Source organism: Aedes aegypti, chromosome 2 (assembly GCF_002204515.2).
Source record: "Aedes aegypti strain LVP_AGWG chromosome 2, AaegL5.0 Primary Assembly, whole genome shotgun sequence".
NCBI lineage: Eukaryota > Metazoa > Arthropoda > Insecta > Diptera > Culicidae > Aedes > Aedes aegypti.
Window position 1 is genome coordinate 36418307 of NC_035108.1, and position 144179 is coordinate 36562485.

At 37.5% G+C, this 144179-nt stretch overlaps 7 protein-coding genes across 15 annotated transcripts; 4 read left to right on the forward strand and 3 right to left on the reverse strand.

Moving 5' to 3' along the window:
- Window positions 1-750: 750 nt before the first annotated feature.
- On the forward strand, window positions 751-11102 carry LOC5569891 (trafficking protein particle complex subunit 3). Of its 2 annotated transcripts, none has more exons than XM_021840548.1 (2): window positions 751-921; window positions 1147-2131. In XM_021840548.1, exon 2 carries the CDS (start codon window positions 1209-1211, stop codon window positions 2064-2066), a length of 858 nt encoding a protein of 285 aa, XP_021696240.1. In that variant the 5' UTR covers window positions 751-921; window positions 1147-1208; the 3' UTR covers window positions 2067-2131. The 2 variants fall into 2 exon arrangements, with proteins under 2 accessions (XP_021696240.1, XP_001658790.2); XM_001658740.2 differs by lacking the exon at window positions 1147-2131 and adding an exon at window positions 10462-11102 and having other exon boundaries at window positions 757-921.
- A 5961-nt stretch (window positions 11103-17063) lies between these two features.
- On the reverse strand, window positions 17064-36740 carry LOC5569896 (transcription factor hamlet). 3 transcript variants are annotated; one of them, XM_021840551.1, is made up of 7 exons: window positions 36286-36740; window positions 26237-26300; window positions 25752-25872; window positions 25389-25588; window positions 25231-25307; window positions 18514-18682; window positions 17064-18450 (listed from the first exon to the last, which is right to left on the reverse strand). In XM_021840551.1, exons 1-7 carry the CDS (start codon window positions 36585-36587, stop codon window positions 17224-17226), a joined length of 2160 nt encoding a protein of 719 aa, XP_021696243.1. In that variant the 5' UTR covers window positions 36588-36740; the 3' UTR covers window positions 17064-17223. The 3 variants fall into 3 exon arrangements, with proteins under 3 accessions (XP_021696243.1, XP_021696242.1, XP_021696244.1); XM_021840550.1 differs by having other exon boundaries at window positions 17064-18453; window positions 36286-36739; XM_021840552.1 differs by having other exon boundaries at window positions 17064-18453; window positions 25752-25857; window positions 36286-36738.
- A 155-nt stretch (window positions 36741-36895) lies between these two features.
- LOC5569894 (N-acetyltransferase 9-like protein) lies at window positions 36896-70175 on the forward strand. The gene is made up of 3 exons (XM_001658743.2): window positions 36896-37147; window positions 69396-69591; window positions 69660-70175. Exons 2-3 carry the CDS (start codon window positions 69405-69407, stop codon window positions 70082-70084), a joined length of 612 nt encoding a protein of 203 aa, XP_001658793.2. The 5' UTR covers window positions 36896-37147; window positions 69396-69404; the 3' UTR covers window positions 70085-70175.
- On the forward strand, window positions 53737-60744 carry LOC5569895 (lambda-crystallin homolog). The gene is made up of 3 exons (XM_001658742.2): window positions 53737-54042; window positions 59709-60087; window positions 60151-60744. The coding sequence occupies exons 1-3, from the start codon at window positions 53999-54001 to the stop codon at window positions 60673-60675; spliced, it is 948 nt and encodes a 315-aa protein (XP_001658792.2). The 5' UTR covers window positions 53737-53998; the 3' UTR covers window positions 60676-60744.
- Window positions 70176-70970: 795 nt separating the features above from the next.
- Window positions 70971-113669, reverse strand: LOC5569893 (arf-GAP with dual PH domain-containing protein 1). Of its 6 annotated transcripts, none has more exons than XM_021840556.1 (5): window positions 113566-113669; window positions 103715-104318; window positions 79874-80099; window positions 79039-79817; window positions 70971-73494 (listed from the first exon to the last, which is right to left on the reverse strand). In XM_021840556.1, the coding sequence occupies exons 2-5, from the start codon at window positions 103797-103799 to the stop codon at window positions 73430-73432; spliced, it is 1155 nt and encodes a 384-aa protein (XP_021696248.1). In that variant the 5' UTR covers window positions 103800-104318; window positions 113566-113669; the 3' UTR covers window positions 70971-73429. The 6 variants fall into 6 exon arrangements, with proteins under 6 accessions (XP_021696248.1, XP_021696246.1, XP_021696249.1 ...); XM_021840554.1 differs by having other exon boundaries at window positions 103715-104372; window positions 113566-113664; XM_021840557.1 differs by having other exon boundaries at window positions 103715-104340; window positions 113566-113662.
- Window positions 113670-120045: 6376 nt separating this feature from the next.
- On the forward strand, window positions 120046-123222 carry LOC5569897 (Golgi reassembly-stacking protein 2). The gene is made up of 4 exons (XM_001658745.2): window positions 120046-120255; window positions 120375-121329; window positions 121889-122211; window positions 122472-123222. Exons 1-4 carry the CDS (start codon window positions 120193-120195, stop codon window positions 122775-122777), a joined length of 1647 nt encoding a protein of 548 aa, XP_001658795.2. The 5' UTR covers window positions 120046-120192; the 3' UTR covers window positions 122778-123222.
- A 12160-nt stretch (window positions 123223-135382) lies between these two features.
- On the reverse strand, window positions 135383-136191 carry LOC5569898 (NADH dehydrogenase [ubiquinone] 1 beta subcomplex subunit 11, mitochondrial). Its single transcript, XM_001658746.2, has one exon. The coding sequence runs from the start codon at window positions 136102-136104 to the stop codon at window positions 135631-135633; it is 474 nt and encodes a 157-aa protein (XP_001658796.1). The 5' UTR covers window positions 136105-136191; the 3' UTR covers window positions 135383-135630.
- Between the last annotated feature and the right edge of the window lie 7988 nt (window positions 136192-144179).

Here is a 144179-nt window from a genome sequence, read left to right on the forward strand (position 1 = left end):
TAGAGATAACTTTCCGTTCTACGGTTGAACAGAAAACTATCGCAGGTTTGTACAAAGCAGTATCGATCGGCTGCGATGGTACCTTGGAAACCACGCCAATGATTGTTGTTTTCTACTGTTTCTCATAGCTTTGTACTCTACTATAGCATAGTTTGATTATTACTATGGTTCAGATGAGGTTTTAAAATGTATGCTCATAGTGGGACCATATCGAATAATAAATATAATAATATATATAATAATATAATATAAATATAATATTCTGCCATCAAATATCAAATAAACCATACATGATATGTATAATAAATAGTTGACAGTACGAGGATCGGTTGCATTACGGTTTGAACTCACATGCGGTAAATTTGAATTTGAAAGTTTTTGTTTTAGTCATTATAGCGCATAAGAGCGGTTAAAAGTACAAGATTGCGAATAAAAGTGCGGGATTACGTCGAATCTATCTGCTGTCTTAATCGAGGGGTGATTCAAAAGTGGTTTCCATACTAACTTCAAAAGTAAAAATAGTTCCAGTTCCAGCTCACGGAAAATTGTGAAACTTTGAATTCTTGTTCAATGTTTGACATAGATTCAGAATATTTAAGAAATTGGATACCCCTAATTTTTTGGATAAGCTAATTTTGAATCTCTCATAGACGGGTTTCTCAAGATTAGATCATATTCGTTTACGTTGAATCTGCCAAACCTATTTTCTAACCAATTTCTGAACAAGCCGTTTTCTAAACAAGCCAAGCGCAACTGTCATTCTCTCTCTCGCCAGTCGCGTCAACAAAAAAAAGCAACAAAAAGTGCGAGTGATGATCAATAATCGTGCAGATAAATTTTTGATTTAGGAAAAACTCCTCCGAATTGTACAAAAATCTCGGAATGTCCCGTCAAAATACGCGCTTGGATACCAAAAAAGTGGTGAGTACAACAAACTGCTTGCATGTTCTACTGGATCAACTCAAATTCAGGAACAAAACTGTCAAAGCCGTTCCCCATCAACACACAGTCAATAGTTTACTATGAACAGTAATCATAATCCGGATCGTTCCTTCCCCCAAACCAAAAACCAGAACAGATTCTCGGGCCGTCCCATTGTTAAAGTGCACTTTCTCCTTCATCTGTCTCTTGTTTGTGTATTTTTAGTGCTTCTGCTAGAGACCGGAAGTTTTTTCGTTCAGTGAAGAGAAAAAATAGTTAAGTGAAAAATGCAACCGGAAGGGGCGTCGAATCGCAAAAATGCGTCCATAGTCATCAAGATGGAAGGAGACCAAAGCGGAAGTGCTGGTGCTGGAGGTGGCATTCTCGGTGGTGGAGCTCCCATACAAGTGCTGCAGCTGAATCAGGCTTTGCAGGACCATGGCAATCAACAGATGCTTTTACAATCCCTTCAGCAATCGATTGGCGGAAGTGCCGTTTCCGGTGGACAGTCCGTTCAGGTCCTTCCCTTATCTTCACTACCCACTCAAGGATTGATGGTACAGGCGCAACCCGTCCAGCAAACGGCCCAACCACAAATGCTCCAGTTCACCCTGGACGGGTCGCAAACGTTTCTCTATCAACCGGTTCAACTTCCGACGGAATCCATCCAGAACGTTAACATCAACGGGAACATCGTCCAGATTCCAAATCAAGCGATGACAGCGGCAGCTGGTTCCGCCGGAACAGCGCCAGTAGTAATGTTAGCGGCAGCTCCGGACCAGAGCGGAATTGCCACCGTGCAGAATCCGGCCATATTCACCCCGGCCAATGCCACAGTTCAGCAAAGCAGTGGAACAGCCTCAGCAGTACCATCCGGAAACTTGCCATCCAGCATCATCAAGGTTGAGCCCGGGACTTCTGAAACACTTCAAACCATAGCCAGCGTGGAATCGGAGGAGGAACCACTCTACGTGAACGCCAAGCAGTACAAGCGGATTCTGAAGCGACGGCAAGCCCGGGCCAAGTTGGAAGCGCAGGGCAAGATTCCCAAAGAAAGGCCCAAATATTTGCACGAATCACGCCACAAGCATGCGATGAATCGGGTTCGCGGCGAGGGCGGGCGGTTCCATACGAAAAATGATTGAAATTTTTAACTCTATGTGCTACTTTAAGGCTAGAAAGTAATCAATAAATCGTGACTTTGACTGGACTTGTGATGAGTTGCTATTGGTTTTCACTTTTAATAAGATGCATTATGTTATCAGGCTTTTCAAGAGATCTCAAGTTGAATGCAAAGTTTCTATTTTTATTAGACTCTTAAGTTTCATTTTTTAGCTAATTGTTCTGATGTGGACTCTTAAGGCAGCAGAGATTCTTTTGAGACTATTCAGGTGTATTTCATAGTTTCGTCAGGAATTCCTGATTCCACGAGGAAAAACTTCAAGAATAGAAGACTGGTAGCAGGTCTATTCTTAGAAACTTGGTAACAATTTCAATGCAAGTCTCTATTTTTAATGGTAAGGCTTTAGAGTCTCTATTTCAACCAAAACCGTCTGTGAAGTCATGTTTTACTTCATTCTGCTTGTAGTGAATCTAGGTGCAAAACTCTAGAGGTTCCAGACAAACCTTTAGAAACAGTAACTCGACTATTCCACTGGAGCAATTCTCGCTGAAACCAGGCCGCCAACGGCACCCATCATTAGAATTCCAATTTTATGTCACTGATCGCTAGTTTTCAATAAAACTTAAGGGTGGTCCTTTCGGTTTTCTCTAATTGGTGGACCCCTCGTACGCCAGCTAGCTAATCAGTTTGCGAAAAAGCCAATTTTTTGATAAATCTTGGATATTTCTTCACGTGATATGTCTCATATTTCGCTTGGAACACATAGCAAACTAAGTGGCATCGTATAGAGAAAGGATATAGCTTTCATTTGAAGTTAAAAAAAAATTGGCGGCCATTTAGAATTTTGTTAGAAAAATCGTTTTTTCACCATTAGCGCACCACTAGTTTTTAATTCTGAGATCACCATCAGAAAACCGAGGAAAAATTGCGTAAGATAGGCTACAAAAACTAGGTGAGCAATGGTATTTAAGGTACCGTGGGGCAAGTGGGTAATGGATTTCGCATAGTTCGGATTCTTCAAATTCGAGAGACCTTAAATTAAAACAAATGAGCTCGTGTATATTTTTTAGCTTGACTCCCACCAAATATAAGCAGTATACTGAAATTGATTTTTATGTAAAATTGAAGAAAAAAGTACATAAAAAGTTTTTGAAAAACGTCTCTTTACTTTATCGGTTTGAACAATGAATTCAAAAACTAACAGTTACATTCACGATTTCTATTACCTTTAACAATTGTTAAGGCGTCTCAATGAACAATAACATAAGTAACATGTAAACAAAGAAAATTTTATTTTTATTACTTGAATTTTCTTCTGTTCAGTTATGTTTGTTGAAATGATTCGACAACATTATAACTGCAACATTTCTAATGTTAGTTCTTACACCATGGGACAGTAAATGCATTTCTGCTCTGTAGAATTTCCACCGCTCATTATTTGTTTTTAAGAAAATCGGATATGACGTCGGATAACCATGGGCGTAAACAGCCATCAGACTTGAGGGGGGCCACGGCCCCTTCTCATGAGAGATAAAAGTCGTAAAGGATTTAGATAACTTAACAATGCTTGTTTCGATAATATTTGTGAACCGATTATAGTCGCGTACTTTCATACAGGGGTAGAACAAAACCTAAAAATCGTCCAAAACCGACTGATCAACTTTCTTAGATACCAAATGTCACTTTTATGGAAAAATAGTAAAAATTTATTTAAAAATCTATGTTTTCGTATTATATTGCCAAGATGACGTATTCTACCCAATCCTATATTTTGATCTAGAATAGAATACAAGGATTTAAAAGCAGATTATAATCAGGATTTATCTTTCCAATTCGATTTGAACTAGATGTTTGCAAAGTTATAAAACAAGATAAAAATTAAAATGTATCACCCATGCCTTTGAAAAAAAAAAAAAATGCTTGCTAGTTTTAAAATATGGATTATTGTTGCTCAACATTTCTGTAGCTAACGATTCATTTCTCTAAACCTCTCGAATACAAAATTTGAACATAGGATTGAATAATACCTTTTTTTGTTAGAGTTAAAAACTTTAAATAAGCTTGGCTACCATCATATTGAAGGATTGAATTTTTTTTGTATTCAAATAAAGCTGTTGTCAGAAAATTCGTACGATAACAGTTATTTGAAGAAAAAGGATGGAAGGTATTTTGCTCATGGATTTATTAATATCCAATCATAGTAAGGCAGAGCAAAACTTCGACCCTAGTGGTATAATCATTTTTTTTATAAAAACAATAGCAGTTGAAAATAAATAGCATACAGTGAACCTTCAACATATTTGATACAATTTCGTTGATTGTCTTAATCAAACTTTTGCCCCATCGGTGTGACTCGACACTTTTACGATAGACATACTTTATAAAAACTTATGTTTACAGATAAATACACTCTAATTTTTCATCAAAAAATTGCCCAAAGCCCAAAAAAAAAACGTTTTTTGCAAAACTAGGTGAAAATGTGAAATGTTGGTGGCTTTTTTCGCACGATCAGGCAAATTTCGCTAAACTTGAAGGTAATATGTGAATTTGGGGAAATTAGTAAATTTCTCTGCTAGATTATATGGGTCGAACGTTTAGCCCGCTGATTCGAACTTTTGCCACACTATGGGCCAAAAATTGATTCCAAGCAATTGTGTAGTTACTAATACAAATCATCCTTATGATGCATAAAAACGCCCTTACATAAAAATTCGAAGAAGATTTTATCCATATTTATTTTCATGCAATGAAAGTTTGATAAAAAAATTATAATGTTTACGTCAAAAAACAACAAATAGCCATTATTTTTCCAAATCATAATCGACTCTTATTATATTTGCAGGGATTGAATCCTAAGAAAATTGCGACAATCTCTCACGTATCGCTCTCTGTAACTATCATAACATGCTGCACATAATGAGAGACTGTTTATCGTATACTGCTACAACTTTGATCAGATTGTGGGATAGTAGTGCATGATAAAACCCATCTAAACATGTTCCAAGCGTGTGGAACACTATTGCTAGTGGAAGTTCGTGGATTGTTTATCGTGCCAGTAAAGAAAAACACCTATCCCCAAAGGTAAACAAACGAGAAAAATGGATTTTATCATCGCTCTCTCTTTGGGGCTCTTGCTCGCTGCTTCCATTTATCAGACTTGTTACACCTTGCGATACAATGACGATCGTGGACCCCAACAGATGGGATGTTTTTCTTTGCTCGCTTTGATCGTGCTTCATACTCAAATGAGAGCGAATTCTGCAATGCCTGGATATTTGTAGTGAAAGTCTCTTACTTGAACACTATAGCATTTATGAGCTTTGATTTGATTTGAGCTAGATCCTAAATCGAATCCTAAACATTCGATTTCTTATCATTAATCTAGAAACAAGTTTTATCTATATTTCATACAAATAACGCAATAACCAATCAAAAAACTTCATAAAATTGGTGTCAACATAGCATTGAAAATTGTTGCGACATTTACGATTTTACATGGTTCGATGTGGTTTTTTGTACACTCAAAAAAATCCAAACGTCATTGCTACGTGAAAAATCACGTAGATCATTCCAAATTCATTTTGCCTCTACTTCACCTGACTAACATAAAGATCACTAAGCCGTTCATAACCATCAAATAATGAATCGGTAATTGTTACTGAGGTTACCTATCGCACTTACGTGAAGTTCACGTAGGTGCCTAAGTTCATTTTGACATCAGCATACATTCGGTGTTGAGCGCAAATCCTAAGATGGCGCCCGCTTGATTTTTGCAGAACTTCAGAAGCTGCTGAACTTTAAATCCTGTGTTAGATTGATTTTAAGGTAAATATGTTTTGAATATCGAAGAACCCCTGCGTTACTTCATATTTTACACCTGATTTATAACCTCTATCAATTATAGCACGCGAAGGCTACAACAAAACAGAACAAACTCACTACATTTGGGAAACAAGATTGACAATGCTCAGATTGAATATAAAAATATCACAATCTTTTAGTTTTGTTTACATTTTCCAATTGGGAATTAGTTTTCTTCCAAAGCCTATTAGAGATAAGGTTGGTCTTTATTCTAGTTAATTTAATGCAATACCATCTAGGTCCTATTGAAACGCTTCGTAAAGGCTACCGGAAAATCCACGTAGCTCTTACATGTAGCGCCGGTGGAATGAACGAAGTTCCAAAGTTCATGCGTTCATTCTGGGCTACCTATGATTAACGTAAGAAGTGCATGTAAGTGAAAAGTGCGATGGAAAAAAAACACGTATGTTTTCACGTAACAATGACGTTTGGATTATTTGGAGTGTACGAATCCGCCACTATCTTACTATATGTAAAGAAATTTCAATGTTCACATTTGAATGCAACTGCTTCACTGTCGTCTACGTACGAACTGCTACGCTTACTGCACAATTGTTTATTTTCGATATTTTTTTTGTGGAACTTTACCATAACTCTCATACACAAACATTTTCCAGTAACAACGATTCGTTCTAGATAATTAATCACAAAATATAGCAGCTTGTTTTAAAATATGAAAAGACTTTGGTTTACTAATAAAAAAATACCACTACAAATGAATCAAGCCAGTTCTTATAGTTCTAAAACAAACAAGACAAAAAGGAAACCGTATGGCAGTATGTGACGTTTTAAAATTACATATTGCTATTGCCTGTCAAACAATGATCATCCATAAATTCATATTCAAAATGCATTTAATGCGTCTAGTATCATAAGTGTTTGATACTAAAAACTAGTTTTAACTGTATTGTCATTTCTTCACCATTTTTTTTCGGGGGTTCGGTTCGGGGGGACCAGGCCCCCCCTGGCCCCTCCCTATTTACGCCAATGCGGATAAATCTTCAAAAAAAAATAAAAGGAATTCTTCAATAAAGTATTTAGAAACTTTTTTATGTGGATACACCTATACCCCATTTTTTTTATATTTTGAACTAGCTTTACATAGACATTCCACGAGATTTCCGTGCGTTGCCTTATATTGGACTTTTCAATCAACGTCTTTCTTTTAATCGGCTGTCCGAGGTAAACATATTAATATCGTAAAATTTGGCAACCTTTTTTTTAGAGAAGTTCCATGATTTGGCCATAATAATAGCATTTAACGCTTTGAGGATAGTGTTTCTTGAATTATCAGCACGTTCTGTTGTTCTATGATAATTGCGAACCTTTCATACTTATAGCTACCTAAAGAGAAAACACAAATTCAATCTCTAATGAGAAACTTTTCACTTGCCCCACGTGATTGGAAAATTGACAGTGTATCAATTTAGTTATTTTTAGATCTATGTCAAATTAGTTCTAATTTTTTTTTTATTGCAGTTCAAAACTGTCAGAGGGAACAACTTAGAAGTGGTACAGAAAATTATTTTCTGCAACTTTTTTCTACTGAAAATATCAAAATAAGATTGCACGTCGCCAATTTGTTACGGAGTGATAGTTGACAGGTTAACAATATTTTGCACTATTATGCAATAATGGCTGAAAAATCTTAAGAATCTCTTACCTATCGTAATGTTCTCAATGGCCTCAAAGGTTTACGCATGAGTTTAAAACGTTAATTCACATATTCAGTAAAATATACCAATTATTTTCACTTACCCCATTTACCCACTTGCCCCGCGGTACCTTACCCTATGAAATGAACGATTTTCTAAACCATGTTCTACGATTTTGACGTATATGGCGAGTACAATCAACGCAAACATTATTTTTTGTACAACAAAGAAACAAGTTTTCAATCGTTGGTGTATTACTCGAGTCAGATGAAGAATAGGAGTATTGTTTTGAGTGAAAAAAATCTGGCGGCCATCTTGGATTTTCACGCCATCTTGGTTTTAAGTAGTCGAATGAGTACAATGATAGTACAGTTAACTCTCCCCTACTCGATATTCCATATCTCGATATCGAGTTAGAGAACCATAGTAAACGTTGGTTTTCATGGCTACCTCGATGGTCCTTTGAATCGCATTTGCACTGGTTTTGTGTTCTGTAACTCGATACCTCCCTAACTCGATGGTCCCTTCAATATCAAGTTGGGAAGAGTTGACTGTATTTGAAAGGCTTTTCCATATTCCGCGCAGAAGAATGCCTTATTCCGCGCACTGGCGAAACAAACAAATTAACATTAATTTCAATGTAAGGCACCATCCATTAATTACGTAACGCTGAAATTGAACATTTTCAACCCCCTCCTTCCCTCGTAACGCTTTTTGTATGAAAAAAGTAAAATTTTGTAAGATCCGTGACGCTTTAGTCTACGTTTAGTTTTTTTTTTATCAGTTTTGACTATCACATGAAATAAAGATAAAAATTTGTAATGGTATGGCGACATTGGTACGTATGAATTTCGTATAGGGGAAAGTGGAGAAGCTTGACCACCTTAAGGAAAAGTCGATAAAAGTGCAGAAAATATAATGGAATTAAAAAAAAGATTTCTAACAACTTTTAGATCAATACATTAGATCCACACGATTTCGGTCGTCGTATAAAGTTCACGAATTAAGAATTTTCTTCGGATATTCTTTCTACCGATTTCTTCAACTCTTATTTTGAATATCTTATAAATGTTGGTAGAGGAATTCTTCCTGAAAATTTTGCAATGGTTTATTCTAGTGTTGAAATGATTAGTTTATGAAGTATTTCAAGAAACCCTACCGGAATTCCTCGAGAAGAAAATATAGGCAAGGAGAAGTGATTCACCTAAAATGAAAGAGAGATGTATCGTTGAGAAAAAGTACGAACGAAAAGTTCACCCTTATTCATCCACTTCTCCTAGCCTATTCCTACAAAAACATCCAAGGGTTCCGTTCAAGATTTTAAGAAGTCCTTAGATCCAGGATACCGTGAATCACAAGTCAGTCCCATATACATTTTCGTCGAAATTGAATTGAGTTCAGTTTTCAGCATATCTTCCAATGTTCTTTCAGCTGCACTAATGAGATTTATTCAAAAAAAAATAGGAAAAACAGCAAGTCAAATTGACTTATCATGAAAATCGCATATTAGTCCTACTACAGATTTCCGCACTGTGTTACACAAAAATGAATCGTGCTTTGATCATCTTTATATTTTTCTAGGAAAGATGTTGTAGTGAAAAGCAAATTGAGAAAGTTTCATTAATAATTGAACATGTTCCAATCTTCTGGAACTTTGCAAATATTCGTATGGAAAACGAGTTGGAAAGCTTACAGCCAATTTTCTCAATGCCTACTTTTATTCTTAGGGCTGATTTCTTCACCACCGCTTAGGCCTTAAGCCTAGTTTAACTATATCGATAAACGTGGTTTACGGTTTAAGCGAAGGTAAATAAATCGACCCTTATAAGCGGTTTCTTCACCACCGCTTAGGCCTTAAACCTGGTTTAATCGTATGGGTAAACGTGGTTTACGGCTTAAACAAAGGTGAAGAATTCGGCCCTTAGAAAATTTGTTGAATCTTAAAAAAATTGAACTTTATAAAAATCCTAAGGTAATCTCCAAAGAAATTTGTGGGAAAATTTCTTCAGAAAAATTTATCATTGATTACTTGAAGAAATCTATCACGAAAATCTTAGAGAAAAGTTTTAGACAGGTTTCGGGAGGACTGAGAACTTCTACGAAAAAATTCGGAAATAATCTTCAGAGCAATTCTCAAACGAATCACTGAGTTTAAGCTTGAATGAAAACGAATGAAAATGTTGTAAAAAATCATGGGATCATGGGATAGTCCGGTAAAGAATCATTGAACGAGCTCCTTACAACCTGAATGAGGTATGAATGAGCCCTGCATAAGAGGTAAAATACCTCAAATAATACCTTCTGCATATTCTACGAACACTAAGCTGATAGTTAGATCTGGTATTGTAATACCTAAATAATACATAATGCGTTTTCGTATAAAAGTTCAATAGTAATTCAATATCTCCAGCAGTCCTCAATACCTATCGAATACCAAAATGAAGTATTTTTGAACATTTTTTTTTTCCAACACCATTATAATACCGAAATGAGGTGTTGACAACTAAACAATACCTAATTTTGGTATGATAGTTATTGCGAGTTCTTTTTCCTTCTCGGGATGGGTGCCACAAGATTGAAATTAGGTGGGTCGAAGCGTCCTGTATTTTGCCTAACTTTTCTGCTGAAGAAGGGTTGGCTCAAAGCTTTGGCTTTCCTACCAATTTCATTCATAGCCTAATTCCACGAGGAATCCTCAAATTAATTCTTTGGAGAACTCTCTGAGATATATCTGTCCATATTCTCTTAGGAACTGAGGAGTGTTTGCTAGTCTTTGTTTGGTCTCTTTTTGGATAATTTCTCAAATTTGGTCACTAAAATAACTATTTTCGGCACCACTTTTCGCTGCCAGCGCCAGCCCTAGAAACATCTCTCTAATAAAAATGCTTTCTCGTTCCACAGAACTCGGAGCTCCTGACGCTCACCTATGGAGCCCTGGTCTCGCAGATGCTGCGAGACTTCGAAAACGTGGAGGACGTTAACAAACAGCTGGAACGGATCGGCTACAACATGGGCATGAGACTGATAGAGGACTTTCTCTCGCGAACCAACTCGCCCCGTTGTCTGGATATGCGGGAAACGGCCGACAAGATCCAGCTGGCCTTCCGGATGTACCTCAACGTGCAGCCGACGATTTCGAATTGGGCCGCCTCCGGGGATGAATTTTCTCTGATCTTCGACACGAACCCGCTGACGGAGTTTGTCGAACTGCCGCAGGATTATCAGCAGCTGCGGTACAGTTCAATCATTTGCGGTTGCATTCGGGGCGCACTGGAGATGGTGCAACTGGAACTGCAGTGCTGGTTCACGCAGGACCAGCTCAAGGGCGATACCAGTACGGAGATCAGGGTGAAGTTCGTGAGGCGACTGGAGGATGCCGTACCGGCCGGGGAGGATTAGGAGGGGACTGGCTGACACGATAGACATGCTTTCGGTGAGTAAGATGGGCGCTGCATTCCATGATCGGATAGATTTTGTTCTAGCAATGGGATTGCGTTCGAAAACATACGTTCGAAATTATAAATTACTATTTATCCTTTAGAGCTGGGCCATTTCAATTGGAAAGAAAACTCCTTTCATTGAAGTCTTTTTAAGGTGAAACAATAAGATGGCAATAGGATAACGACTGTTTATTTTGTTCTCAAACGCTAACAGTTGGCGCCAGCGGCAAAAATTATAGACAACAACCTTTCGAACATTCAGTTTCTCTTACCGGCTGCCGAGCGGCGACACTGATGTTTGTATTCCTCTCACTGATCGCGCTACGCTGGATTCTCAAATTTTTCAAACTTTCAACACAAGCGCATGGAAGAATGGTAGTCGGAGAACTGTCAAAACGTATGGAAAATAATGAAAATCGTAAATTACTTGCAGTTAGGAAACTGGATCAAAAAAGTAGTGATTAGAAATCAAGTGTAAAGTGAATACATAACTTTTTGTGTTTAGTTCATCTTCCGTGGTGCTTTCTTTGCTTCAGGATTTCTTTTTTACTACCACTGAAAAAGAGCCATCTGTTGGCTTTTCAGTTTTGAATATCGCCCTATTGTTTACAAAAGGGTAGGCCAAACAAAGGGATCAAACAGGAGCCATTAAAACAAAGAGAAATCAGTGATAAGAGTTTGATTCCCCATAGAATCGAACCAGACTTTTTTTATATATACACTCCCGTGCAAAAGTTTGGGTTCACCCCCTCAAAAACATACAAAAGTGTTCTGTCCATATCTCTGTGATTACACGTCCAATTGAAACTCTTTAAGCCGCATTCAAAAGACAAAGAGTTATTCTTACTTCGTATGTATTTTCCCAAAAACATTTTTTGAATTTTGTATACTAATTTTTTACTTAAAGTTGTGACATTTTTCAAAAAACACACTGAAAAATCATATCTAATTTCCTCAGCATTGGATCGATCAAAATTTTAAATCAAAGTGTCATTAGAATCGTAAACTTATATTTCTTGAAGAGACCCCACGAAATTTTGGCGGAAAAATCTGGAAAGTATTCAAAATCAATGAAACAGTCAGTCAAGTCATCGTGCAAAAGTTTGGGTTCACCCCTCAGTATGATGCAAATCGTGCAAAAGTTTGGGTTCACCTGAGCCGCACGCACATCATTTTTGTCAATATCTCTGCCATTTTTCAACCGATTTTAATAGTTTAAAGCTTTTTTGAGCGCAAATAATGGCGTGTACATGAATGGTTTGAGATTTCACAGATTTAAGTAAGTTTAGGTGAACCCAAACTTTTGCACGATACACCATACTGAGGGGTGAACCCAAACTTTTGCACGATGACTCGACTGACTGTTTCGTTGATTTTGAATACTTTTCAGATTTTTCCGCCAAAATTTCGTGGCGTCTCTTCAAAGAATATAAGTTTACGATTCTAATGACACTTTGATTTAAAATTTTCAATGTATTTTTTGAAAAATGTCACAACTTTGAGTAAAAATTTAGTATACAAAGTTCAAAGAATGTTTTTGGAAAAATACATACGAAGTAAGAATAACTCTTTGCCTTTCGAATGCCACTTAGAGAGTTTCAATTGGACGTGTAATCACAGAGATATGGACAGAACACTTTTGCATGTTTTTTAGGGGGTGAACCCAAACTTATGCACGGGAGTGTATTTTGAGGACTTGTTTTGGGAATCTATTTTGAGGATACGATAAGAATTACTATATGTATTTCTCATAATTTATCAAATTGTATCAAAAAATTATTAAGGTTTTGTCCAAAAAATCAGATATTGCTCCGAAGATTTCAGGATTTCATTAAGTGATTATTACCCAAAGTATTCTTCCAAGAATATCCTTATGGGATTTATCCAAGAATTTTCTTAACGAATTGTTCCAAGAATTTTGTTTTAAGTCTTCCACAAATTTCTTGGAACAATTCAGTATGCATTTTTCCAAAGATAATCACAGAAATTACCTCAGAGATCTATTGATTTTCTTACAACATCCGCAAGAGTTTCAGTTTAGACCATATTCACAAATGCAACCAGTAAATTCTCCAGAGATGCTTCCAGGAAATCCTCATGAATTCCTACAAAATTGGTTTTTTGGATTAGCAGGAATGCTTCCAGTAATTCCGGTAGATATTTCTAATGGACGTCTCCAGGGAAATGTCAAGGAAATTCTTCAGAAATTGTAATAAAAAAAGAATCCGGTAGGTATTTTGAAGGAAATCCTAAAGTAACCTCTGTTGAAACTTGTGTAAGCTCTACAATAACCCTTTACAAACAAGGATGCTAATCATACAACATCAATTCAAAAAGTCATATATCAGCCTCTGAAGGGAAACTCGACCCCTCTAGTGTCAGACCAAAAATAAGGCATGTTGCATTTACACATTATGCAAGACTTGAACTGACTGTTGAACGAATACATAAACGTAGTATTTTCCCTGCGCTGTCTCGATAATAATCTGAACCATAAAACGAGCTCATCAGTCGATATTCCATTCTCAACTACGCAACAAGAAACCGCCCTGAAAAACGCAAAAATGACAAAAAAAAAAGTCTGGCGAAACGGGAACCGAATCCGCTTGTTTGGGCTTCTCGAAGCGCAGTCCCTTGAATGAAATGATGGAGAAATTCCTAGGAAAAAAGGAAAAAACTTTATGACGAAATTAAGGTTGAATTTATTAAGGAATTCCTGGAGGAGCTCTTAATAGATTTCCTAAAATGACAGCTCGAAGAATTTTTAGAGCGATTCCTGGGAGCAACTGCGGATGAATTCTTGAAGAAACCTACATGAAAACTCTGAAATAAAACTTTGTGGATTTTCATTTTCTTGAATCAATTTCTGTAGAAATTTTTTGGAACATTTCCTAAAGCAACAACTGGAGAAATCGGTTTTAGCAATAGTGGAAAAAATCTTAAGGATACCCAAGAATAATCTTTCAAAAAAATGCTAAGTAATCCCTGAGAAAATTACTGGACGTTAGAGTGCTTAAGGGTTTCCAGGATCAGGAAAAGTTCTCCTGTTCAATCTTTGAAAAATCGCTGGAAGAGTTTCTTGGTGAAAAAAGTTTTAGAGGATTCCCTACAACAATTTTTGGAGACATCTTTGTAGGATTCCCTGACAGTATTCCAGGTAAAATCACTTCGATAATTCTTGAACCTTTCCTCGAGGAATCTTAGCTTAGCTTAGACTGACTACACATATCAATGGTTGCTATTCCGTGATTGACCGAAGTCAATGAAAATGCACAAAGAATCAACTAAAAGTTCGGCTGGGATTGGCCATAATCTTCTTCAGTGTGCATAATTCAGTGCCTCTATTTATACATGGCCAATAACGGCGTCCTTGCAGTCAGGTGGGATTGAGGGAAGGAATGTTAGTGTGTAACCTTTGCTATTTGGAGACCGTGTTTTCCTCAGCATCTCCACAACAGTTACTAGGAGGGATGTTTGTTAATGGGGGGGATCGTTGGGTCACAGGATTCACTTTGATAAGTGATTAGACCATGATGAATAATTATTTGTGAGATATAAACATGCTTATATGTAAATACATATAATATTTTCATTTGATATGAACAATTTCTATGCAGAAGAACATTATGCCGACACTTGAGGTAACGAACCATTCAAACTTTGTTGAACAAATACCTAAATGTAACATTCCCAACACTCTTATTCTTATGCCGTCACTTACAGTGGCGAACCATCCAAAGTTTGTTGAATAAAGTGAACCTTTCCCAACTCTACACTTGTAGTGTCGAACAATTCAAAGTTTTTTTTTAATTACAAAAATAAAGTTTTACCTTGGGTGTTTTGAAAAAAAAAAATTGTAAACATAAATAATTCAAGAATCAGAGTTCACGTCGACACTCAAAGTGACGAACCATTCAAGTTTGTTGAAAAATTATATTTACTTCCCACCGTTGTAACGAATGAATGTGCAGTCATACATATTTTATAGATTAGAAATAGTAGCATGAAACGAGCTCACCAATTGATCCGTCATCCTTAACTGAGCCGCAACAATCCACTTTCAGATTCACTCGTTTGCTCGGCTAAGGATCAAACACTACTCTCTTGAACCTTTCCTCAAGGAATCTGAGCAGAAAGTCTCTGAAGGTTTTTCTGCGGCCTGCAGAATTTCGCATCAAGATTCACTGCAAGCAGGATAAGGAAAAAAAAGTGACTTTATAGAAGACCTTACTTGATACTTGAAGGGCTACAATTTGCTGCGATGAATTTGTTTCAAGTGATATCTTTAGAAAAAAAAATCACCACTACCATTTAACTAACAATATTTTTGCAATTTATAGTACAGGAAACCGTAAATATTCATTTCAATTTGTAAAACTTTCGGAAACTAATTCGGAACCTAATTCCGAAAACCAAAAAAAAAACGAATTGAATTTGATGTCGAAATTGATCTTCAAGAATGTTTCGAATAAATCCTCAAAGTACAGTCAAAATTAAGTTTTAAATCTACAAATGTTAGTAGGCGACAAGAATTACAGTGGTTATACTTTCATGGGTCATTTGCTTTTGAATTAAATGTAAAATAGAGTGACTAATAATCGTGACTAGGTGACCCATAATAGTATGGGCAGTGTATATTTTAGCAACTTTTATCCTTCACATCTCATCGTCTTGGAAGGGTAAATGGTTAAAACGTTTTCTATTATTCTATAACTCAATAAAATGGATTGTTATGGAGGATTTTCGAATATACTGGTATAAACGCTAATAACAATACACAAACAATTTATTTGCCCTGAAATCTTCTAGTATAGTAAAAGTAAAGAAAAAAACGAATGATACTCTGTTCACTTTTATACTGTTTGCTAAGAAGAAAAAAAGCATCACACATCGGGAGCGAAAGCTACCATATAAGATAGAAGTTAAGCGTAAACCCGCAATATTGCTTCATTTTTGGTATTTCAACTCGTCCAAATGGTTCTGAACCTATCAAAAATTGTGGACCACTTAGGGGAACACGGGGCAGTATGGACACCCTAAGGAATTTTCCTATTTTGAATGTAAAGACACGAATATTATATAGTTTTTTATGTGCAGTATGCTTTTTAGAGTTCTCAAGCATTTGTCAAACATTGTTGCAAAATTTTGTAAAAAATATTTTGTTTGCAAAAATGGGTTTAAAAAAAGCTTATATTTGGTAGTCACCATCAAGCTAGCGGGGCAAAGTGGACACCCCCATGGGGCAGTATGAACACCTTAACGTTTATAGGAAAATTGTCCCACGATCATTCCCAAACCTCGAAAAATGAAAGACACATTCAGGAAACCATAGTGATAAATCACTGTGCCACTGAAAACATGATTAAAACCAATTTACGACATTTTTCGTAGTGATGCTTTCAATATTGCCTCCAGATTAGTTTTAATACAGAACTGACGATTTTCAACCGATTTGTGGTTCCGTATCATAATCATTGCATTGCACGCTAAATATTTGTGAATAGTTTTGTGTATGAAGTTACATTTCTTTTTCTTTAAAGTGTCAGCTCTACTTTGTCACTCGGTGTCCATATTGCCCCAACAGTATAGGAAATTTTCATATAAGTTTTTCAGTGTCTCAAAGTAGCAGAAAAAAATCTACTATATTTTTGAATTTCACATAAATAATTGAAGATTCTGTCAAGAGCTACATTTTCGGTCAGCTTGCAGTCATTTGCCTCTGAAACCTTATTTGGTGAGGTGTGAATGTTATAATTTTAAAACCCAATAAAATCATGCTCCATTTTTTGGTTTAAAATCAATGTTTAAAACAATTTTTCTGAAATTTTAGTGGACAACTTACTTTTTGACAGGCAACTGAAATATTGTTTGCATCTAAAGTATAAAATTATTCGCATATGCAAAGATACAGGGGGTGTCCATTCTGCCCCGGGTGTCCATACTGCCCCCGGTACCCCTAAATGCAAAAGCAGAGAAACACAAGCTTAGAGCACGCATTATTGTAGGTAACATGGCTATCGATAAAAACATCTGACGAATGAGAAAAAAAAAACTTCGAACCTAATTTGGTCTAATCGAAACGAATGCTTGCGTGCATTCTTTTAATCCTAAAAAATAAGCAAAATCCTTGATCGCGAAAGACCTGATGAAGGCACTTTTACAGCAAATACAATAAGTTACGTTTAAACTATGATTTGGCACTTTGGGGGCACTTGGGTATCTATCAATTAGCAATGGCACTGGCGGCGGCACTATGGCACCGTATCAGGTTGGACTGGCTCGAGAGGACGTTCTTGAGAGTTTCCAACGTTTTCAAACAGATGACCACGCAGCACCCCTTGGAGACTCCCTCGGCCGCGCCGCTACAACTGCAGCCTTGCTGGCCGAGCAAATTGGTCAGGAGGTCCCCGATGGGTTCCGCCGCAGGGTTTGGGGATTTTTTCGAGCAACACGAGGCTCTAACGGGAGGTTCCTTTCGAGGAGTGCAGCAGCCATCAGTTCTTCCTCCGGTGAGCTGTGCTGGAACCGAGGAAGAAGACGACGACGGGACTGCTATTGGTTGGGGTTGGGACTGATTCTGATAGAGATTGAAGGTCTGCATCGGTCGAGGAAGAGAGACTAACTGCTGCTGAGGCTGTTGTTGCTGTTGCTGTTGAGAATTAGAATTGGAGTGAGGTCTACAAGGACGCTCCGGACCACAACCTCCGAGGCAACCTTGCATAGGATCGCACTGACAGTTTACGCAGCGGCATATATCCGCTTCGGCCGTAATATCCTTCAAGGTTTTCGCAGGTCCTGAACAGTTGTTATTGTTAGCATCCTGTGGCTGCTGATCCGTACCCGAAGGGAGAAAGCCTTCCATGAACAACTCGTTCAAAATGTTATCCGTCGTGTCCTGGACGCCTCCCAGTTGTTCCTGCTGCGCTACATTTAGCTCGCTTATCTGTATGGCCTCGTCGATTTCCTTGCGGGCGTTTTCCTCCATCAAGTTTGGATCGTAATAGGCATCCATGAACAAGTCGGCACCGGTGTTTGGTTCCGGATCGGCAAAGTCCGCGACATTGACATTGAACGGCAAATCCACGTAGGAAGGAACGCTGGTAGGAAGAGCCACGCAGGACGATGTTACCGGATCCAATGCGAGGGGTTTCGTTTCCAGTACGGAAATGTCCACCCAGGGTGCGTTGAACTCTTCTTCCGACGCGAGAGCCATCTCCAAAGCTTTGGATTCATGAAAATCAACCAAATTGAAGGCGGTCTCGTCTTGGGGATGTGGCGCTGTTTCTAGGTCAGGTGCACCCAATGGTTCTTCCAGTGGGATAGGATCATTGCTATCAACAACTGGATCCTCCAAGGGGGGTAATATCTCTTCTTTAATTATGCTTTGGTCTGGTTTGATGATAGCCTGAGCTAACTTCTTTTGCTTTCTAGCTGATTTGGATAGTTTCTTCTTCTAAAAAAAGAATAATCGTTGAAGAAATTTAACACAATGTCGATTATTAAGCCAACTCACAGGTTTCTCATGAGTTTTGGTGTGCGATTTTAGACTGTGGGGAGTGCTGAACGCTTTGTGGCATTCAGATACCGAACAGGAGAACGGTCGTTCGCCCGAATGGGTACGGATGTGAGTCTTCAAATGGTGCGAAGCCGTGAATGCTTTGCCGCATTTATCTTCCTTGCATCTGTAATAAAAAAAGGAGTAAATGAAAATTGAGCCTAGTAGTTAGGTTAAAACAATTTGCAGAAGTTGCTCGAGACACTACTGGAGTAATTTTTGAAATTCTCATAATAATTTCAGAGTAATGATGAATTCTGGTTTGCTTCTGCGGGGGCGAGTGTCAGAATCTCGTAATCTCACTTGTTCGGAGTGAAGTGAAATTATCAAGTAATATTGTGAATCCGGTAACGGCAACTTTGAACCCTATATTGTTTTCATGGTAACTGTGGAGATGCAGAGGTATTTTCGGTCCTTAGTAACAATTAGGTAAACAACTAACATTTCTTTCTTTTTCCGATTACCGTGAGGACGTGGCCGGCGCAATTATTTACTTTCGAATTGTGAGCTCTCGTTTTTTTGAACATTGATTAGCTAAGGTCAAGTCCCAGAGATGGTTCTAGTCCGTAGCAACTACGAATAGTACAGTGCAGTCCTAAAGAATAGCAGCGCATATCGATTTTTATACAAAATGCTCAACTTGGCATGTTTTGGCTTTTGTTCCATTTCAAGCAATCAATCAATCTGGATTATTTCCACAGAACTATAAATATGTTCAATTTTGTAATTGCAAAATTTCAAGTTTTTCTGAGTGCCTGGCGAAAAGTGAGATTTTTCGAAACATTAGCAGTTTTCCATTTGAAAATATTTTTTCTACACACATTTTTTTGGGAATAAGTTTGTTAGTTTTTTTTTTAAATTAAATTGACACTTATATTAACTGTTTTTAAAATTAAATGGGATATAAAATAGGTGAGGAGATAGAAGATGCGTACTTGTATTAGTGCAATTTTAAATCAAAATAAAATAAAGCACATTGGTCAAAACCCAAGCAGGCGAAAAAAAACTATGTAATAGCAAATTTTGATATGGATATCTAAATTGATGTTGGTTTGATAGATATAAAAGATAAAAGATCCGAAAATTATGTGCAAAATTTACTGCTGCTATAACATTAGAATATCATATTTAGCTGTACGATCAAGCCAATAGCAATAAGCTATTCGTCAGATCTGATCTGCAAATATCAAATTTTGATAGGCATGGTATACAAATTACGCTAGAAATCGATATTTTTGACCCCTCTATCCGTATGTAACAATAAGTAACGTTTCACTGAACCCACTCCCCTCTAATTACGTAACGCTCATTCAAGACTACCAATAACAAATGAGTTTGTGGGAAGTTATCAAGCTGGTTTCAACAACGGCCGCTCGACAACGGACCAAATCTTCACTGTACGGCAAATCCTCCAGAAATGCCGTGAATACCAAGTCCCAACGCATCACTTGTTCATCGATTTCAAAGCGGCTTATGATAGCATCGACCGCGAAGAGCTATGGAAAATCATGGACGAGTACAGCTTTCCCGGGAAGCTCACAAGACTAATAAGAGCAACGATGGACGGTGTGCAGAATAGCGTGAAGATTTCGGGCGAACATTCCAGTTCGTTCGAATCCCGCCGGGGACTTCGACAGGGTAATGGACTTTCGTGCCTGCTGTTCAACATCGCGCTAGAAGGTGTCATGCGGAGAGCCGGGTTCAATAACCGAGGTACGATTTTCACAAGATCCAGCCAATTTGTTTACTTCGCGGACGATATGGATATTGTCGGCAGAACATTTGGAACGGTGGCAGACCTGTACACCCGCCTGAAATGTGAAGCGACAAAAGTCGGCCTGGTGGTGAATGCGTCAAAAACAATATGCTGATAGGCGGAACCGAGCGCGACAGAGCCCGCCTGGGAAGCAGTGTTACGATAGACGGGGATACTTTTGAGGTGGTTGATGATTTCGTCTGCCTCGGATCCTTGTTAACGGCTGATAACAACGTTAGTCGTGAAATACGGAGACGCATCATTAGTGGAAGTCGCGCCTTCTATGGGCTCCAGAAGAAGCTGCGATCGAGAAAGATTCACCCTCGCACCAAATGTACCATGTACAAACGCTTATAAGACCGGTGGTCCTCTATGGACATGAAGCATGGACCATGCTGGAAGAGGACCTGCAAGCACTTGGAGTGTTCGAACGAAGAGTGCTTAGGACGATCTTTGGCGGAGTGCAGGAGAACGGTGTGTGGCGGCAGAGAATGAACCACGAGCTCGCTAGGCTCTACGGCGAACCCAGTATCCAGAAGGTTGCGAAAGCCGAAAGGGTGCGCTGGGCAGGGCATGTTGCAAGACTACCGGATAACAATCCTGCAAAGATGGTGTTCGCGTCGAATCCGATTGGCACAAGAAGGCGGGGAGCACAGCGAGCGAGGTGGCTTGATCAGGTGCAACAAGATCTGGAGAACGTGGGCCAAAATCGAAGTTGGAGAGACACAGCCATGGACCGAGTAAATTGGCGTAACATCGTTAACGAGGTTTTATCAAATTAATTGATGTAACACCAACTAAATAAATAAATAATCATTCAAGACTACTCACCATATTTTTCAAATTTGTTGGAAAAAGAAGATTCCATTGTGAAAACGATTTTCCTTGTTCTAAATAACAATATCTCCTTTCGTCGTCCGGTAGACGCAATTTCTCTGGTATGGAAGTTTGATTTTTTCAATCATGATTTTTTTTTTCGTGACTGTTACTAGAACCCTCCCCCTATTGTAACAATAAATAACGGAATCTTAACCCTCCTTCCCCTTCATGCGTTGACACCGAGATCTTTTCATAAATCAATCCGACAACGTCGGATATCATTCGCGAAGCAAACAAATTGACAGGATCAGTTGAAATTTCACCGGTTTCAAATGGTTTAAACAAATTAACAACACGCAATATACAGTGACCCCACGCAGTTGAATCACCCACAATTTATGAATCAGCTGACTTTAAAAGACACAATTATTATCAAACTTGTCACAAAACATCACAGAATTATTTTTACACATAGTTTCTTATCAGTAAAAATAATTCTGTGATGTTTTGCGACAAGTTTGATAATAATTGTGTCTTTTGAAGTCAGCTGATTCATAAATTGTGGGTGATTCAACTGCGTGGGGTGACTGTACTTAACAAACGCTAAACTAACATAACTGATAAAATAGTAGGACGAAAACATAACGCACAACTTTTATACAGCAAGGGATTGGGCGATTTTAAAACTCTTCCTTTGATGCCAGGGAATATGGGAATTTTTCAAAAACTACCACGTCACAATATTGATAAAAAAACAGTGTTCATGTGGGCATCATAGTCCGTCTGGTCCTGGTAGAGGGGAAACTTGGCAAAAGCCAGACCGAGGGTTCAGCCTTGACAAGTTAAGCTGTCAGGCAGCTCCAACTCCAAAAAAAGATCTATAAAATCTATTATCGCATTGCACTTGCTGTACCAAATGTAATGATAGAATTTCATGCGGATTTATTGCAATTTGAACGTAAAATTTGGTTTTTATTGGTTGATGATTGAATGATGGATTCTTGAAAAAAAATTACGCACTTGACTTCCTGAGGTTGAGGCCTGTGTTAACAAAACATATCCAAGAGTTCAGCGTTCAGGAATATACGGTACCATAATAGATATGTAATGTATTTAAAAAAACAAAAAAGACTCATTTACTTTTCATTTCTGAGAAAAGTGATGAAATGTTTTTATATTCTGGGGGCCGTATTTGTATCATCGAATTGGATATCCAGGATTTTGAAGTATTAGCAATACTAACATATTTAGACGATAGACATCGTCAGTACCATATGGAGTTATTTAATGCCAAATATCATTGCAAATAGGGGGAGATCTCCCAGTACCGGACACTTAAGCCACTAAATTCATAATTCGAAAAATATTGCTTTGGGGCCGTCCATAAATGACGTAGCATTTTTTCACTGATTTTTTACACCCCCCTCCCCCCTCGTAGCATTGCGTCACAAATGCTGGTACTCCCCCCTGGAAAATACGTAGCATATCGAGCACCTCCCCACCTATATTTTTTTTATTTGTTTTCCTTAGTGACTGGGTTGAAACAAAAAATTGGAATTGAGAAGTTCAATACAAAGTTTGGTATTGATTACTGACTGAAATGAAAGGATAATCTTTTCTAACAGTTTGATATACAGTAGCGCTTTATAGTAATTTGGAAAAGTTTTAAATAAACATTCTCCTTGGTTTTAGTTTCCAGTTTCTTATAGACTAAATTATATTACTATTGCTGTTCTCACCATAAAAAACAAGTTTACTATAAAAAAAATGTGAAAAAAATTGATTGGATTGATGAAGCTCGTTACTGTCGAGTTGGGGTCCAATATTTTTTATAATATATTGAACAAAAATTTCGTTATATTAAAGGATTGTTTTTTTTTTAATTTTAAATAAAATTCGTTGTTAAGAAATAGATTTCAATGAAGATGATCAAGAAAATATATTAATTTGAAATGAATCATCGTTAATATTATTCAATTTCATATCATTTTAGCAAACAGTGGCCAGATTCATAAAAGATTAAATTTGAAATATTTGGAATGTTTAGAAAATTTTAGCGATTATTATACAAATACAATAATCTCTATTAATATTTCAGTTGATTTTCCTTATCGTTTCCATACTGAATTAATCTTACAAATTACCGAGTTATTAACAAAATTTAATGATAGGGCAATTTTATTAACACTCGAATCTATTATCCTCATTAATATTCAGGCTATTCCATCAAGAGCATTGATACACATAATTGATATATCAAAACAAATGATGAGTTGATTGGGTGGAGATCTCCTGCAACATTGAAGGCATAATTCACGGAATGAATATCTTGCTTTAAATGTAATATTTGCCAAGAATTTTCTTGAAGAAATAAAGCCTCAACAGAAAATATAGATAAAACTAAAACGACTGACTTTATGTCATGTAAAATAAATGGCATAAAAAAAAATAAAAGAAATGGCAAAAAAAAATTGTCTCCAAGTAGTTAGAGCATTGATTTTTAATCAATTCATTAAACTTATTTCGTTTATTTATAAATTTATTAATTTGGACACAAATATACTATAATATTCACATAATTATTTAAAGCTTCAAAACATTGCATTTATCAAGAAAATCTGATGTTTCATAGATATTTTTTCAATCTTGTCATATGATTTTTTTGAAACTTAATCATAATTTTATAACCCAAGTTTATAAGTAAATAAAAGAAGTGTCATTAAAAATAATTGTATGCAATTTTTCTCAGCGCCTTTCTTTTTACGGACTTGATTCAAAATGCTACGTCCACTAGCTAGGACCCCTCCCTCCCCCTCGTCACACTTCGTCACAAATTCGTGAAGACCCCCCTCCCCCCTAAAAAGCTACGTCATTTATGGACGACCCCTTTTATGTGCTCGTGTTACCCATTTATGATAAATATTATCATTTTTATAGTGTACAAAAATGAATTCGAAAATATAAATATGAATTTTGACATTGGATTTTGATTATGTATTTTAGCACCAAAATGATCGATCTTGAAAGGTGGCACCCAATACCGGGCACGATCTGGAAATGCCTCGAATTCTGTAAATTTGAGCATCACTGAATGTTTTTCCTATAGGAATATTATATATTGCCAATTCAATGTATTTGCAACATTTACAAGAACAATTTGAGTTTTTCTTAATTTGCAAGATGTCCATCAAAAACTTCTTTCATATATGATGAAAAATTGCACATTTTACGATGTTGTTCTGAGTGTTCATTCTTCTTAATTTTATTGCATGTTTGATGCCATGATCGACGAAAACCATGAAAAATGAATGTATTTAGAAACACTGGTGCAATAATTACAAAAATATCATATAGAAAATCAAGCTGTCCGAAACTGGGGGACAGAAGGTGCTTAACAAAAATTATAATTTGTCCATATTTTGTTCAATTATGGTACAAAATACATTCATACAATCAAATTAGAATTATGTTCGATCATGCTTGCGTGATCCATAGTATTTTTTCATATTCAAAATAATTACTAAATAGGCTCAAAATTAAGGCGATACCTCAATTTTTTTAAGATTTTCAAACTTTTTTACTTTTTAAAAAAGGCATACATATTTCAAGGATATGTTATTCTACGCAAAAAATAGCCTCCATTATTGCTTTCTTTTCTTCTAATACACCATCTTGATTGGACCACGATTTCTCAATTTTTCGACTTTGTTCGGTATTGGGTGCTGTCCGGTACTGGGGGATCTCCCCCTATCTCATATTATGAACGGGTAAAAGCTTGAAATAGACGCTGTTGCTTTGAGTAGTTCAGAGGTTTTGTATTCAAAGGAATTAAAAATTTATAGGAATTGTTTCAAACCATTTTTTTCATAACTTTTAAACATAATTGAAATACTTCGATTATATGGGTGTTTTGAGGATACAAAATGTACAAATGGACATTTTTAGCCTGACTTGACTGTGTGACCCATCGGACTTATTCCGTCCAGCTGATCGACATCGCTTCAATAGGATACAACTAACCTAGAACCATTGTGGAGTTTGTGTGTACCACCAATACTAAACGTAAAACCATAAAATGAATATTACTTGCACGTACTTACTTGTAAGGACGCTCCTGAGTATGCACCCGTGAATGCTTCTTGAGATCGCTCAATGTGGTAAAGAATTTCGAACAGATCTGTAACAAGAATGGTTGATTGATTATGAAGATCTATCTCTGGAACTAAGGTAGGAAAATTCCAACACATTACATGCATACCTCACAGTTGAACGTTTCGCCATTGTGCAACCGCTCGTGGGCCCTCAGCCGATACCGGGTGTTGAAAGCCTTCCGACAGCTCGATTCAGCACAGACATACGGCTTGATCTTCGTGTGCACCCGTATGTGAATCTTTTGACTGTACGAAGTCAGAAACGCTTTGGTGCAGCCATCTTCGGTACATTTGAATTTGTATTCCCCTGGTGGTTTAAAAAGTAACGATTAATTTAGGAACCTATCCAGGAGAAGCATTTTTTTAGATATACCCCGATCCCTAGAGTGCGTTAACGTTATTAGACATGTAAAGTAATAATACCAATGTGTATCATTTTGACTTAATATGTGAAAAATAGGGAAACTAACCTCGATGCGTTTTCATGTGAGTTCGCAGATTGCCAACCGTGCTGTAGCTGCGATTACAGCTCCCATAGTTGCACCGGTATCGGGCCAGCACTTGATTATCAGGTCCCTGGAATGAGAAGTCCTTTTAATTGAAATGGATGCAAAAGTCAGTCAATCCTGTGCAAAAGTCTACCTTTTTTGTTCTTAAACTACATATCTGCACATACTACTTGAAAAGTATGCGAGAAACTACTTTTCAAAAGGGGAGTTTACAGAATGATGTGGATGTTGGGGTGTGGCGAATCTGTTTCCAAAGAATAGTTTCAAAACTAGAATTCTCCTATTGGATCCTAATCTGTATAGCTAAATCGTGTTAGAGTTTTCCTGATCTCGTATGGATGAGTGTGATAACAGAGAGAGAGAGGGTGTAGTCTTGTATTAGTGTTTATCTCTTGTTGGTCACTTCCACTAACTAATACAATCTAGTATTTTGCAATTGTGTGTACCTCGATTGTGATAGTAGCATGCGATGACTCTCCTTCTTCGTTTAGAGTATTGTTTTCATAATTACTACATTTTGAATGGAATAAGAAAAAAATAAAAATCGGAAAACGGAGTTGTTTTTTTGAATCAATTTTGTATGAAACAAAAGGAGCAAAACGTAAAAAGAGCTTGTGCGATTTAGGAGCTTATAGGCGAATTTGAAGAATTATTACGTTTTGAAGGCCGGATATTCAGAGGTTTGCAACGGCTATCATCACTCACTGCAGGAATTGGGCGTTAAAGGGGAATTTGTTAGAACTACTAGGTATTACAAAAAGAGAGGTCAAGGGTGTGTTAATATCCTCAAGCCAGAAAACGATGTTATTGGAAAGGTTTGATAGCTACAACACTCATAATGGTCCACTCGGTGAAAAATTTATGCTTTGCCATTCCTCCACCCTAGAGTCTGCTGCTCGACACGACGGCAGCATTTATACGTGGGTTTATCATTCCCAAAATACAACCCGATGTATATTTATACGCTTTTCTCCACCAATATTTTTCCGTGATGTGGTGACTTTATAGCAGCTCATTATTATATGGCTGGTAGGGGAAAATCGGGCAAAATGCTCAATCAAGTTAACGGAATGGAGTACAAAACTTCAATTCTGTAAAAATATATATTATTTGTTGATAGAAGAATGCATAATTTGCACATTTTATAGAAGTGAATCAATTTGCAATTATTCAAAATATGAGACCTAATGACTAACCTATACTACATGGCCTTTATACAAATGTAAAAGTGGTAATAGTGCAGATCTCTTCACTTTTCAATGCAAGTCTTTAAAATGTTTCTGTTGGTAATGCTAATGTATCTTTAAAAATAATCTTTTTAACCTATTGTCTCTTTTTTGACCAAAATGATCTTTAGAGTCTCCAGAGAAACTAAATTAGACTCTTACGCGACTATTCCTCAGATTCGAACAAATTTCTTCTCAGATTCCTCGAGGAAATGCCTCCGAAATTCTTCGAGTGATTTCTCCAGAGATTTTTTCTGGAATACTTTCAAGGACTCTTCTAGTGATCGATTCAGAAATTCCTCCAACGATTTTTCAAAGGATTCTTAGAAGAATTTCTCCAGAATATGCTCCAAGAAATCTTTGAGCACTCAAACGCTATTTCCTCCAGTAATATCCACAGGGATTTCTCTAAAATTTTCCCAGCGATTATTCCAGGACATCCTTCAGATATTTTTCCACTAATTCTTACACCAATTTCTATAGATGAGCAATTCTCGGTTATAGATGCTTTCGGTTTTCTCAAATTGTTGGACCCCTCGTACGCCAGTTTGCGAAAAAGCGTATTTTTGGATGAACCTCAGGTATTTCTCCGCGTGATCATATTATGTCTTTTTATGTCTCCCTTGGAACACAGCAAACTTAGTGGCATCGTATAGGGGAAGGATATATCTTTCATTTGAAGCTAAACCTATTTTTCACCATCAGCACACCGCTTGTTTTGCATTCTGAGATCACCATTACAAAAGCTGAGAAACGATTTTCTAAATCATATTCATCGATTGTTAAGTATACTGCCTTTAAACACATAATTGTCCCATGTGAATAGGAAATCCAGCAAACGCGGGACTGACATGCGTTCATGGGCAGTATATGGCGAGTGCAATCAGTACAAACATAAATTTTCGTACGACAAAAAAAAAACAAGTTTTCAATCTTCGAAAATCTAAACGACAGTTTTGGAGGAAATTTTAAGAAATTCCTAAAGGCATCCCCGAAGAAATTGCTGATTGATGTTTTTAAGATATCTTCAACAAAAATCGGGACAAAAATTCTAGAGAAATCGTTGGAACAATCATTGGATGAATTCCTAGAAAACTCATGGATTTTGGTAGAAATATATGACAAAATTTTTGGAGGAATTCCTGGTGGAGTCCCTGGAGTTATCTCTAGAAAAAAAATCCTATTTGACTTTTTGAAGTTGTCTTGAACGAAATTCTTACTCCTGATAATATCTGTAGAAAACATATTTAAAGGAAACATTTGAATGAATGAAAACACATGAATTCATTTTTGATGAAATTCTTGGAGAAAATCATGAAAAAAATAACAATAATATTTTCTTGGAGAAAATCATGAAAAAATAACAATAATATTTGTAGTAAATTCTCAAGGAAATTGAGCACATACAATGCAAAACTTAGAAACAGGCCAGAAATAAAATTTCTTCTTTCAACTTCTTCCACATTCCGCCACAGAAGTGCGCTTTACTCCACTTTCCCCTTTATAGGTCAACAATTAAAGCAGATAGCTGTGTGAAGCCAAAAAAAAGCGATACGATGGAAATGATACACGAATGAAGAGAAGCTCTACCTCACTTTACATTGCTACCACTAACTGCGACCACCAACCACCACAGATGTGTGTCTCTGGCTACCAACTTCTTCAGTTCAACCGAAATATTCTATTAATAAAAAAAAATCCGGCAACAAAAGCCGCTGATGGGCAAAAATAAAGACCGAAAAGAGAATCTCCCCATTTTTCTGAATCGCCTGTAGGTATTACGGTTGTTGATCTGGGCATGTAGATTGCAACCGCACGTCAGGTGTCTTCTTCCAACGAGCCGACGACAAAGTTGATAGCGCGTTGTAAAATTATTATAGAAGCGTAACATGCTTGTTTTGGCTCTTTGTTTTGGTTAGTGGGCAGCTCCGCTAAGTGGTTACGGAGCAGTTTATGGTCTTCTGTACAATGTTGAATACAGTCAGGTGTCTCAAGGTGTTATTCTAGTTCACGTTGTGAACCTAGCTATCTTCGAGTAACTTTTGCTTTATTTCAGTTCATTTTTATTAAAGGACCTCTTTCAGAAGTCGAGCCGATTAATGTGACTCGTCTGCATTTGCATAGGATTTTTTGTTATACAGAAGTAGTCGGTCGCAATAATCAAGATTTTCACAAATTCCGTTGTTTGCATAAATTTGCTTTTATTTCTTTGTGATTTTCAGCCTTATTCTTGTTTACGGCGAATCCAACTTTCGATCGAATCCTATTCGTTCGAATCCATTGCGCATTTGATTTTGCTGGCGTAAACGAGAATGCGAAATGGTTTTCGATCGAAAGCGCATTCGTACGTAAACAAGAATAGGGGTGTTTGTCTCATATCGCTGTATATCAGTTATATATGTAAATATAAATTTTCACTACGAAAAATATTCATTCTTCGTCTAATCCAACAAAAATATCGTTTAAGAATTCTTCCTAAGAACTCACCAGGAATATCCCTTATGAGTCAGGTATTCAACCATGTGCTATGAAGAGATTCCTCTCCCGAGTTCCCTCGGGAATTTCTTCATCAACTATTTCCACACTCTCTCAGTGCTTTATTCAAGAACTCCTATACCAGTTTTCATTGAGTTCCTCTTGGAATTCCCACGGAAAATCATTCCCGGCTTTAGTAATTATTATTCAACACATTTTTTTTCCTCAAGTTTCTTTAGGCTTTCTTATCTGAAATTGCTTAAAAATATCTCTTGATGAAATTCGCCAGAAATTATTTCAAACATTTCTTCAGATAGGTTGTCTACGTAGTTATTGCATATTAATTCCAATTATTAGTTTGAAACATCATGCATGTGTTCATTACTAATTCAATAAGCAATTTCTAGAATTATTCTTCAAAAACTAGTACAACAAAGTATAGGAGTCTCGCCAAAATTGCGCAAGGCTTCTCTTCACAAATTCTTCAGGGAGTCGCCAACAGTTTTTGCAACTTTGCCTTTGTGGTTCTTCTTAAAGTTCAGATTCCAAAAAATCCACAAGACCTTCGTATTAATTCAAACAGAATTCATTGGGGAAAATATTTTTAGCGATTTATCAGAGAAGTTCTCCGCATATCTATCTTTATCTATCAAGTACTTTTCTGTGATTTTTTAATCGCAATACCAATTCTTCTTTTAGAAAATATATTTGTACAAAGTTCCTCAAGGAAGCGTCATGCGAAGGAAGGAGAAACAACAAAATATTGAAACAGGTAGAAACAACAGATGGACAACGAAAGATAAGTGATTATTTATAATCTTTTCTCTAAAAATTCCATCAGAATCTTTTTTTTAAATTATTCTTTGAAATATAGCAGAACACCCTCCTTGTCTTCTGGATTCCCCAGATTTTTCCAGAAACCCTCTAGGAATTCCAACCTGGAATTTCACAAGAATTCAATCCCAGAATATGAATTCTATCAATAATTGATAAAACTATTTCTGAAGAAATGTTCTAATCTCAATAAACCCTTTCCCCTTTTCTAGTTTTTTGCTAAATGTTTCTCCACAGATTCTTCTACCGTTATGCTAATTTCAGAAAATTTGTTAAATTTCAGAAAATTGGCTCTGTAACAAATTTCCTCTAAATGTTCTAAGATAAGAGACATTTCAAAAACACTTTCCGTAAATATTTTTTCCATAATCTGGGGATTTGAAACAGAATTTCCAGGAAAAAAAACCATAGAAGAATTTCTGACGCAATTTGTGACGTATTTTTGAAATATTTGTGAAGGACTGTTTATGAACTTCTCAAAAGAATTTGTAATACAATTTTCGAAAACCTATTAGAAGGAATTCACAAAAGATTTCTGGGAGAACTTTCAGCGAGAAAAGTCAATATAAGATTTGGAAAAATCAATTATTTACTACAAAATTAACTTTCTTCATCTTTTATAATGCACAATGATTGGCGATAAAACGGATGGAATTTCTATTGAAGGTATTTATGTCTCACTCTTAGAAAAAGTTTTGCATGAACTCCGAAGTTTCATTATAGTGTGGCATATAGATTAATGTAGAAACCGGTCGCGTAATTGGTTCTCGCTTGCGCCACCTCGCTTTAACTGTGTACGAAAAGCGAGCCTTTTTTCAAGGGGCGTGTACTTAGTACGCGCATGGGACCGGTTTTGGATTAATTATTGTGGTATTGTGGGAGATGAACGTGAAAATATTGGCGGTATCTTTCAAGATCATTGCCAAAGGTGTCTAATGGTAAAGTTCGTAATGAAATATATTACCAAATTTAAATCCTTGAGGAGATTTTGGCAATACTTTAACAATTTGTTGAAAAAATTCCAGATGGACTTTCAGAAATAACGTTTGAAAATATGATTTCAAGTGATCCTCTTGTAAAATCGAATGCACTTCTTCCAGAAAGAATTCTTTCAGAAAATATTGGGGGAGTTCCAGAAAAAATATTCTGTAATAGTTTCCACAGGGCATCCTAAAATTTTGTGGTTAATCTATTATGAAACTACCACAAAAATACGTGATGGAGATCCAGGATTGAACTCCTACGAGAACTTCACTTTTCTGAACTGAAGAAACTTGTAGACATCTGAGAAGTTTGTAGGATGGATTTCTGAAAAAAAAATCCGAAAAGTTCGGGATAATATACCACTGAATTTCACAGGTAAATTAAATCTTAAAAACTTGTAACGGAATCCCAGGCCAAATTTTTGTAGGAATGATAAATGTAAGAATATCTGTAATAATTTCCTCGGGGAAATTCTAAATGAACGTTTGAAGAATCAATTGAAAGATGACTTGAGAAAGTACTCGACGATTCTTTTGAATAATCTACTGCAGTAGTCCTCACATGAAATGCTATTAAATCCCCTAGAAAAATCTCAAGAGGATTTTATGAGCAATCTCCGGACAAACTTATTGAGTAATTTTGGAAGAATGTATTCAAGAATCCCTGGAAAATCTAAATTTTTTAAGGAATCGATGGAAAAGTCTTTAGAAGAGCCAGCCCAAGAAAAACCTAGATATTTTACTTCGGTTCCTAAACTGATTAATCACATTAATTTCTCATGAGAGTTGCCGAATTAGGGAAACCAAATTAGGGGAAAACAGAGTTGCAATCATAAAGATTGTTTTCTGTTACTGGTTGAATTCGAACGAGTAAATGAATGAAATCCTTGGTAGACAGCATGGTTCCAATCATGACGTTGGTAGTGAAGTGGTGCAGGGTGGTGAAAAATTTGAAGTAGTGGAAGAATTTGTGTATCTTGGTACTTTAGCGACGTGCGATAATGATGTTACCCGCGAGGTGAAAAGGCGTCTTGCAGCTGCGAATAGGGCTTTTTACGGGCTCCGTAACCAGCTTAAGTCCCGTAGCCTGCAGACGAAAACAAAATTCGCGCTATATAGGATACTAATCCTTCCGTTTGCTCTATACGGCCATGAATCCTGGACGTAAAAGAGGTCGACCAGAAAGCGTTTGGAGTTTTTGAGCGTAAAGTGCTACGAACAATACTCGGCGGTAAACAAGAAAATGGCATCTGGCGGCGTCGCATGAATCATGAGTTGTACCAAGTATATAAAGAAGTGAATATTATCAAGCCCATAAAACACGGCAAGCTGCGTTGGGCTGGTCACGTGGGACGAATGCCGGAAGAACGACAAGCAAAAATAGTATTCAGTAGAGAACCCGGACGAGGCCGTCGGCTTCGTGGTAGGTCGCGCACACGTTGGCTTTTTGCAGTTGAAGAGGACTTAAGGGCACTTAACGTTCAGGGCGACTGGAAGCGATTGGCTCAGGACCGAGCCCAGTGGTGAAGAATTATCCATTCGGCGTAGATTCTCAACGTAGCTCAACGTTCTCAATTGTAGCCCATCAAGTATCAAGTAAGTAAATCAGGCCTGCCCAACCTTTTTGGCTCTTTTTTAACTTAAATGGTTGCCGTGTTTGGAATAAAAGCCCGATCTGAGATATTTGTTCCTCCTATGTAAGCTTAGTATTATATTTGATTGTATCATGTATCAAAATTTAAACTTATGTTAAACTCTGTGTTCGCGATGCATGCAAAGTTGAAAATCAGTCCGGCCCGCGGGCCGCACCAATTTTTCGACCTAACTGCATCTGTAGTGGAGTGTTTGATATAAAGTCGATTTTTTATGCATGGATCAATCAGATATAATACCTACCTTTTATTTCAGGTCCAAATTTCTAAGATCGGACTATTATTGAGAATGCGACAACCATTGTGTTGAAAAAGAGCCAAAAAGGTTGGGCAGGCCTGAAGTAAATGAATGCAGTTCTATCGTGTAAATGTGGTCTACTGAACACGAAATGTTTATTTGCTATGTCAAACGGTGCTTAATCCAATGGCTACGACTGCCGATAAGGCCAAAATCTAGATAATTTCCTGCAAATATCTCAAGAGCAATTTCGTGGAGAGACTGAAGAAAATAAACCTTTTTGGATGGATTCCTTTAAGTATCCCTTGTAAAATTTATGGAGAAATTGATGAATTCTGAATTTCTGAAAGAACGCCAGAACGAATGTTTGGAAGAATTTACTTGAGCAGTCCCAAATATTTCTAAAGAGATCTCTGGAAACACTGGGAGATTTCCTATTCCACAGGGAATCTTCGAAAGAAGTCTAGAAAAACTCTTTTGAGAATCTCTGAACATTTTAAAATTTACTTCAGGATTCTCTGCATTGATTCTAGCATGAATTCTCGCAGAAATTCCATTTTGATTATTCAAGGGATTTTTCCAGGAACTGCCAGGGAATTCTTATAAAAAAATCCACAACTGCGTGACAGTTTCTCTTATAATTACAGGAATGCCTTAAAAACCCTTCATGGTTTATTCCAGATACTATGTTACCACAACTTTCAAAAGGAATTGCGTCAATACTTCATGTCTTCATTTTATTTTTCTGATGATTGCTTGATACATGTCTATTGCTGATACCAAAAATTAATCCAAAGAATTATTTGGGAGTTATCCAAAAACTGCATCATGATCATCCGCATCAATTATTTCAGGATTTTTTTTTCCATTATTCCAAGTTAATCTAAGAATATCATCCAAAAACTCCTGTAGGAAACTCTACAGGAGTATCTTTCGTTTTCCTTGCCAAAGCTAGAGGAACCTTTCTAAAAACGCATAAAGTATTTAGGAATGAGATATTTTCTCAGAATTCCTCAGGTAATAGCTGAAGGTGTGTTATCTTTATATTTTTCAACAATACCGTAATGAACTCAAAATTTTAAGCCCAGTTTTTTTCAAACCGACAACCTTTGATTTTCTCCATCGAATAATTTTTAATATTTCATCCAGTATTCCGGTTTAGATGCCTACTGACTGCGATATCATTTTTGAAGATTTTTGTATGATATATTTTGGGAATTCATTCATCGATATAAATTTTACTTCTAGATATCTCCAAGAATTTACTAGGTGAGCAACTGCACTGCAATTATTGAAAAAAAAAAGTTCAGAAATTCCTCTACAAATTCATCCGATGACTCCTTCGTTTTATTATTCAAGGTACCCCGTAGTAAGTTGGAACTACTAGAGTAAGATGAAATGGCAAGTGTGGAATGTTATATGTAATGATGAGAAATTACATACTACAGAAACATTAAGTTGAGATATAGAACGAACATTTGGCAAAAAAAAATCTGCAATCATGTATTAGCTTCAGATTCAAAACTTTACATTCCATCTTGAACCACCCGTTTCAATTTGCCCCTGTGTACCTTAGCGTAAAGAACTACTTAGGCACCTACATGATTCATTATGTCACAAGTATCACACTTTGAAAATAAATCGGTAATTTTTCCACAATTTCTTTTTGAGATGCTATCCTCAGCTGATACATAATTTTGGGATGAGTGTATTTAATGAAAGAGTTAAGACACATTCTAAATGGTTGACAAAATGGCTTGTGTAGGTGATTCATACTTATAATTTTATCTCAGAGGGTTTTGAATGCTACCAGGCTATCTAAGTAAAGTAGTCTGATTACACCTGAACTTTCTTTTAGTTAGTTTCATTCAGCCACTACGTCTATAGAATTGATCTTTTGTGACACGTGTTCCTACTAATCACGAATAAAAAAAAAAACTTGTTTTACCCAGTTTTGATCACTTCACTAAATAGAAGTTACACTATGGACATCAAATTAATTGACAAAATCATATAAATCAGTCCAGTTTGGTGCTATAAGTTTCACTATGTACGCCTAAGTAATTCACGAATAATATAATTGACTCAATTTCGGTGCCAGAAATAACACTATTCAATAAAAATAATTTACAAAAATAATCAATACGTCCATTTTGGTATCAGAAGCTACACTAATGACGACAAAAATTATAAATCAGTTCATTTTGGTTTCAAAACTATGTACGCCAAAGCACTCTAAGAACTGAAATCAAATAAACATTGTTTTAATCCAAAAAGCTCACGTATCAAAAACTTCACCATAAATCAAGTGAACAGCTTAAGCACTTTGATATGCTTTTCCCAGTCAGGCAAAATAGAGTTTTATAGAACCAACAACCTGTCTGGCATTTGCTGTCCAAATTTCACTTGATTGTGAATAACTCTTGCATAAAGCACATTCTTCAAGGTTTCGCATTCCATGTAACAGAAACGACAGATCCCGTTCTGGACCTGACCAATATGCTTCAATTGATATCTACTCGAACAGTATCCAGTTATGTACTAGGCCAGTGTATGTATAGAGAACTCTCTTGTTAAGCTGTAAGAGTCTATGATGATCCAAACATAGTTCAAAACTCATTCCGATTATCTCCAGTCGATCGATCAAATCCACTTCCTTTGAAATAGGCTTCGAAGCATTATAGGGTTTGATAAGCCTTCACCATGCCCCTATATAGCCTGAAATCAAAAATCAGATACTCAATAGCAGATAGTCACCGCGAAGAAGAAAGGCGGTTGTGACTCGTCCGTGGGTGGAGGATGGCTAATTAATTTACGACACTAGGCAAAAAGGTAACACATTATGATGGACCGACCAAATCTCGGAGGAAGAGTGTAGCACATCGAAATAGTAGATTCGAGAGATGGACATCTATATCTATACAGGCAGTCGCGCAAGGGATACACGCATATAGGAGGAAAGAGATAGAACGCGAAAGATAGCAGCGCGCGCAGGTTGGAGAAATTAAGAGAAAAAATAAAATAAAAACTAGTTAAAGGAGAGCGCAAAAAAAAAACAGGAAAAGAAGAAAATCTCTGCATAAGTACCCTCCGTCCTCCTGTTCATCAATTTTCTCAAATTCAACCAGAATGCTATTTTCACTACTGCTGCTGCTTCCGCTTCCAGTTTCGCTACTCTGATGTTCCTGATCGTCCTTCGAATGTGACTGAGCACTATTAGCCCTTCCTCCCCCTCCGGAGGGAATCAAATCCAGCGAGCCGAACTGAGGATTTTCCTCGGCCAGGCTCTGAAAAAACTGCGGCACTTGTTGCTGAATTGCCCTCTCGAAGGCATCGATATCGAACGTATTATCGTTGATACAGTCCTGTAGTGTGATCTGATAGCTCATGCTTCTTTTCTGGGTATTCCAGGACAAACCCTGGATAAGACTGGACACAATCGCACAAAATGTATCACTCCTATTTGGGTGGAAAATTTTCACAACTCGCACAAAAATATCGCCATATTTTCACCTTTCGCGATGACCGAACCGAATGACACTAGGAGTGACTGATTCTTTCTTCTCCGCTTTCGGTTTCGGTTCGCTCTCGGTTTCGCCTCGGGACTCTGACAGCTGATGAGTGGGTGGGATGTTTGGAATAACGGGAATAACAAACTGTTGTACGGTTCCACTGCGCGAGATAGTGACAGCGATTTGTTTTGGTTTGTGATAGCAGCAGGAGCAGCATTAGTGAAAAAAGTATTGCGCCGGCAATAGCAACTAAAATTGAAGAGTTTGAAGATCGTTTTTAAAATAAAACTTACTGGAGTATAAATGAAAATTAATTAAAAATCTAGTGCTAAATTCAAACCATTTTACTTGCATTGACTTAAACCATCAATAGTAAAGGCAGTTGTATCTACAGAGCAACATCAATCATTGGAAACACTAATAATTAATCCTACAAGGTTAGTATTCAAATCCGTTTATAAATACATGGTTATTATGGTCTTATCCACTGGTGTACTAAACTGACTCGGTCGAAGAATTTTGACACTAGAGCGGGTCCAGATCACGTGGGGATCATACGGGAGCGTGCCCCGCTCAAGTGTCAAAATTCTCAGACCGAGTGACTTTAGTACATCGGTGGATTAGACTATTAGGAGAATTTTAATGTAAATAAATTATAGTACAATTGTATGGTCTAATCCACCGGTGTACTAAATTCACTCGGTCTGAGAATTGTGACACTTGAGCGGGGCACACTCCCGTATGATCCCCACGTGATTTGGACCCGCTCTAGTGTCAAAATTCTTCGACCGAGTCAGTTTAGTACACCAGTAGATAAGACCATTGCGATTTGATATAAAACGTACGAAATATAAATTAAAACCCAAATTCCTTTTCGTGTTGAAACTTTGTTTACTTTCGGTAGAGATAGCAACATTTGTAGTGTGCATGAGCACTGTATGCAATACACAAATAAAAAAACTTTTCGTAAATTTGATTCAATTTCATATGTATTCCTGTCATGCTGTTACTGAAACTGAAATAAATTAAAATCATACTCGGCACACCGATTTTTGAAAGGAAAAAAAGGAATCAGTTTGTTGATGTATTTTTGGAAGAATAAATGTGTTTTGACAGTGTGCGGGACCGAAATCCGTACAGGTTCAAAATCCGTACACTTCATACAATTAGTAGGCGTTTTGTATGAAGTGGACGGATCTAGATTCATTTCTTAGGTTACGGATTTCGATCCCTCACGGTACTCCTGAAAAAAAAAAAACTGGAAAATCTGGAATTACCTATCAGGGAATTTTATTCAACCTGAAAGAAACCTGGAATTCTCAGGGAATTCGGATTACAATCAGGGAAAATATTTTGAGACAGTAATTCATGGTAGAATATGTTCGCTACAAAGAATTTTTGCGTCAAAATCCAGAGATTATCATTATCATTTCGGGTATGGAACTTAATCGACTTATCTAAACATCAAATACATTCACATATCTTGAGCTGGAAGCAGGTTTCTTTTTGAAAACTTGATCAATTGATTTAAATCTCTAAAAAGTCTCTATTTATGATGAACCAAAATGGTCTCAAAAGGATCTCTTTTCCCTATCTTGCTTGCAATGAATTCTGATGCAAAATATTACAACGCCTCGAGAAGCTTTCAGAGCCTGTTACGAGACTATTCAACTAATTCTTCCAGAAATTCTTCACATATTTCTAGAGAAAAAGTGTCAAAAGATTTTTCCCTGTGTTTTCTCCAGATACTTCATCTGGAATACTTTCAGTGATCAATACAGGATTCTTTCCAGGAATTCTTCAAGAGATTTTCTACCAGTTCTTCCAGCAATTTTTCAAATGATGCTTAAAGGAATGTCTACTAAATTTGCTTCAGGACACCTTTAAGCACTTCAACGTCACTACCTCCTGTCATTTCTAACGGGAAGGTTGTACCAATTTTAAAACCAGACAAAAATCCTGCAGAAGCTTCTAGCTATCGTCACGGACTATCGTCCAATCAGTTTGATTTCCTCCATCAGTAAACTTTTTGAAAAGGTCATTTTGAACTGAATGATGGCCCACATCAACGAAAATTAAATTTTTACCAAAGAACAGTTCGGATTCCGCCATGGACATTCGACCACTCATCAACTTTTACGTGTAACAAATTTGATCCGTTCCAACAAATCTGAAGGTTATTCTACTGGTCTTGCTCTTCTAGACACAGAAAAAGCATTCGACAGTGTTTGGCATGAAGGTTTGATCGTAAAATTAAAAATTTTTAATTTTCCAACATACATTGTTAGAATAATTCGAAGTTATCTGTCAAACCGTACGCTTCAGGTTAATTATCAGAACTCCAGATCTGATCTCCGCCAAAGGACGAAGTCTGCGTGTCATCTGTAGTCGATTGCAAAAAAGTTTGGATATTTTTTCTTCCTACTTGCAAAAATGGAAGATTTCTTCTAATGCTTCCAAAACTCAACTGATAATATTCCCACATAAACCAAAAGCTCTTTATTTGAAACCTTCAAGTAGACATGTTGTCACAATGAGAGGGGTTCCAATAAATTAATCAGATGAAGTTAAGTATCTAGAACTCATGCTATATAAGAATTTAACTTTCAAAAATCACATTGAGGGCATTCAAGACAAATGTAACAAATATGGAAAATGTCTGTATTCCCTTATTGTAATTGTAATTGTAATTGCTCAATCCACACCCTGGCAGACAATTATCCGCCCATCTAGACACGGGCTGGGTGAGGACCTACCAAGCCTCCCCCGTTAACATGTCCTATACCGTTTAGCACACCGGGATCTTCCACAAGCAGGCGCCGGAATTAAAGCGGTCCCACAAGCTTCAGATACATTAAATAGATATAGTCCCTCTGGCACTAAACCGCATAGCGGCCTCCATATCATCACTAGCACTGCCTATCCCGCACGCCAAACAAAATGCCGGAAGTAGCGTGCCGTGTAGAACATCCGATGTTCTACACAGCACACCACCTCCGACACCATGCTCAACGTACAGCAAAGACATCGCTAATAAAAAGCGGAATGCGTCATTCGATTCAGTGCTAGACGGACTATAAATGTAACGAAGAGGAAATGAAAAGATAGTAGAGATGGTTTGGTTGTTGGATTGCTGAAACGAGAAGAAATAAAGTCATTACGTTAAAACGTGGTTTTTATAGTTGAATAAATGTATCGATAGTTTCTCATCTGTTTCTTTTCCGTGTCGTAGTTGCGTCGATTCTATCCACCTCGAGTTTCGTCGTCTCCGCTCGAGCAATGAGGACCGCGATGAAATGAAAATATAAAAATATGAGCATTAGTGTTTATCTATTATTTAATGTGGTTCTCATTTGCTTTTAAATACCTAAGTAACATGTGAACTCTGCCTCTATCAGAAAATTCTAATGAATTATATTTTATTCTCCTGCACTTTCCCTAACACAAAGTATTCCTATTTAGTAAGACATTTACAAGTGCAAAAGCGCAAATAAAAGTGTGGGACCTCATCGAATCATGTTGATGCCCTCAGAGCACTCAGTCTTCGATTTGCGAAAAATGAGTCCGCTGAAAACACCGACCCGACTCGACGCAATCGCGCACCTCTACCAACGCCTCCGCACATGTAAAAACTTCTGCGATAAACCTGTGGTGTGAAAGAAATGCGCAATATTATTTTAATTTCAATCCTAACTGCATGACCCGTAGGCTCTATGCGTATGATTGTTCATTATTTTAGCTAAATATACCATTTATTCCTGTACATCAGAAGAAAAGAAAAACGACTAAGAATATCTTGCAGCGTAAAGTTTAAGTGATCAATTATTAATCCTTTCTTTGAATCTAATTTCATTATACATTGGGTTATGCTATGCTTCGCGTGTGATACGAACAATTAGATTTAACAATATAATGCATTAGCATCCAAACAAATACCCTAGAAAATTTTCTTATTGTCCGACAAACATTTCAAAACAATTACGAACTGCACAAATTCAACGGCAACTTTACTTACAAGCTTTCATTCGATCACCCTTAAAATACACAGTCATCAGTAGACCCTGCACTATAATATCCTCCTAATATAACGCAGAGCTAAAAATCCTCTCTTGCGTTACCCAATCTGAACAAGAAAACATTTTCAAATACTTCCCATAATTTGTGCACGGCAAAACAGATTCCACTTTCTACGTAATGTAACCTAGCATGAACAGCTGCCCAACTCTCCAAGATCCAAGGTGCTGCTGCCTTACGTTCAAAACTTCTTTCCTCAAAGTCTGTCTATCAATTCCGAACTCTATTGCATACTACCATACCAATCAGACCCTATTCCTGATAAGACACAGAGTCATAACCCCAATGTGATGGATTTACCCAGTAAATCCACAACCTTGTCCTAACCCCTCTTACGTTTCGCTATCCTCGAAAGTCACCCATATTGATGCTTGGCAAAAAATATCAGTATTCAATCTACAAATCCCAAATTACACCACATTACGTTGGTCCGTTTGGCGTCGCCGGTGGATACCTGTTCTGACATTCGTTTATTTCAAACCCCATTTCAACCATGTCCCCCCACTTTATCAATACGAATGTTGACGAATCACGATAATCTGAAGATCGTGACCAGAACGGAGGTAGGATAAATCACTAGGGACCAACTACCACCAAAATGTCTGTATTCCCTTATTAATAGAAAATCAAAACTTCGTCTTAAGAACAAGTTTTTAATATTCAAACAAATTTTCAGGCCAGCCATGTTGTATGCTGTACCAATATGGACTAGCTGTTGTAATACTCTGCAAAGAATTCAATATAAAATTTTGAAAATGATTCTGAAGCTTCCTACAATTTCTACGCCATTTTGTCCACATTTCTTCTGGAATTTCCTTGATTTCCTGTTATTGGAATTTCCAAAGAAATCTTAGGAGCAATCTCTGGAGTAATTCCTGAAGATACCCTTAGAGAATATCCTAGTCAAATCTTAAGAAATTCTACAGGAAAATTATGTAAAAAATCCTGAAAAATCTATGGAGACATTTCAGGTTGAATATTGCAACATGTTTAAAACGAGAGCCTTTGAGGATGTTCTAGGAAACCGATGGGAAAATCACATAAAAAAAACTTCGAGGACTAGAGGCTTTCTTGAAAAATATCTGAAATTATATATGAAGTAATTTCTGATAAAATCTCTGAGATAATTTCTGTGGATATTTTTGGAGAAATCTAAGTTGTATTTTAAGATATCAAAAACAAAATTCTTGGAGGAATCCCTTTGGAAAGTTCTTGAAGTGAACTGCTGAAGAAAAATGCAAATCTCTCAAATTAAATTATCGACCCATTTATGTAACCTGAACAAAATCTTCGTACTGTAATCCGGGGTATCATTGATCAGCGGGGTAACATTGATCGGAATAACTCACCTCATCAAAACTTCGTATTATCATTTAATGGTGAAACATTTCCAAATCCTGAATGGTGCTTCTCTTTCTTATATTCATGAGCTAATAAAAGTAAATATTTTTGTGAAAATTGCGTTTACCTTATGCGTAAATTTGTTAACTTTTCGAAATAATGATTTTAATTGTTAAGGATGACACTACCGAAAATTCATGTTTCACATAAATTCTACAAACGATATAAGCAAACAAATGTGGTTATTACTAAACATGACATCGCTGAAAACGATTCCGTTGTCAAAAATTTTATAAGTATGCTCAATTAGGCAACATTACCGAATTACTTTTAGGAATGTAAAATTCCCTTAGGAAATTGCCTACCTTTAGGCGTATTCCGTGGTTCGAGGTGTTTTTAATTTTAAAATAACTCAAAAGTAAATGACTTGTAAGCGTTTGGCCTTCATATTCAGCTTCAGGGGCCATGATTTAAGTACCGTTTTGATTCATATTACGGACACTTAAGGCCTCAGTGGAGTAAAACTGATCAAAAAGCATGTAAAATAAATCAGTTAGTATGATTCCTCCGCATTATCGAGCCTTGAAAACATTTAGCTTTCGAATTGTGGGCGAAGATTTTGATTCCGCAACGTGAATAATTTTAAATAAATACAAATGTGTGGACTTTCCACGATTCTTATTCCGGACGCTTACTTTTGTCTTGAATTCCGGACACTTTGATTCAAATTCCGGACAGCTCATGAAAACCATAAATCGAGAAGTCAAATTATCAATTGGAATTGCTAAACCACTAAACAGACGTCTAATGCAAATGGAAAATGTTAATTTTCATAGATATCGATGAAAAATGCTTATTAAAACAAATTACAAAAGTGCGAACTTTTGAACGGCAGAAATTGAAACATTTCTTGTGAAATGTTTCCCATACAAAGAAGAGTGTCCGGAATTAAAAGCTGTCCGTAATATGAATCAAAACGGTAAGTAACGATATTTTCAGTATTATCAAACGTTGTTTACATAGGTGATCAATGTTACCCCATATCAACTAAATAAAAAAATCGCCTAAAACATTTTTTTTTAAATGCTTCAAACTTTCAATAAACAAACTACAGTATATAGTCTCAAGCTACGGGTGGCAGTACTTGTTTTAAAAATATGAAACCTGCAACATTTGCATTTTCAAACGAAATATTGAGAAAAAAAGCAGAAAAATGATCAATGTTACCCCGGATTACGGTAGTTATATCTAGATCTTTGATGAAATTCCTTGAGGAAGTTACAAAAAATATTCTCAGAGAAATGTCAGGTCTGATTTCATAGAGAAACAAACTCCTTTGATTACTGTTTGGTCTTTTTTTTTCAAGCAAGAGGTTTCTGAATTTTCTATTTTCAAAACACTCAGTACCTACCAGCCATGCTTCACGAACAATTTATAAAGTTATTTGAAAATATTTAATTTCGGAAAAACCGTTACCGGAAAAGTAATTTGGAATTAGAACAACTTTCAATTATTTATTTTTTACAATCATGATTCATTCAGAGCTCTTGAAAGTTTCCGATAGAAATGCAAACAATTAATCATTTATCTAAATTACCACATTTGTAAATGTTATACATCGGATCGTCGGAATAGATTTACCGGGAGCTTTGTGGGCTTCGTAGCCGTGCGGTTAGTGTCACCGAGGCATTTAGCCGCATCGTGCTAAGGAGTGTGGGTTCGATTCCAGCCTCAGGCCGAAAAACTTTTCGAGAGGAAAGTTTTTCGACTGTGCCACTGGGCGTTGCATGCTGGTCCGTTGTCTAGTGTGGTGCTTCCTTCAATAGGCAAATTGCCCACTGGAAGCATTAACGTGTAGTGTCTTTATTATCCGTGTTCTAAACACGATGGTGGACTAAACTCTTACAAACAAAATAAGAAGCACCATCATTATTGAATACAATTCATTTGAATAGAACTTAAGCTTTAATATTGTTAGCCCATTGCTCCAGAAGAGTGAATTCACATCAAAACATTTCTGAAATTGTCATTAATTTGTTTTGGTCGTATACAATTAAAGTATTTCTGGAACCTAGAACTAATTTATAAAACCTGAAAATATCAGGGAATTTTATTTCGGTAAACGAGTAGACACCCTGTTTGATTATGTTGGAAGAAGTGCGTTAGTTATTCTCTGTGGTCTATTTTAGAAGTAAAATTGACTGTTAAAGTAGGCTCAACATGGTTGAATGCGCTCCGACTTCTTTAAACGACCGAGTCGTAAAAAGTATCAGTTATAAAAAAATGAAGTTATAATAATCTATTTGATAAATGCAACGTCTATATGATGCATGTAACCTTTGTAACATAGATCCTGATGATTTGGAAAGTTGCTGAAGGCGCAGCAAAGTTTTCAAGTAGGGTTTGTCGTAACCGTAAAATGGAAGAGGACCACAACATGCAACACGTCTGTTGCTCTTAACAATAACCGATTAACTGACCCAGCTTTCTTCCAGTGATTAATCTTGAGTTTTCGGTTACCTCATTGTTGTCATTTAATTTACACAATCTTGTTCTATTTTTACTGGAAGAATAACAGTTGGCTTCTTCCATACGAATAATCTAATCACAATCTCAATATCTCAATATTGTCACACCGCCACCAGTTTTTTAGTAAGGCACTATTCACATATTAGTTGCGACACTCAGGGCCGAGAAAACAATAATTTTAAATAAGTGTTAGTCTTGATTTCTACCGGATGCATAATAGTCTAATCACAATCAAATACTCTCGTTTGAAAGTCAACTAAATCGTTGTGTTCATCCTCAGTACGCAGCCAAATGAGTTACTATTGAATAGGGCTTGATCTGCAGATGATTATTATTTCAACATGAAAATGTATCAATGTTTTCTCCTAAATATCATTATTCATATATGCATCCTGATTATCCTTCACTACAGGGTGTTTTATGTAATTTGGACAGAGCGTTACGCGTATATAATTTACTTTACTGAGATTTTATCAATCCAAATATTTAAAAGGTGAGTTTATGCGAGATTTGGGAAACATTTGCCGAGATTTCGGTAAAAGTTTAATCATATTTTGGCAAACAATTATCAAGATCTCATCTTTTGGATCTTGACAAGTCGTTTATCGAGCTTGATTTTCAATTTCAAGTGTGTACCTCTCGAAGGTCTATCTGCCCCGTCAAGTATACAAAATGTGTTCATATAATTCAATCAATGCTTCATTTCTCTGCTCTGCTAGTTAAAAACTGAACTGGAAGATGTTCTCCAGTATTGATAGCTGTAATGCATTTTTTGAAATTCCCAAATTTGGCAACAGCCCAGATTTGACGACATATAATTCACGCCTTAGTGCCTTAGCTTCTAAAAATGCCTTTGGAACTATGGCTGGCAACTGAAGAAATTGTGTTGAGAAACTCATACTAGATGCAAGGAGAGATCTTTTTAACACAAACAAGATCTCGACAAAAAGCATTTTACTGTTCCATGGTGCTCTAATTACCGTTATTATCAAATTTATTATTGGGCTTCGTAGCCGTGCGGTTAGCGGCGTCAGTCGTTTAGGCGTAGCACAGAGTATGGGTTCGATTCCCACCCCAGTCGGAGAAAACTTTTCGTCTAACGAAAAATTCTTCACTGGTCCACTGGTCGTTCCGTGTGTCCGTTGTCTAATGTTAGTTATGTTCAGTCTTTGCAGCCTTTGGCTGAAGACGGTGTAAATTGTCTTTTTCTATAAAATTGTCTTTCTATAAATAAAATATACCATCACAACGGCAGTCAGCAGTTGATTCCTGACGTTGTTCTGCACCTCATGGCTGAATGTAACAACAATTTTATTATAATCTGTTTGTTTAAACAAGTTAAAGTGGCATACATCATGTGATTTCTATCATATAAACTTCAAAAGGGTGTAACTCAAAATTCTAACTAAGGATTTTTTTTTTCAAATTCAGCCCAGAAGTGCAGAACAACGTCAGCCATCAACTGCCGACTGCCGTTTGAATGGTATATTTTATTTGATAATAACGGTAATTGAAGCACCGTGTGTTCCACAGACAGAGATTCGATAAAGCATCTTTCAAACAATATATCAAACATTTGGCCAAGAATCTCGGCAAGAAAAATATGCCCAACAATACCTAAGGCACCTTGCACCACCTTTTTTTCCAATTTGTCGAGAATGATTGAAAAAATTCACTGTAAATCTGCAGGAATCCATACAAAATCTTGTTAGCGGCCACATAACAACTCTGTCATAGATTGGGGACTATTCAAACTTGTAATGCAGACAAGGCATCATCAAGACCCAGTATCACCGGTCATCAGAAACCATCGAACGGAACTCTCAATATTTATTTCCAAAATTTCAATAGATCTCCCAAGAAATTTGACATTGTTTTTGGCACAGCTTTTCGTCAACCGCTAAGAATCTACTAAGAATTTTCAAAAATCTGCTAAGGTTCTTTCTTAGATTTTTTAAGAACCTTATTTCTCAAAGAACTTGCAAGAAACTAGTCAATAGGGTCCTAAAGCCCTGTTCCAGTTTTATTACCAAACGCTTAAGTTTAGGCCAGAAGCACATGTTTACTCGATTTTTAAATAGTATTCGTTGGTTTAAGTCCAAACATATTTTTTACGATTTTTGAGATTTTGTCACTCCATTTGGTTTAAACTCAAATTTTGGGTATATTTTGTTTTCCGTGTCCCTTCCGAAATGTCAGATAGGAACAACCCCAGTGTTAAAACTAAAAGCCCAGTGGCATTTTTGTCGACAAAGTGAATGTCAAACATGATCAAAAGTGTCAAGGTTCATATTTGGAAATATTTTTTTAGATTGAAGTTTAAATATGTTATAGCCGTTATTGGAGCTTGAAAAATTGAAGTAGTTGTCAGAACATGCTCTTTCGTATTATAAAATAAAAACAAGAATTCATTGAACATTTTAGGATCGAATTAAAGCCTCGATTCCTGTGGAGACTCCTGCAAAGAGCTAATTGAAAATTTGTCATTAATCTAAATGGAAATCTATCAAGCATCTCACCAAGACCATTGCCAGGATTCCTTAAGTACCCTTCTGAATATGTTGATGTTCTATAAATCTCCTTTGAATTTGTTAACTAGTTACGAGTTGAAGTCAGTATTCTAGTTTCGCCCATAGGCTTCAAATTGAAGCTGATGATCTTGAAAATAAATAGACAACCTTGAAAATGGTTACTTCTGATAAATATTAGAGTTATATTAATTATATACAGAAATAAGCTTTTGCGACTGAAGAACCTTTGAAATCATTACACGGAAAAGAAAAACACACATTTTATATACATATGTGCCCCAGGCATACATTTTGACTAGTTGCTTTCGTTTTTGTAGTTATGAATGCAGTTTTCATATCTCATGAAATTGCAAATGGTATGAATTATACTAATATATATTGAGTGCGAATCATTCGAGACCGGTTGAAATAAATTGTTTTTCGTCCTTTGTCTCAGTTACCAACTAATCTTGAAATTCCTTCCAATTAGCGTCAATTAGCCCAACACCTCATCTGTCAAAAATTTAACCCCTCTAAAAGCTTATCACACGGCGTCTAGTGGTCACGTCGTTCTAATCGACCCACTCACGCGTTCAAACGTGCATTGACCCATTGCAGTCCGGTTAATTACTTCTCAGTTCTGGAAATGTACGAAATTGATAACGAAACGCTCTCTCTCCCTCTCAGACAAACAGCACGGCGTCACGTTTCAGCTTCCTATAAGCATTGATAATTTCAAACCCATTTCTTCTGATGGCAAGTGGATCATGAGTGGCATTACAGTAGTACCCATCCTTTTAAGCGATTGCAATTGTCTACAGTTGTGCTTATCACTTGGAAGCCTTTATCAAGAATAAACAGCATTATTTTCCTCGTCTGTTTATCAAGATTTTATAGGAAATGAGAATACCTCTACACTGGAAGTACGTACTTCAAGCTTATCTCTGTTGTAGGGAATGAATTATTGCATAAATTCAAACAAATGATAAGCATCATGAATTGAAAAAAATAAAGCGTTGCAACTGATACCGAGTCTAAGTATGTTCTGCAGCAGGTTATCGATTGGAACGGCTCAACTAGGATAGAAAGCCTGTTTCTCATATTTGTGTTCTTATGAGCACTTCCACAGCCATTAACTAAGAGCTTTCTTTGTAAGCTGAAATTTTTTGCATTCGGCCGGCTGTATTCAAACCAGGCACCCTCAGTATGGTATTGCTAATTAGCTGCGTGTTTACCGCCTTGCATTTAATCCTGGTACTATTGAAATCTTCGAAGACTTACACGCGATTTCACAGGTTATTCATGATTTTTTTCTCAGATTCTTCGAAGGAAAGTTTCAGGAATAGGGTCCTAAAGCCCTGTCTCAATTTTTGTACCAAATGCTTCAGCTTACGTTAGAAATACACGATTACTTAATTTTTGAATGCTCTTTTGTTTTTCGAGTTTGTGCCAAACCCCTAGATTTTATCTTAGCTTTTGGGTGAATTATGTTTTCCGTGCACCTTTTGAAATATCAGATGGGAACAATCCCAGTGCTAAAAACTGGAACATGTTCCGGTAATGGATGAAATGCTTTTTTGAAAGATTCAGTGATTATCGTTCTATGATTATTTTTTACGTGAAATAGAACAGAAAAACTTTCGAATTACGTATTCTGATATGAAAATGAGCTTCCGTTACTTTCTGACGATTTTTTTGTTACTCAGCCCGTTACTATTGCCGCTATCACTGGTACAGACGCTCTAGTTCATTCAAAACACCTACTATTTGTATGAAGTGTACGGTGTTCGATCCGCCATTGTATCAAGATGATTGATATTTCAAAGCATTTATTAAATTAAAGTTTCACTATGAATTATTTAAGCGGAAAAAATGCCAAAGTAGAACAAGAAAATGCTTTTTCGTAAAAATGATTAAAAACAAGATCTCATTTAAAACTTTTGTGCTGTTATAATCTTTATTTAAGAGATTTTTGGACCAGTTCATCTCAGAGCATCAGGAATTTTTCTAGGATTCTTCAGAGATTTTTCTGGAATATTTTGTTCTAGACATCCCTCCTAGAATTTCCTTAAGATTCCCTACTAATTCACTTGCAAATTCGTCCAGTATTTCCCTCAGTGATTTTTCAATCTATGCTAGTTTCTCCACAATTTGCTACAGCAAATCCAACGCTCCAGTAATTTTCATAGGGATTACTCTGAAAATGTTCCCACGAAATATCCCAGGATTTCCTTCATAGATTTTACCACATATTTATCTACCGATTTCTCCAGTTAGTTAGGGTGCAGAGCTACTTGGGCACTTCCATGATTCACTTGGGCATGGAGGGTTTTTCTCGGCCGAATAGTCTGAAACTTTGCAATAAGAAGCATTTCAATACGACGCATATTGGGGCCAAATGTGAGCTCAGAAGCTTTCAAAAAACCCCACTGCCGAAATGAATCAAAAGTGCCAAGAATACGATCCGGCACCCTATCCAGTAGATCTTTTTAAAATTCTTACTGGGATCTATTCTATTCTAGAGTTTTTGAAGAAATTCAACTATTTTTTCCTACTCTACTTTACGAGTTCCTACGCCATTTTTTTAAAGTTATTCTTCTACCTTCAAGAATACTTCCACTCCACGGTTTCACCCAGGAATTACTCCAAAACTACCTCCAGAGTTATTCCAAGAAATCTATTACAAACGCATTCATGAATTCCTCAACAAATTTGAAAAGGAACTTCTCAGGTTTCACTAGATATTTATTTATGAATTCCTTCGTTAATTCATCCAAAGATTAATCCTGTAGTTCTTCCGAACATTTTTTGAGTAACAGCAGCAAACACTGCAGCAATTATTTATGTAATTCATCCGATCCAGTAAATCCTACTGCGATTCGATTGATCAATATTTCAATAATTATTCTAGCCTATAATCTATATCCTATATCTAGAAAACCAACCAAGATTTTCTCAAGAGTTCATGAGATTTTTTGAAAGATCTTTACAGCAGTCCATCGAGAATTTCTACATAAATTTCATTGAATAGATTACTTTAGGATTTCTTTTGGAAATACCTGCCGGGTTTTCCAATACTTTTTAAGAAATTCTATATTCTAGAGACATCACTGGGAAAAATCCTGAATAAATTATTTAAGGAAGTCCTTGGAAAAATTCTCAGAATATGGAAAAAAATTCAGAAGGAATGATTGAAATGACAGTATCATTAGAAAAAATGTTTGAAATCTTCTAATGAAATCCTGAACGACAATTTACCAGTAAACTCATTTGACGCATCTCTAGGGAAATTACTGCTTGAATTCTTGCAGATATTCTAAACGGAATTTTTGGAAGAGTTACTGAATGGAATTCTGCAAGACCTAGGACATTTTTTTTAAGTTTGTAAAAGAATCTTTTCGGGAGTTCCTGAAAATATCCTGATGACATAAATTGTGAAATTATCATTATTAAAAATGTTGAAGCTTTTTGAAACTAAATTCTTTGAAGAAGTCCTAAAAGAAACACTAGATGAACTTCCGAAGAAATCTTCGATGTAATACCTGAAGCAACCTTTGAGCCAATACCTGAATTGGTTTTCATACTTACAATGATACGAGCTAATTGTCACGAGAAAGGTCGTAGGGTAATTCATCTATTATTGCCTAAATATGTCGTCTTTTATTGAACGGTTATTCCTTACGGCGTTTTAAACAATTAGCATGCATTTTTTCCTGTTAGGCGATTGTCAATTACCCTAATTCACAAAAAAAAAAACATCCGAAATATGCTTAGAGAAATGTCCAGCCGGAACTTATGAAAAATCCTTATGAAATCTCATATCTGTTGCTTTTTATTTCGTTCTCTTTTTTTCTCTTTTTCCAAAGCCTTCAGAGACCTCATTCTGAAGTTCCTTATTTTAGGAACACTCAAACAGACAAATGTTTTAAAACATAGGCAAGGCTAGTGAGAACTACCGGTAGCGATTGAGTACCTTTGAAACAAGAACTTAAGAGACCTTAAGCTTGAAAAAAGATACCCAAGAGAACGTAAAAGAGATCGAACGAAAAATGACTCTCTCTTCTTTATGTTTACTTTTCAAGAATTAAACCTTGATTGTTTAAGCATAGTCCCAAAAATAACTCCATAGACTCCAACATGAATTTCTTCAGGAATTCCTCCAAAGATTTTTTCGCAAATTTGACAATTATGGAGTTTATCCAGTGATTGTGCAATTGATTTCGTCCATGATTTCTGCTCAGGACATTTTTAAGATTTCAAGCAATAATTTCTCCAGAGATGCCTTCACTTATTTTTTAAGTTTTCTTCAGAATTTTTGTTTTTCCAAGATTTCAACCAAGACTTTATCTAAGGTTACCTTTAGAAGTTAATCCAGAGAGTTGATCTTATGACTTCTTCAGAATGTGAAAAATTACCCAAGAAAGTTTTCGAAGAATGTATCTGGGGATGTATCCAGAGAATCGTCAAGGGCATTTTTAAGACATCGGTGAAATCCCAGCAAAAAAATCCGGAAAGTATCGCTAAAACAAATGCTGATATAGAAATTCCTTATGAACTCTTGCGAGGATCTCTAAAAAATTCACTTACTTCTGAGGAAATCTTGGTGGTATTTTAGATGAGTTTCTAAGAAAATTATTAGTAGAATAATCATTTGAATCCTTGGATAAAATCCTGTAAGGCTTTCAAGAGTAATTTCTTGAAAAATATTGTTTGGGATACCTGAAGAAACTTTCTGTAGAAATGATGGGTTTAGTCGCTGTAGTGAAACCTCAAATAACATTTCAGAGAATTCATGGAAATCTTCCTTGGAAAATTACTCGAGACTTAAATGTTTGGAAGAACTATATGAGTTATTCGTGGATGAAATTTTGGAGAAATTACTAAAGAATATTTCTAGAGGAACCAAATGATTAATCACTTGTCGTATTCATTGAGGAATTTCTGGGAGTTCTCAATAGATTTCCAAGAATAATCCCTGCGATAATTTTGGAACGATTCCTGAGATGAACCGTAGATGAATTCACGAAGGAATTAGTATGAAAATGACTCGAGAAATAACTGAGAAATTTGGCTTAGGAACTTATGATTTGCTTGGAAGAACTCTTGTAGGGATCTCCGCTAGATAACTACTTAAGGTGAAACAGTTTGAAATCAACTCCTAAGATTGCACTAAAACTTCAAAGGCACAAATCTCGCGAAGAAAGTATCCCACAACAGTGCACTTTTTATTTTGGCTTTGTGCACAAGCAGAAAGCTTAAAATAAGAAGATCTGGAACATTTGCCAAATATTCATCCAGTTTTGTGCCTTTGAAAACGTGAGTAGGTGGAGAAGTCGGCCATTGTGCCGGCCATCTTTGCATTCCGAGATGTTTCACCTTAAACAATTGTCGTAACACTGAAATTGGTGAAAAAAATTTCTGAAAGAAACCTTGGAATAGCATTATGGAAAATTTTCAGTGTAGTTCCTTTAGAAATTCCAAGTTAGGTATTTTGAATCAGAATACACTGCAAGAAGAAAGAAAATAGTGATTTTACTGACCATTTTGATTGAAAATGAGACTTTAGAGACCTACCATTAAAAAAGATACTTTTTAGAAACTTACATCAATATGGAGACTAGTTCTCAGAAAAAAAGACATGTTTTCAACACTGTTGCAGATATCGATGAGATTTACAATCAATGAACCCCATATCATTGATTTTAAATCTCATTTACACTCCAATAGAGAGCAGTTCACGATCTAGCGGACGCGTCTGATTTGACCGCTGTCGCGTGCAATGTTTAAATTCCACATCCACTAACTTCTCGCTATGGTACATACCGTTAAATGGGGTGGAACTGAGCATCATGTTCTAATTATTACCGATCATTCTTATCTTATTTGAAGAGGATAGGGTAACCAATATAGTTTGGACCTTTATATATTTTTGACCCCATGGACCATTATCCAACAAATTTCCCCATTGAAATAAAACAAGCAATTCAATTCGTAAGTCATTTGGAAAAATAGGACTGTTTCACACTTGCATCAACCATTTGTGCACATAAAATGTCTTTATTTTGACGAAAATAAATTCAATTCAATCGATTCATTCATACACCGTTACAGCAAATTTCACGCAGGAATTGAAACCGTAAGATTTTTTTCAAATGCAAACAAAAACTATTTTCAAATTTATAGACTAGAAAGCAAAAATTCTTTCCGTTTTCTATTGTTAATCGACTGATAAGCGCGAGCATAACAAAACCTTCAATTTCTTCGACTTTGGTTACGCTGTGTAAATAATTAATTGGTACAAAAAACAAAATCACTTCCTTACAGGGTCCAAAATACGACCGTTACCCTAAATGTTAGAAAACTCAATCAATAAGAAAAACGACGTCCAATTTCTAATAAACTTTATTTTATAAAAAAAAAATATCTCGAGAAATGTTTAACTCATTCCACGTTACGGTACCACATATACAATTCAGTGGACAATCTGTTGGGGCACGATAAGCCAAACAAACGCGAGCGTCGCGACGCGTCATTGCCAGACAATCGCGAGAATCGTCGTCATAGTCGCGACTACGTCCCGGTCATCGTCAATCAGTTGGTTGTGCTTTCGCAGCGAGTGCAGACGCGAATTGCTGTTTCCAAACTAGTCGAGCCGTGCAGCCCTAACTGGTGGCATTTATTGTAACCCAATTAAGTTCCGAGTTCGATTTGCATTATCGGGCACTTGTTGCTGTTTGTTGTCGCTACCAGTCTTACAGTGTGTGTCAAGTGATTTTTCATTGAAGAATTTCAACTATTTATTTCTTTTAAACGCGAACCCAAGGAGCAATTACAATGGCATCCAAGATGAAGAAGGAAAAGATTGGAATCATTGGAAGGTGAGTGCCATACTACTAAACTAATAGTGAATAAATTTGCAACATACTATTTCTGGTACAAAAATTGAAATTCCCACTGGTCAGCAGATTCAGTAACTGTTAGTATGGTTACACAATGTGCACCGAAGGAGGACTTTCTATCCATTATGATCGAACCATGCACAGAAACTGGTTCTGTTACATCATTGATCCCAATTTGCCAGTCTCTGGCTGCATATACCCGTAGTATGTTCAATTATTTAAAAATCTGCTGATGAAAATTTGGCTAGTCATAGGAATTACGGATATGGGTATGAGGATATTGGAACAGAACAATGATTGGGTTTCTCACATACTTCTACACAAAATACTTGCAGCGTAAATAGAAAACATTTCGTTAAAAAAGTAGAAATGCCTATTTTAAAAACAGATAAGTATTTCGCCAACAATATTTTCGAAAATATGCAGCGCTATGCTACAGTGTTTCAATCCTACCAAAAACGTCGAAAACATGTCTGGAAGAAAAACAATCTATTGAATAAACACTTGAGGCACATATTTTGAAGGTACTTTATATAATTTTATAGAAATTTTCACCATTGCCTAAAAGAAAGTCGTTTATAAAGAGATATTGTTCCAAGACTCATTAGTACCTGAACTAACGTGAATCGCAAGTCAGTCCCATCTGCATTTTCGTCAAAATTAAGTTGAGTTCAGTTTTCAATATATCTTCCAATGCACTTTCTGCTGCCCTAATGAGATAATAAGATTTGTTCGGAAAAAGTAAATAAAACAGTAAGTCAAATTCTCCCATAACGAAAACGAAACCGCATATCAGTCCCACTACCGATGTCCGCACAATGTAACACAAAAATGAACCGTATTTTGAACATCTTGATATTTTTCTCAGAAAGATATCGTGCTGAATAGCAAATTGTGAAATTTTCAATAAAATTTGTACATGTTCCAATCCTCTGGCATTTTTTGAATATTTGTATGGAAAACGAGTTTGGAAACTTCACACCCCTTTTTCTCAATGCCTTCTTTTTACAGATGGGACTGACTTGTGATTCACGGCAGTGAAGGTGATCATAAATTTATTGATAACAACATTAAATGCTAAGCTAAGCTAAGGAAGCTGAGTGATCAAGAATTTTCTACTTTCGGTTGGTTCACTCTCAGTCCGGAAAGAATCTCTGTGTAAGTAATCTTCTCGGTTACTTGGGCATAACATATCATTGTACTTGCCACATATTTCATATACAGAATTCATACGAAAGCCCTTCGATTAACCCTCTAATACCCAACCCCGCCTTTAGACGGGGTACACTTTGGAATTTTGTGTATTTTTTCTTAGCTCGGAAATTAAAATGATTTTATTTTTGGTTTAAACCTTGACTCATAACATGCATATAAGAAAAGTTTTTTATGATTTTTGAAACTTTTTTGTATTATTGAAAATTGTTTGAAAAATTGTATTCTTATATAACCTTCAAATGCCTGGGATTTATTTAACGTGTATTATAAAAAATCGTACCTTTTATATTATTCTACGATCAACCTATCACAGAAGAAGAGCCTGATGGTATTGAAATAATTTCAAATCTGTTTTTCCGTTAGTTACACGGAAAATAAAAAATGTTCCAGAAAAAAATTGAAAAAATCATATTTTCAAAAGTATAGTAAAAACTCTAATTTTTATTATTGTCAAAAATCAGTAACCAGAAGAGGCTTCAAGAAAAAATTGAAAAGGATAGGGATGTTCAAAAATAAAAATAATAAAAATCAAAAACCAAAATTCATAAATTTGCGAAGAAAAATAAATCATTGCCCAAACCGTGTTTAGAATGATTTTAGATAACGAAAAATTATATTTAGATCGAAAACAAAAATTTGGGTATTAGAGGGTTAATACCAGTGTTGATAGCCACTGAGCATCTAAGAAATAGTAAGAATCATAAAACATTCCAATAGTTTTTATAAATATTCCTCAGAGAATCCGACCACTCATTTCTTTGAGTGGACTTTTAATTAAGAATTTCTCGTGACGTTGCGGTAGATATTTAGTAATCAAATGACATGACTTACTGCCTTCTGGTATCGCTCCGACATTTTTTCAGGAATGTATCCAGTGATTTCTCGGATTTACCAAGAAATTCTTCCAAAATTTTTGTTCAAGACACATTTAAAAATTCAGCAACAATAACTGTAGAAGTTAAACTCGGAATTCCTGCAGGGATTTCTATAGAGATTTCTTCACAATCTCTTCCAAAGATTCTTTGAAAAAATCAATGAGGTCCTCAGTCCTCCGAGAATACATCCAATGATCGGAGGTCTAGAACATCTTTAATTATTGAGCGATTCACGGCAGGAAAATTTTCTCCGAGACTGTCGGTGAAATCCTTAAAATGTTTTAGAAAATTACTTACAAAGTTTTCGATAAAGTTTCAGTGCATTTTTGAAAAATTATTTGACAAGATTCTGATAAAATCCTGGACAGTATCATAACTTTAAAAAAATCTGATTGAGTCCTTCCCAAATCCTGGGTTTATTATCTGACACAATCTTAGTGAATTCCCAACTTGATCCTAGTGTAATCCCTTGTGATAGGCTCAACTATGTGCCAAATTTCTAGTTATTAACAAATTGATGGTCACTCATTTGGCACTCACCGCATCAAAACGCTGGCTCCACCGTATATTTCACATTGTGACAGTATCGCTGTTCTGTCAAACACACAAGACTACGGTGGCGCTACCTATGCATTTCATAGCGGCGGTTTTTATTATATTAATGATCAATTATTAGATCCTTTAGAGATACAGGGCTGGTAGCGACTTAGTGACTTGAAAATAGGAACTTTAGAGACCTTATGCTTGAAAAAAGAGACCAAAAAGTGACCGAATAGAAACGAAAAAGACTAAAAAGAGACCACACAGGAATCAAATAGAGACCATACAGGAAACAAGATACAAAAAGAAACCAGAAGATTCGATAACAATTTTTCAGAAAATCCAATCAGACATTTCTCTATGTCTAGTGCTAATAAAGGCTAAGGGCCAATTTCATCACTTTCGCTCAAGCCGTAAACCACGGTAAACCATATACCGTAAGGACGCCATTCACCGCTCATTGAATTATTTTGAAAAATCTGAACAAATTTTCGCAACAAAATTCATCAACATGTATTAGTATACCAGAATGTATTGTATCAGAATGAAATTCATATGATTTAATTTTATATACTATTTATAAAAAATAATTTAAGGCTGTTTAAGGCGGTAAACATGAGTTGAACATTGATTTTAATATGTCAGATCGAAAAAAAAATTCTTAGCTGCCACGCTTTAATATGTTGTTGTACTATAGTACAAAGATGGCAACTAGCTAATAAAAGTAAATTAATTCCAACTAGTTGTGTATATAGAGTCTCATACTTAGGATGAGCGGTAAATGGCGCCCTACACATGTATCATTGGCATACATGTTATTCGGCACCATTATACGTTGTTCATATTTCAACTTGTTTCCTACAAAAACAAATGTTTTATCTTGCGTCTAGCGTAAAAAGTTGCGAAATATATCGAAAAACCGATTTTTGACAGAATTTAATGTGTTGAAATTCTGTTAAATGAGCGGTGACTAGCGTCCTTACGGTAGTTAAGCTAGGTTTAGGACTTGAGCGGTGTTGAAGAAACCGCCTATAAGTGTCTTAAAAATAGGAACATTAGAGGCCACATTCCTGAAAAAAAAGAAACCAAAAAGATATCGCATATGAACTAAGAAAATGAAAAGAAACCAAATAAGCATCAAAAAATATTTTTTTATAAAAAATACTCTAAAATTTTTTGTATAATTTCAACCAGAAATTTAACTACAGGAGTGATTCCAGACTCTCCTCCTTAGATTATTTTAAGAATTCCCCCAGACATTTTTCAAATAAGTCAAAAATTTATGCAGGAAATCTTTCAGAGATGTCTCAAAAGATTTGGCAGAATTTTTTCAGAATTTATTGACACAATTTTTGAAAAACATCTGAGTAATTTCTGAGAAAAAAAACTTCTAAATTAAAACCTTAAGTAACCTCTGATGAAATTGTTGTGACCGGCGGGTGGTTCTCCATATATTTGATTATTTCCACGTCTGTGTTTCATCACGTTCGTTGATAGAAGGTAGAAAAAAATGACAGGGTAATCAGGATTTTATTCATGATTATTCGTTTTTTTTATTTGCAAAGTCAAAAATAAACCAGAAATTTCTGAAGAAACTCCTTTAAGGATCTGTAGAAGAGCTTCTGCATTCTTGGAAAGGGATTTTATGGATAAATTGCTAATTTTCGAAAAAATACTATATCAAATTCCTGGATAACACCAACAGGATTTTTCAGAAAAAAAATCGGACGAAATCTCTCCAATACCATGAATTTGAATGTTATGATTATGCTTCTAGTAAAATTACGAATTTTACCTTGTTTCGGGGAGACAAAATTTTAAATTTGTGTTGGCTATTCAAAAGGTGTAAAGTAGGTGAATGAGTCAGAACTTTACAATAAAATTTCTACGAAAATGGTTGGATAGATTATTAAAGAAATCGGCGTAAGAGCTTCCGGAGCAGTTCCTAAAAAACCCTAAACGAATTTCTTAAAAAATCTGGAAAGAATTCCCGTTTGTTTTTTGAAGATCTCCTAGAGTAAAAACTGGATACATCGATGAAAAAATCGTTTGAGGGAATACTGAGATAATACCTAGAAAAATTCAGAGTATTCTCTGAAGAGATTTCTAACGGTGCCAGCGTTGGAGTGCGCAATACTTTTCAGGAGATAATTCATGCAAGTATCCCATATATTACAGCTGGACTGGAGACATTTTTGAACGAATTTCTGGGCAAATTTGTGGAGGAATGTCTAGAGGATTTGCTTGAGGGATTTCTAGAGCATTCTCTGTCTTAAGTAGTATTCCAGCAGAAATCTCTGGAGAGTGTAGAACTAGCAAGATGAGTTCAAATTCACATAAATAAAGTAAACAAAGAAATTCCTGGAGAAATCACTAGAAGAATTACTTAAGTTTTTTCTTGAGAAATCTCAGAAGAAAGTTTTGAAGATCTTGTGAAATAGTCACGTAAGAGTCTTTGAATTCTATGGAACCTCCAGAAATTCGCACCAGAATTGACAGTGAAAAAAAAAGACTCAAGAGACCATTTTGGTTGAAATTGAGACTTTATAGTCAAATCTCTAAAAATATACTAGAGATGATGGTGGCTTATTAGGTTATTCCTGGCCTTATTTATATATCTACGATGGCTCTTCGAAAAACTCCTTAGCTGATCTTCATTCGAAAGTTAGTGGATTATCTACGTGATATTTTTTTGGATGGTTCAAAATATCGTTGTAACTCCACTTCGTTCATCCGAATCTAGGTCAGATTCTAAATGTCTTCCAAGAATTTGAGCTCTTGCGAAAGAGAACTATAAGACTACACAAATCCTTCAAGTTCGGCAATTTTGTCATTGGATCCATGCCGGATTTCGTTTCAGTATTTACAACGAAATATATAGTTTCTTGACTGAAAAAATGTTTGAAAACTGTTGCGTCGTAATGTGACTGAAATTCAAGTGGAGTCCAATCACCTTTCGCAACTCATCTTCTCTTTAGATAGATCAGAGATATTAACAGTCTCCCCTCTTTCCAGCGGCCTGATTGGCAGATCATGGGCGATGCTGTTCGCCGGTGTTGGCTACCAGGTCACCATTTTCGATATCATCCCCGAGGTGGTCGAGAAAGCCCTCCAGCTGACCCAGGATGAGCTGAACAGCCTGGAACGGCAGGGATTGCTTCGGGGAACGTTGACCGCCGCCGAACAGTTCGCCTGCATTCGCGGATCGCACAATCTGAAGGAAACCGTCGACGGCGCTCTGTTCCTGCAGGAGTGTGTTCCGGAAAATTTGGATCTGAAGAAAAAGCTGTACGGCGATTTGGACAAGGTTGTCGGATCCGATACGATCATTTCCAGCTCGACCAGCACGTTTATGCCATCGTTGTTTAGCAAGGATTTGAAACACAAAGATCAGGTAGAATGATAACAGAGCAGTGATTGATCTAGGATTTTTATCAGGTATCATTGATTATTCCAGGTTCTTGTTTCCCACCCAGTGAACCCTCCGTACTACGTGCCGCTAGTAGAGATCGTACCAGCACCATGGACCCGTCCGGAGTTCACCGCCAAAACTCGAGAGCTGATGACCGAAATCGGACAGAAACCGGTTACGCTAACGCGGGAGATCGAAGGCTTCGCCCTGAACCGCATTCAGTACGCCATCCTGAATGAAACCTGGCGCCTGGTGGCGGACGGTATTCTGAGCGTCAAGGACATCGACAGTGTTATGTCCGACGGGCTGGGAATGCGCTACGCCTTCCTGGGTCCACTGGAAACGGCCCATCTGAACGCCGAAGGTATGCTCAGCTATTGCGATCGGTACTGTAACACGATCTACGCCGTTAGTCAAACGATGGGAGCTACTCCGAGAATGGAGGGTCCAGTGGCACAACAGGTGGCCAAGGAATTGGAAGAGATGGTACCACTGGATAAGCTCCCGGAGAGACGAGCATGGCGAGATGCTTGCCTGACCAAACTGGCCCAGTTGAAGAAAACTATTTAAGAGGGATGAGGGATTCGCTGTGAATGTGTGGAAGTTTCTTGGAATAAATACGTGCTAAACTGAGCTTGAGCTATCGATTTCTTATTCTTATGAACAAACTTCATATCGTCTCTTAGAGTACCATAAACCAAGGGAAAATTCGTTAGCGGGGTAACATTGATTGGAATGACCTCTCTTGTAAAAACAAACATTTGTCGATGAAACATTTTCAATGCATGAATGATGGTTTGCTTTCCTTTAACGTTCAACGCTTCATCATCGTAATCATCGTCATAATCGAAACTTCAAAAGCATTTTCCCTGTTCAAAACAAACAAATATTCGATAAAAATGTGTTCACTGTGTTTCGGTAAGAGAATAGAATACAGTGAACACATTTCAATGTAAATTTTCTTGTTTTTGAACGAAAAAGACTGCTTTCGAAAATACCGAAATAATTTACGGATTCTGCCGCCCTAATTCATGAGCTCATAAAAAAGAGCTCTGGTCGGAAAACTTTGTTTTGCTCATGCGTGAGCATCGTTTTTGTCATCGCTGCCTCTTTGAGGCTCTCGTTCGCTATAGTTATTTATCCAGCTTGTTACAACTTGCGAAGCATTGCCGATCATGGACCGATACATATAGGATATTTTTCTTCGCTTGCTTTGATCGTGCTTCAAAATAAAATAAGAACGAATTTTGCAATGCCTGCTTGTACGGTTTTGGCGATTATTTTCAGCTTCAGGGCACATGATTCTAGCAAATAACGACATTTTGAATATTACCGATTAGTGCTAAACTGTATTCGTTACAGAGTTTCCTGCTGTAATATCAGTGTTCATTTTCAATGTTACCCCATACCAGATAAACCAAAAAATAGCACTACATTTTTTTTTTCAAATATGCTTAAAACTTTCAGAATTTATCTTGGAATCGAAAGTATAACAGGGATAAACGTTGAAATAATTCTGGGGAAGTTCGTGAAGAAACATTTAGAGAAATTTCTGAATGTTCATTCCCTTGAATCAGTCTTAAGTCTTAAGATACATTCCTAGAAAAATCCCTGGAAGAATTCCGGGTGCAATTCCCAAAGACATTTGAGGAAAAAGCTTTAGTTTAATTCCAAATTAATCCCTTGAGAAAAGACTCCGTAGAAACATTTATATTGGATTGAATTTATAGGGAAATACTGAGAAACTTCTTGTGCAAAATCCTAGTGCAAAACACTAGAAGATTTTTATGATTTAAAAAAAGAATCATCCTTGGATGAATCCATGAAGAAAAGCAATGAGTAATTTATGTTGGTATATTTGATAGGATAATTTCGAATAACCCGGATAACATAACTTCATATGAGAATATCTGGAAGAATTCTGATAGCTATTGCGAAAGAAATTACTGCAATAATTTCTGGAAGTATATCTGGAGGAATCCATTAGTCATTCTTGTATGAATCTCTAGAGAAATTAATAGGGGAATTGCTATAAAATTTTTGTTGAAAAAATACCTGCTTAAATCTTTGGAAATACCTTGAATGAAACCCTGAAGAATCTTCAAGTTATGTCTTGAAAAAGTAAATAAACCCCGAATGCAGTACCGCACCATTTAATGTCAACTAGAAATTTTTGACATATACGCGTATTACGACTCCGATAGAAAGAAATAGTAGCTTTTGAGACCACATGTGTGAAAACAAGAGATCAAACTGGAACACAAAAAAAACAGCTGTTTATATAACCAACCGATAAACTTTCTTCACGAATTTCACCAGACAATAATTCAGGCATTTGCTCAAAGTTTTCTGGAAATTGCTTAATTTATTCAATTATCTAATGAATCAGATTGTCCATGGAATGTTGCAAAATTTTCGTACAGTATATCCTCAAGAATTCAACCAGAAGTTCAACCAGACTATCTCCAAAAAATAACTCCAGTGATTTCTCCAGCGGCTTATTTAGGAATATCTCCAAACATTCTTACATAAATTGCTCAAGAAAGTCCTCAGTACTTCAGAAACCTAACCAATGATTCTCTATTTTCGTTTAGGACTTCTTCAAGAATCATACAAGTATGTCGTATTACCCTATGTCTCCGAATTGACTATTCAAAATTGCTTCTATAATTTTCATAGAAATTCTTCCGTGGATTTTTTCACTATCTTTATTAACAAAACATAAAGGTTTTTTTCGTAAACTGTCGGTGAAACCAGAATTCTTGCAATGAAGTCTTCAATAATACTCCTGGAGAGGTTCTCTGAAAGAAATTATGAACTCATGAAGATGTTTTGGATGGTTCGCTAGATACCGTTTTAATTCATATTACGGACAGATTTTAATTCCGGACACTCTTCTTTGTATGGGAAACATTTTACACGAAATGTTTCAATTTTTGCCGTTCAAAAGTTCGCATTTTCGAAGCTTGTTTCAATAACCATTTTTCATAAATATCTATGAAAATTTACAATGCCCAACTGCCTTAGACGTCTGTTTAGTGGTTTGGCGATTTCAATCGATCATTGGACTTCTCTATTTATGATTTTTATGAGCTGTCCGAAATTGGAATCAAAGTGTCCGGAAATCAAGGCAAAAGTAAGGAAACGTCCGGAATAAGAATCATGGGAAGTCCAACATTTTCATTTATTTAAAATTATTCATGTTGCGGAATCAAAATCTTCACCCACCATTTGATAGCTAAGGGTTTTCAAGCCTCTATGACGCGGAGGAATCATACAAACTGATTTATTATACATGCTTTCCGATGAGTAACACTTCACTGAGGCCTTAAGTGTCCGTAATATGAATCAAAACAGTACATTGCTGAAATAATTACAGGATAAAAAAATACCAAGTGAAACCCTGCAGAATTTCCTAAAAAATAAGCCGAATACCTGGAGAAATTTGTGTAGGAATTAACTGCATGTACTGGTGGAAACCGTAAATAATTCAATTCAATTCATTTTATTTATTCGATTTTATCAGTTTCAGTATTGATTAATTATAACGGTTACAATAGGGTCCTAAAGCCCTGTCTCAATTTTAGTACCAAACGCTTAAGTTTAGGGCAGAAACACATGTTTACTCAATTTTTAAATGATTTTCATTGGTTTAAGTACAAAAAACATTTTTTTATGATTTTTGAGATTTTGTCACACCCTTTGGTTTAAACTCAAATGTTGGATATATTTTGTTTTCCGTGTCCCTTCCGAAATGTCAGATAGGTTGTTCCTATCCCCAGTGTTAAAACTATATGCCCTGTGGCATTTTTGTCGAAAAAGTGAATGTCAAACAAGATCACAAGTGTCAAGGTTCATATTTGGAACCATTTTTAAAATTGAAGTTTAAAAATGTTATAGCCGTTATTTGAGCTGGAAAACTTGCTAAAGTACAGTGACCCCACGCAGTTGAATCACCCACAATTTATGAATCAGCTGATTTCAAAAGACAAAATTATTATCAAACCAGTCACAAAACATCACAGAATTATTTTAACACATAGTTTCTTATCAGTAAAAACAATTCTGTGATGTTTTGTGACTAGTTTGATAATAATTTTGTCTTTTGAAATCAGCTGATTCATAAATTGTGGGTGATTCAACTGCGTGGGGTGACTGTAGTTGCAATAACATGCTCTTCCGCATTATTAAATAAAAACAAGAATTCATTGAACATTTTTGGACCCAATTGCAGGGATTTGGATCACCTTTCAGCTGCATAATAACAATGTTATTTATAATAGGAATTTATTTTTTTGGTGTCTGAAGTCAAGCAGTATAGGGAAAAATCTGTTCACAAAAAAACCCTAGATCTAAGTGTTTCAAACCGTAAATAATGTGTTGGCAAATTCATTGAGAATGTGCTTGGGAAATTCTGGAAAATTAGGAAAGACTGCAAGAGTAATCCCTGGAAGAGAAATCTGAGGCACCCTTGAAGAAAATGCTTAGGAATCGATAAAACAATTCTAACAGATTACTTGGAACAATTTTTAAAGTGATTTCTCAGAAAAATCTGTTGAGGAATTCCTTAGGAGATCATAAGAAGAATCACTGAAAAAATCGGCGTAGTAGCTCCTTGAGGAATTGGTGTAGGATTTCATAGGAAAATCTCTAAATATTTTTTCACGAATAACTTTTGTGGGTTTGACTTAAACTCAGATATCAAACTACAAAAAGTGGTGATTCTACTGAATGAAGACTAGTTTTTCTGTTATCAAAACGATATATTTAACTGGATATATTTGGCTGTCTCATTCTCAAAACACACCCAAGCCGTTCCCATAGGGGACGTTAGCCACAAAGAAGGACGTTTCAAGTAATACTGTTTCATATGATATGCCCTCTTCAACATCTAATCCAATTTCTCTCGCTGTTCCCTTACGGTACCTATCCATCTAGTATTCATTGCTTTCTTCTCCATGCTCCCTCTTACTTCGAGCAAAATAGACCGATATGCCGATAAACAAATTCAAGATATATTTAACCTTTTTGAACAAGATAGACACACTTTATAGCAAATCTCAAAGAAAAAAAAGTTATATATTCCTGGAAGAAATTGCTTGAGGAATCTATTGAGGAATTCCTTAAGAAATCTTCTGATGATATTGTTTTGAGAAATCTTGTTTAATTTATGGTGTCTATTGAGCTACATCTTTGTTCAAAAGTTTGCAATTCCGAAGAACGTTGGACGTCATTTTTAAATCTTCCCATCGTGTCAAACCTAAACATACAACGGCTCAATATTCCTGGTTTGTCGACTCTATAGAAGCTATTTATTTTGTGTAGCAGCAAAACGAGGCATTGAATTTTATACTCAATCTTCATGGGTTTCAATATCTGTATTTTTTTCCTAAACAATAGGTAAATTACCATTCTAGATGGATTTGGTGACCTAAATGACCGAGTAAAGCTTACAATAAAAACTATAATTTTGGGAACAATTCAGATTTTATACTGAAACTCCAGATTTTAATACTAAACTAATACCTAACCCTCAATTGTTTCGATTTTCAGTGTGTGGCATCTTACTTATAAAGTAATGAATGGAAGGCCACTCTGTGAATAAAGGTTCGTTGAGTATTTCATAAATGCATCTTTGCAAGAACACCTATAAAATCCCTAAAGGAATAATAGGGATAATCATTGGAATAGTTATGTATGAATTTCTGGAAAATCTACTCGGACAATTCGAAGAGAAACATCCAGAAAAAAAGATAAATCCAAAATAAATTCCCTTAGGCATTTCGTACGCAAATCCTGAAAATAGTTCTGAAGAAAAAAAAACATTATGGTTTTTAAGGAAATTTCTGATCAATTTCTTATGCAAAATTCTTGTAATTGGCTAGAATATCGTGATGATTTAGGAAAAATCCTAATATGCATCTATGAAGAAATCCAAAAAGGAATTCATGGATATTAATTAAGATAATTTTGGATGACTCACAGAAGGAATTAGTGATGATTTGTTCGAAAGAATACCAAAGGTAATTCCTGAAATCTGGAGAAATCCTTAAAAGTATTCATAAATCATTATTGTTGGAGCATTTGCTGAGGAAATTTTTGTAGGAATCCTTAGCTTATTCAGAAGATTTTGCAGAAGTATTTTGGAATGTCTTGAAAAAAAACCCCGAGAGATATCTTTGAGCAAACTAAGACTGTGTACCTTTTCACCGATTCGCTTGACTTTTTGTTAAAATTTGACAGTTCGATAGTTATTTCGCTTCCGGTTAAAAATAATCATGTTCTGGAGCTTGGTTGAACTTGACAGCTCAAAAGTTATTTTTACTCCCGGTAATTTGAGAATATCTAACCATCTGTCAACTTTGTTCTAAACTACTACTCGACTGTCAAAAATCAAATGGGTCGACCGCGAGATTTAAATTTAACAATTTTAGGGGAAAATAACTATCGTAATGTCCAATTTTAACTTAAATTTAACCGAATCGGTGAAACGGTTCATAGCCTAAGTAGGTAAATAAAAAAACTGAATTTAATTTCAGTGATTTCCAACTACAAATTTATATATCCTTTTGACAGACACGCATATTAACCCTCTAATACCCAACCCCGCCTTTAGACGGGGTACACTTTGGAATTTTGTATATTTTTTTGTAGCTCGAAATCAAAATGTTTTTATTTTTGGCTTATACTTTGACTCATAACAGGCATATTAGAAAAGTTTGTTATGACTTTTGAAACTTTTTTGTATTTTTAGAAATTGTTTAAAAAATTGCATTCTTATATAACCTACAAATGCCTGGGGTATTAATATAATTTCAAACCTGTTTTTCCGTTAGTTACACGGAAAATAAAATACGCTCCGAAAAAAAAAAAATCAAAAATTCAATGTTTTTAAAAGTGCCGTAAAAATTTAAATTTTTATTATTGCCAAAAATCAACAAGGCTTCAAGAAAAAATGAAAAAAGCTAAGGATGTTCAAAAATAAAAATTATAAAAATCAAAAACCAAAATTTAAAAATTTGCGAATAAAAATGAATAATTGCCCAAAACGTGTTTAGAACGATATTACATAACGAAAAATAATACTTAAATCGAAAATAAAAATTTGGGTATTAGAGGGTTAACGGGTGGTCAGTAAAAAATGAGAATGATATCAGTAGGTACCTTTATGTAATTAAAGTAAAGAGTGTAATTTTTTTCCCTCTAATAAAATTTCTCTCTGAATTCCCTAAAAATGGGTGGCATGTTTCTTTTCGCTCGAGTGCTGTCAGTTCAATCGAAGATGGCGTCGAAACAGCAAGCACTCCACGAGCGTGTTGAACGGTTTTACGAAACGCATGATCATCGTGAATAGTAGTTTACGGAACAAGTTGCAGAATGATGATTTTTACAGCACGAGTCGTAAATTTATCCTACGAGGCTTGCCGAGTAGGATAATTTCTACGAGTGCTGTAAAAAGCGAGTTCTGCAACGAGCTACGTACAACATTTTTTGCAATTTCGTAGAAGACCACTTGAGGGCATCAGAAATAATATCGGAATGCATTGTTCATTATTTTACAATTTCTGAAAAAATGTTCTGTAATGATTCATTACGCAACTCAAAACAGTTGCGTAATGAGAAAGCGTTGCGTAATGGATCATTACAGCACTGGTTTCAGTTGCGTAATAACTATTCCCGCACTGCATACTTCAGTGCAGGAAAGTAGGCCCTATCATGACAGATTGGCGTGATGAAAAACAGCCTATTGCGATGGTAAATTGCAAAAAAGAAGTTTACGGTAGACAACTTACGAGACGAAAACGTGCCCATGAGTACAGTTTACCGGATCCTGGCAACACTGTCGGAAGAAGACTCGGTCCCAGACACGGACCAGCAGATAACGATTGAGAACACATTCCAGGAAAAGACAGCTAATATTCCAGCGACAAGTCGGCCACACCCTTCGAAGTAAAATATAAGTTTGAGCATAAATTTGAAAAAAAAATGTTATGCTGTACTTCGCCAAATCGGACAGAGGGATTTCAAAACCGTGGTTCAAACCGAGCAGTCTGGCCATCAATCAACAAGTGTACCAGAAGAAGTGTCTTGACAAAATTATTCTGCCATTTTTAAAGAAGCATCATGTGGATGGAAAGTACGTCTTCTGGCCGAATTCATTGAAACAAATAAATGTTTTTTCCTATGTGACTTCATTTTTATTGAACATTCGTTACGACTTTAACGTCAACTGTAAGGTAGTCTTTAGTATCGTGTGCTAGGTTCGAGTCACATGTTGTACATCACTTTAGAAGAATTCATGAGAAAACTTAAGATGGAATCCCTAGACAACATATTGGGAAACCCCTGAATGAATTGCTTTAAAACTTAAGCATTACACGCAGAGAAATACCAGCTATTCAAAACAATAAATAACTTTGTTGTTCTCAATAAACTTGTTCAATGTGTTGTAATACAAAAAATGCGTTGAAACAACAATTATTTTTATCAGAATAAAGCAACAGTATTGTTGGATTTACTGGGTACATTTTTAAATAGATTTATTTTTGAAACAACAAAAGAAAAACCTTACGTCAAATGAAAGTTTATTTGTTATCATTATTGATTCTAATAATTATGCACGTAGCATAAAAACTGTCTCGCCATTTTTTGCTTAGTAGAACCGGTGAAAAAGCGAATGTTTCCGGTACATTATATTAAATTGAAGTACATGGCGTTGTTAAAATGTTCGTGCGAGTAGTTCAGTTCATAGATTTTTGTATCAGTTTTGGAGTAAGGAAAACCAGAATCAGAATTATTTCTGGTGAGTATTAACCATCTTTTCTAAAATTTTAAGTACACTAATGCATTCTCCAGTATTGCAGTCAACTCTTACACGAGCCGGTTGTCGCGAAGCGGATCAAGAACATTCTCCAGTTAAATGGATTTTGGTGCATGTTCCAATACTTCTACTTTCACAAAATAAAAATAAAGTTGACATTTCGTTTTCGTTGTTTATTGTTTAATTCCTAAAAAAATAATAATAGAGGGACTGGGACCAACAAAACAGTGTTTTTATTTCAAACAAGAACATTGTCTCATCAAAAAACAGTGTAATTTAATTTAAAAATGGAAGGTTTTATTTCAATGCAAAAATTTGTTTTTTCAAAAGAACTCTTGAAGATACCTTGAACATTTCCTTGTATTTTTTGGATTTTTTTTTCAAATTTATGGTGTCAATAGAGCTACATCTTTTTACGAAAGTATTACTTCGAAAATAAAAATATCCATTATTCTGCATATTTTTTCAGCTCTCAGATATGAGACTAAACGAACACCTGAAAATCGTCGGGACGAACGTGATTCTGGTGCCGTATGAAAGCAAACACGTGCCAAAGTATCATCAATGGATGAAAAGCACCGAGCTTCAAGAGCTCACCGCATCGGAACCGCTATCCCTAGAGGAGGAGTACCAAATGCAGAAATCCTGGCGGGAGGACGATGACAGTACGTGATGGCTTTCTTTCCTTTTCTACCGAACTAATACAACGTTTAAAATTTGCGTTTGTCTTTAGAATGCACATTTCTGATTCTGGACAAAGCAGAGTACTATAAGAGTGGAGATGAAATAGCAGCGTTAATCGGAGACACCAATATATTTCTACAGTCGAATGATTCCGACGAGGATGGTGATGGACTGAAAACCGGGGAAATAGAAATTATGATCGCCGAACCGATCGCCCGGGGGAAACGCTACGGTTGGGAGTCGACACTTCTGATGTTGCACTTTGGCGTCAAACATCTGAACATTCGAAGATACAAGGCAATCACCAAGGATACCAACACCAAGGCGATGCAAATGTTTGCGAAGATGGCTTTCCGAGAGGTGAAACGAGTGCCGGTCTTCCAAGAGGTTACCTTCGAAAAACTGGTCGACGCCGAATGGATCAGCTGGATTGAACGGGAGATTTCTCTATCGATTGAACCGTACCGAAGCTAGTTGAGCCGAGTTTTCCGTTTCAAACATTTTTCATACAGATTTTTTTTTATTGGGATCTTAAATCTAATAAATTTGTGTTTACTAGTCTTTATGATTTCTTCACACTAATTTCCTCCCCAGGCTTTTTTAGTCTCTTATTTTCTTACGATCAACTGATTTCCTTCATCTAAACCTAGTCCGAGCTATTACCTCCTTTCTTGTATTCCAAACAGATTCACATCTACCCTTACTTTTACTACTACTTGGTTGGTAGGGCAGTGCGCACAAATGGTTCTGTACTCAATTAATTAATTAATTTGTGGGCTTCGTAGCCGTGCGGTTAGTGTCACCGAGGCATTTAGCCGCATCGTGCTAAGGAGTGTGGGTTCGATTCCCGCCTCAGGCCGAAAACTTTTCGAGAGGAATGTTTTCTGACTGTGCCACTGGGCGTTGCATGCTAGTCCGTTGTCTAGTGTGGTGCTTCCTTCAAAGGGCAAATAGCCCACTGGAAGCATTAACGTGTAGTGTCTTTTTAAAAAAAAAAAAAAAAAAAAAAAAAAAAAAACATTAGCTATATTTGGCAGATTTGTTTTCAACTCTCTTATTTTTCGATTCACCCCATTCTTTTCAGTTTATTCTTCCTCCTTTTATTGTTATAATTTAATTAGATTTAGCTTCAGCTATACTCACATACACACGGAAAAAAAAGTTTAAACTATTAAATTGCATTTTCCCCTAAGATGAAGGCAACAGCTTAAGCGCGTGTCCATAAATCACGTAATGTGGATGGAGGATTAGTGTACTTGCACACAAAACTTCACAAAGAATAACCTCTATCGTCTGCGTTATGTAACTTATCGATAGCGCAAGCTGAATACTAGCTTGGAAAATAATGAAACGTCAGTCGTTTTCATGAACAATAAAGGAAAGATTCTACAATAAGTTTATTTTGAGCAACAGTAGGAAAGAATAGTTTAAAGAAAGTATAAAACGAGGCTTTCGGTCAGAATGAAAAATAGAGAAATAAATTAACTTATACTTCGTTCATACAACTGTTCCTTCAGAAGAAGGAGATGTACAATTGGGTGTGCACGTTGCCACTTCAGTTAAATTTAGTTAATTCGAACATTTGTTTTGTCTATCTAACTTTTTTATCGCCTAGGGAAATTGTAATGCATTAATGTTTCCAGTTACTGATCTCTATGGGAGGGGTCTAACAAACTGTAAACCGTTGTTTGCTACGTCCGGTGATGATAGTGATACTGATTATTTAAAGTTATCTTTTTCTAGTTTTCATTTTTTCAATTATGCTTTTCACGTCAATAAAAAAAGTCTTCTTAAATTGATGAAACTCAAAAATAACCTGCAAATATGGAGAAATTCTGTGTAATCCTGTAGATTGGTGTGTTCTTAATAGATGCGAGATTCAGAAACAAGCATTATTTGTGTCGTAACACGTTTCTAATCACTTCAAGGAACATTTCCTTCTAATTACTTCAAGGAACATTTCTCACACAAAAGATCAAATATTTCAAAACGGAGCAGTGTGTACCAAGTGAGTTAAACAGATGCAGCCTTAGCATGTGGCAATATGCACAAGCATCAGTTCTATCTTCAATAGAGGAGCCAGCAGTGTAACAAACGATGCTGTTTGGTATGCCTTTTTCGTTAGCTAGCCTGAAGCCAACAATTCTCCAGCTTCGAGACTTGCCCATAGTATTCAACTTCCTTTCCATACTTTATTTGCAGCTTAAAGGCTTTGACAAGATCATGAAATTCCATATGTATGAGAAATTCTAACAAAAGCTCCATAACTCGTTTACTGGAAAAATCACATTCAAAGGCTTAATCAAAAAGCCCCCACTGATTTCAAACTCTGTAAAATGCGATTATCCAAAAAGTTTGCGCCAATTCTTACGACGATAGTATGAAAATGTTCTCACGTAGGTATAGAAAGCTTGTAGTACACGATGTCAAGTATTCACATTTGAGTAAAAACATTAATTTGGCACTAGAGACATTACGCAACAAACGAATCTTGAACTGCTGTCAGATTATAGCCAAACATAAGACATCATGGTTAATAATCAATCCACAGCTATATCACAAATCAAACCAGCCCTTATCCATTAGAAAATCCTAAACCCCCTAGAACCATTACTTCAGAAAACCGACCCCCCTTGTCAACCCTTTGCATCTAATAGAACACACCATAATCAGCAGTGATCGGGCGCTCCCTCCTGGTTTCGGTCGGTGGAGAAGTAGAATCGCACAAGTAGCAGCAGAGCGAATTTTAGTTTACTCCTAAATGGACTATGGACTTATTAGTTAATAGAGGGAGAGCTGCACAAACCGCAACGAGCTTGATGCGCCTTTTTCCGCTTATCAACAGTTCGATTCGGTGGTAAACAATTGACTAAAGAAAATTATAATAAACAATAAATATAATCCTATTGCAATATACAGTACTTGTGGTAAGAAACAAAACAAAATCAGCCTTATTGTGTAAGTTTGTGTGTTTCCTAATTATGCTATTGTACTCCCCGGACAGATTGTAAAGATCTGTACGGCGGAGAAGAAAATGAAATCGTTTTTCTTTTCAATATAGTTTAATTCCGCGTTCAGGTGTGTATGTGATTCAATTCGCGTAATGTCGCCCGATCCAAGGTGGAAGTCGTGGCAGGCAAAACAGGCAGTGATTGAGTATAATGTAGTCTTCCTATAATAATTGGTATGTGTGAGCTGCTGGATGCTGTGCTCACCGCGCGATTCTACTTTCCACCGACTCGAACTTGGCGCCCATTTGTTTGATATTGCAAAAATATATGCATGCACTTATATTACCTTCTCTTTGATAACAGGATGGCGTCATCCATATCCTTCAATAAGTTACCTACATTGTTTAACAGTGTATGTATAGTTGTATGCACACCACGCTCCGGAAGCGATTCTTTAAATTACATCCATCCCTACACAAGTTACAAGGTATAAAACATAAATTGAGAGATAACATTTCACAAATGAAAATGACACTTCCTGATGCGTGCGTTAGTAATTTTCTAACGTTGATTGCATGTGTTAGGTAGGAGGTTTTTTGCAAGTTTTTCATTTATCGTCCAACTCGTAAAAACCCTCTCAACGATTTACGAGAGCCAGACTTTCTTCAGAATCAATTGATTCAGAACTATTTTCTCTCGCGAATCGATCGAACTCCTACCACCTGCAATCGTTTATCTTCTTCATCATGTGCATCTGTGCCATGTGTGCTTGTTTGTTGCTGAGACGTAATTCTTCTTAATGTTATACACAATAGTGATTACTAAAACTTATCATAAATAGATATAGACAAAGCGAATCAATCGATTATTACCTGCCGGTGAAGATGTTTATCGAATTGGTACCACCGCGCTTGCGGATCAGTCGGGCCGATACTGAAAGAAAAAAAAAACAATCAGATTGAGAACGTGCAACTATTCAGGGCTGGTAAATAGCGAGTACCTTGAAAATATTAGAGACCTATTTCATCTGAAATAAATATTCAGGTTTGTGCTCAAAGTTTTCTTAAGATATTATTCCGAAAATTTCTTCTTTTGATGTTTTTTTACAAACTTCCTAAAAAATTTCGTCAAGCATTTCTTTTAAGATACATTCAAGAATTCATCCTGGATATGTTGTAAGAATATCACAGAAAATAAGTACTTCAAATTTTATCAGGAATCTCTCCAAATAGTCTCTCAGAAATTTTCCACGGAAGTGCTAAGATCTGTAAGAATTTATCCTGCTATTATTCAATCGATTTTCATTGGACTTCCTATAAGATTCTCGTTAAGAATATCTTCAAGAATTCAATCAGTGATTACTCTAGTGATACACCCAAGGATTTCTTAGTATTTCGTACAAAATTGTCATTCAGGATTTTTTTGAGTTTTCAACCAGTTATTTCTCAAAAAAAAAAACTATTATTTTGAAACAATCGAAGAAAATTTTGAAAAATTCGGAAGGAATTTCAAAAGAAAATCGTAAAACAACATTTGATGGAACTTGTGTAAATTCTAAAGCAATCCCTGATGAACTACTACAAGGAGCTCCTACAATCTCAAAGATGTCCTAGTGGATTTTTCTAGATACAGAGACAAATCTCGCATAATTTGTGGCCTCGTCCTAGAAGGCATTGGTAACCGAGTGTGTGTGTTTTTAGGCAACTATCACCCATGGGAGATAGAGACAGGATCTTATCTTCATCGTAGCATCGCCAAATAACGTTTAAATTTATTCGTTTGCTCAGTAACAACAAGCTACACCCTTGGTTACCAATGGCTTCCAAGTTCTATGGGATTTCCTATATACATGGAACTGTTATGCGAATATGGACAGACGGGAATCAAACGGAATCCCTGAAGAAATTTGTGTACGAATGATCGCATAGCATAGACTGACTGTACATGTCAATGGTTGCTACTCCGTGATTGGTCGGATCTAGTACGAATTGCACTTCGATCCAAATTAATAAGGGATGAAACTTTCCGCTTGCAGCTCCGAAGTGCACATTTTAGCAGATCCCATATTACTGATCAATAATGGCACCGGTCAAGTCTTTACAGTTAGTTGGAATGGGAAAGGAGTGTTAGTGTGTAATGTTTGTTGCTTCTAGAGACCCAGAATACCTCTGCATCTGCACAAGCACCACGGGAAGTGTGTTGATTAGCGAGGAAGGAGAAAAATCTGGGAATCACCTTTTGTCGGTGATACGATTCATTGATAACGAGGGAAAATCCGACGAAATTAGTTTTCGATTTTTGTCTCGCGGTAAAAGTAGATTGGTAGAAGATTGATAAAACTATACAAACAGGTATGAGTATATTAAAATTATAAGGATATATGCCGACACTAGTAGTGACGAACCATTCAAGGTTTTGAAAGTTACATAAACATTACGTTGCAATGCAACAATATAAATGTGATATCATGAGTATGAAACGAGCTCACCAGTTGGTAATCCATCCTCGACTGAACACAAATATCTTTTCGCACTCGAACAACGCAAACCAGACTCGATTGATCTTGAATCTATCGCTAGTCAAAAAACAATAACATGCAACGGAACCAAAAGACACCAACTATTGACGCGATTCTTTTTCTCATTCGAACAACGCGAACCGAACAGATTCATGTTGATTCCGTTGCACGTCCCACAAGAGCATTCTCTGAAGAAAATGGCGTTGGAATGATCGGACGTATTGATGGAATAATTGCTGTAGTATAAACTGTTGTAATACCTTAAATATACTTTTGATAAATTCATGGAGATTTTATTTGAACAAACTATTCGAGAAATGATTGGAATAAACTGCAGGAATATTTTTTGGGTAAAATGATGGAGAAGTGAAGGAATTTCTCCAGCACTTCAACAAGTTCTCCGGCATTTCAACAAATTCATGAGGAATTCCTGATCGAATATACTGATGAATTTCTGCAGAGTTCTTAGCCTTTCGGCTGTCGCGCGAATTTTTGTAGTCGCTCACGGTTTTTCATGTGCAACATGAAATATTGCTGTGTGCGTTTGAAACGCAAATATAAAATGCGGGAACACTAAACGCAGTAAGATTGTTTCACAGGGAATGAGAATTCAAAGATTGATCTTCTTTGCTAGGTTGGCGGTGATATGGATCATGGTTGCTAAGTATATTTTGTCCAATTAGAGAAAATTTGCACATGAAACACAAACAGCAATACCTCGAGATCTAGATTAAATATAGAATAATCACGTTCGACAAAGTTGTTTAGGAAATTAATTGGTGACATATGGTAATCATTCAGATTTGGAATTCCGCTACCAGGCGGCGGTAGTGTGCATGAAACTTTTCTTTTGCAAATATCTCAGGAGCTTGACCACTTAGAAAGATGGCGTCTTCGGCAAAGTTGTAGCTCAAGGGCTACCAATATTTAAGCCAACAATTTCTTGATTTTGCCAACAGAGCATGAAACTTTTGCTCACCACCTGGTGGGGCTATTTTGAATCTCTTGGCTACTGAACCACTTTGCCGAAGACGCTATCTTCCTAAATAGTCAGGTTCCTGAGATATCTGCAAAACAAAAGTTTCATGCTCACTCACATCGCCTGGTGGCAACATTTTTAATCAATTAGCTCGAACAATGATAGTCAAGTGTACCAATAGCCTCAACGGTAGGGGCGTCAGGTGCATTCCGGTGGTTTGGTACGGTTCGATTCCCGTTATTGACTTGTTCCCTGGGCTTTGAATTATATTTTCCAGGGAACGATGAGTTTTGATAATTGATCGCTGTTGTTAGTAGTTTTGATTAGATATTGGGTAAATTTCAAAGCAATGGCAACCTTTTTATTACAAAACTTAGATATTATCTTCTGACCTAAATATTCTGGTTAAACTACTGCATAGTACGGCTATCACTCATAAAAATTACTTTCACTTCGGGAAAATATAATTTCAAGCTGGCGAGAAGATTACAAACTGAGGGTGGGTTAGGAGCACAATTAGACCCTTGAATGTGCAATGTTGGGTAGTAATTGGGAATGCCATTGACGGTTTGTAATCTTCTACAAGGTTTTCGAAACCCAACAGGCCGCGTGCACCGGGTTGCGGAGCCGTTCCATGATTAGGTAGTGTTTAGCGATCTTCTATGGTGTTCTAGTACTATAAAGTTCTTCACTCACTGGGAATTCTGGCCTTGATAATATCAATAGTTATAAAAACAGAAAATAATACCTAATACTTAACAAGTACAATGTAGCTTCACTGTAGTAATAAATGAAATAAAATCAATTTTCTATACTTGATAAGGTTTTGAAGACGATTAATTAGTGAAAGAACTGCCTATTGGAAAAGCCACATGAGCTAAGTCTATACATATACAAATGTTGGTCACAGGGTCATGGCGTGCATTCGGTATGTATGTCTATGACTGATTCTTATCTAATAGGGGCACTAGAAGACCACGCGGACAATTTCGAAACAAATTTTTATACTTCGGTCTTACGATCCAAAAAGCTCAGCTATGCTGTAAAATCATTATTTTGAAGCTACTCATCAGTACTGTTACATTGTTGAATTCTTTATCAAAATTACATAATCAACTCATTACTAATCACTGTCCCTATCAGTGGCGACTCGTAACCTCACTTTCTACCTGTTCTACGACTCTAAAAATGACTATTTCGACAAATTTAGATTATAAACCAAAAAGTTTATGATTAAAATCGTCCTTTCTAACAATTCTCTACTCATTAGATGCAAATTTGTTCCTAAAGTCCATGAATTTCTAATCGTGGAACAGGTAGATTTGAGGTTAGGGAATCGCCACTGGTCCCTATATTCTCTTTTTCTCACATTCTTATCTGTTGCACGATTATGATCATTACTAATATTATGCATGAGCATGCAAAATAAGAATTATTTCAGGATTGTAAGCAGTACATGGATAACTGGACAGAATAGCTTTGAAACTAGGATAATCCTGGTCAGGGAAGTATTATCATCAAGAGTAAGTTACAATTCTTCATTATCAACTGCTGAATCACACAAACAAATCAACTAATAATATCAAATATATTTATATAAATCAATACTTTCAATTATATTTCAGTACATGATAAAAACAGATAAAGTTTGTAAAATCGTCACCATCGATTGAATTGCGTTATTTATAGTAATGCTCAACCAGTCCTAGCATCACTTTCATATTGTTCTTATTTTGTTGTTTATAAAATTTATAAACAACGTTCAGCCCATTCTTCCTTCCTTGTACAATTGCCAGTCTATTTCAAATTTGAATAAGCAAATCAAATTTCAAAACTCAAATTAAGTTGCTATCAGCACATTTACATTTTGCAGCATTAATCGCATTATTGTGTCAAGTCTTATCCAATTCCCTATACCCTACCCCAACCCTCCCTTTCCTATCCGATGGTGTTCGAGCGGTCCGTTGTGTTCGAGCGGTCCGCATAGACTATTAAGGCCATTACATATCCCAGTCTCCGGCTTTCGACTGACTTGCGCTCTCATTGCCCCACCAAACGCTGCAAAATGAAAATGAAATTAGCTCGAACAATGATAGTCCTTAACTTATTGAACAATATTGCCAAAAAACGCCTGACATATATGTGTATTGTGTATACACAAAACAAAAGTTTCATTTTCACTAGCGCCGGCTGTTGGCAATTTCTTTGATAGAATAATGATAGCCCTTGAGATACTGAACAGCATTGCCGAAGACGCCAGCTTTCTAAGTGGTCAGGCTTCTGAAATATCTACAAAACAAAAGATTAATACTCACTTAATGGTGGCAAAATTTTACATTAACTAGCTCGAACAATGATAGCCCCGGATTAACTGAATAATTTTGCTGAAGACGCCATCTTTTAAATGGACAAACTACTGAGATATTTGCAAAACATTCGAGTCCACTAACGCAATCTAGCGGACAAATTCGGAATCAAATAGTACCATTAGAGAGCGCTTCACCTACTTAGGACCCCAAGTTACCGGTTTCAAATTGTAAACTACTGGAACCGTGTAAAATGCTTTCATTATTATACGACTTTTATGGTCATTTGTCAATTTTACCGCATTATTATGGGCCAAACTATAAACAAAAAAACTGTCGAGCGTTTTTCTTAAGAAGATTTTTGAAGAATGCATTTTGGTTTGGGGTAACAACTGTTGTACAAAGTACAACAGCGCGACAGCCAGAAGGTTAATACAGTCAACTCTCCCTTAATTGATATTCCGCATCTTGATATCGAGTTAGAGAACCATAATAAAAGTTTGTCTTTGCAGCCAGGATTCATTGCAAGCAGAATAAGGAAACAACCAAAATTTTAGATCGGTTAAAATAGAGACTTAAGAGACCTTCCATTGGATATTGCAGATAGACAAATTGTAAAGACTTGCATCAAAATGTACCTAGTACCAGCCCTGCCCACCAGAAATGAAACCTACTCGAACTGTCCTGCGGGCTCAGTGGTCGCTCCAGCACCTTCTGGATCACGGTCATCCACTCGTCGCGGTCCTGCTCGCTGTGCGACGACAGGTTGTACGTCCGTTCCGGTGTGAACAGCGTAAAGCTAAAGCCCTGATCTTTGGCCCCGACCGGTGCCCCTATCCGCACGCTGTACCCATCGAGGTGATTGCCCAGGAAAATCTCCCCCTTTGGATTCGCATCCAGCGGGTCATCGTGATACATGAGCTTCCGATCGTCCAGCGTGAACCACCGTCGTTTATAGCTGTCCGTAGTTCGTGGTCCCGTCTTAAGAAGCCAGCCCTCGCGGGCGAAATCGTGTGTTAGATAATCGACCAGATCGCTTTCGGAAGCACTGGGGTAGGCAATCTGCAACCGGTGCAGCTTGGCACATCGGATCGCCATATACCAGTTGTTAATCTCCTTTGGGTCGTCGTGATACACGTAGATATGCCGCGTGGTGCCGTCCTTCATGAACGTTAACTGTAGCGAGTTTGGATTACCGATCTTGGCCGGCGCAAATACCACGTTCAGTTCGGAAATTCTTAGGATTGCCTTTGGTTCACGTTTCTCTTTGACGAAGTAACGAAGCGTATCGTCTGCCTCGGACAGGATAAATTTGCGCAGCTGATAGCGACTGTCCTCCTTGCCGCGCTTCATCAAAAAACCTTCCATGTGACCGGATGTGTAGGCGGGTCGGTCGTTCAAGCAGAATTCTAACCGCTCGTATTTGGCGCGAATCCACTGCTCTGTGAGGACTCTGCAATTGAGAAACCTTAGCAATAGGTACGAACGTTGGAAACAAATCAAACTTACTGTGGATAGTTTTCCCGGGGTCTTCGGTAGCAGGCGGGAACGCGCATTTCGTACTTTTGCTTCGAGACTCGGTTGCCCACCTCGATCATCCGCTCCAGCTGGCTGTCCTCCCATTTGTCCAGCTTCAGGTGTTTGACCTTGGATATGTGGGCGCCCATGTTCCGGTGCACGGCACAGCACCGTGTGCAGAGGAAGATTCCGATGTTGTACGAAGCCCATTCTGGACCTGTTAGAGGGGAGGGAGAAAATAAAATAGAGGATTAGTTTTACGAACACTCGGTTGTAGGACAGACCTTATTTGTGGTCCGAGAACTGTCAAAACTGAATAATAAGTTTTCACTTAATCAAAAAACAATGCTGTTCCTATTTTCCGCTGATTTTTGTGGAGTAAACTGCTTTTTCAGTAATCCAGTTTAGAGTTTGTCCAATACATTTCTCACATGCATTTTTTAAGTATATTATTTTGAAAATCTGTAAAAAAGTTTCACTTTAAATACTTATAAGGGAACAAAGTTGTAGCTTACCAAGGTTGAACAATTGACTTAATCCGTACTATAGTCCTATAATAGGCCTGAGTGAAAGAAAAATAACTAAAACTCTCCCAGCAAATACATAACGGATTTCAATTATTTGTTGTCAGTATTCTCGTACACATATCTAGTTTCTAAAAGTGGCCAAATGATTTCGGGAACGTTCCTGTGGCCGGAGTTATTCCGGTGGGTCACTGGGTCATGTCGGGTGAACAGGGTCTTGTGGTTATGTGCCCCTGTAGGTAGGCAAATTTCAAATCTCAGATAATTTCCGGAATGGTGTAAGTTTTAAGTTTTAAAGAGTTTTAAGTAAAACCCATCAGCTTAAAACTTTTGAAAAACGATTGAATTGGATAACAATGTGTCCTTTATTTGTTTCATCCTTTAAATGACCATTTTCGGGTCCCCGGGTGCCATAAATTTGCGATAAAGTGACCAATTTGTATCTAAACATCTGTATCTAGATCATGGGAACATAATTTTGTGAACTATTATGTTCGATCTCTACTTTAAGATAATTGAAACGGTTTAATATCCAACAAATCTATAGCTGGTTATCCGGGCATTGAGTCAGAGTAGCCACATCCGGTACATTCTAAACGGTGAAAAACTCTTCATTTGTAATGTTAAATAACAGATCTAAATGATTTGTGCAACTTAAAATGATTGCCATTACAAATAAATGAAGACACCTTGGCATGTCCTGAACTGGCGCGTTGATGACGGTTATACTCATAGCGATCATCAATCGATTCGCTATAGTATAATACCAGGCGGGCAGAAGGCAGCGCGATGTAACTCGACCCAAGCCCGAGGATGGAAAACAGCGCGCTTCGACGTCGAAGTATTCACTGAAGCCCTGAGGCGCGAACGAAACACTCTGGACCTAAACGGTGAAGAGCTAGTTGCTATGATATCACGAGCGTGTGATGCTTCCATGCCGAGAAAAGCCCCTCCTAGAGAGAACAGGCCGCCAGTGCACAGTATTTCGATCGGCCGAAATCGTGAACTTAATTCTGTAGCACCTTTAAACGTGATTTTTTTGGAATGGTGTCTTCGGACGAAAATTTTCTAAAAATGTAGCGCATATATTGACGATAAATGTTAGTTCGCAACTTTGCCACGGGCGGCGCTGCGAAAATATTTTTTTTGAAATGACGATCTTTAAATATGATGTCTTCGGCAAAGTTGTAGATAATTCAAATACAAACAACTTTGCCAAAGACACCTAGTGTGTATTCAGCCGCATTTCCAAAATACGGGAGTATTTTATGAACGACCCCCCAAAAGTAGTTTTTCTCGTATATTTTGAAAATGCGAAGTTTCCGGTAGCAACAATGTTCTACAAAATTGTGTAAACAGTCAAAATGAATCATTCTCTAGAAGACACTAAGTTTCTAAAGACCAAGGAAAAGCAGTTATAACAATTTAAGTGCAAAAATCAGTCATTTTTGGGGTCCGTGTATTTATTCGGGTGGCAGCTGGTGGCAGATAAAACCTAGTAGGGTTAAAAATACACCATTAGTAGTTGTAAATGTCGATAGTGTCATTAGTATCCACGAGTATCCCTTTTACTTAGAGGAAGTTTCATCCATGAGTCTTATTACCCAGTAGTACTTAGTTATATGATGGGTAGAGGGCTATGTGGCTCCATACTTCTTCTTTTTCTTCTTTTTGACACATTTTTCATCTGTATACACATACTCAATAGGTTCCAAATACTTTTATGAAGAAAGTTCTCAATTAGTTTTTACAAAATGACTCGCCATACAACTATTTTTCGCTTGCAGTTTTTGCTATTTTTCGTACATAGACACTATAGTATTTTACGGACCCCAAAAATGACTGAATTTTGCACTTAAATGGTTATAACTGCTTTTCCTTGGTCTTTAGAAACTTAGTGTCTTCTAGAGAATGATTCATTTTGACTGTTTACACAATTTTGTAGAACATTGTTGCTACCGGAAACTTCGCATTTTCAAAATATACAAGAAAAACTAGTTTTAGGGGGTCGTTCATAAAATACTCCCGTATTTTGGAAATGCGGCTGAATACACACTAGGTGTCTTTGGCAAAGTTGTTTGTATTTGAATTATCTACAACTTTGCCGAAGACATCATATTTAAAGATCGTCATTTCAAAAAAAAATATTTTCGCAGCGCCGCCCGTGGCAAAGTTGCGAACTAACATTCACCGTCAATATATGCGCTATATTTTTAGAAAATTTTCGTCCGAAGACACCATTCCGAAAAAATCACGTTTAAAGGTGCTACAGAATTAAGTTCACGATTTCGGCCGATCGCAATACTGTGCAGTGTATTGGTGGTGCGAATCAATTGCAAATCTTCGAGCAATCTGCCTTCGGGCTAGACGAAGAATGCAACGCGCACGCACAGAAGCACAAAGAGAGGAACGCGGTGCAGCATTCAGAGAGGCAAAGTTGGCTCTCAAAAAGGAAATCAAGAGTCGAAAACGGGCATGCTTTGAAAGTCTATGCGAGAGTGCCAATTCTAGTCCATGGGGTGACGCCTACAGAGTGGTAATGGCTAAGACCAAAGGAGCCATAGCGCCCCAAGAGAAATCGCCCAAGTTGCTGCGATCGATAATCGATGTACTCTTCCCGCACCATCCCATAAGCCCATGGCCCCCAGCGCCGTATGGGGCAGATGAAGGAGAAGAAGTGGCGAGAGTGACGAACGAAGAGCTGGCAGAAGTCGTGAAATCATTCGCGTCAAACAAGGCACCGGGACCCGATGGTATCCCGAATGTTGCCTTAAAAGCGGCAGTGAACACGGATCCGGACATGTTTAGAACCACGATGCAACGCTGCATTGATCAAGGAATCTTCCCGGATGTATGGAAGCGACAGAAATTGGTGCTACTACCAAAGGCGGGGAAACCACCAGGTGACCCGTCGGCGTATAGACCTATCTGTCTACTAGATACGACGGGCAAGTTATTGGAGAGGTTGATTCTCAACAGACTAGTACCGTATACGGAGAGTGCGGACGGCCTGTCCAACAACCAGTTTGGATTCAGAAAAGGTAAATCTACTCTGGACGCCATCCAGTCGGTCGTTCAAACAGCTGAGGTGGCAATCGAGCATAAAAGGAGCGGCATCCGTTACTGCGCGGTTGTCACTCTGGATGTGAAGAATGCGTTCAACAGCGCAAGCTGGGAAGCAATAGCACACGCGCTTCACCGCCTCAAGGTACCGGTGCAGTTGTGTAAGCTTCTAGAAAGCTATTTTGATGGTAGGATTCTACTGTATGACACAGAGGAGGGGCAGAAAAGCGTTCGAATTACCGCGGGAGTACCTCAAGGTTCAATCCTGGGCCCGCTGTTATGGAATGCGATGTACGATGACGTACTGAGGCTGCCCCTTCCGACGGGTGTTAAGATTGTTGGCTTCGCCGACGATATCACCCTAGTGGTCTATGGTGAATCGATGGAGGAAGTAGAGTTGACAGCAGCGCACTCTATTTCCCTGGTTGAGGAATGGATGAAGTCTAGGAAACTAGGCCCGTCACAAGACTGAGGTGGTGGTGGTCAACAACCGCAAGTCCGAGCAACGGGCGCTTATCTCGGTAGGTGATTGCACCATAGAGTCCAAGCGATCCCTTAGGCATCTTGGGGTAATGATCGATGACAAGCTGAGCTTCGCTAGCCACGTTGAATATGCCTGTAAAAGGGCATCTACGGCTATAGCGGCGCTTTCGAGGATGATGTCTAACAGCTCTGCTGTAATTGCCAGCAAACGCAAGCTGCTGGCAAGCGTGGCGCTATCCATACTAAGGTATGGAGGACCAATCTGGTCAAAAGCGCTTAGAACGAACAGAAACCTAAAGCGGTTGGAAAGCACGTACAGGATAATGTGCTTAAGAGTAGCAAGTGCATACCGGACGGTATCTAAATAGTCCGTGTGCATCATAGCCGGGATGACGCCCATCGGGCTCATCATCAAGGAAGATGTTCAATGCTTCAACCAAAGGGGTACCAGAGGAGTCCGCGACACGTGTAAAGAGGAAACGCTCAGAAGCTGGCAGCAGGAATGGGATAACTCCACTAAGGGTAGATGGACCCATCGACTAATACCAAATGTGTCAGATTGGTATGGTAGAAGCCATGGGGAAGTGAACTTCCACCTGACGCAGTTTCTGTCAGGACATGGTTGCTATAGACAGTACCTGCATAGGTTCGGGCACTCAGAATCTCCTGCGTGCCCCAATTGTGCTGGTGTAGAGGAAACAGCGGAGCATGTCGTGTTCGATTGCCCCCGTTTCATTGTTGTGAGAGGTCGCATGCTCACTACATGCGGAGGGGACACGTCCCCTGACAATATTATAGAGAGAATGTGCGCGGATGCCGAGTGCTGGAATGCAGTAACTACGGCTGTCACTCACATTATGTTAGAATTGCAGCGTCTATGGCGCGCCGACCAAGAGTTGGCTGCAGAGGATTAGCCCTGCCGAGGCTGGTCCCTTGTAACATTGTTTAAGTCGGCTAGGAGAAGCAGTTTGCCTAGGCTACTTCTGCTACACGTGTTGTGCTATATGCACTGGTCCCTTCCCGAAGAAATACCGTAAGGTGGTTCCGGGGAGATGAGGGTCTGAGTCCAAGGGTCATGTCGATGCACTGTTCACCACTTGAGCAATTCTAAATGAATTGCTCATGCACAGTGCATAGGCTGGTTTTAGCGGGTCGTCGTTGGTGCGTCATCCCCGCATTCCCTGAGTTATCTTCTCAGGGGATCTGTTTGCAGATTTCCCCCTTGTAAAAAACAAAAAAAAAAAACCTTGGCATGTCCCAAAAAATCGCTCTTATTTACCCGACTTAACCCAGTGACCCACTGGAAAAAATCCGGCCACCGGAATATTCCCGAGTTCTTCTAGCCACTTTTAGATATTAGATATGTGGGCCAGTATACTGACAAAACATTATTTAAATCCGTTTAGTATTCGCTGAGCGGTGAGGGTTTTAGTATTTTAGCTTTCTCTCAGGCCTATACGGGTTAAACAACTACAAAAGAAGTTTTGTGAAATCTTTCTGTAACAACTTTACAAGATACTCTGTCTTTGGGAATTCCTCCAGAAGCTCTTTCGAAAGTTTTCTCGAAATTGCCCCAAAAGTTATTCCATGTTTCACGCATTGTGCAACTACAGCAGTCCGTGATATTTTTCTTTAAAAAAATGCTTTCTTCATATTGATTCTTAGAGGATAAAATAAGCGAAGACAACACGAATAAGTTTCTTTTCCTCTGAAATCAGATAAACAACTGTGGAGAACATCTAAGATGACCTTAAAGCTGATGGAATATCTGAGGAAATACCAGATGAAATTGTTGGTATAACTTTGGGGATAAGTTTTTGAAGATTTCCAACCGAACACACCTTAGTAAAGAAAAATAAGGCAAATTAAAAAAAAAATGAGATTACAATTTATTTATTTACGATCGTAAAAGAGATATAACCATTTTTTGAATTGCGTTTTGCTTTTGAAAAAACAATCACGTGGTCCATGGCTAGATTCTTTACTGACTCAATGTTGAGAACTTTTCTAAATTTCTCGCTAAATATTGAAAACGCGATCTGTTAAATCATGCAATATGCAAAATAAGATTTTGCCCAAAGTTTTCTTTGGGTATTACTCTAAAAATTTGTGTTTTTTCGATTTTTCTAGCACTTCCTCAAAAAAAAAAATCCGTTTACACATTTATTTAACAATTCAACCACTACTGCTTATTCTTATCTTGTTTCTGAACTGAAAAAGGATTGGAAAAAATATTTGGAGATTCTTCTATGAATTATCTTAGGTCTTTCTCCATGGTTTTCGTTTAGAATTTTTTCAACAACCTTATTTTCCCAAGATTCCCTCCAAAATGTTTGTTACGGATTTCTTCAAGTATTTCCTCCAGATATTACCTTAGAGATTTGTTCAGGTATTCCTCTAGAAATTTGTGCAGAAGGTTCCAAATATGTTCTCCGGGATTCAGTTGATCCCAATCTTTTCATTCAGGATGTCTTCCAAATTTTAACCTAAGATTTCCCTAAGGTTGCTTTAGAAGTTGCTCCAAGGATTCTTTTATGAATGATTTTAATCAGGAATTCTCTAAGCGGTTACCGCTAGGAATTATATAGGAATTTCTATCAGAGTTTCTGTAGTGATTTTTATGGGATTCGGGAGGTACTTCCGATAGAACATCCTGAAGTAATCTCTAACCACCGACTGAAGAAGCACATGATTAGTTACTGCTGGAGAGAACTCCCACCAGGAATTATGAAGGAGCTTATGGACCTCTCTCTGAAGAAGCATTGGAGATTTCTCTAGATAAATAGGGTCCTAAAGGCCTATCCCAATTATAATGCCAAACGCTTAAGTTTAGGCCAAAAACACATGTTTACTCAATTTTTTAATGTTTTTCTTTTGTTTAGGTCCAAAAAACATTTTTTTAGATTTTGTCACACTCCTTGGGTTAAACTCAAATTTTTGGTGTATTTTGCTTTCCGTGTCCCTTCCGAAATGTCAGATAGGAACAACCCCAGTGTTAAAACTATAAGCCCTGTGGTGTTTTTGTCGATTAAGCGAACGTCACACATGATCAAAAGTGTCAAGGTTCATTTATGGACCCAATTTTTAAATTAAAGTTTAAATATGATGTAGCCGTTATTTGAGCGGGAAAAATTGCTAAAATAGTTGCAGTAACATGCTATTTCGTGTCATTAAATAAAAAGATTTCATTAAACATTTTAGGACCCAATTGTTGGAATAATCATTGGCGTAGGCGCCTAATTTTGGCGTCGTTTGGTACAATTGTTTGCAAAATCGATCCAGTTCATTCAAAAATGACATTGCATTTTGTTCAGTTTTGGAGAGCCTCACTCCCAACTACGACACAAGTTGGCACCTATGATTACTGGGAAAATTAGCCTACAAAACCCTGAATAATGTCCTGCCAATTGTTTGTACAAATCCTCTAAGAATCTCTGGAGAGATTTAATTGAAGGACTTACTAGAACAACTTCTGTAACATTTCCTAACAAATTTACTTGAGAAATTACTCGAAAATTCATGCAAGAGACTCCAGATGTAATACTGGAGTAATCTCTGGAGAAAAAAATAAGTGGAAATTCCTAGAGGAACTTCATGAGTAATCCCCAGGACGAATTTATTGAGTAAACCGTTGGAGAATTTTTGTAGAGATCCCTGAAATATCTCCTATAGGAATTCCAGGAGAAATTTCTTAAAAAAAATGGTGGATGAAACCCAGATTACGTATCCTGGAACAATCCCTGGAGTATCTTCTGGGAATATCTAAGAATTAATATTTTTTGTAAGGCAAATGGCTGAAATGGAAGCTGGGAAAATCAGCGTGAGAGCTCCAAAACAGGATATGCCAAGGCATTCTTTTACAATTTCTTAGCGTAATGTCCTACATACTCAACTCCAACTAATTTATTGGAACCCCTCTCATCATGACAACATGTCTACTTGTAAATTTTAAATGAAGAGCTTTTGGTTTATGTAGGAACATTATAAGTTGAGCATTAGAAGAAATCTTCCATTTTTGCAAGTCTGAGGAAAAAATATCCAATCTTTTATGCAACCTAGGGAGTCGATATCGGTAATGGACCCTGTGCGTATTATGGACCCGCTACAGAAAAAACATAAAATTAACACTCAGAGCAACTTTTTTCGTATAAAAATCCACCGGGGGAACTTCGATTGCATTGTTAGTCAGCAGTTTCATGCAAAATATTTGGTTTGAGACGCATAAATATAAATATTTGAACAGTTTTATAAATGAAACCACACAAGAGAGTCCATAATACGCATTTCCAGGTGGGCACGTCGGCAGCGAGCCGGATTACATGGGAATCAAATGGAGGGTCCATTATAGGAAACGTTAAATTTGTAAACATTTCTATTATGGACCCAGGGAGGTTCCATAATAGGCATAAGGACAACAGTTTCCTAAATGAGTATTTCACTGGCTATTTGAATGTTTTTGTGTGTTTTAAAAGCGCACTATGAAGTAAAACCATGGAACTTGTAGAAAGGCTGCACAAAGCCACAAAACGTATATCGATCTAAGATATCATTGCAAAAAAGCGTCGAGAATGAATCTCAGCTACTAAGGGGTCCATTACTAGCACTGAAACCCTACAACAGATGACACGCAGGCTTCATCCTTTGGCGGAGAGCCCTGTTTCATCCGCAAACAAAGTTTTTTTGACATCCCTGAGGTCAGACGTGAAAATATTTTAAATATTGGTCCCAAAATGCTGCCTTGAGGAACACCTGCTCTTACAGAAAGTCTTTCAGACTTGGAGTTCTGATAATTACCCCGAAGTATACGATTTGACAGATAATAAAGATAGTCTAAAGACTATTCTAACAATGTATGTTCGAAATTAATGTTTTTTAATTTAACAATCAAGCTTTCATGCCAAACACTGTCGAAAGCTTTTTCTATGTCTAGACGATTAGGACAACAGTAAATTATCTCCTTGGCTTGGCAAATTCAAATAGGTTGTGTGATTGGTGATGGTGAGATGTTGGTTAGCAATTATAACACACTCGACAAAAAAAAACGTTTCACTTAAAAAAAGTTTCAAAATTTGTTTCCTGACAACTGGGAAAAAGCCTGCTTCTGGGCTTAGTGTACTATGAGCATTTCCACAGTTATTAACTATGATCTTTTTTTGCCAACAGACCTTTTTTGCAATTGGAATGTAAATATAAAATTGAATTGATAAGTTATTTCCTACAATTTCCTTCTTCAAAACCATCCGCTCATCTGGCAGCACTGCCCCATTCATTACCTAGCGCACGGAGAGTGCGGCGAACTGTTTTGATCGTCATCCACCCACACGGACAGACTTGTTTTTGTTATTGCTAGGTATGCAATCGTGTGAAGGTCTCTTGTTTTGACGCACTTACTCGCGTCGTCTGCTCTGATGGCGATAGCGCCGCCGCTGGAAAAAGTGATGATGATCAATGTTCACGAGAAAACAACTCCCACACCCCCTCCCTTTTTCCCCCACCTCCTAAATCTCTCACTCTACTAACACCCCTCAGCTATTGCGTAGTGAACCCCGCCAGCGCGATAAATGCGCATCTAAATATCCAAAGTGCATGTAGGGTAAATTGCCAATTATTGCACACCTGTGGAAGCAGCGTTAGCTATTTGGCTGTCTTTTCTGTCAGAATCCCTGCTACTTCACTGCATTATGCTCAAAATCTGCAAATATAGATATATATTACACAATTGCCTTTACTCGTGTTCTCACTTCACTGATACCAAATGTTTTGAGAATTCTGCTTATCATGGTATAGAAATTACTTACATTTTTTTATAATCTTGCTTAGAATCCTGTGAGATTAGGCTCAGAATTTCTTCAGAATCTCGTCCTTTGAAAATTCTGAAGGACTCTCCAGGATTTTATGAAAATCCATTTTCCAATTCTGTCTGAAACACATTCAGATGGGTTTCAAGGCGACATCATTAGTTATGCGAGAAGTGTGCGATAATTCTCGCTGAAATTTACTAAAGGACCTATGTTACATAGAAGGATTTTCTCCTCTATTGCTCTTTTTCGATTATAAAAGTACAAAATCTCTTTATGTTACATAGGTCCTTTAGTAAAGTTCAGCGAGAATTGTTAGACAGGTCCTTTTGGGAAATTACGCGAGAATTGGTTGGCGTACAATAATTGGCACTCTACCCTATGATGCGCCAGCAGTGTAAGTTCACTTCCTTCCCACCCGGTACGTTCACGAGTGTTCTATAAATAGAGCGCGGAAAGTTGAAACTAGCTCGAGGCGCTTCACTCTCAGGGCATACAAACGAACAACAACATGACCGAGGCGCCACCCAGCAAGATAAAAGCAACACCTTACACAGGGGGGCCAAATTTACACGCGCGCGTCTTTTTTGGGGTTTTGGGGCCACGGAAGAGAGCGGGGGTGGAAAAGGTGGTGTGAACCACCGCAAAAATTAGTGGATGTGGAGTTCATGTACCTACGTACCACTTCAAAATAAAAACAACGCACAACCGAAGAGCGCAAAAGATTCCTCATGCCAAAAGTAGCACACGATTTACAACTTACAGGTTGAGCCAGGGTAAACGGCAATCGCATATCATTTCCAGCTTGTGAAAAGTACATCTAAGTTAGTTTTTTTGTATGTATTATTCATACACATATTGCCGATCTTATAAGTAAAATAAATAACCAAATTACATGAACACCTAACTGAGTTTCTCATTCTTCTTGACATAGCACAGGACTGATAGCAGGTCTTTTTTAATTCAAATCTCTGAAAAGTCTCTACTTTTGAAGGTCTCTAAAGTCTAAAGGTCTAAAGATATTCCTTGGGAAAAACTTGTGCGATTCTCGAGAAACTCACACAGAAACTTTCCCAAAGATCCCTTCAGAATCTTATGTGAAAATTCTTCTAGAATTGCTAAAGATTCCTGCAAGGAATAGTGGTCCTGGAATTTCCAAGGGATGCTTAGATAGAATTCCTGCAGAATGATGGGAGATGATATCAAAATCTGATTTGTTTGCAATATGATCATTGGTCATTTAGAAATGTACCGCGAGATAAGGATTTGACATATATTTGCCTGTATTACTTTTGCCCAATCATCTCTCAGAACACCTTCCATTTTCCTCAGAACTTCATCTTCTACCAACGCACCCTGTGATTCCTTAGGTCATCGAGTCCGCGCGCAAAGGGTGAATGGACTTCAGAATTTTAGATTTTCTCCTTCTGTTTCTGTTCTGCCGGCTTACTATTTATTTATTACGTCTTCCTGCTCGATGAGCTGCTTGGTTGATGTATGGGAAGAATGCCCCACGTCTTGGCACCCACCATCACCAGTACCTCAGAAAGGCGCACGTGTGAGTGAATGTTTTTGGTTGATGGCGATCATACTTATTATTGAAGGTTTAATGTGTTCTCGTTGACTGATGTTTGTTGTGATTGGCGGCTGCTGGCTTTGCTTGCGCAGCAGCATCAGTGAGTTTATAAGACAAATTTGCGCCTTTACATTGTTGCATATTGGGAAATTTGGTGTTTTTTAGCGAAAGGGCCTCATGGGAAGCAGAGGATTTCGAAAAAAAAAAAACTATAAAGGGTATGAGAAACATGTTCCGGGGTTTCGAAAAGAAACGGGGTATTTCTAGGAAATGTCAAGAAAAAAATAAAGTAAAAATTCCTTTCAAAATCCTTCCAGAAATATCTCCACAGATACCATCATTTTCATCAATTCTTGTAGAAATTTCTGAAAGAATTCTTTTAGGTAAGTCTTGAAGAATTCCCGAAAGAAGCCTGGGAAACAACTTTTTTTCTTGAATCGATTTCGAAAAATTTTGTCTTTGCGTAACATTGTTTATGCAATTTCTCATTGTAATAGGCTGTATTTTTTATCATGCCAATCTGTCATGAAACGGCCCACTTTCCTGCACAAAATTATGCAGTGAGTATAGTAGTTTACGAACAAGTTGCAGAATGATGATTTTTACAGCATGAGTCATATATTTATCCTACGAGGCTTGCTGTAAAAATTGAGTTCTGCAACGAGTTACGTACAACATTTTTGGCAATTTCGTAGAAGACCAATTGAGGGTATCAGAAATTATATCGGAATGCAATCATCATCATTTTACAATTTCTGAAAAAATGTTGTATAATGATTCATTACGCAACTCAAAACAGTAATGAGAGAGCGTTGCGTAATGACTCATTACTGCACTGGTTTCAGTTGAGTAATGACTATTCCCGCACTGCATACTTCAGTGCAGGAAAGTAGGCCGTTTCATGACAGATTGGCGAGATGAAAAACAGCCTATTACGATGAGAAATTGCAAAAATAGCCATTACGCAAATGAAATCAGTTCCTGGACCGACCGGGATTCGAACCCAGACACCTTCAACATGGTTTTGCTTTGTAGCCGCGGACTCTAACCACTCGGCTAAGGAAGGCCCCTGTAAATTGTAAATTCTCATAAAAACTAAATAAAAATAGTGAATTCGTCAGTTGCTATGTTCAAATACAACGAATATTAATTTCCGAAGGTTTCCAATTTCAACTCGACTAACAGGAGCACCGAACGGAGCCGTGAGTAACAAAAGTAGATGGAGAACTAACATTCATGAGAAATATTGTCTAAACCCGAATACATCATGGGACGCCCTACTTTTTTTTCAATTTGGAAAATGGACTTTGAAATAAATTTAATTGAAAAAAACGATAGAGCAGACATTATTAGAATAATGAAAGCTCGTTTTACTGCACGCATTTTCATTATTTCTACCAGGAATTTCATCAGAAACTTATTAATGCTCAATTTTTTTTTTCAAATATTACGCCTAATATTTCTAAGGCAGTTTTCGTTTAAGATACCAAGAATTCAATTTCCAATTTTTCTAAGGATAATCTCAGAAATAACTCCAGAGATCCCATGTGGAATATCTTCCGCACTCAATATCTCAAAAGATTCTACAGTCAATTTTCCCTTTCTCGATATCTGTATCTCAATATCGAGTTAGAGAACCATCCTAAAAGTTGGTTTTCGTGGCTGCCTCGATGGTCCCCAGGAACGCATTTGTACTGGTTTTGTGTTATACAACTCGATACCTTCCTAATAGTCCCTTCAGTATCGAGTTATGGAGATTTGAATGTAGATTGCCTTTTGGTTTAGGGTATTACTAATTTCTCTACAAGTGCGTAGAAATTAATTCTATGGATTATCCTTGGATTTCGTCCAAAATTTTCGTTTAGGGCATCTTCAGGATCTACACTGATAGGCAAAATAAAGTGCGCTCTGCACCACACACGAGCCCGCCGCTTACGGTTAAACCGCTCGAGCTTCAGGAGCGCCACATCCAAGGGACGGTGAAGCATGGAGGAAGAAATGTGATGGTCTGGGGGTGTTTTTCATGGGGTGGAGTAGGAAGCTTCGTGAAAATCGACGGAATAATGACAGCAGACTCCTACATCAACATCTTGCGGGAAAATCTGGAGGTTTCGGTGATCCAGACGGACCTTGAAGAGAAATTCATATTTCAGCAGAACAACGACCCGAAGCATACTGCCGAGAAGACCAAGTCTTTCTTCCGGTCTTTTCAGATTAAACCGCTGGAATGGCCTCCACAAAGCCCAGACCTCAACCCCATCGAGAATTTGTGGGCGATTCTCGATGCCAGAGTTGACAAAACTGGTGTTACCAACAAAAATGATTATTTTGAAGCCTTGGAGCGCGCCTGAGAAGAACTAGATCCACAACACCTACAAAACCTGGTGAAAAGCATGCCGAAGCGCCTTCAGCGAGTCCTTAAGGCCAAAGGAGGACACATTAACTATTAAATTGCTTTTTATTTTTCTTAAATCATCTTTTATGGGGCCAAGAAGGAAATGGGCACTTTTTTGTCATGATTTTTTTCTCAATACAAATTGATTTTCTTTTTCTTTGAGTAAAACTCTTTTTTATCAAAATTTTGTAAGTGAAACTTTAAAAGAATATCAAAAATAAAACATCAAAAAGATTTAAGTGTGTTAACTTTAATTTGAACCAAATCAATGAGAGTAATTCGAAAACTGGTAGGGTGGGCACTTTATTTTGCCTATGAGTGTTAAGCAGTAATGCTATCCAATGACTCATTCGGATTTCCAATGAAATTTTCGTTTTTGTCTCTAAATTATCGTCATGATTTATTCCAGAGATTTCTCCTGGAAGTCTTATAGAAATTTTTCGAGAAATCGCCAGTTCTCAAAGAATTTTTCCTGAGATGTCTTCAGATAATTGCCAGGATTAATTTTTAGGAATTCTTGGAAAAATTCATAAAAAAAATAAGAGGCATTTCTAAAACAATCTGAAACTTCTGGTTTCCTGAGAAAGTCTTGGTATATTTTCTAGAGAAATGGCGAAAATAATTATTGACAACAGAATCAATCGATTTCCTAAATAATGTCCAGCCGGATTTTTAAAAGAATTCTGTGGAACTGTGGAACAAACCTTTGAAAAATATTTTGGAAGAACTCCTGTTGGAAACTTTGAGATCCACTAGAACAGTGATTCGCAAAGCGGGCGAATTCGTTGTAAAACAGAATTTGGGGGGCGAAAAATCCAGAAAGGGGGCGAAAAGGCTAACACTGGATTATTTGAACATAATTACGCATAACCTTTGGAGGACACACATCTGAAGGTTAACCAATTCCAAACTTAACTAATTCCAGGAATATTTTACCTTAGATCGATATATCTCTAATAATGCTAATTTTAAAATTCTGATAGGCAACACTTAATAATTGTCAAACACAAAATGTTTGTGTTATGCATGCATGTTTTTAATTATCATTTGAATTTTCAGAATGGTCAGTATTTGAGATTTTCACAAGCTCAGATGATAAGTCACAGATAACATTTAAAACACAGCAAACTTTAGATGTACAAAACATGTATCTGAGAATTTTTAGAACTTTTTGCAAATGCCCAATATTTTATACAATGATGTATGAGAACTTGAGAAGCTAATATATCTTTTATTGGCATCCAGCTTGTTACGGAAAAAAATCTATAGTACCCATTTTGAAGTTTCGGTTGCACTAATTCTTATAATTTTTTATGGAACAAACCATTTTAGAGACAAATTTAGAAAAAAATAGCAGACAAAAATCGGGTTCCAACGACAAAACCGTTTGATGCCGAGGACGAATAACACTCTATTAAAAAATAAATTTGAAGAAATATCAGAGATGTGTAAGATTTGAACCTTCAGAATGTCCAAAAAAAATCTGAATTTCGTGGTATTAAAAAAAATACCATCATTGCATCATTGAAAAATAAGCTGAAAAACCTTCTGGATTTCTATATACATTTTCAGTATTTTTTGATAACATAAAGAAGCGTAACCATAAATATCAAACATTATTGCAGTAATTTTAGAAATAGCGGATAAATCAGTATGAAATCACAATTAACGAATCATCCCCAACTACGCCACAAGTTGGCGCTTTTGAATATATTTCATTAAAATTGTTTCAACTGGGCTGAACTTGTATCGTAAACTAATTCAGTAGCTTGTAATGCACGCAAAATATTGTGAAAATTGATATTACAAATTGCAGTCCAGTAAATTATTCCTAATAATTGGGAGTTATCGATATTTGAAATGTACATATTGAATTAAAAGGTTGAATCCACATATCAGGGGGGACGATTTCAGATAACTATTGGTCTCAAGGGGGTGAAAGTTGAAAAAGTTTGGGAAGCACTGCACTAGAGTAACTACAAGAGATATCGATGGAAGAATTAGTGTTAGCGTCTCTAGCGGAAATCTAGGGATACTCTCTGGAAAAATTTCAGACAATCCATTTGTAAATTACTGGAGGAAGTTGCGAGGGAATTGTTGTTGCGAATTCTGTAGTAATTTCTTGAAAAGCATGTAAAAAAGGAGTTTCTGGACGTTTTTCTGGGAGAATTGGTGGTGAATCTTTGAGGATTGCGGCAATCCGATTGCCAGAAGAAGAAGTCACCGAGAGTCCCTAGTAGAATTCCAGAAAATTTTATTTATATGCGGAAGCCGGATTCGAAAGGCGAGCTGAAAAGATTCTTATTGCAAAGTTACAGACAATGCGCCCGAGAACAACCCGCTATGGCAAAGCGAATTATAAAAGTGCCGTTACGTCCCAACTGGGACAAAACCTGCTTTTCAGTTTAGTGTTCCTTTGAGCACTTCCACAGTTATTAACTGAGAGCTATCTTTGCAGATTACTTACTGTTCCATTTTGTACGGACTGTGATTACTTTGAACCCTTTTTTTATATCTGACTCTTTGACTCCTCTATCAACTTCAAGGTAGACCGTACCAAAGTTATTCAAAACTTTGATTGGATTACAGATCGAATTGACAATTTGATGATTCTTTACACTGCCACAACTTTTTTATTTCATATTTTGAAAATACGGGACTTATTATAAGGTTTTAACGTTTTGAAATTTACATGTACACGACAAAACACGTGTCAAATGTACAAATTGGAATTCAAACTGATGAAAAGAAACCACGTGCTCCGGTGGGGACCGAACCCACGACTCCCTATTCCCTAGATGGGCGCTTCAACCTACAAGCTGCGGAGCCCCTTTAGAGACCCCGACGCTCGAAGGCGAACTGAACTCGATTACCCCAAAGCACATGGGATCATCATTTCGCAATCTAAACTTCGTCGGATATATGAGATGTATATTTGACACATAACTGTGCAACAAATACGCGAATGTTTTTAACTAGATTCAAAGCAATGTTTTGTTGAAATAATAACAACTGTTATGTTCTATTGACTTAGAATCCAATACACAAGACAAATCATACACAATCTTAAGAGGGATTTACGCAGCATCCTGAATATGATTGTTACGAAAAATGAGATGAAATATCATTGAATGTAGGGCAAGATCCTCACAGAATTTTTAATAATTTTTAATAATACTCCACTGAATTCATGCCTGGATTGCCACATGATTCGGGTCAGAATTTGCACAAAAACAGGGGTCACACATAATACTGGGCAGATTTGTGACAGAAGTCTGGGCAGGATTCTTACAAATTATAATACCAGCATTCTTTTAGACGAGATTCCAGGACAGGTTGTACAAATGAACCTTGGACGAGATTTGAACCAATCTCTAGGCACAACTCTAACAATGTCTTCTTTTTATTTCTGGCGTTACGTCTCAAATGGGACAGAGTCTGCTTATCAGCTGATGTTCTTATGAGCAGTTCCACTGTTATTGTCTGAGAGCTTTCTTTGCCAAATGACCATTTTTACTTGTGTATATCGTGTGGCAGGTACGACAAAACTTTATGGCAGGGCTGCCCAACGTACGGCCCGCGGGCCGCATCCGGCGAAGAGTTTGAAGACTTTTCTCTCAGATGGCCCGTTGTATGTTTTACTAATCATACTTCGGAACAAATGTTTGTCTCAAACTCCAAAATACCGCTATATACTTAATGAATTGTCTCTGAATCTATTACCATTTTCTAAAATGTCATAGCACGTCGGGTTTTTGAGATAGTGATTGTTGAAAATACTCGCAGGCAAGTTTACCACCTTGAAAGCTAATTTTTGTGCTTCGTTTACTACCGAAATCTTTGTTTAGGTACTTAAGAATATGAAACAACGAAATTTGTAATGTTTTCGTTACTAAAACGGTACTTTTGATAGTTTGGAAAAGTATTGCATTTGGCATATGAAGGAAACGATTTAAATGCAGCATTTCTGAAGGCGGCAACGAGTTCAAAAACTCCAAATTTAGTGGAGACACATAATATGAAAAGATTATTTTTTCCGCTGTGTCATTACTAAAACTTTCAATAAAATTGCATGGTTCATTTCAATACGATATTCTATTTTTTTTTATCTAAATTTAGGGAGACTTACGGCTTCGGCACCATTCGACTATTATCGGCAACCAAATTTCAAACGCCAAATACACAGTATTTTTCTATCAAAACACATCAGTGGATCCACTGTTTCGAAACATTCAGATAATTCTTTACTCTGCCCGCTTCCCGCTGGCAAGATTTCCGAGACTAAACAAACGATATCGCCGGAGATGTCATCACTTCAAATAAGCACACCTCAAAATGCGACTGATTTGGAGCTGCCGAAGAGATTCACCAGCAGTTGTTATGGGAAAGCTGCCGAAGAGAGTGAGGCTTCCGACAATAGTCACACTGACAAGGGATGTTCGCAGCGTTGTAAAAACGTTTCCAAAAGCATTTTGACAAGTCTGTCGGTGTGAATCGATAGAGGATTGAGCAACGCATAAATGTAAATAGAAAACACGGAATTTGTCTGCTGATGTCCGAGAAAAATACAAAAGAAGCACGGTATGGGCTTAAGAGCCAGTTCGCGAGAACCGCAACCCCCTTTCCAAGGGAAGTTGTATTGATGTTCTCCGATCAGGCTGAAATTTTCAGGGATTGTTCTTCTATATAAAAGAAGATGTTTTGCAAAATTTTAGATTTTTATATTAGGGGGAAGTGGGATAAAATGACCTCCAATGATTTCATGTCATCAAACATGCAAAATCACAAAAACTTATATAACTATAGTAAAAGTGCACGGATTGTGTTGAAATTTGGCATGATTACTCTACGTTATATAAACTTTTAGATTGGCATGGTATTTGGATGTTAAAATTACTTCAAATCGAAAAAAATGAGTTTTTCGTAAAAAAATTTGTTTCTTCTCAAGCTGTTTGGTTGGGAATCAACTACCACATTTATCAATTTGGGTAATGTTTTGATGGGTTCGATTGGGAGGGCCACATATGTGTGTACCTTATATGATGGTATGTTTGCTAGAGATCATTTTGTAAATAATTGAGTTGAGCTTAGTTTAGACTGACTGCACATATGGCTATTATGAGACATTGTGCAGTTTATATCTTGAATAGAATTTTGACCTTTACTGGCCTTGATGTTTACAAATTTCACGAAAGAGTGAAATTGCATTTTCTCACGAAAATTAGGTATTTTTACAAAAAAAAACCTTCAACGTTACAGTAATTCTTATGATTTTGTGTATTTTCCGACACTAATATATACGGGCTAATTGAGTCATTTTGTATCAATTTTAACTTATGAAAAGTGTAGTTCTGCGAAATGTATTCCATTTTGAATAGTAATGAAAACATATCGAAAAACTAAAGACTATTATGAGATAGTTGACAAGCTTTAAATTGTGCGTATTGTAACTTGGTTACATGTTTAAGTTTAAACACTACAACGAAAAATGCAGCAAATCATAGCTATAAATCCAAACACTTTTAAATCAAAATCCGATCAACTTTGTTTCAACATAAAATTGTAAAATTGAACCATGCAAAGCTTTTCAAAATCAACTAAATAACACGCCTTTAATAACTTGTAGAATGCATGTGTTCTGTATTCGTTTAAAAATACAAAAGTAAGCAATGTTTGTGATTTTGTTGTTTGGAAAGATATGTTTGTGGTTTAAACTGCAATTATCACTGATTGGTTCAATGAATCCGCATTGAACGACGCACAGTATTGTTCTTATCACATATTACTCATGTGTTGATAATGATCAAAGTATTATTTCAGTTTTATTTGAAAATTGTGTACTTACGGCATCTAAACATACGATTCCAATACAATGTCCGGATTAAAAAAATATTTGGCTCCATTCCGGACAGCCTCTTTTTACTATTTTAAACTGTATTTACATCACATTTTTGCATAGTGGTATCACTAAACTTTTAAACTATAACTTTGTATATTATTATGTTGCAATCACTATATAGAAAGAATATTTTTCCATCAATAAACGTTGTGGGTGTATTCGTTGGCACTATCACTAATACAAGTTCACCACGGAAAATACACCACGTCTAGAGTGACTTTTTCATTTTTATTAATTGTTTATCAATGTTTACTGAATTATAAATGTGCGTAAAATAAGTAATCATGTTTATAACAAGTAGAGATTAAAAATAAACATATTAACCATCAATTTAGCATTTTTTTTTGGTAAATATTATCAGAATGTCCGGATATTGGTACCGTCCGGATTTTGATTCACCACGGTACACCGCCAATGAGCCCCTTGAGTTACCCTACAAAACTTTACATATTTAGTTTTTTGACCTAGTTCGGTTGACAAAATATAAGTCATCGGTTTGATAAAAAAAATGATTAAAAAAACAGGTTTTTTTCGATGTGAAATATTTTTTTTAATATAAATATCATGTTCATTTTAAAGTTCATGTAACGTTAAGTAAACATGCCAGATTTCATACAAATTAGTGCATTTTTACTATACCTATAGCAGTTTAATTCATTTTGTATATTTGTTTTCATATTAAATCATTAGTGGTTAATTTGTACCACTTTCCCCTAATATAAAAATCTGAAATTTTGCGAAATAACTTCTTTTATATAGGAAAACAACTCCTGTAAATTTCAGCTCGATCGAAGAACATTAATATTACCTCTCTAGGCAAGGGGGTTGCGGTACTCGCAAAATGGCTGAAGTCCAAACACTACCCCCCCCCCAAAAAAAAAATTTTTTTCGAAAATATTTGAAACGGCATATCTGGATTACACCTCAAATGAAAGCCCATGAGCTGCCCTACAAAACGTCATATTTAGATGTTTGACCTAGTTCGGTTGGTAAGAAAAAAATCGATTTTAAAATCACTGAAATTTTTATGAAAAACTCATTTTTTTCGATTTGAAATACTTTTAAAATCGAAATACCATTCCAATCCTAAAGTTTATATAACGTAAGGTAATCATGCCAAATTTCAACACAATCCGTGCACTTTTACTATAGTTATATCAGTTTTTGTGATTTTGCATGTTTAGTGACATGAAATCATTGGGGGTCATTTTGTCCCACTTCCCCCTAATATAAAAATCTAAAATTTTGCAAAACATCTTCTTTTATATAGAAACTTAATCCCTGAAAATGTCAGCCTGATCGGAGAACATCGATACAAGAAGGGGTTGCGGCTCTCGCGAACTGGTTCTTAAGCTGCCGAGAATACGTAAGTTCCCATATGTCATTTCACAAATGATTCGAAAATATTCAATTTTAAATTTAAAAAAAACTCCAAAATTTGGCAGCATTTTCTATTTAAGTTAGTTAGCGTTAAAATTATTCTAACCGCTGAGAATCAGAATGAAATTAACAATGAGAAATCATACTTTTTATACCTAGAATAGTATTATTAAGATTACAAGAAAACTGGAATGGCTTTCTTCAAATTAAAATAAGAAATAAGTAAACTTCAGTCAAATTAGAAAAAAAAATATGGTGAGAAAATTTTAATTAGTCCCAAAGGCTTGGTCATTACAAAATCCTATACACTCACAAAACCTACAGCAGGATTTTTCCGAATCCGAATCAAATTTTCACAAAATTATGGGCAGAGTTTCCACATAACCCTGATTGGAATTCTGTTCAAGATTCATATAATATCCTTGATAAATATCTCACAGATGCCAAAACAGGATCTTGGAATAAAGATTCTTACGGAATCCTAACATCAATTCTCACATAATCCTGCGTGGATTTTCGCAAAATGCAGGATTCTTATATATCCATCGGCAAGAGTTTCAAATAATAGTGGGTAGGATTGTGATAACAAATCTGAGTGAGATTCTTATAACATCTTTGACATGATTGTAATATAAAATTTAGAGCAGAATTTTCAATAATTCCTGTACTAAATTATAACGTAGTTTTCGTAATATAATTATAGAATACTTAGAGGGATTCTTACTGATGCTCAAAAGCAATTATCTTGTATTTTTTTCTAAAAATCATTGTTTTTCTAAATCGTTAAAAAAAATGTTGAAAATGCTTTGGCCCGCCACGCAACATTTTTTCTGAGATATGGCCCGCGGTTCAAAAAGGTTGGGCAGGCCTGCTTTATGCCATGGCTTTCCAACGTACGGTTCGCGTCCGGCGCTCGGCTTCAATTTTGGCGGCCCGTGATGTTTTTGAAGATTTTTCTTATACCTGACCCGTAAATAAATCGAATTTGAGGTGATTGATTTAAAATTAATTAATAATGTGAAATGTTTTCAATCTTATTACGATCATAATGACCATTACTCTCCCATGACTTCTTTCAACATTTGATAGCAAAAAAAAACTGAATGCCTATTAAGGCTGAACAGAAGTTTTCACGGGATAGTTCTATTTCCAAACACAATCACACTGAATCATAGGCAAATATTGTCGTAGAATTCTTCTTCTTTCTGGCGTTACGTCCCAACTGGGACAAAGCCTGCTTCTCAGATTAGTGTTCTTATGAGCACTTCCACAGTTATTAACTGAGAGCTTTCTTTGCCGATTGACCATTTTTGCATGTGTATATCGTGTGGCAGGTACGAAGATACTCTTATGCCTTGGGAATCGAGAAAATTTCCTGTACGAAAAGATCCTCGACCAGCGGGATTCGAACCCACGACCCTCAGCATGGTCATGCTGAATAGCTGCGCGTTTACCGCTACGGCTATCTGGGCCCCATATTGTCGTAGAATGTTTGGAAGTATTGTGACAAAAATTTGGAAGATTCCTCAGGAAATATTGGACAGGATTCTCAAAGGCATTTGGACACAATTTTGACGGAGAACTTGGGTAGGATTCTGGGCTTCGACAATATGTTTTTATATAATCCTTAGCAAGATTCTGGCACGTTTTAAATATGATCATGAGCAGGATTCATTTAAAATCATGAAAAGTGTTTTCAAAGATTTCAAGATAGGATTTATAAAATAACAATAGGTGAAGTGAAAACATATTAAAATCACTTCCTTATGGGGTCCAAAATACGACCGTTACCCTATTAAACGTTTTTAAAAAATTTCGACGTGCACGAAAATTTGGATTAAATAGAGATTTATACATCGTGCCATGTCAATACTTTCCAAAAAAAATTGGTATAGAATTCTGAGCTTGGAGTTTCAGGACAGGTTATTTTTCATCCTAGGCTACATTCTGACTGTGCATAATTCTCACAGAATCGCGGTCCAGTAACAACTTACTTTTTTGTGATTTTTTTCAATGCTTTGAAAAAATGTTGGAATTATTACGTGTGCATTTAAAAGTTTGGCCCGCCGCACAATGCTGTTTCTGAGATTTAGCCCTCGATTCAAAAACGTTGGGCAAGCCTGCTCTATGCCCTGGGAAACTTGGGAAGTCGAGTACATTTCCAACATACAAAGATCCACGATTGACGAATTTCGAACCCACGAGTCTCGTCGTGGTCTTGTAAGAGTGAAAGCTGGAGCAATTAGATTTTGGTCTGTAAATAGTGCCCAACCATTTTTTTTTCTCCGAATGACGCCCCACAAAAGAATCGTAGCCTACGCCACTGTCTCTAGCATGAAACGCACACAATCCGCAAAATGTCAAATATACGGTCCGCTCGCTAGACATAACAAGGCAATCAAAACAAAATTTTGCAGACCTGACCGCAGTGTGAGAGTTGACAAAATGAAAATGGAACTCGTTCAAGTTTATACGAAACTTGAATTCCATCGTCAGTATGTAAAGTTTTGAAACTTATGCTTTGGGGGAAATCCATTTCCAATACACTTCAGCTACGATTCTCATTCTATGCGTATGGTCCCCTAAAAATCATTAACACCATAGCTTATACAACAACTACTACTACCATCGCTACCCACTATGAGTTATGTGTACACTCCCCAGGCCCGTCATTGAGAGGCAGGAAAAATATAGTAGCTCGTAATTATACGTACATTTTGCTCCGCAGTCGGCGCACTCGTTGTTGAAGTCAATCTGCAGCAGACGATGTAGGATTTTTTCATTCTGATCGGCCATCATCCGTCGTCTTGGTCGTCTTCCGTCGTCGCTCCGCCCTTTTCCCTAATCTGTCGTCGCTTGAGACTCACTGGCCAGGCGGTGAGGCCTCAGGATGATTCGTCCTCCGGGGACAGAAACACACTTTTTCTTCACTGTTTTTCCCTTTTCTTTGCCTTTTTCCCGTAAAACAATATCAAAACACACCACACCTCGTCAACACCCGACCATCAGTAGTAATTAAAGGTATTGGTAGTGGGCGATGGCCACGGGGACTTTCCAGTGAATCAACTTTTCTGTTTGCTCCCTTCTCGTTACTTCTGTTGCATTCAATGCATTTGGTACACACTTTCTTCTTATAAACTTTTTTTCTCCTTCGGATTGCACTGCACTGTGTTTGGTTTCCGATTTTCGATGCACAGCACCGCACCGAAATTTACGCCACTAACTTATTATAGGAGATAGAGGTACTTCACTCACAATCACTTCACTGCTTCCGCTGACCGCGACCGAGAGGATGGTGATGTGATGATGGTTGGTTCGCTGTGGATTGTTTTTTTCTTTGCTGGGGGTTTCCAATCTTGTTTCGTTTGCGATCTACGAATTTTGAAATCAAAGCAAAGCCATGCAGAAGATGGATGGAGTTTGATTCCCGTAATTATAATTTTATCGTTTTTGTGACACGATATACCAACACTAAAATTGCAAATTTAGCAAATTCTCCATATAATAACTGTGGAAGTGCAAAGAACATCTTAACGAAGCAGAATCAGGCTCTGTCCCAGTGGAGACGTGATGCCAAGAAGAAGATATCCAGAAAAGCTCACTTATATCGCCCTGCATTAGCTATTACTATTAAGGGCATAATTAACACACGGGGCAAAATGGATACTCCTTCATTCTCTGTGAATATGCATACTTCATCAAAATTTCATACACTGCAATCTGGATTAAATTTGAACTGTTTAACGGAATAAAAGTTTTTTTTGCATTCAATTGTCTTTCGAAACTTGACTTTCTCAGTTTCAAATTGGCGCATAAGCAAGGCGGTGTAAGAATCTAATTTTTGAACAACATAGCGAGCCCAGGGAAATTATCTTTAGCTAGATAGATTGATATGATTACATATCAGAACGTTGACAGTTATTATAAATATTGTACACACTTAAATTCTGAAATCGAGGTAAGTAAACTGTTTCGCAGAAGATCCAACAGTTGATTTCTTGGTAAACGTTTACTGAATCCCAGTTACGTTCGTCGAGAAATTTGGATCGCCGGCACATCGGTAAAACAAGTACCGAAATTTGGTATTGAAAATTACGGAATTCTCAACAGCTGGATTCTCGATAATTTGTTTTTCTGAGGTCCACTAAATTTCACTTAAGTGTTCATTTCACCCGATGACAGGACATGACACTCAGCTGTGATTACCGTGTTGTTTTTTACCCGATTACCCTAACGACATAGAAGCCAGTACTACCAATTCCTTCAGTAACCAGTACTACCAATTCCTTCAAAATCCGAGGCTCAGAATTTGATGGTATTTGGGCACGTATCATTCAATTAGTGCACTATAGGATGAAAGCTATTTTTGGAATCAGATTTATATTCAGAATTAACATTTTTTTTTGGAAAAAATGATTAAAAATTCAATTTAAATATAATGGTTTTATTAAAATTCTTTATTTATTTGAGAAGTTTAGGAACCCTTCAGGCTAAGCAATACCAAATACAAGTAGAAAAATTTCAAAACTGTTTGTTAAAACTCTTGTTATTAAGCTAGCAACACTGTTGGGATACCAACAAAGTGCCGGGTTGCAATTCAATTTAACGATGTGGATGTAGGCCTTTGCCAAAACGACAAATGAAAAGTTTCATTTGTTGCACTTTAACCTAATAGGTCTTGTCTTAGATTTCACCCCGATATCTGTTTACCAGCCTTGTTTTCGACACCATTTCCTATCTCGTTTTTTTATGACTGATGATTTTTATCACCATAAGTTAACATAGCATAGCATGTTGTACTAGACTTGTCAAGGATAACCAAAAATAGCCATTTTATGGTCTTCAATAAGCATTCGCTAATTATGTCCATAACACCTTTAATCCTCATACAAGGCACCAAAATACCGATTATGCTTTAAATTTCGTTCCTATAAATCTGCTAAGGACGTTTATAATTCTACAAAGTATCCTAATAGAATGTAATCAAAATCTTATTATATAACCGAGAGTGACCTTTCCAGAAATTCTCTAGAGATCTTCCAAAAAAATCCTTAATCTTCCAAATGTCGCGCGGTTTGCCACCGTCAAATTTACCACGCTTCTTTTTCTTGGCAGTACGTCCTCACAGCTTAGTGTTCAATTGGTGATCTAACGTAAAGAAAAATGCGAAGATGGCGCTGTCCTAGAATGATAATTAGCGCATCCAAGTCGAAGTAACTTGTGATAACTTTGGAAGAAAAATCACCACAATCATTTAACTCATAAGAAGTTGGCAATTTAAAGCACACGAAAGCGTAAATATCCATTTGAATTTGCAAAACTTTCGCAACATAACCTCACATTTGCCGACAATGAGCACAGTTATTAACTGAGAGCTTTTTTGCCAAATTTGCCATTTTCGCATTCGTATATCGTGTGGCAGGTACGATGATAATCTATGCCCAGTGAAGTCAAGGAAATTTCTCTTACGAAAAGATCCAGGACCAACCGGGAATCGAACCCAAGGGTGGGGGACGACTGTCGAATGGGAGTAAAATTGAAAAGCTGCCAACCAAGGGCCAGTTTTAAGGCTTAACGTAGAATCATTCGCAGAATTACAAGTAATCAATGCACTTAAAAGCTATTATTTGCAAGCAGTTAAATACCACGAGCTACTGCAGTGCGCTAGAGACCAGCAAATTCTGCTAAATTCATGCAATATATGTTTCCGAATGGCCCTTGCAGTTAAAACGTGTATAATAGAAAAAAAAGAACATCTGAAGAATGTTTGGTTGTCTTGAAAATACTAAAGTAGTGGCCCCTAAAGCCGAATATGAAAGCCATAATTTTACAAGTCTTTTTTCGTTTATTTTAGAAACAGCAACGTGGGTCGCAAACTAACATCCAGTTGGAAGCCCCTGTCTCTGCGAGGAGCCAGCAGCCAGACAGACATACACACACATGCGCACGTCTCAAATAAATACGATGATGCCTTCTTTTCTTTTCGTTCCCTTTCCCTTTCCTGCTGAAGCTACGAGGGTCGAATGGGGAATGCGCTGATGATGGCTGCTTCCGATTAGAAACTCCAGAACTCGACCATCTCCGTAATTACAAACCCGTCCTCTAGAAAATCATCGTAGAAAAATCAACGCCACAGGATCTCAGCCACCATATTGCTCGTCTTCTACCCGTCACACATCGAAGAAAACCTTCCCCACAAAATGCACTCGCGTTTTATTTTTATTAAATTTTTGTTTTTGTCACCGCCGCCGCGCTCCGATTCCGTTCCGGATTGTCTGTCTTCCGCGTCCCGCCGCAGGGCGATGACATATTGCAGGAGTAGAGAAGGGATAAAAGGAGAGAAGAGAAAAGAGTCAAAGCTCTCTCAATGCAAACTATATGGAAAACGCGCTTACCTGGTATACTGGAGGCGAAGCAAAGAGGTTCAAAGAGATCTGTGGAAATCATTTGCTGCTTCGACGCGCAAGAACGCTAGTGAACGCTAGAGAAATATGATATGACTGCGCTCGTTTTTGGCGTAAATGGAGCACGGATCAGAACGTTTGCTAGTAAATTAAATCCACAAATAGGGAATTTTATAATTAAATGAATTAACTTTTGTAACTTATCATAATTACAACTGATTTATTGATAAACTGTTAGCGTGATATTTTATTTTTTATTTTTTATTTTTTTTTTTTAAAGAACAACTGCGATTTTTTGAATGTCCGGAATTTGATGCACCGATGTCCGGATTTTGATTCATGTGTCCGGATTTATGGACACGACATGATGCAGAATTAACTCAATGTTCATTAAATTCATTGTAAATTTGGTGAAAATTATCAAGTTCTAACCTAAAAGCTTTCATCTCAAAGTAACACATAATAAAATAACGATTAACCAATCGTATGCAAGCATTTGAATATGTGTATCATCTTAGGTGTCCGGGTTTTGATGCATCACAGTAATCAGTATTTTTGTTTTCTATATTATTTTATTGCTTTCTCCAGTTGATAACTACTTCGAAACATCTTTTATCATTAAATGTGGTGGAAGAATCCCTACTTGATATTGTTGGCGAAAATGAAAAACTGTTTTTGATCGAAATGACATTTGAATATAAACAAGAACAGGGGTGAATAATATTTTGCTTGTTCTGCACTAATCTCTCTTTTAAATATCTAGATTTTTCAACAATTTTATTACAATCATGAATAATTATAATTCGTCAATCATCTATTCCTTATTTCTATTTGTCTTGTTTCCTGTATACATTTTCCTCATAAATCGAGATAAAAAGATGTCGAAGAATATGATCAGTTGATCATGTAAGCTCAGGCTTTGATTTAAAATTTCATCAGTTTGAACATTCACTCTTGTGTAATTTTCAGAGTACTCTTGGCTTTATGTGACTCCATTTTGCTGATTTGAAGAGCAGATTGTTCGCTGTTAGATGATTTGACAGCAAATCAACAGAAATACAGAATGATAATACTGACATCTAAATTTGAAAAAAAAAATATTCAGATGGACTTTCCATCGAAAATTGAAATTCAAGGTAAAAGCAATATTCTCCGTCCCAACCTCACCTCCCAAATAATCTATCCAGCCCAATGTGAAACAAAACAACGCCATCGTGGGTTCCAGGCAATTCGATCGGATAAGTAACTGTTTGTAAAACGCCTCAAAAAACAGGAAATCTTCGTAGAGTTCTTGATTACGATCCAATATCAAGCACCAGTTCAATAAAATTTTGTGAAATATCTAGATATTTTGTGCAACACTATGGCTTACGTAAAACAAACTTGCTCCTTGTGGATCACTTGTCAATGCGGTATATAAAAAATCGACAAGGCATGTTTGATAAAATCTCAAACTATATTACTTAGTACAGACAGAAAGCGAGGATGTGAAAGAGGAGCGTACGCGTTGAAGGTCTCTCCATGCATGTTGTATGAAAATCGCGCTTACCTGGCATACTGAAGCGATGCGAAGAGGGATGGAAAGTGTGATCAAGCGTGAAAGCAGTTCGTATGGTGCTTCGACGCGCGAAAACGCTTGAAGATAATTTGAACTATTATTGGCAGCACTAATATTGCGCGTGAATTTCGAACTGATGAAAACAGTTGGGAGTAAACTAAATTAACAAACACAAAAGAAAAGTTCTTTTTTATATTTGAAAAAAAAATGTGTGCTTTGTACCACTGAACTGATCTTATACAATAAAATTCCGCAACTCAAAATTATCATTCTGCCATTCCGTAGAAAAAAAAAACCACAATGTTCCACGACTTATAAATAAGAGAGTCGATTTGTTATCAATCATTAAAACCATAGCTTTTACTTTAATAAAACGGGAAATTGCTCTCAAATTTGATCGATTATTACTCGTTCGGAAAATCAATATTTACTTAAAAATTAACTGCAATTGGAACCATTCGTGATCTAGTTTATAATATCGATGATTCAAGCTTAGAAAAGATTCCCATAAAACATTTACAATACTCGTAGAAAAGGTATGCAATTAACATACTATTACATTCCATAGATACAAACATGATATTACATCTATAACTATTGTATTGTTTAATCTTCCAGTCGTCGCGCGGTTCACCACCGTCAAAACCACCACACTGCTGTTGAGGACGAAAAGCGAGTTTTTTTTTTTCAAAAGTGTTGTACAAAATACAACATCGTGACGACTGAAGTGTTAAGTGAATTTAAAGAAATTATTCGTTCATAACAGCAGAAGTTTAATAATTTAATTTTGTGTGGAAAAAGGCATTCAATTTCAAAATTCTCGAAAATTATAACCTTTTTTGAAAAAATATTCGGTAAGCTTGATAGATATCATTTTTTAAATTTCTTTATTTCTTTCATTTCAAATATTACATATATTTCTTCTGTGTGTTCTGTGTTGAATTCTCTGTGTTTTATTTTGAATTCTCTGAAGAGCTTTCTTCCTGGTTACAATTACAACAGCTAGTCCATATTGGTACAGCATACAACATGGTTGGCCTGAAAATTTGTTTCCATATCAAAAGCTTGTTCTTAAGACAAAGTTTTGATTTTCTATTAATAATGGGATAGAGACATTTTACATATTTGTTACATTTGACTTGAATGACCTCAATGTGATTTTTGAAAGTTAAATTCTTATCTAGCATGAGCCCTAGATACTTAACTTCATCTGACCAATTTATTGGAACCCCTCTCATCGTGACAACATGTCTACTTGAAGGTTTCAAATAAAGAGCTTTTGGTTTATGTGGGAATATTATTAGTTGAGTTTTGGAAGCATTAGGAGAAATCTTCCATTTTTGCAAGTATGAAGAAAAAATATCCAAACTTTTTTGCAATCGACTGATGACATGCAGGCTTCGTCTTTTGGCGGAGAGGCCTGTGTCATCCGCAAACAAAGATTTTTGACATCCCTGAGTTAACTCAGGTAAGTCAGATGTGAAAATATTATATAATATTGGTCCCAAAATGCTGCCCTGGGGACACCAGCTCTTACAGGAAGTCTTTCAGACCTGGAGTTCTGATAATTAAGCATAAGTGTACGGTTTGACAGATAACTTTGAATTATTCTAACAATGTATGTTGGAAAATTAAAGTTTTTTTAGCAAGACCAGTAGAATAGCCTTCAGATTTGTTGGGACGAATCAAATTTGTTACACGTAAAAGTTGATGAGTGGTCGAATGTCCATGGCGGAATCCAAACTGTTCATTGACAAAAAATGAATTTTCGTTGATGTGCCATCATTCTGTTCAAAATGACTTTTTCAAAATGTTTACTGATGAAGGAAAGCAAACTGATTGGACGATAGCTGGAAGCTTCTGCAGGATTTGTGTCTTGTTTTTAAATTGGTACAACCCTAGCATTTTTTCATTTGTCAGGAAAATATGCTAATTGAAAACATTTGTTGAAAATATCAACTAAGAATGATAAGCTACTTTCGGGAATTTTCTTGATGATGATGTAAAAAATTCCATCATCGCCAGGAGCTTTCATATTTTTGAATTTTTAAATAATAGTACTCATTTCTTCCAAATCAGTATCCCAGGAATTTTCGAAAACGTTCTCTTGATTGAGAATATTTTCGAAGTCTATTTTGAAGAACTTGATTTTCTATTGGACTAGTAAGTCCTTAATTAAAATTGTGCGCGCTTTCAAACTGCATAGCAAGTTTTTGAGTTTTTTCGCAATTAGTTAGTAGTAATTTGTTTTCTTCTTCCAATGCCGGTATTGGCTTCTGAGGTTTTTTTTTCAAAATTTTAGATAATTTCCAAAAGAGCCAAGGTACAATTGAGAAATTTTATTTTCAAAAGTTTTTGTTTCTTAATTGAGAAAAACGTTTCTTGATTTCTTCCTGCAAATCCGGCCATATAATTTTCATAGCAGTATCGTGAGTGCGGTGAAATTGCCTTCTCCTCACGTTTTTTTAAGACGGTTTATCATCATAGTCTATAATCACGTATTCAAATTTTACTTCACATTTCGGAACTGCAATGCTCCTGGCTTCAACAATGGAATTCGTTAAAGTTTCAAGAGCATTGTTTATATCAAGTTTTGTTCGAAAGAAATGTAAACAGATTAGAGTCAATTTATGTTCCATATATATACCAGTCGGCTTGATAGCTAACATCATTATACACAACCATTATAATATATGTTTTGATTTATTTTTGCTCTCTTGAATTAATTAATTTAACTTTTTAGTAGTTGTTTTGATAATATGTGATAGTGATTCATATTTAAAAACTATGTCACGAAAATCTATTCATTGGTTATTTAATTAATGTAGTCAATCGTGTATTCAATCAGATTAACAACAATTTATTTATTCTGTTATATTTTTTTCCAATTTTTATGTTGTACCATGCCCACACAGTTACGGATCACCCACAGTGACGGATCACTTTGGCGTTCAACATCGAATAACTTGCCTAAAACATAAACGTTGACGTAAAACATATTTTTCCCATGTTATACTATTTGTCTTCTACCATTTTTAATGTCAAGCACAACATTCAACCGCTAAATAACGGTGTATTTGACAAATGTTTAGTTGGTACCACACAGCTATCATTGTATGGTCGTTTTCTGTAAGAAGTGCCGTCAGCATTCATAAGCTCCCACAGGTGGTAAAATTCAAATGTTATAGCATAAAGCATGCTTGTTCGCTTCGATTCAGTATGAATTCATCATTGGAAAACATTTTTCTTGATTGTTGATTCTAAATACCAAATATTAGCACTTCTAACTAGTGATCCATAATATGGACCAGGAAATGATTGTTTACCATGGTTATGGATCACATCCAAAGAGTGTAGATTTCTGCCATTTTAAGCATTGGATTCGACATTTTTAGACAAAAGCACTAAGGATAAAACTAATAAAACATCGAGGTTTGTCAATTTCGTTTTTTAGCAGACAAAAATGGGTAGAAAACTTGGTATGGAGCGAAAACAGTTCATGCAGTATCACAAAAAAGGGCATTTTACCGTTGTTTCCAGCACTAATACTGCTATTTTTTGCAGTAATATGTGACACATTGTTAACTTTCGTCAAATCAAGCAAAACAGATGCATTGAGTTGAAAATCTCTTGATTTTGCGCACTGATCCGTAATGTGTCACAATTTGATCCATAATATGAAAATTGATCCATAATATGGTTTTCAGAAACCGATACAATTTTTAATTTTTATGCAATCCTATGTAAATATTACATTCAAAACAGTTTACTATATGAAGATCCAATTTGAAACGATTCAATTCGTGCTTTAAATTACGTTTACTATGTAGTTTTTATTGAATTTTATAGGTTGGACTCCACACTATTTGATCCATAACTGTGGGGTCATGGTATATACTCTGAATGATAGCCTATGATTGCTATTTCTGCTTATTTCATCCAAGTTGTATCGGCCCTATATTGTAATTTCTAGCGGACTTGAGTGCGGATGATGACGAAAAATAAACATGCTTAGTGATTTAAATGGTTTTCTTCGCACGCCATCGAGAAGCAGTCTTCCTGCTTGATGAGAAATGATTTTAACAAACTTGCTTCATTCTACAGAGTCGCCTTTACAGGCCTCTGTTGATGCGAATGGGACATGGGAAAGGAGAAGAAACCGAATAAAGCAGCCGTGCGCACTCTCTCTCTCTGGTCACAGGCAGCATGCTGTTGCCGAAGCACAAAATCAATGAAAACACGGAGCGCATTGAAACTCTTTCGAAACCTCTCCCAGTATGCCATACCATTTTTACCTCTTCTCTTCTCTTTTCGCCAACACTTCACTTCACTTCTCTTCTCTTTCGGTATGCCATCGGCCGCACTCTCTCTTCTTCGCTTCTTTTGCGTACACTTCAGTTCGCTTCACCACTTTGGGGAGGTTCGAGATCTTGAATGAATTTTTCCACTATTTTCGACGGGAGCTGACGCAATGTGTTTTTCTGGTTTGTTAATAGCTTGCACCACTTTTGGAGGAATAATCCTCCCGATTGTTATTTTGTTAGAAGTATCGACACTCGCACGATTCTGTACTTTGTGATTATTTTTTCTTCACTTTATTTACCGAAAATGCGTCAAAATTCGTTCTGATGACTTGTGTTCCCGTTTTTCATTCCACACTGACTGATGATCGCACTGTTTTTGGACGAAACGAAAAGATGAATGAGCATAAACATGTAATTCGATAGGGGTGTCCAAATATCCATCAGTGGTCGATATGATTTTGTATGCACCGCATATTCACCTCACCAACCTCGCGTAATGATTCAAAAGGGCTAATTCTCAGATTGTTGATTCAGGAGAATAGGGTCCTAAAGCCCTGTCCCAATTTTAGTGCCAAACGCTTAAGTTTAGGCCAAAAACACATGTTTACTCAATTTTCTAATGTTTTCCGTTGGTTTAAGCCCAAAAAACATTTTTTTAGATTTTGTCACATCCTTTGGCTTAAACTCAAATTTTGGGTGTATTTTGTTTTCCGTGTCCCTTACGAAATGTCAGATAGGAACAACCCCAGTGGTCGAACTAAAACCACTGTGGTGTTTTTGTCGACTAAGCAAACGTCAAACATGATCAAAAGTGTCAAGGTTCATTTATGAACCAAATTTTTAAATTAAAGTTTAAACATGTTATAGCCATTATTTGAGCGGGAAAAATTGCTAAAGTAGTTACAATAACATGCTTTTTCGTGTTATTAAATAAAAACAAGATTTCATTAAAAATTTTAGGACCCAATTCGATGCTCACCACATTTTCAATTCCTATTTCTCAGTATTCAAATCAATCAATGATTTCTAAGCCGTTGAGTGACGGTTTAGTATTACTATACGTTAAAAATCGATTTTATTCAGAAAACTGCCAAAAATTTGAAAAATATGATGAGTTTAAATGCATGGCTCATTTCGGATTTTCAAACAGGCATTTGCCTTTTTATAGGCCAACTTTAATTTTGTTAGCGTACCTTGGCCCACCTTCCCCCTAACATGGACGAACCTTAAATCAATTTTCACTTGTTCAAGACTACAGGATAATTATTATACAGGTTCATTTAATTTATTTCTTCATTTAATTCAGAATATACTTTACAATTGGGTCCTAAAATGTTTGATGAATTCTTGTTTTTATTTAATATTACGAAAGAGCATATTCTTAAAACTACTTTAGCATTTTTTCCAGCTCAAATAACGACTATAACATATTTAAACTTTTATTTAAAAAATGGTTCCATATATGAACTTTAACTCTTTTGATCATGTTTAACGTTCACTTTGCCGACAAAATTGCCACAGAGCTTTCAATACTGGAGTTGTCCCTAATTGACATTTCGGAAGGGACACGGAAACCATAATATATCCAAAATTTGAGTTTAAACCAAGAGGTTTGACATAATCTGTACCGACAAAAACCGAAAAAATTATGTTATTTTTTTGGACTTGAACCAAAGAAAATCATTTGAAAGTATAGCAAACGTGTGTTTCTAGCCCAAAATTAAACGTTTGGTACTCAAATTGGCTTTAGGACCCTATTTATGGACCCTACTGAAATATAATTTCTTTGCATTGGCTATTGCATTGGGGCTTGTTCACAAATTTCATAACGCTAAAGGGGGTGGGTATCTTCACGATGTTACGACTTATACAAAATTTGTAGAATACTTATACAAAAAGCGTTACGAAGGGGTGGGTGGGTGTCAAAAATGGTAATTTTCAGCGTTATGCAATAAATGAATGAGCTCTTGGTCAATAGCTCAACCACACTAGGAACGGTTTATTTACCATAAGGCCTCATTCACAAATTTCCTAACGCTGAAGAGGGTGGGTGGGTGACCTTAAGATGTCACAGTTCATACAGAATTGGAAAAATATTCATACAAAATACGTTACGAGGGGGTGGGTGGGTGTCAAAACCGACCATTTTTGGCGTTATGAAATTAATGAATAAACCCTTAAGGAACCTTAATCACTACACTACAAAAATTTCATTAATTTTATACATGTGTAACGACACATTATTTTTCCAAACTATCTCACACATTAAATTGATATAAATAGGGTTCATTCATGATTCATTCGAGGTTGTTATTGAATCAAAATTATGTGTGGATACACATACCAAAAATCTATGTAGTTTCACCAGGGGGTGGGAAACTCGGCTCACCTAAAATTGTGCCGATTTGTGCCGACTGTGTCGAAGTGAGCGACCGTATCGATATGTCATATTTGTCTGGTTGCACTGCAATATCTGACAACTCTGTTGTCCCATGGAACCCATGAAACGGCAGATTGTTTTTGTTATTTTCAAAATCATCGATTGATTCAATTCGTTTGAACAGCATAAAATCTAAGGTTTTTGAGTGACGATCGGTCACTATTTAGATTTCTGGTAAGTTTTAAGTAAAATTATGCCTTCAATAATACATTAATATAATGTTGCAGTCCAGTAGCAAAGAAAGCGAGTAGACAATGATCGTAGATTTGGATGCTTACAGGGATGCTTATCAGGGCGCTAAGGTTCCGATGGATGATAGTGGATTTGGAAAATAGTTTCCGAATAGGGTCCTAAAGCCCTGTCCCAATTTTAGTGCTAAACGCTTAAGTTTAGGCCAATAACACATGTTTACTCAATTTTCTAATGTTTTCCGTTGGTTTGAGTCCAAAAAACATTTTTTTAGATGTTGTCATACTCCTTGGCTTAAACTCAAATTTTGGGTGTTTTTTGTTTTCCGTGTCCCTTCCGAAATGTCAGATAGGAACAACCCCAGTGGTAAAACTAAAACCCCTGTGGTGTTTTTGTCGACTAAGCGAACGTCAAACATGATCTTAAGTGTCAAGGTTCATTTATGGACCCAATTTTTAAATTAAAGTTTAAACATGATATAGCCGTTATTTGAGCGGGAAATATTGCTAAAGTAGTTGCAGTAAGATGCTCTTTCGTGTTATTAAATAAAAACAAGATTTCATCAAAAATTTTAGGACCCAATTGTAGTGGGTGACCGTGATCGTGGAAATTGAGGTCCATTTACAGTGCGTTTGTATCATCCGGCAGAGAAACTTGAATGACTCAAACTCCCCTTCCATATAACCAGTGCATTCTCAACAAATCAAGAACAACACGTACACTCTGATAAGCAGAGCGCACTGCTTCCAGCGATTAAACGGAACGTACATAATCGGGTGCCGTTTCAAACTAAGCGGATCTGTGGGCGTTCTGCACTTATTCGTTCGGAGTCGGATATTGATTTTGTGGTGCAAAAGCATCCTGCTCCTCCTTACGGTCCGGATCTGATGCCGCACCTGTTCACGCGGGAAAATATAATCCAACTGCGTGACCAAGGTGGTCTTCAATTTTCCACTGAGGAAGAGAAAGAAGATACGTGTGATGTGGAGCGACCGGAAGGCAGTTGGACTCCTTGGGGGACGGGGCTTTTGTGGCTGCTGGAGGACTTCCCCTTTCCGAGCTACTATGGGGCTGATCCGGATGAGATCGACAAGCTGTACGATTGCTTCGAGCTCAGAATTTCCGATCCTAGATTTGGATGCACACCAGGGCACTAAGGATGCTAAAGATCTAACGAAATACAGTGGAGTTGCATGAAAGGAAAAGCTGCTGATCAAAAAGGGTGATTTATCTGAAGCCCCATATGGTAGATGAGTAGTTCTTGTGGAAGTTCTGAACATTATTGAGAACTAATCTGGCACGGTCATTATTATGAGTTGCGACCACACTAACTAATCAACAATGCCGGCACCAATGTGCTGAAGGACGACTCTTCGGGAACGTAATATTTAGGTATTGCTGTCCAAAGGGTGGTGTAAAGGGAATAAAATTTATTACAGGTTTAATTATTACTGATTTAATCATTTCGATGATGTGATGGGACCATGGAAAGCCGCTGTTGATGCTTCTCAGTGGAAGCTTCAGTACACGGCGCGGGACCTGGAGCGGGTCAATGCTCGATATGTACGCCAAAGACTTGCTACCGGTGGCAAAGTAATAAAAAAGTTATTGGAAGCAAACCAAGACACATAGTTTTATCAGAACGATATGTGATACGCCCTGTCTTTTGAAACTTGAAACATATATTCAAACCACTATGGCTATACCTATACCCACGACTTTAAATCAATCATACCTATTTTAAGCACTTTCTTAAGTAAAATTGTGCCTTCAATAATCTTTAGATTCCTCCACAGTTTCCTCCTCTTATTCAGCTGCCTTTCCTCAGCCGGCATCTAATCCAAGGGAGAGTCTTGTATCGGCCCAGTACTGGATTCCATGCGAGTACCATTTGATTATCTTTTCCAGATCTACACTCCGCATTCCTTGGCAGAGTTAAACCTGTTCCTCTTCAGAAGTGGGTCACAAACAAATCCGGCAAGATGATTGGATAGACGATAATGTTTCGGATCTTATCGTGGATGTGATTTGTTTTGCCTGTATAGCAGAGACACATTCATTAGATTGATCCTCTTCGGATGGTGGCACAGAAGCATCTTCTGAGCCGTATACATTCTTAATTTTGTACTTACCAACAAATTCGGAATAGCAACAATCTGGTTGAACCGCACGACCATTTTCTGTAGCTAGCAAAAGTAAAGTTTCAGCTTTCAAATCAAATTAAATGTCGATTAGAAGGGTGCCCAGATGTGCCGAGTTGTGCCGAATACTGTGCCGGGCACAGTGAGCCGAGTTTCCCACCCCCTGTTGTACATTAGAGTTCATTCACAAATTTCATAATGCCGAAAATGACCATTTTCAATACCCACCCACCCCCTCGTAACGCATTTTGTATGAATATTTTACGAGTTTTGTATGAGCCGTAACATCCTGACAACACCCACCCACCCCCTCTAGCGTTATGAAATTTGTGAATAGGCCCTTAATGGTTTACAGGGGGGTGATATGAGCCAATAATTAGCTACCCAACATTGATTCAACATGGCGTCCAGTGTCTTTGTTTTGATTCTTTGGGGACTAACAAAACATATGATTTTTTGGATAGGAGACATCAATGATACCTTACTGATGCGTAAAACATTCAACAAAATGTTGAAAAGAGGAAAAGCGGCATCAAATATGACGATGCAACGCAATATAATTAATTGCCAGAAACTAGCACTAGCAGCACTTGAGCCGTATACTCGAAAATCAAGAGCAAGTTAGGGCAAACCGACCAGAAAGTGGGTACCAAAACGCGAAGTACCAAAAACGATGTGAGGAAGAGCCAAAATGTATGCAGGATGACAGCGGTGTCAGTCCTCTGATGGTTTATTGCATTTACTGAATGGTATGTTTTTATCCAAGTACTTCAACGCTTGTTTCAGTGCACCCACCCTCTAGAACGTTATGAAATTTGTGAATGGGCCCTAATGAGCTTAACAAGACATGTTTCCCTCAATTAAAAAAAAACTAATATTCCACAAAGGGGTCATGCACAAATTACGTCACGCTCCAAGGGGGGGAGGGGGTCGAGCCAAGCGTGACAAGCCTTTCAAAATTTTCGGAGGACTCATACAAAAAGTGTGACAAAGGGGGGGAGGGGGTCGAAAAAGTTGAAATTTAGCGTGACATAATTTGTGTACCATCCCTAAACAAATGTATATGTATTACGGTTCTTTTGAAAATTTTCCGTTCTGCGGTAGCCGCCAAGTTCTACCGCAGCTGTCAAAGTACTACCGCAGGCTTGGGAATCATTGTATCATTGAACAAAAATATCTGATCAAAGTATGCTAGTTCAGTCCAAAGCTTTGATAAACAACCGAAAACAACAGTTATCATCATGGTTTCCAAGGTATCATCGCAGCCGATCGATGATGCGTTGTGAAAATCAGTAATGTGACTGCTGCGGTAGCTTTCTGTTCAACCGTAGAACGGAAAGCTATCTCTAAAATTGCAATATAAAGGGATAAATAGGGTCCCAGAAAGTCGTAGCGGTAAACGCGCAGCTATTCAGCATGACCATGCTGAGGGTCGTGGGTTCGAATCCCACTGGTCGAGGATCTTTTCGTAAAGGAAATTTTCTCGATTCCCAGGGCATAGAGTATGGGCTTATTCACAAATTTCATAACGCTGAAGGGGGTGGGTGGGTGTCCTCACGGTGTTACGGCTCATACAAAATTTGTAGAACATTCATACAAAACGTGTTACGAAGGGGTGGGTGGGTGTAAAAAATGGTCATTTTCAGCGTTATGAAATAAATGAATGAACCCTATCTTCGTACCTGCCACACGATATACACATGCAAAAATGGTCAATCGGCAAAGAAAGCTCTCAGTTAATAACTGTGGAAGTGCTTATAAGAACGCTAATCTGAGAAGCAGGCTTTGTCCCAGTTGGGACGTAACGCCAGAAAGAAGAAGAAGAAATGGATAAATACATATTCGGATTGTGTTCGTGATTCCGCTCGGTGGCGGTGTGACAAAACGGCGTTATCGGTGCACGCCTCTATAAATATATATATATTTCGCTGGCATTCAAATGTTTGGCCGATGAGGATTTAAATTCACCACCCGCGAACTGTCATCCACGGGTACACATCAAAATAACACTACAACCCTGGGCAAATCACCATCAGCAGAGTAAATTTTGCATTCGCTCATCTTCACTTTTAGCTAGCCGCGGAGAAAATTGATCGAATTTTGCGTGATAAAGCCGCTAGAAAGTGCTGATTGTGTGTGCTCTTATAGGCTAAACGATGGGTCTTTCGCACAGTATTTCCGTCCCCGGTGGCGGCACCGAGGGTTACCATGTCCTACGGGTAAGCTCCGGAGTTCCGTTTTCTCCACTCGGCCGAATGACAGATGACGTGTTCAGTTTCAGTCGTGGATGGATTGTTTATAATATTATTGATAAACGGAATTATGTTTATGTCTACAGGTCCAGGATCATTCCCCGGGGCAGAAGGCTGGTTTGGAGGCGTTCTTCGATTTCATCCTGGCGATTGGGAACACTCGCCTGGATCAGGACAACGACACCTTGAAAGAGCTTCTGAAGGCTAACATCGACAAGGAGATTCAGATGACGGTCTTCAGCAGCAAAACGCAGAATATCCGGGTGGTCAACATTATGCCGAGTACGACCTGGGGTGGCCAGGGACTGTTGGGCGTGAGCATAAGGTTCTGTTCGTTTGAGGGTGCCAATGAGAACGTTTGGCACATTTTGGAGGTGCATCCGTCGTCGCCGGCTGAAGAGGCCGGATTGATTCCGTTTACGGATTACATCATCGGAGCGGATTCCATCCTACACGAGAGCGAGGATTTGTTCACGTTGATCGAATCCCACAAGGGAAGACCGCTGAAGATGTACGTATATAACATCGATAGGGACGCCTGCCGGGAAGTGACCATCACCCCGAATGACAAATGGGGCGGCGAGGGAAGCCTGGGATGCGGAATCGGCTACGGTTACCTGCATCGAATACCGATTAGGGTATTGCCGGCGGATGCCAAAATGGCATCGCCAACGGGACCGGCTCTGACAACTCAAAGTATGACCTCGGTTCCGACCTCGGTCCCAACAACGGATCCCAACGCGGCCAACCGATCCATTCCCTTCATACCGATGGTGCCCCCGTTGGCGAATACATTTGCCTCCACGGCCGGAACGGTTCACACCGATTTGCTGACCGTTTCCCAGACGGGAACGGTTGATAGCACAACCACGGCACTGGCGAATCAGTTTTCCACCATGAGTACGGCAGATCAGACCAATAACAACCCCAGCCATGCTGTGAGTGTTAACAATAATGTAACGCCAGCTTCGCCACCGATCAGCGTAACGGATTCGTATTACACTCCGGCGGCGCAGGTGGCATCGTCGTCCGCTGGCAATGGTAAGTGTTCAAATTGTACAGGTCAATAGTAACAGGACTTACGCGAAATAAGATGCATTGGGCCTTCCTTGGCCGAGTGGTTGAAGTCCGCGGCTACAAAGCAAAAGCTATGCTGAAGATGTGTGGGTTCGATTCCCGGTCGGTCCAGGATCTTTTCGTAATAGACATATCCTTGACTTCCCTCGGCATAGAGTATAATCGTACCTGCCACACGATACACGAATGCGAAGACAACTTTCGCAATGAAAGCTCTCAGATAATAACTGTGGAAGTGCTCATAAGAACACTAAGGCTCGGTCCCAGTGAGGACGTTAATGCCAAGAAGAAGAAGGTTGTGCCGTAGTAATTACATCTCGGTATTTTATTTCTAAGCAAATGTGGACCACCCTTATTTTGAATAACATCAAACAAAGGGTCTAACAACTACAAACAATCTTGTAGAAGACCATAAGCTCTAAATGCATCTTTCCGCAAAAGTCTGCTCTTCGGACCATAGTGAACTGCTATCTAAAACATACTCGCAGAGATAAGAAATACATCAACATTCTTTTAATTTCAGTTCCACCTTCCCCTGGTATGGATGTAGCCGCCACAATGTCATCCACGTCGACCACAATCCCCATGTACTCGCCACCTGCTCAGCCTCAGCCCTTCTCGGTTCCCAGTATCCAACAACAGCAGCAAGCGATGGTCAACTTGTCCTATGCTCCCCAACCGGCCAATCAAACCAATGTCGTCTCGTCAACTATGACCATTCCGTCGGTAAATCCGGGCGTGTTCACCTCCAACGTACCACCACCATCGACCCTGGCCAGCGATTTCTACCAAACCTATGGAAACGCACCGACAATGTCCGCTGCTGCAACTTCCCTGGCCAGCGCTGTAAGTATAATCTGACACAGGTTAAAAAAAGAGACTTTAAACTGAAAATCATTTAAAAAATGGGTTGATAATGAAATATGTTCACAAACATAGAATAAAAAATGAAGACGATATCCCCTATTAGGGAGCCGGATCCTATTCTTGGCACTTTTGATTCACTTCACAAGCTACATAGCTCATAACCCCCTATGCCAAAGTGAATCATGGAAGTGCCCAAGTAGCTCTGCACCCTACGAGAAACTCATTGTACTTCCTTTCAGTTCCAACCGACTAGTTTGTCGTATTCAACGGGACCAGCCCAATCGCAGTATCACCCGCAGACGTACGCCGCCGGTCAGGCACCTGCACCGATTCAGATGTATTCGACCTTCCCCCAGCAGGGCACCACCGCTATCGACATGGCCCAGGCACCGCCCCTGTTCCAACCGAGTGCCGTCACAACGCCCATCTCCTTGCCCGGAATGCCTCCCATCACGGTGAACGCCACCATCCCTCCGGAAGCCCTGCGGGGACTGCAGTTCGGCAACCAGCAGCCTGCAGCGCCAGCCACGGGAACTTCGCAGTAGAATTTAGCCAAGTAAAGAATCGAAACAGTCGATTATATAGTGTACATAAAGTGCGAACTGTTCTGTTTTTTTTTCTGGAGTTCCGCCGTGACGAGGGTGGTAAGTATATGTTGTCTTTGTGCTATTTTAAAGCAGTTAAAATAATGCATCATTATTGGGAGGATAAATTTCCCAAAATATTCAACGTCACTATTTTTCAAAGAAGCTTTTTAAAATTATAAAATTTTACTATTTAGTGCAATTGATGCTATTGTATCAAGTACCCAAGGGAGGATTTTTTCGGATGCCTATGATTTTGAAGACGAATTGATAAGTTAAAACACTAGCGGATAGCATAGAGCGAGGAGTGATAAGTTATTGGAGGTAGGACTAAGTTGCAGGAGGCATTTTTTTCTTTGTTATATAGTATAAAACAGTATCGTAATAAAGAAATCATCAATCAAAATGCTAGTTTAGTCAATGTAAGCTCAGTGAAAGAATTCCCATTTTCTGGATAAAATTATTATTAGAAAAAAAACATTCCTACAAGATTTTCTGAAGGATGTTCTCGAAAAACATTGAACTGAATTCCTGAAATAGTCTGTGCAGAAATGATGTATTACTGAAATAATTGCTGTAGTATTTGCTGGTATGGAACCCTACAAGTAATTGGAAAAAAAATCATGGAAATTTTATTTGAGAAGTGTTTGGAAGAACTGCAAGGGTAATCCCTAGGTGAAATGCTGTAGAAACTTCTGCAGGAGCTTCATGTGCAATCCCTATTGAGAAATTCGTGATGGAGTTCTTTATTTTTTGATTAGAGAATAATCCCTGAGAGAAAAAGTTGCGGAACTGCTTAGAAGAACTTCTGAAGGAATCTTAAAAAAAAAATATCAATTTACTAAAGATCTGTAACGTTGGGGTGCTTAAGGTTTTCCCAAAAAAATCCTCTAAGCATCTCTGAAAAACTGCTGGAGGAATTTCTGGGTAAATTGCTGAGAATTTGAGAAGAAGGAAGAAATACATGAACAACGTGTGAAACAGTCGCACGGGAATAAAAAAGGGACTTCAGAGACTATTTTGGCGAAAAAAGGACCTTCCATTCAAAATAGACTTGTTAGGGACTTGAAATAAAATAGTGACCAAGTTAAAAGGATACCTAAAGACACTATCCTTTTTTTCCACATTTGTACACTGCTTCCATTATTTAGGAATATTGTGGTATGACCCATATTTTATTTGGTACTCATCAAATATCCTTTCACAATTGAGATGTGATAGAAATTGGTTGATGTGTCACACTGTCCCAACTGGGCACAACTCGTTTTATAAAGTCTATTACCCTATTAGGACTACCTTGCCAAATTTCCAAAGGCTCTAATAACCCTTTTCCAAATGGTAACATTCTTTGATCAAGCAATGATCCGCAGTTGCAGAGTAAATGTACAGCAGTTTCGTTTTCAGCTTGACAAAAACGACACTCAGAGGATTGTATTTGTCCTATCTTTTTAAGATGATACCTACTTGGGCAGTGACCGGTCATCAGGCCAGTTATTACCCTAAGATTTCTTTTATTAAGATTCAGTATAGCCCGGGCTTTAGCTAGACTGGGTTTTATGAATCTTTTCGCTAGCTTGGATGTGCATTTGTACAGTCAATGATGGCTTGTATTTCAGCTTGGACTGCGCCCCATAGCGATTACCTTGCTGATACCAGGGCCGAAAACTCCAGCTTCAGTATTGTCGCCCATCTTTGACCCGTCGGTATAAAATACAATAGAACCTGGACGTAAACTTGGGCCACCAGAATCCCAAGTATAGCGGCTTGGTTTAACCACTTTAAAGGGAACATCATAGTTGGTCTTCGTTGTTATCCAATCTTTTATTGTTTTCATATCTGAATTCAAATAGAATTCCTTGATGATCTTCATGTGACCAATCAAATCACCATCTAGTATTTTATTATAACGAATAAACTGCAAGGCATTTTTGCAGCATGCAGTTTAATGAATTGATGCAAAGGCAGTATATTAAGAAGGGCATTCAAGGCAACCGATAGTGCACTTTTCATTGCCCCTGTCATTGATATACAAGCAAGTCTTTGCAACTTAGCCAGCTTCTTCTGAGCGGTTACCTCATTTGTCTTGGGCCACCATACCATACCATTACCAATTTTTGGTCTGACTATTGCTGAATAAATCCAGTTTATCATATTAGGTCGCAGTCCCCAAGTTTTTCCTAGGGCTTTATTGCAGACCCATAGGGCATTAGTACCCTTACTTATGACCTTGCTCAGATGAGAGTTCCAGTTCAATTTCTTATCCAAAGTGACCCCAAGGTGTTTGACTTCTTCCGAAAATTGAATTTGAACTCCATTCAGAGAAGGCTTTACCTTTTTCCTTATGGTAAAAGGCACGATAATAGTTTTTGAAAGGTTTACGTTTAGCCCCTCTTTCCTACACTATTTGAGAGTAATGTTCAACGCAGTATGCAACCGATCAGAAATCGTGTTATCAAACTTTCCACGAACCAAGATGGCCACATCATCAGCATATCCAGTTACCTCAAAACCTTGATCTATTAAATTTCTAAGTAGTTCGTCTACTACAAGAGACCACAGTAAGGGCGATAACACTCCTCCTTGAGGACATCCTTTCGTAGATCTTATAGATATTTGCGCACCTCCTAGATCAGCATAAATTGTGCGATCCTTGAGCATAGTCATAACCCATTCGATAACACTTTCATCCATGCCCCTTGTTTCCATGGCTGAACTCATAGAGCTATAGGATGCATTATCGAATGCTCCTTCAATATCGAGAAAAGCAACCACGGCTATTTCTTTGGCTTCAAGAGATTTCTCGATTTTATTTACCAGGGACTGCAGCGCCGTAATGGTAGATTTACTTGATTGATACCCAAATTGGTATTTACAAAGAGGCATTTCTATTAAACTTGTTTACTTGATGTTGATGTCATCAATTGTTTTTTCCATTGTCTTTAAAAGAACAGAGGAAAGGCTTATAGGTCTAAAGGCTTTGGGAGTTTTTTTATCCTTTCGTCCAGCTTTTGGAATGAATACAACTCGAACCTTTTGCCACGCTTTTGGAATATATGAGAAAGCGCAACACTTGCTTTGAATATTTCGGTTAAGAGCGGACAAAGCGTCTCTTTTCCTTGTTGCAGTAAGCCTGGGAAAATATCATCTTTCCCGGCAGATTTGAAAGGCTGAAAAGAACTCAATGCCCATTCGACCCTCGAAGGCGTGAAGATTTCACAAACTTTCTGATAGCCATTTATCGACCATAAATGTCTTGCCTCATCTGAGACCTGTTCTTCATCCGAATATGGGATCGATTCAGGGAAATGAGTTCTCATCATTACTTCCAGTGCTTCAGAAGAGTCAACAGTATAACTGCCGTCTTCTTTTTTAAGGCTACCTAGACCATTTGAATGGTCTTTTGAAAGGACTTTGTGCAGCCTTGCAGCTGCAGGAGCGTTGTTGATGCTTTCACATACCCGTCTCCAGTCCTTACGTTTGGCGTGCCTTAGTTCTCCGTTGTATTCTGTTAGGACTTTTTTGTATTCAACCCAATCTTAAGTGATCTTTGCTCTATTGAACAACCGCCTGGATTTCTTCCTCAATCCTGCCAGCTTGTCATTCCACCAAGGCACATCCCTGTTAGATGACCTTTGTTGAATAGGACAGCTAGCATGATAAGATGAGACCATTTGGTCAATGATCCCATTAGAGACGTTTTCCAGTTGTGAAACATTCGTGAACTGCTCACCGTTATACGAATCCTTATTCGTTAAATGAAAACGATAGAGATCCCAATTGGTTTTCTTTGGGTTTCTTTAGATTTCTGTTATTTCTGATCCAGCTTTTAAATCGAACCGGAGGTGTTTATGATCTGACAATTGGGTTTATTCTACGAGTGGCGTGAGGTGACAATTGTCGGTGTCGTATAGCGAGGTGACAATTCTCGACTCGAGTGAAGTGACTCTCCATTTGATTTGCACGGCGAGTCACTTCACTCGAGTCGAGAATTGTCACCTCGCTATACGACACCGATAATTCTCACCTCACGCCAGTCGTAGAATAAACCCAAATGATTCTTCATCAGAAACATGCCAGTTCACAATCTTCTCCGATAGCAAGTCGCTACAAATCGTGAGATCAAGAACCTCTTATCGGATAGAGCTTACAAAAGTAGGAGAATCACCTCTATTACATACGTCTATGTTGTTAGACGACATGTAGTTTAAAAGATCTTCTCCTCTTTTATTAATATCGGTGCTGCCCCAAATTGTATGATGGACATTTGCATCGCACCCTATTATAAATTGGGCATTAATTATTAATTGGGCATTAAAATGAACGACAGAGCATGGAGGCCCATCTTCAACATCTCCAGGAAAGTAAGCAGAAGCAATACATACCTCCGTTTTCCCACGGATAGTGGCACCTCTACTTTGATCGCAACAATGTCTCTACGGATACATTCTGTAATTGGGACAAATTTTGTGTCCCTATTTACAAAAATAGCTGTTCGTGATTTGGACTGAGTTTCGTCGTACAAAACTCTACAACTGCTCGAAGGGCAACCAAGTACCCTACCATTATTTACCCAGGGCTCTTGAATTAGTCCCACATTGATATTTTGCTTGGTGAACCTTCTGCTGAGCACCGCTGATGCGCCCTTTGCATGATGAAGGTTCACCTGGATAATTTTTATTCGATTCATATACTGCTTCGCGACTAAAAATGGGTAAACCAACGTGCGAAGTTCGATTATTGACCAACTTCGCCGCGTCGCGAGTCGCTTCGCTATAGAGCGCATCTATGCCCTCCACCGTGTGCATTATGCGCACTATTGAGAATCGAGCTGCGACGCGGCGAAGTTGGTCAAAAATCGAACTTCGCACGTTGGTTCACTCATTTTTAGTCGCGAAGCAGTATATTACATTAACATGCGCCCACTCGTATCAAGCCTCTGATTTGAGGCTAAATATGAGTAGCCGATTATTTCGGAGAAGTACAAGGTCAACTGCGCCATTGCTCCGGGTAGCACAGTAAGGGCACAATACTGTGGAGAGTGCCCCGGTACTCCACAGGCATCGTTCACGGTTAGGTTTCTTTTGGCCCCCCTAACCATTCATTTCTAGGCACAGTATGCTTTTAGCCGCATGACACCATTAATTAGGGGCTACCTGTATGATGGACTTATACCACCGGAACAGGCAATCCGTAGTGTTATTTCTAGCCTTGTTGTAATTGGCTACCGACACTACACGGCTATCGAGGCTATTCGAGTACAGAAGCTGATATTGAGAATCAACTTCCATTGAGGCCGAACAGCCGGAACACTACCCATCATAAGTATGGAATTGTTAGGGAGAGATCCTCCAGTATCGGACACATAAGCCGCTAAATTCGTAATTCAAAAACTATCAATTTTATACGGTCTTGGAGCCTATTTATAATTAATGTAAACGTTTTTGCAGCGTACAAAAATAAAATTGAAAATATAAATATGAATTTTTACATCGCATTTTGATGATGTATTTTAGTACCAAAAGATATCATGTAACAAATGAAGCTATCCGAAACTGGGGGACAAGAGGTGCTAGACCAAAATTGTAGTTTGACCATATTTAGTTCAAATATAATACAAAGTACATTCTGACTTTCTAATTATGATGGTTTTCCATTATCCCTGTCGTAAATTTATCCTACGAGACTTGCCGAGTAAGATAATTACGACGAGTGCTGGAAAAATCGAGTTCTGCAACGAGTTACGTACAACATTTTTTTTTTGGAGACATCTACAAAAGCATTAGAAGCCGAGATCCAAGCATCCAAACTGAATAATTTTGTACGGAATTACGGCTAATGCGTACTTCATTCTGTCCAGTAGGTACGGGAACTCGAATGAAATGCGCTTTTTCGGCTCATAGTGTTAGTTTGCAAGTTTAAGCCAACAGAACTTCTTTGAGAGTTCTGTTTGATCTTTCGACCTTGACACTTGCTTTTGCCGGAGCAAGCGACGAGGGCAGGATCAAACATGTCGCGCGTCGGTCTAGTAAGTGAAAAAGTGGCGTGATCGGGGAGTTCGGTTGGAGTAAGTTAAAAAGTGCCGCGATCGGTTCGTTCTTTTTGATCTTTCGACGACCTTGACGCTTGCTCCTGGGCAGTGCGTCAAGAAAGCCCGAGCTGTCGTCCGTGTTTTTTTTCGGGTCGCGCGCCTATTTTTTTTTTTTTCTGAGTGCTAGCCGAGCAAACGAGTGAAGCTGAAAGTGGATTGTGGCTGCTCAGTCAAGGATAACGGATCAATTGGTGAGCTCGTTTCATGCTACTATTTCTAATCTATAAAATATGTATGACTGCACATTTAATCGTTACAATGGTGGGATGTAAATATGATGTTTCAACAAACTATGGATGGTTCGTCACTGTGAGTGTCGACACAAACTCTGATTCATGATTTATTTATGTTTAACATTTTTTTTTTTTCAGAACACCCCTTATATGCCTTTATTTTTGTAATTAAAAAAAACTTTGAATGGTTCGACACTACAAGTGTAGACTTGCGAAAGGTTCACTTTATTCAACAAACTTTGGATGGTTCGCCACTGTAAGTGTCGGCATAAGAATAAGAGTGTTCTATGATGTCCCAACCAATTGAGTCTTTTGTTTCTTTTCAAATAAGTAAAATATAATAACACATGCTTTCGTACTGACAGCTGTAGGAATGTTACATTTAGGTATTTGTTCAACAAACTTTGAATGGTTCGTCACCTCAAGTGTCGGCATAATTTTCCTCTACATAGAAATTATATGAACAATTATATTTACGTATAAGCATGTATATATCTCACAAATCATTGTTTATCATGGTCTAATCGCTTATCAAAGTGAATCCTTTACCCAACGATCCTACCCATTAACAAACATCCCTCCCAGTAACCTTTGTGGAGATGCAGAGGCAAACACGGTCTCCAAATAGCAAAGGTTACACACTAACATTCCTTCCCTCAATCCCACCTGACTGCAAGGACGTGGCCGGCGCCGTTATTGACCTTGTATAAATAGAGGCACTCATTCCTTACCGATCGCTTACAGCAGCCGGTTGTGTTTACCGCATCGCTTTGTAGCTGGTGGAGTTTTTTCCCCACTTAATAGTGTAATTAGTGGGTTTTTATATCCCAAGTCATCCCACCGAGGACAAAACGATATTCGTGATCGCCGTGAAGGAAGGAGACACTTGTAACAAGGGTTACAGGTGTACTTTTCAACGTAGCATCATCATCATCAGAATCAATCATCGCCAATTCTGAGCCAAACCAACCACACTACAGTGAGACCGAAGGTGGTGGTGGCGGCGGCGGCGGCAACGGGTGCGACGAACAGTAGCAACAACAGCAGCCAGAGCATCCAAGCACGCCAGTAGTTTCGTTAAGTATATTCGATTCGCTCTATTGTTTCCCCCATTCCTCGTGTATCACGTGGTTGTTGTTTTTCTGCCTAAATTCCCAGTGGTTTCCAAACTAAGGTTTACGGACCAAAGTGATCAACTTTTTTTTTTCGCTATATTTTTTTTTTTCGGTTAATTTTTTTTTTCTTCGGTTTATTTTTATATATATATTTTTTATTTATTTTTTTTGTGGTTATTTTTATTTATTTTGAATTCAATAATCCACATATTCCTTTTGCATCACCGAACAAAGATTGTTAAGTTCAAGGTTGTTTTTCGCTTCGCCTTTGTCTCTCTCCCGGTGTTGTGATTCTTTCGACCAAATAGGGGAGGTGTGAACAAAATAGTCCACTAATCAATTAAGTTTTTTTTTTCTCACATATTTTTTCTGTTTTTTTTAACGTTATTTTTGTTTTGTTTTTGTTTTTGTTTATTGCGGCGCTTATATTAAATCCACATCCAGCGGCGGTGGTAACGCGCAGAAGATATGCGCGCAATTCAAACGCAACGTCAAAATTCAAGTAGGCTTGGATTTTTTCGTCCTTCAAGAACACAAATGTTTCAAATTTGCTAAATCTGAAACATTTGGTGATTTTCATTACCACTGCGACGGTATATCGACATTTTCAGATAATCGCATTACGTGGATTTATCTTGCAGAGCACAATATTTGGTTGCGGTTGATTTTTATCCCGCATGGACGAATCGGATGGAGGCGATACGCCTCCTAAAGATCTCGTTGCTCGAACGCGGTTTTATCAACCATCTTCGGCTGGGCCTTGGGTTGTCTATTTCCGGCGCAAAAATAAGATTTTGAATGTGCTCTCGATCTCTAGAGAGCTGACGCGTAAATATCCTGGGACCGTTATTCACCAAGTGAAGCAATCCAAGCTGCGTGTAACTGCACCTAGTTACAAAGCAGCGAATGAGATTGCTCAGCATGAAGCTTTTACTGTGGAATATTATGTGTATATTTTGGCCAGAGAGGTTGAGGTGGAAGGGAAAATCATCGACGCGAGTCTGACATGCGAAGACATTAAGACTGGCAAAGGCGTTTTTGAGAACCGGTCCATTCCTGATGTGGCTATACTGGATTGTAAACAATTACAATCAGTTTCCATGGAAGGAAATAAGAAAGTGTTTTCGCCGTCAGCCTCGTTTCGTGTAACTTTTCCTGGTTCCGTTCTCCCGAAATTTGTTTGCATTGATAGTGTTTTTTACCCAGTGCGCCTTTACGTGCCGAAGGTATTCAATTGTACCAACTGCAAACAGCTTGGTCATAGTGCTAGCTTTTGCGACAACAAGCCCCGTTGTGGCAAATGCAACCAAGCTCATTTGGAAGATGATTGCACACAGGAAGCTGAAAAATGCAGCTACTGTCGTGAGGATCTTCATGACTTGCAGAAGTGCCCGGCATACAAAAGGCGCATTCGAAATGAGAGTCGCTCCATTGTGAAGCGCTCCAAGAAGACATATGCGGAAATGGTAAAATCTTTAAAAACGTCCGCAGAAGAGTCTTCATCAGCCATCCCAGTTGGTAACTCTTTTCAAGAGTTGTCTTCCGATGAAGCGAACGACGACGAAACCGATGGGGGAGATTCTTCGGAGGTACACGCACCCGGAAAAAGGAAGTCTCCATCTTCTCCGGCACTGCGCCGTAAGATAATGAAATCTTCCCTCAAAAGTTTGCCTAATTCCAAAGGAGGTGGGGCAAATTTGAAATTGCCGAAGAAACAGGTCCTTGATGCTTCCGTTCCGTGTTGCAGCAAAGATCTGACGCCCCCGCCTCCACCGATTAAATATACTTCGAAAAGAAGCTCTAGACAAGATAGCAAGAAAAAAGCTACTGAAGTCCCTTGCTCTTCCTCGAAAACCCCCGGGCCAAGCGAGGACTGATAACTTTTACGGCCCTTGTGGATCGCATATGTGATGCCCTCGGAGTTTCAGACTCATTCAGAGGCATACTCGACCTTTTTCTCCCCGCAATAGAAGAGTATCTCAGGGAATTGACTATCTCGTGGCCCCTCCTTGCTTCAATCATATCTTTCGATGGATAATTCATCGAGTGAGGTACAAGATATGATCACTGTGTTACAGTGGAACTGTCATAGTCTAAAACCTAAATTAGACACATTTAAGTTTTTGCTTCACAATTCAGATTGTGATATATTTGCACTTTGTGAAACATGGCTTTCTTCTGAAGATAATCTTAACTTCTACGATTTTAACATTATACGCCAGGATCGAGATGATAATTACGGGGGTGTGCTTTTAGGGATCAAAAAGTGCCATTCATTCGACAGAATCCCCATCCCGACTCATCCAGGCATAGAAATCGTTGCTTGCCAAATAAACGTAAAGGGTAAAGATCTTTGCGTAGCTTCTGTTTATATTCCTCCAAGAATTTCAATAAACCACCGTCATCTTTGGAATGCAGTCTCTATGCTTTCATCTCCAGTTTTAATACTGGGTGATATGAACTCACATGGTACTGGATGGGGCGAATCTTATGACGATTATAGAGCGGCTATTTTCTATGACTTATGCGACGATTTCAACTTGAACATTTTGGACACAGGTGAAGTGACACGTATTTCATCAGACGGCAAAGAAAGTAGCATTGACCTATCTTTAGGTTCAAGTTCACTATCATTCGATTGCATGTGGAAGGTGATTGATGATCCCCATGGTAGTGATCATTTGCCCATAATAACGTCTATCAGAAATAATTGTGAAAGGTCAGAGCAGTCAATTCAGGTTCCTTTTGACCTCACTAGGAATATCGATTGGCAAAAATTTGCATCAGCGGTAACTTTGGGTATCGAATCATTCAACACTCTCCCACCGTTGGATGAGTATCGATTCCTAACAGAATTGATTTATAAAAGTGCATTAGAATCCCAAAAACAACGAGTTCCAAGTGCATCCTTCAATAGACGACCAGCCACACCTGGTTGGGATGATGAATGCACTCAGTTGTATCGAGAAAAATCTAATGCCTTTAAAGCTTTTCGTAGATATGGTACCTCAGAACTTTATTTAGAGTACTCGAAGCTCGAAAAAAGACTGAAGAATCTTATTAAAGCGAAGAAGCGTAGCTATTGGCGACGTTTCATCGATGGCCTCTCACGAGAAACTTCAATGACGACGCTTTGGAGAGTGGCTCGCAACATGCGAAACCGCTCATCCTCAAATGAGAGTGACGAATACTCCAATCGTTGGATATTCAATTTCGCAAAAAAGGTCTGTCCAGACTCAGTTCCAGCTCAACCGCCATTCTGGGAAACCCAGAGAGACGATGCGTTGGACAGACCATTCACTATGCTGGAATTTTCTATGGCGCTTCTTTCATCAAACAACTCCTCTCCGGGACGCGATATGATCAAGTTCAATCTTCTTAAAAATCTCCCTGATATCGCTAAAAGACGGTTGCTTGACCTGTTCAACTCTTTCATGGAACACAACATTGTTCCACCTGAATGGAGACAGGTCAAAGTAATAGCTATTCAAAAGCCTGGGAAACCAGCGTCTGATCATAATTCGTACCGCCCGATTGCTATGTTATCATGTTTAAGGAAATTGTTAGAAAAAATGATCCTATCCCGACTCGATCACTGGGTCGAATCAAACAACATGCTTTCCAGTACTCAATTTGGCTTTCGCAAGGGCAAAGGAACAAACGATTGTCTAGCGTTGCTTTCATCAGATATTCAACTAGCCTTTGCTGACAAGGAGCAATTGGCTTCGGTTTTCCTGGATATTAAAGGCGCTTTTGATTCAGTTTCCATAGAAATATTGTCTGCAAATTTTACAATTTCTGAAAAATTGTTGCGTTATGATCCATTATGCAATTGAAACCAGTAATGAGAAAGCGTTGCGTGATGAATCAGTACAGCACTGCTTTCAGTTGCGAAATGGAAATTCCCGCACTGCATACTTCAGTGCAGGAAAGTAGGCCGTTTCATGACAGATTGGCGTGATGAAAAACAGCCTATGAGCATTTGCATGCTATAAAACGTTTGACTTTTACTATGCGCCCTGTTTTCAAGTTGCCCGTAAGAGAGAGCGAGAAAGCACCAACACACGGCGCACAGTAATAGTCATTAGAACAAAAGAATTTATGACACGTACAGAGGCTCATTACGAATCAAATCAAATGAACACGCTTCAAAATGCGACTGATTTGGAGCTGCCGAACAGATTCGCCTGCAGCGCTTATGGGAAAGTTGCCGAAGAGAATGAGGCTGCCGACAATAGCCACACTGACAAGAGATGTTCGCAGCGTTGCAAAAACGTTTCCAGAAAGATTTTAACAAGTCTATTGGTGTGAATCGATAGAGGATTGAGCAGCGCATAAATGTAAACAAACAAATACGTAATTTGTCTGCTGATGTCCGAGAAAATTACAAAAGAAGCGCGGCATCGGCTTAAACTGCCGAGAATACGTAAGTTCCCCTACTAAAAGTACATGCTCTCTTAAATGCGGTTTATGGACAAAAGGTCGAAAGACAAAACGTCGAAAGGACAAAAATCGATGCCATAAATATAACAAATGTAGCTATAAACCTGTTTCAAAAATATAACAAGTTATAAACAAAGTCATATTGATGACAACACTACATAAACAACTGTTGTTGATAGAAATGTGTTATAATTTTGTTATGTGATTCTGATTAAGATCGGTAACCTTAAGTGTTGAATTGTTTACGAATCTCAAAAAACTAAAAATAAAATAAAATAGGTTATCGATTTGCTTTTTACTTCAATAACGACTGTCGTTCAAGTTAATTAAATGGACATATTTGCAGCAAAATGGTTCTTACCCAAGTCTCTATGAATCAAATAGTTTTGACCATTCAGTCAAAATTCAATCTTATCATCTTTAATGTACCTACGACTTTTCAAGTATTTTATATATACCTATACTTAGCGTTTCCCGCTTATTTTTTTATCAAGGACCCCCTTCAAGAAATATTAACTGGGCTACTGAAGCCCAAATCCGGCATTGCATTCATTCCGTCTCAAAATCGAGGTTTACCCTACCGCTTTAGAGCTCAAAGTAAAAAAAATCAACACGATTTAAAGTACCTGATTGTACAACATGCCGTCATCAACTAACTTCAGCACCCTTTCTAAGCAAAGAAACTTATTTACCGCATTTTAAAAATCCTAATCCTTTATTGAACAAATTCACTTCTCCACTTGCCCAGATATATAACCGGCAATCACTGAGGCCTTCCAGGTGTTGAAACGCGTCTCGAAGTACTCTAGCCGACGTTTGTTTTGGCTAACCCACAACTGCTTCTTCGACAGCAGGGTTGATTACATAATAGATCGATGCAATAACAGCCGGAAAACAAGACTCTCCAGCACCTTTCGAGCCACAGGTCCACCTTATTAGATAATAATCTCGGTATCGCCGAGTTCCTCATCCGACGGCAGCACAATCTGGGCCGGATCGATGAAGTCCTTGCTTATTGGCTCCAATCCGGCAGCTTCGCGACGTCTCAGCTCCAGATAAGCCTCCCGCTGGGACCAATCCTGCAGCTGTGGATCCGGCAGATAGGCCCAGTAGAACGTGCCGAACACCAGGCAGAAGGTCACGGTGAACAGGAACGACGAGTGCATCGAATCCCGGTCTTCCTTCTCCGACTTGTAGTCGAATCCATAGCTTACCCAATTTTTGGTCGAAGAAGCAGCAGCTGGTTCCGCTGGTTTTGCAGCGGCTGCTTTCTTGCTCACATCGATGGTGGCCGCCTCACGGTTCTTCTGGGACGACGAAATGAGCCGCGCGTTGCGTGCTGATTGTTGGATTAGATTTCGCACCAGCAGGGCACCGCCGCTGTTGTTCAACCGGATCAGGCCGGACATTTTCGAATCGAAACGAGGACTTTTACTTGCGGACTCGCGGAATCCGATGGGATGATTTTTTTTTATTTTCGTGTTTTGACAGATTGTGAAATGTCAACGCGAAGATGTCATGCAAGATTATTTTGCTTGAATGGGATCTAATGGGGAGAGCGGGGTCAAACAATATATTCCGATCGGCTGGATCCGCTGGATGATAACGAGCAGCTTGTCGAGCAGTGCTATTATGTATCCGGTAGAAATCAAGACCAACATTTATAATTATTGTTTTCTCGGGCCCCGTGCGTCGCAGCTAATATATGAATAGTGCGCTGTGTTCATAAAAATCGTAACAATGCAGCGCCACACTAAAAAACTGATTTCAGAATGCGGCAAGTTGAGGCGTGTGCGAGTCTCACTGGCGCGATCAGGTTTGGTGGCGGTGCGACAATATTGATTGGTTCTTTTTCTTCTCATACTTGGCATAACGTCCTCACTGGGGCTTGTTCATATGTTTCATAACGCTAAAATTGGTCATTTTGGACACCCACCCACCCCCTTGTGACGCTTTTTGTATTGATTTTTTTCTGTTTTTGTACGAACCGTAACATCGCAAGAACACCCACCCACCCCTTCCAGCGTCATGAAATTTGTGAATGGGCCCCACTATGACAGAGCCTGCTTCTTAGCTTAGGGCTTATTCACAAATTTCATAACGCTGAAGGGGGCGGGTGGGTGTCCTCGTAATGTTACGGCTCATACACAATTTTTAGAATATTCATACAAAAAGCATTACGAGGAGGTGGGTGGGTGTCAAAAATGGCCATTTTCGGCGTTATGAAATAAATGAATGAGCCCTTAGTGTTCTTATGAGCGCTTCCACAGTTATTAATTGAGAGCTTTCTTTGCCAAAGTTGCCATTTTCGTATTCGTAGGGTAACGTATATAACTTGAACATGCATACAATTTGGACAGGCTAGTCGTTATACACGGAAAAACAGTTTACCTAATTTTTGAGTTGACTTTACTCAAAATTAAGTGTATCGATTATTCTCTCAACCCAAATCCTGCACCTATTCGTGATCAAACGTCAACATCCCACCGCAAAATCGCTAGTGTTTGGAGGTGATTTTAACCTCCAACTTTCCAAATAACCTCCAAATCATCACCTCCAAGTTAGTTCTAATATCCTCCGTTATATGAAATGTGGTGGCGCGTCGATCGTCGCAAGTTTATCGTTAAACAGTCAATTGTGCATTCAGATTAATTTTAGACCGAAGTTCATGAGAGAAATGAAATATCACCGAAAGTTCGCCGAAGTTCGGCGTCGGCATTCTACCGAAGTGCTACGTCGACAAAGGCAATCCTTATGCGTCGGCGAAGCACCAAATTAGAAAGCCGACGCTGAACTTCGCCGAAGTTTTGACTGCCGAACTTCTAATTGTCACTCGAATTGTCAATACCTAATGGGGGTAGTTTGGCCCAATAAGCCAAATTTGGGTAAATGCCATTATTCTCAAGCTTGGGTTGAATGAACTCAATTTTGCGTTGAATCAAACCAAATTCAAGTAAATTTTTCTTATAGCTTCAAAGGCAAAGTACCTAATGGAGGCCTTGGAAATTTAGCCAAATTTGGGTTATTGGGCTCATCTACGGTTTTGCGTTGAAACAACTCAGATTTGAGTAGATCCGCGTTGCCGTGTATGCTCATTTCCAATGAGATGGTGAGGAATATATGTACGGGAAATCAAGTATTGCATTATTAATACATTATGCAACTTAATAATGATGACCTTTTTCAAAACAATTACAAATTGGCTTCAAACCTATCAAAATTGTAAATTGTATCAATAGAACATCTGTGAAAACTACGAATGCAAGAGGACGTGCATTTCAAGAACATACATTAAATGCAATAATAGAGCTCAGAATTGGCATTCATAAAAAGTTCAAAAGTGCCAATATGATACAATATGTCTAAAATTTAAGCTAAGTTCATCTGAAATCTTAGCATGAGTATATAAGGCATACACTCTTAAATCAGTATGCCGATCTCAGCTGTGCAAATCTCGGTTAAAGTTCGTTTGCTGACATCTCAGCAAAAGTGACGTTTGTTCTCAGAGGCACCCAGAGGTGCTGCTATAAACAAACTTATTTTTTTGCTGACATATCAGTTGAATTTCATTTGCTGACCACTCGACTGTGCGGATCTCGGCAAAAGAATGAAAATTAGCCGATTTCAACTGAGTGTGTAAATCAGGTGATGTCCAAAATCAGTGGCGCGGGAAGTGGGTAGGACAGGTAGGACATGTACTACGCACAAAAACACCTGGGTAGGACAGTCAAAGGATTGTCCTACCCACGATTCAACAAACAAAACAAGATCAGCAGGAATCTTGAAAAATTAATTAAACAATTTACGATCTGTTCAATATACAGGGATGTTCAACACGATTGGCAATTTTCAGTTGATGAAAACGGAACCGTGACAAAAACGGGATAATTTTCTTAGACAAAATATTTTACAACATTGGAAAGAAAATTGCAGTTTTGTCAGGATAATACACATTTACAGCATATAAATGCACAGTGTTGGTGCTTAGGAGTTGCGATGAGCATTTAGATTACAAACTTGATCAACGTCGTACTTATTCTTATGGAAGATGGAATGCACGATAAGGTTGTTCATGGTATTCTCATACCTAGTGACACGGTTTGTAAGATTTTCTTTGGTTGGGAAACTAAAATTTCTTCCAGATGTTTTTTCATTGATCCTTTTTTTTATGGTGTGACAGCTTCGTTGTCTGTGCTGGACCCCGTAGTGCAAATTTTTACCTCTACTTTTGTCAATATTTAGACGGAATAGGCTATGTTGCCCGCTTTAACACTATTTTGTTTGAATATTGTGCAGAAGTAGTTTAATTAAATTGTTTTTGCTTCAGTTTCCCTCCCGTTGTCGTGTTTGTATAGTCAGCCTTTAGTCCTGAGCAATTCGGATTCTTGTTTACGCATGGAGAAGCGGCATGAAATTATATGTTGTAAATGAATCTTGGAAATAACATACAGAGCTATAGAGCTTAGTGACATTTGAACACACGTAGACTAGCATACGCTCGTCATACACAGTTTGTTTTTGTTTTCCTCAAAGAAACTTGCACACGCTTTCCAGACTCATCAAAATGCATATGGAAATATTACCCAATTTGAAAAATTTATACACGGATTCTGGGTGTTTTTCGAGACTGAGTGCATATTGTTTTCCTCTAAGGTTCACAACTACATCTACACTAGGTCACCCATACCATCGGGCGTGAAAACCACTATAGGCCTTTTCATGTGACAGGTCCGTCTATGCATTTGTTTACATCGGTGGAGGACCGGTCCATACACGAGGCTGTCATTTTCATAGAAGAACTGTCAAAGAGCTTCCCGATCAGCTGTTTTGGAACGTCATGTGAATAGGCCCATGCTGTAGCCTATGTTGACAAATTGCAGCCCATATGTCATCTCCAAGCATCTTTTGACAATGATATACAGAGAATGTTAATTATATAGATTGCAATCCAATTTATAAATGATAGCGATTTGATGGAAGATCCGTTTTCCCGAATGAACGTTATAGAAGTGAAAAACATGAAATGTGCTTCCATCTATACGCGAACAAGAACTATCTAAAGTGTCTCGTCATTTTTCAGGTCTTGTATGTCATGTATTCTAGAGGGGCCCAGATAGCCGTAGCGGTAAACGCGCAGCTATTCAGCATGACCAAGCTGAGGGTCGTGGGTTCGAATCCCACCGGTCGAGGATCTTTTCGGATTGGAAATTTTCTCGACTTCCCAGGGCATAGAGTATCTTCGTACCTGCCACACGATATACACATGCAAAAATGGTCATTGGCATAGTAAGCTCTCAGTGAATAACTGTGGATATGCTCATAAGAACACTAAACTGAGAAGCAGGCCCTGTCCCAGTGGGGACGTGACGCCAGAAAGAAGAAGATGTCATGTATTCTCTTGTATTTTAGTCGTTTATGCTACTAGTCTGAAACAATGTCAATGATGTGTTCCAATCTATTCCAAACTATTGTTCTGATCTATCCCAAAATATGAGTCAAGTTAAAAAGTATTATCTTCCAAAGGTCGCGCTGGAATGCTAACCATTACAATTTCTAGGAGAGATGACTATCTATGTTGATAACTTGTAGTACCGATTCTAAGTTATAGATAATTATGAGAAGAAGTATCAAACCGAAATGTACTGTAAATGTGTTCGGTATGGTCAGCTATGTGTTTTATGTTCTTTGCTATTGTTCTGCGGTCTTCTCAAAATGAGAATTCAATTGAATAATGTCTCAAGTTAGTTTACAGATTGGAAAGGCTGTATTATCAGGCGGGTGAATATGCAGGGATCGAAAAGTTAAGTTGTTGTTTCAGTTTAAATAAAAATAGTATGCAGTACCCAAGAAACATTTGCCTATTTTATAATCATTTATTAAGCAATTTTTCACAACTACATACTGAATAGTTGCTTTATTATATTACTTTGCAGCTGCTACGCACACATTGTTCAAGCAAATCTGGCGAAATTATTAAGCTTCTTATCATTTAGTGACTGTAATCATATATTGTTATGATGTTTATTCAGGTTTCACTTAGCTTAATAAGGATTGATGATTTAACAACGCTAGTTTAATAAACTACATTATTGCAGTTTAATTCAGCATTATGTTGAACAACATTTTAATTATTTCCAAGTGAAGCCTTTGTTCAGGCGTTGTTCACACAAATTTGGAGAAGTTATAAAGCGTGTCGTTGTATATTGACTTTATTCTAAAACTTCAAAACCGCTTTATAAGCATTCATCTCAGCTTTTATTCAACTGCCACAAAATTGATTGAAAACAAATAAATGACTAAAAATAGCTAACACTGTATACATCAAATGCAGTGTATACCTTTACCATGAATTAATAACCACACTTTTGATAATTACCTGAATACTGGATTCAAACTCGAGACCTTCCCATCGTCAGCGGTATACCTTGCCATCTGCGTCATTCTTGAATTCATATGTCAGCCTTCCAGTCCCCAATATAAACCTCTTGTAGCTGATTTTTGATCATGCTTGAGCTTCTATTCAACAATAACTAATCAACACGTGCTATGCTGATCAACAACTGAATACGCGCATTACTGCTGCTGCTGTTCAGTACTGATGCGAGCTGAACTCAGTCGGCTATTTATAGCGCACAGTGAGAAAATTTATTTCAATGCTGGTCAAAAATAAAGTTTATTCACAAAGTAAAAACAGTCTGAAATGATTAATCGAATTTCATAATAAGTTTTAACTTTTTAAAACTTTAATTGAATTGTTCATCTAACTTTACTAAAATTCATATATTAAATGTATAATATTTCTACTAGGTTAATATTTTTATTATTTGTCGTACTTTTTCCATCTATTAAACATTATACAAATATAAAATATATTTCAATCAATAATCCTATGTCAGAAGACTGATTCAAAATGATTCTATGACATTTCCCGGAAAACCATTTCCCGGAATGCCGTTTCCCGGAAATCATTTCCCGGAATGACCCATTTCCCGGAAACCCTTTTCCCGGAATGCCACTTCCCGGAATGTACTAAAAATAAACTTTTGCGGAACCCGAAAATTCGTAGCGATTAATTAGCAGCTATTCAGCAAGACCGTAGCTAAGTTTAGCAGGTTTCAATCCCGCTGGTCGAGGGTTTTTACTTTTGAGGGCATAGAGTTTCTTTGTCAATTGGTGAAGAATATTCTCGGTTAATAACTGTGGGAGTGCTGATATGAATATAGAGCCGAGAAGCAGTTGAAACGTCATGCCAGAAAGAAAAACAAGAAGATGATACCAATTGAAACACTATCAGATCATAAAGTTCAAGCTAGTGTCTAATTCCAAAGGTGCGGAAGGAGTTAAAAGAAGCGTCATTAGCCTTATAAAAATGGCAAGAAGACAGTTGGTCCAAAATGTTAAAATTGTGCGTGACATAATTGGTGTATAATCCAGGATTGCAAAAAGTCATGGAATTCACGACACAGTAGCCATGCAGAGCAAATCGCAGTCAGCGAAGCGAAATTCAGCCTATCGGTGCTGTAGGCAAAATGCCTAGAATGTAGTAAAACACCCGTTGCTAAAGGCAACCCAAAACTACTATATAAAAATGTTATATTTTTCGGAGCATTTCCCGCATTTACAGCTTTCGATGACATTAATGATTTAGAAAATTCATGCACTCAAAATAGGCTACTTGATGAGATTCACGTTTGCAAACTACTGTAGTAAGAAGAGCTACGTGAGTTTCGCGACATTCAAGCCTACTACTATTACCATTCCCAGCCCTGATTTAATCCAATTACTTAATAGAATAACCTTAGTTTGAAAGATGGGAAAATTTCTTATGTTTAATTTAAGCAGCCTTTTCGCCAAAAATGTTTCTGTCAATATGATTCAGAAGAACGGCAAATTTTCAAAAGAAGGGTAATTTCCGATGTAAATGGCAGTAGCTATAACTGAATTACACTGCGGAACACGTTTTTGTCTCAAGCACCAAAATACCGCAATATATTCAATTAAGATGTGCTAAATCCATTGCCGTTTTCAAAAATATCATAGCACGTCTAGATTTTGAGATATTGGCTGTTGAAAAAGCAAAAATTGACTATTTCAGTCAACTTGCATGCAAGTTTGCCTTACAAGCTGGCAGTTTATTTGCTCAATTTGCCACAGAATTCAAACTTCATAAGTATAACAATAGTTATCAACAAAGTTTATACTACTTTCGATGCGGAAAAGTTATTTTTTTGTAGTTTGAAAAAGTATTGTAATTTTCCATATACAAGAAACGGAGAATTTTGTATGGAGACAGTAAGCATGTTGAAAAAATCGCTTTAAACTAAATTTAATCGCGCAATTTAAATCAAATTATATCGAAAATGAAAGTTTGAGTCGTATTATACATGCTTGATGGATTAGATTACAAAAAAGTTTGATAAATTATACTTTAAATTTTATGTAAACATCGATAAAATCAGTGTTTTATGCAATTTTGGCGACCTGTAGCTGAAAATTGTGACGTGCTGGAGCATTTCTGAGGATGGCATCAGATTCAGCAACCCCAAATCTACTAGAGACACATAATTTGATCCTTGAGACACGCAAACATGTCATTTTTGTCACGCTGTGTTATATGTTGTTTTGTTTATCAGTTTGAACATTATTCAAATAGCATAACTCGAAAGAACAGCCTATGTAAGGAAGAAGGACATTTGTCCAATAAAAATGTAGACAGTGGGGACAATAATAATTATACCAAAATAACACAAAAATGGACCGGGCAAAAACTTTCTCACAGGGTGCACAAAAATGGTATAGAGGCTTAAAATGTCTTGAGATTATTTAGTCTTAAAATAAGTCTATAGCTTGAAACCTTTACAGGGGAAATGAAATCCAGATAATTGGTCTACATGATATATAAATAGACTTATCAAGCTTGTAATTAGATAGTCTAAAAAATCCTAACTTTTAAAAATTTCGATCCATTAAAAAAAACAATATGATTATATTTTACTTCAAATTATTTCAAAATTTGCAAATGTTTTTTAGTGGCTTTCGCAGGAATATGTTTAATTATTAAGGCCCAAACGCAATGATAGCGGAACGGCAACGGAATGCGGAACCGGTTCGCCAGCATGAAATATTATATACTTGTCGAGTCAGTGTTGGTTCACTTTCATCCGTTGACTGCTCAGTCGAGACGGTGTGATCCATGCTGGCGAACCGGTTCCGCTTTCCGTTGCCGTTCCGCTATCATTGCGTTTGGGCCTTTATGCTTCTAAATTATCCGGTAGAACTGCTTTTCAAATTAAAATATCAAATATATAGACAAAAGCTAAAATCACGTTGCCTGTTGCTAAATTTTAAATTTTAAAATAGTTTTATTCAACATAAAAAATGAGGATGCAATTAAGCATTGAAATATCAATGAAATATTACCGCCATGCGGGGTGACATTGGGCTAAAATCATTCTTTTCGATGCAATTTCGTGGCTGGTATGAA

Coding starts and splice junctions, on each gene's coding strand:
- LOC5569891 (XM_021840548.1), top strand. CDS start 1,209: ATGCAACCGGAAGGGGCGTCGAATCGCAAAAATGCGTCCATAGTCATC.
- LOC5569896 (XM_021840550.1), bottom strand. CDS start 36,587: ATGAGCTATCAGATCACACTACAGGACTGTATCAACGATAATACGTTC. Junction 25,308..25,388: donor GCGAAACGTTCAACTGTGAG/GTATGCATGTAA, acceptor TTCTTGTTACAG/ATCTGTTCGAAATTCTTTAC. Junction 18,454..18,513: donor CCAAAACTCATGAGAAACCT/GTGAGTTGGCTT, acceptor TTCTTTTTTTAG/AAGAAGAAACTATCCAAATC.
- LOC5569895 (XM_001658742.2), top strand. CDS start 53,999: ATGGCATCCAAGATGAAGAAGGAAAAGATTGGAATCATTGGAAG. Junction 54,043..59,708: donor AAGATTGGAATCATTGGAAG/GTGAGTGCCATA, acceptor CCCTCTTTCCAG/CGGCCTGATTGGCAGATCAT. Junction 60,088..60,150: donor ATTTGAAACACAAAGATCAG/GTAGAATGATAA, acceptor TGATTATTCCAG/GTTCTTGTTTCCCACCCAGT.
- LOC5569894 (XM_001658743.2), top strand. CDS start 69,405: ATGAGACTAAACGAACACCTGAAAATCGTCGGGACGAACGTGATTCTG. Junction 69,592..69,659: donor CTGGCGGGAGGACGATGACA/GTACGTGATGGC, acceptor GTTTGTCTTTAG/AATGCACATTTCTGATTCTG.
- LOC5569893 (XM_021840556.1), bottom strand. CDS start 103,799: ATGATGGCCGATCAGAATGAAAAAATCCTACATCGTCTGCTGCAGATT. Junction 79,818..79,873: donor CCCCGGGAAAACTATCCACA/GTAAGTTTGATT, acceptor TCTCAATTGCAG/AGTCCTCACAGAGCAGTGGA. Junction 73,495..79,038: donor GAGCCCGCAGGACAGTTCGA/GTAGGTTTCATT, acceptor TTTTTCTTTCAG/TATCGGCCCGACTGATCCGC.
- LOC5569897 (XM_001658745.2), top strand. CDS start 120,193: ATGGGTCTTTCGCACAGTATTTCCGTCCCCGGTGGCGGCACCGAGGGT. Junction 120,256..120,374: donor AGGGTTACCATGTCCTACGG/GTAAGCTCCGGA, acceptor TTATGTCTACAG/GTCCAGGATCATTCCCCGGG. Junction 122,212..122,471: donor CAACTTCCCTGGCCAGCGCT/GTAAGTATAATC, acceptor ACTTCCTTTCAG/TTCCAACCGACTAGTTTGTC.
- LOC5569898 (XM_001658746.2), bottom strand. CDS start 136,104: ATGTCCGGCCTGATCCGGTTGAACAACAGCGGCGGTGCCCTGCTGGTG.